Raw genomic sequence first — 106483 nt, forward strand, 5'->3', positions numbered from 1 at the left:
CTGGCCGCAGCACGCCAGCCACGGCGGCCATTGGAGGGTGAACCAACGGCAAAAAGGAAGACCTTTCTCTCTGTCTCTCTCTCTCACTGTCCACTCTGCCTGTCAAAAAAAAAAAAAAAAAAAAGAAAATCATTCTTGATGTTGTCTTTCTAGATTCAAAATGTTGAATCCCAAGAAGTCATCAGGTTTTGGAGATTTGGGTCCTCATCCAAAAAAAGCTGGTGCTCGATTCCTGTTCTTATTTCAGAAAGAAGTACTTGGAAGAACTGCTGTGAACCAACCCAGAGGAGTTGATCATGCTCCCCCACAGAGAGTCATAGGCATTTTCCTAATGGATGGTGCTGAACCCCACCTTCAGAATAACTCTTTCTCTTTAAAAAATAGCTATTATTAGTTTGATAAGATAAGAGGTACTCATCATTTTTGAAGATAAGCTTGGTGCTCTCTGGTGCATTTTCAGAGATATGAACAATTGAAGATAAAGTAAAAATAAAATCTGATTAATATTTGCTTACTTTGCCTTTGAGGTGCTCCAAAATTGCTCTGAATGTCATCATTTGCAGAAATAAAGGTGAGCATAATAAGTGTCTTATATATCTTTATGTTATGAACTTAGTATGCATCCATAAATATTGACTTCTTCCATGCACTAATAATTTATGGGTTGTCTATTTAGGTGGGATATTTCCTCAAATCATCTTTTTATTTAGACCCACATTACAAAATTGTAACCAAAGGTGTCACAATTTTCTGGGGTTGAGGAGACCAATGGTCAAGGCCCAAAATAATGTGTTTAGGACAAGAACAAGGTGGCCATAGTGGAATGGAGGAGCAGAGGTGAGTGTGAGATTATGGCCAAGGGATAGGATACCAAGACAACAAACACTGTCATGGCCTTCACCCTGGTTGGGCTCATCACCTAGTGGAGGAAATAGGCTTGCAAATAAAAATCATTTCAAAGGTGCCCTAAAGAGGTAAATGCCCATACCAGAGGAAGGAAAACTGATCCCAAAAAGAACTAAAGCAATCTCATCCTTGCTGTCAGTAATGCCTAGACAATATTGGAGAAGAAATTGGAGTTAGATACCTTATTTACCACATTTGCTCAATTCTGTTAACTCCTATTTACCTAATCTCCATGGTGACTATCAAGGAATAGGACTGTATTTCCCAATTACTTAGCAACTGTAGTGTTCTGATCTGGATAAACCATGTCTAACCTGATATGGTTATACTGATGTTTCCAAGTCATCTTTCAGTTCACATTAGGCAGCACCCTTCATTTCAGTTCATGTCCATGATTAGTAAGACCCACAATTTTCTTTTTTTTTTAATATTTATTTTAATTATTTGAAAGACAGAGTTACAGAGAGAGATTGAAAAGAGAGAGGTTTTCCATCTGCTGATTCACTCCCCAGATGGCTGCAATGGCCCGAGCTGCGCCAATCCGAAGCCAGGATCCAGGAGCTTTTTCCATGTCTCCCGCATGGGTGCATGGGCCCCAAGGACTTGGGCCATCTTCCACTGCTTTCCCAGGCCATAGCAGAGAGCTTGATCAGAAGAGGAACAGCTAGGACTAGAACCAGCATCTATATGAGACCCGTGATTTTCTACAAAACAAGACTAAATGTTCAAAGAACTACTTTCAAATGATTTGAAAGTTTCATTGTGTCAGTTTGGAATGGCTATGCAGGACTTAATTTTTGCAGTGTTGAAAAAAGACTCGTGGCCAACATGAAAAGGTTTCTTCAACTCAACATAAGCCTTTTATGTGGATTTTTAAAAATAGTTTTTGACGGAAATAGAACATTGTACATCACCATGTACAACTATTTGGGATATAAGCTTTTATTTCACATCTGTATCCTGTGGGTGTGTTTATTTCATATCTGTACACTACATTTTAACTAATTTTCCCAACTTGTCATCTAACTATTGTTGCAGTTCTCAGTCTGAACACAAAGCCTGCACATTTTTATTTTGTATAATAAAATAACACATAGTTAAGAATCAGTGATATCAAACTCAAACACATTGTAGGAACTACAACACTAGATAAGAGGAAAAAAATTTGACCTAGAGGAAAAGCAATCTCATCTTGGCCCTTGGTAAAAAGCGAGAAACATTAGAGGAGGAGTTGCCAAGTTAAAAACCACATTCAAACAATTCTGTTAGCTCATAGTTACCTAATCTTAATAATCTCACTTGTGTGGCTGCCAGTCAGGTGCTGCATGTAAGCTAAGTGAGCCTTGGGCTCTCGGAGCTCAATGTTTGTATTAGTCTGCTTGGCCTCCATACAACATAAACCGTCTAGGTGACATGAGCAATAGAAATTTTTCTCCAGTTCTACAGGCTAGAAGTCAAGATTATGGTAACAGGATTGTTGTTTCTGGTGAGGACTCTCCTCTTGGGCTGTAGATTGTCACCTTTTTCTTGTGATCTCTTTGTGCGAGGAAGGGGGATGGTGAGAAGAAAACTCTATTATTTCTTCTTATAAAAGCACTAATACAATTACATCATGATGCCCTACCTTCATCTTATGGCTTTATCTAAACCTAATTACCTCCAAAGGCCTCATCTCCAAATGTCGGGCCTTGTTGTGGGTTAGGACTTCAACACATGAATCTAGGGGGAACACAAACATTCAGCTCATAACAGTGCTCCTCCATGTGGCTCTGTTCATTTTCATAGCACACCAGGCTCATGGATGTTGGTCTTCACACATGGGGTCTGGGTTTTCTAGAGAGCAAAAGCCAAATCTGGGCAATCTGAAAGCATGTGCACAGAACTTGCCTAGTGTTGATTTTGTTACATTTTACTGACTGAATCAGGTCATAAGGCAAGTCCAGACTCAACAGGAAGGGACTATTGGGAGGCATGGCACATGGGGTCACCAAAGTAACAGTATGTCATTTCCCTTTATCTATTCCAACTATCTCTTTCATATGCCACAGCTGATCCCATACTTCTCTCTGTCCAATTCACTTAACAACCCCAAAACACATACCATCACCTACACTAGTCACAGTCCGTCAATCTCTTGTCCTCCCCTTTATACACTCAATTCTGTATTATATAAATCCAGAGGGACCATGCACTGACAGGTAAACATGGAACTAACAAAGTTAGACTCCTTTGCTTGTGGAGGAGGAAGGGAGTAGCCATTATATGCTGTCACATTAATAATTAATTTTTGCCACTTCACCCTTGATTGACGGAGGTCTTTTTTCAAGAGAAGCAATACTTAAAGTATACATGCATTCTCAGCACCAAAGCTGTCTAGTTGTCTGGGAGTGAATGGTTCTAAAGACTTTTTTTTTTTTTTAAAAAAAAGGGTTTATTTGTTTCAAAGGTAGAGTTACAGAGCAAGAGGGAAGGGGAGAGAGAGATCTTCCATCGGCTGGTCCACTCCCCAAATGGCTGCATCAGCCAGGGTTGGGCCAGGCTAAAGCCAGGAGCCTGAATTCCATCTGGGTCTCTCATTTGGGTGCAGTGGCCCAAGTACTTTGGCCATCTTCAGTTGCTTTCCCAGGTACATTAGCTGGGTCAGAAGTGGAGCAGCTGGGACTGGAACCAGAGCCCATTTGGAATGCTGGCTTCACAAAGAGCAGCTCTTAATTTGCTTCCCTACAACACAATCCCCTAAAGATTTCTATAAAGACTGCCGAAATGCACACAAGCATAGCTACTGGAATCTCTTATTTCTCCCAGGAAATAGATACGTACTGGTGTGTGTGTGTGTGTGTATAAGGGAGAAGAACAAGAAGTGGGTGGGGGGAGGATAGAAGAGATAGGAAAGAGAGGAAAGGAGGAGTGGGAAGGGGAGTGGGAAGAGAGAAGAATGAGAAACAGATTATATACAAGATAAATGATGGGCATAAAGCACGCAAATTTCCTTCACCATGCCAATCTCCACTAACTGTATTTAGCAGTCATATTGAAAAGGTTATTGAAAACATTTGTTTAAAAGAACTTGTTTGAATCAAAATTTGGAAGAATGTCCTGAGCAATATAAACACAGTCTGAAAACATCTGACTCTTGGCGTCGATGTTTCTATAACTTTGGCTTCCTCAAGCCCCTTTCCGCTTCATGGAATCTTCACATATTTTCAGCTTTAGTTCCTGCTTTCCCCAGGTTGGATTTTCTAGCAGGAGAGAATCTGAACAGACATTATCTTCCCAGTTTGGGTAGAGGTTTGCAGACATTTGCCAGGTTCCTGAACCCTGTGTCCAATCACCCGTCAGCTTATGGCTCATTTGGTATAGAAAACAGTTGTTTACGTACAAGGGTCACTGGAGCCTTCCTACTTAAAAGGGTGAGAAGCTGTGGGATGGCCAGTTTCTTTTAAGCGGAATCAATAGCCTGCCAACACTGTGATTGACAGCTGCCATTTTTAATACTACCGAGACTCAGCTTCTAAATTAAAACTATCCTCCACTCTTCCAAGCTGGAGCCACTTGGAACTACTGGGAGAACCAGAGCAGATGCCGTTTTATGCCTTCTGATGTTTGTACATCTGATTTAGTCTACACAGTAGAATGCCCGTTCTGTTTGCTTGGAAAAATACCCATACTCAAGGTAGTATGCCGTCACAGCTCTGACACAAAACGCTATGTTATTCTTAATGAGAGAATAGGGAAATGAATCTTCCGAAGAAGTGATTACAACACAGCTTACGCTAGTAACTTGAGCAGCTCAAAAACCACAAGTTCCTCACCAAGGCGGAATAGATGGATTCCGCGCATGCTCAGAACTCCGGATCACAATTTCCCCGCCCCTTCCAGGTTCAACAGGAAGCGGCTCTTCCCTGTACGGTCCGCCTGCCAATTCCCCGGAACCAAATTGCGATGCTGCAGTTTCCCGCCCGGAAGGAGTAACCAAGGCGCCTGCAGACTTGCAACATGGCGCGGTCCTGGAATAAGGTAGATAGGACTGTGAACTTGGCCCTTACCCAGGCCGGGGATCCGGAGAGGGCGGTTCGGAAGCGGGAATTGTGGGACCACCGCGGTGCCAAGGATTAGGGCAAGAGAGGTCATGGTGGTGGGCTAGATCAAGAGGGCCGGAACCGATGGACGAGCCTTGAGAAAAGCTGAGGATTAGGGAGTCCGAAAACCTGAGTTTGAACCTCGCTCACTGCATTTCACCCCTCCCATTTCCCTCTTCCTCTTCCACCAGCTCCTCGTATCCTCCCTCCCTCAATCCTCAATCCTACTGCACCTTTTGTTAGCTATGAGTCTGGTTTCTTCAAATCTATACGAGAATGGGAGTTAGCTGTGATAAGCATCTACCCCCGCAGGCTTGTAAAATTTAAGAGGGACTATCTGTGAGATAACTTGAAATACGAAGTGTCGTAATCACCTCTACAATAATTTAATGTCTTACCTTTTTGGACAGCTTATTCTGGGTGAGTCGAGATCCAGACCTTTTATTCCTGTCTCATTCAATCTTAACAACACGGAGCGGTGTTGTTAACCCCACTTTGCAGGTGGAAAACCAAGGCATAGAGAACTGAAATGATTAGTCCGTGGTCACCTAGCCTATAAGTGATGGAACCCGAATTTGAACCCAGGCTGTCTGATTTCAGAGCCCTAGAGCATCTCTATTTTGCTAGGAATCTGTGATCCTTGGTGTCCAGATTAGCAACAGAAATGACAGTGAATTTTAAAGCGATTTTGTCGATATGAGAGTTGCAGTTGTCTCTGAAGGGTCACTAGAGGGGGGTATGGTTTCAGGAATTCATTCATTCATTAATTCATGCATACAAATAAAAGAGGAGTTTGGCTAATTGATCCCTAGTCCCCTCCACTCCCTGTTGATTAAAATGAGTGAACTCAGAGTGATGCCATTCACCTCCTTTGTTCCTCTTCTGAAAGCTGCTGAAAACTTTGTAGCTGTAATGGAGAGGTGTTTGTGCCAATGAACTCGAAGTAAAATTTTAACAGCCTGTTTTGCTTCAGCATAGAAATGAGAGTTAAACTGCTCAGTTTCTTTTCCTGGTTTTCTTATTGTTGCCAGAAAGGAACTAGAGTATTATATAGACCATTCGTCTTCTTCCAGATAAAAAGTACCATTCTCCTTAACTATTTAATGCCATTTCATGGCAAAAGACTCTTGGTCTTTTTGGTTTTCTGGTTTAAAAGTAGGTTTTGTTAATATGTATTAAGTAAATGCAACAGCATTTTTGTAACCTCTAAGGTGTTTTAGATTCTTATGTCCCATAAAATGTATTGCTCTCAAAGGGATTTTGTAGTTTATTTTCACCTATTTCTAAAAGAATTGTCTGTACTCCAGAAATATATGCAATTATTCTCAATTCTTGTAAACTAGGGGAAAATAGTCTCTTTTTCATGTGCTGGCAAAGATATAATCACCTTTAGAAATCATCTATAACTTCCCTGATAAGAGCTCACCATCAAGAGTTTTCAAACACATCTAGGGTCAGGAGATCATTGCCTCAGAAAATAGTTTCCTTATTGCTTACTTTTTCATTTTTTAAAAGATTTATTTTATTTATTTGAAAGGCTGAGTTAAGGGAAGGGAGAGGAGAGATCTTCCATCCACTGGTTCACTCCCCAAATGGCTGCTACAGGCAGGGCTGTGATGGACAGAAACCAGGTGTTTCATCAGAATCTCTTATGTGGTGTAGGATCCCAAGCACTTGGGCCATCTTCCTCTGCTTCTCCAGGCCATTAGCAGGGAGCTGGATCACAAAGGGAGCAGCCAGTACTGGAACTGGCACCTATATGGGATGCCAGCATTGCAGGATATGGCTTAACCCGTTAAGCCACAATGGTGGCCCCTATTGATTACTTCTAGATGTTATTTCCCACTTTATTTGGAGCCAAGCCAATCTTCCTGTAACTTCCATCTATTGAGCCTATTATCTCTCTTGCAGACCAATCCTTTTATAACACAGATGTCAAATATTTCAGGGGAAGCTCTTATGTTTCCCTTGACATTCTTATCTGGCTCAATTACCCAGTTTTCTCCAGCTTTTGTTTATGTCACATATTCTGCAGATCCTTCAATAATCTCATTTCATGTTCACTTGTAGCTGATCTTCCTCAAAAAATGTGATCCTCAGAAACACTCACAGTTCGATCAGTACAAAGCCTGTCAGTCAGAACCAAGGAATGTTAACCCTGGAAATGACCTTAAACCTCATCAATTTCAATAGTTTCCTGTCTTTATGAGGAAGTGAAATTCTCATGGACTCAGAGCTAATTGGAAGTAGAAATGGGGCTAGATCCCAGCTCTCCAGATTACCAATCTAATCTTTTCACCAGAAGACTTTTTTTCCTTTCTTGATTCAATATACTGTTAATAGAACCTAAAATATTTGGGAGGGTAGAGTAAGACAAGTGTGGGAAATGAGCTATAATTATGTCATATTATTCACTCATTTTATAATCCACCCTGAAATTGTGGTTGCTACTAATTCAGATTCCCTACAAATCGTATTAGTTAAATTTTAGAACTATTTCTTTTAGTTTCTGTTTTCCTATTTCCCTGATCTACATGTGATTGTTATCCAGTGATTTAGTGCCTTGTATATGTGGTTGCCTCTGTAACTTCCTTGTTCACATTATTGCTATTCATTCTTTAACAGTCACCCAAGCATCATATATAGGAAGCCTTTTCTGCCTCTTTACCCTCTCTGTCCTCTCTACCAGTCTTGGGTACCTGCTCCTTCTGTCTCTCTCACTCATTGTCTGCTACACACCTTACACACTCATGTCGTGGAGTATGGTGCTGCATTTTTGGTTTTCTGTATCTTCAACTAGATCTATTTGATTTCTTATTCTTTTTTTTTATTGTTATTTGACAGGTAGAGTTATAGACAGTGAGAGAGAGACAGAGAGAAAGGTATTTCTTCCATTGGTTCACTCCCCAAATGGCTGCTGCGGCTGGAACTACGCTGATCCAAAGCCAGGAGCCAGGTGCTTCTTTCTGGTCTCCCATGCGGGTGCAGGACCCAAGCACCTGGGCCATCCTCCACTGCCTTCCCGGGCCACAGCAGAGAGCTGGACTGGAAGAGGAGCAATTGGGACTAGAACCCAGTGCCCATATGGGATGCTTGTGCCGCAGGTGGAGGATTAACCAAGTGAGCCACGGCACAGGCCCTGATGTCTTATTCTTTGATCCTCAGTTTACAAACTGATCAAATTGTTGGAGTGTACTATCTTAGCGTATATAGATTGCCACAAAAATGCTTCATAACAAACTATGTCCCAAGTCAGTGACTTAAAACAGAAGCTCTATTCTTAGACTTGTAGGTCTACAAGTCAACTGCAGTTTGTCTGATATATGTTTGTCTTAACTGGGATGGATTTAATTCTAACCTACAGTTTGGTTTCAGATCTGCTCAACATGGGTTTATTTTGGGGTTCAGACTAATGGAGCAACAGTTACCTAAAGCACTCTCTTCTCCTGGATGATACCTTCTAGCTTTTCAAAAATATAAAGACTGTTTAAGGCTTCTCCACAGTGAAAATTTATATGTGTTACATATAGTCTCCTTGTAAAACATGTCCCCTCCCTTTATCACACCTCTGAATTCCAGTCCAGGTTCTGCAAATACCATAAGCAAAGGATATATTTCAGAACCTTAAAACTGTTATTTTCTCAAACATTTTTTGGGCCTTTGTTTCCAGGCAGCTGTTGTGCTGTGTATGGATGTCGGCTTTGCCATGGGTAACTCCTTTCCTGGTGAAGAATCCCCGTTTGAACAAGCAAAGAAGGTGATGACCATGTTTGTCCAACGACAGGTAAGTTCTTGAACTTTTAACCCACGTTTTGCCTGCTTATTGCCTCCATCTACTAGTGCAAGATACCAGCCTCATAATGTGCAGCCCCAGTGTTTTGGGGAACCTGGGGAGTTTTCTAACATGTATTCACATGCAGTTCTATCTACCTCTATACCCTGATATTATTTTCCTTGCTCATTCTGGCCCCTCCACTGGACATTATAGTTTTTATCAGAAATAAAAGACAATATAAAATAATATTTAAAAGTATAATCTCTAGAACCAGATGGCCAAGGTTTAAATCCTTGTTCTGTCACATTTACTAACCTTGTGATCTTGACTGAACCCTTCAACTTCCTTGTGTCTAGTTCAGTATAGTAAACTACCCCAAAACTTCATTGTCTTAAATGACATTTGCGTGTCATGGTTCTGTGAGATGACTGGGTGGGCTTAGCTGGGTGAGTCTCCTTGTAGCCTCTTAGCAGTTGTAGTCAGGTGAAAGCAGGGACTGGGGTCATCTGAAGGCTCAGCTGGGCCCACTGTTAAGATGTTGCAGTCACAAGGCTGGAAGATGGTGCCCTCTAGTGGCTATGAGTACAGTTGAGGCTGCCCTTCAGAAACCTTACATGCGGCCTCTCCAGGTAGCTGAGGATTCTCATAGTGCAGCGGCCACCCGTAGGACAGAGTATCCCAAGAGTGAGAATTATAAGAAGGTTCTGCCTGTGTGGCTTCTTATGGCCTAGCTTTAGAAATTCCAGAAAGTCATTTCTGTGGTTTTCTATTAGTCAAGCAGGTTGCTAAGCCAATTCACATTCCAGAAAGAATTAGACCTCCCTCTTTATATGAGGAGTAGCCTGCAAATGCAGGGAGAGAAGGAATGGATGGTGGTCATCCTAGAGAATTATCTACCACAAGGTCAGTATTATGTGCAAAATTAGAATAAAACTTCTCAAAGAGCTCAGTTTTGAAGTAAAAGAAAAAGAATCAATGTAGGTAAAATGCTTAAAACAGAATATTGTAAGCACTGTACAAGTGTTAACCGTTATTATTTCTGCCCCTTCTGCTTGGTGTGGCTGGCACTTTTGCCAATGCCCATGAGGTCCTAATCATTCACTGGGCACTTCTGCCCCTCCTTGACACCTCTGCTGTTCTGGATGTTGCCACTCCACTGAGCAGACTTTTATAATTCATGTGACTTGGAGTCCCTGAAATGTCAACAAACCCTATTGTTGGTTGAAGTTGTGTTGGTGGTCATCAAGAAGTACTGTTGTTTACCAATATAGACTAGAGTTTCTATTAGGGAAATACTGCTTTTGGTGTTTGTTTTTCACTCTACCCCTTCTGTGAGAGTCTGAGTAGATCTGAAAGACTGGGAGACAAAACCTGGTCCAGTCCCATACTATATCAAAATGTCCTTCCTTTCTATGACAAGGTTCTTGGAGGATATACCTTGCCTTAAGATGAATTCTTGTTTAGGAGGCAGATCCCTGTCCCAACCAGTATCCTAGGCATATTTGGACCTTGTGGCAAGGACCTTTGCTCCAGGTTCAACTGGGAATTATAGTCCAAGTTGTTGTAGGGTACTGAATAGACCAAAACAAATGAAGATGACAATTCTATTCTCTCCCCACAGAGCACTCTTCTTCATCAATTAAAAGACTTATATTAATAACTAGGTGGGCTTAGGACTGTCTATTATGGCAAATCAATTTTTTGTTTTTATTATGAAGTAGTTCCTAAAAGGAGCGAAAACAAAGAATCATACAATGGACACCTATTTTCCCATTGTCTCATGCCATACTATCTTAATGTTTTATCATATTGGTTTGATTTTTTCTTTCTCTTAAAAAATGAAATATTACAGATAAAGTTGAAATCCCTTCCCAGTCCATTTTCTCCTTTTCTCCTTTCCTAAGAATATCGGTAGTTATTACCATGCATATTTCATACTGTTAGACATAAGTATAATTCATAAATACTATTTAGTATTGTATAAACCTGTCAGAAGTATTTGAAATGGTTTAATATGGTACACATAATTCTGTAACTTATTTTTTTCTTAACCTTGTGGTTTTGAGATTTATTCATGTCAGTGTCATAAAAATGTATTTCTTGCTGGCGCCGCTGCTCACTAGGCTAATCCTCCACCTGCGGTGCCGGCACACCAGGTTCTAGTCCCGGTCGGGGCACCGGATTCTGTCCCGGTTGCTCCTCTTCCAGTCCAGCTCTCTGCTGTGGCCTGGGAGTGCAGTGGAGGATGGCCCAGGTCCTTGGGCCCTGCACCCGCATGGGAGACCAGGAGAAGCACCTGGCTCCTGCCTTCGGATCAGCGTGGTACGCCGGTCACAGTGTGCTGGCCGCGGCAGCCATTGGGGTGTGAACCAATGGAAAAAAGGAAGACCTTTCTCTCTGTCTCTCTCACTGTCCACTCTGCCTGTCAAAAAAAAAAAAAATTATTTCTTTTTACTAGGGTATAATATTCCATTGTAAAAATATTTTGCCATGTATTTTTGCATTCTCCTATTGGTGGATAGTTTGCTTCCAGTATCTACCCTATGAAAAGTGCCAACATGTAAACTTTCTTATCTATTGATTCCTTGTATACATGTGTAAATATTTCTCCAGAGTATGTGCTGGGTCTGCACATTCATGGAAAAATGCATATTTTGAAAAAACTATGCATGGATTTAAAAAAAAATTTATGCCAAAATTAGCTTATCTTTTAATTCCATTTTCTGTGAACTTTGAAATATTCTTGTATATGCTTGTCAGTGAAATTGCTGGAATATAAGATATGAATTTGTGAGTTTTTATTTTATGATTTTTGATTGTTTTATATCTCTGGAAAATTTAAATGTTGAATAGACATTCAAAAAAGACAAAGTAGAATCTTTTCAAATTATCCATGATTAGTTTTCATTGAGAGTCTGATTTGGCTGGAAGTCATCAATAGCAGTTACACTTTCCCATTCCTTTACCCTAACTTGTCCTGAAACGAAGGGTGAGACTTAACAGTCAATGAAAAAGTCTGCATAAAACCTAGGAATTGTCATCGCCTTTAAGTCTCATGTTCATCCAGCCTAACGTTTTATGGTGCCAGGTGCTTCCTATGGTTGTCCTGCTCCCTGAAGGTTAAGTATTTTATTGCTTCCAGGATGTTCTAACATAGTTTTCAATCTTTCGATATTCTTCTGTAGGTTTTTGCCGAGAGCAAGGATGAGATTGCTTTGGTCCTGTTTGGTACTGATGACACTAAGAATGCCCTCGCTGATGGGGATCAGTATCAGAACATCACAGTGCACAGACATCTGATGCTACCAGATTTTGATTTGCTAGAGGATATTGACAGCAAAATCCAACCAGGTTCTCAGCAAGCTGACTGTATCCTTTTTCAGCTAGAGAAAACTCTTAAGAAGTTTCCTTTAACCTGGTGATCAGTTTGGTGAAGCTTCAGAGTCCCATCTCTGTGTATATGGAGATATTTTGCTTTGAGCAGAAGGAGGTGATGTGTGTTAGGATTTGATGTGACATTGATCAGATTGGGCATGTGGACTCCAGGCCCTCCAATCACTTGTCCCTTTTCTGTATTACTGATAAGAGATTGGGAGGCACAGGAAGGGGAATATTTTAAGAAATATATATATGTATTGACTGTGTGCAGAGGGTTTGGTGGGGGGAATATTCTAAGGAATGTGTATATGTATTGACTGTGTTAAGAGGGTTTGGTGGTGGTGTTGGTTAACAAAGTTTGGAGATTGAAAAAAATTTTTTAAATTTATTTATTATAATTTATTTGAGATTCAGACAGAGAGAGACAAACAGTGTGAGCTCCCATCAGATGGTTCACTCCACAGATGCCTTTGTTGGGTCTGGCAGAGCCAAAGTTGGGAGCTAGAAGCCAAAAGCCAGGAATGCAGTATAGGTCTCCCATGTGGATAGCAAGGATCCAACTATTTGAGACATTACTTGCTGCCTCCCAGGGTGCACACTAACAGGAAGCTGGAATCAGTAGTGGAGTCTGAACTCAAACCCAATCACTACAGTATGGAATGCAGATATCCCAACTGGCATCTTGACCATTATCCCAAATACCTGTCCTGCGTAAAGATATTTTTAGGAGAGTATAGCATTAGTAATCTCTACCCTTTTCTGAATGGAGGATGCTTTGGGGCCAAAAATCAGATTGATGTGCAAGCAGAGATTTTTCACTTTCTTCCACAGGTGCCCTGATTCAAGGAGTTAACTCTTGTACTTTTTCTAAACAATTAGTAGTGCCGTCATTGATCACTGGGAGGTGCTGCTGTGTTGGGAGTGACTTGCAAGTACTATACTGTGGCTCACTTCATATTTAACAGTGGACTGTGATCACCAAAAATGGGTTCTAAATACTGTTAAATGGCATCATAATATTTGGTTAAATGAGTGTAATATGTTAGATTGCCTTTTGTATATTTTCTTTTTCTTAGTTATATGAAAGAGCATAAATGAATGTTTATTAGTGAAATAAACTTTGGAAAAAGCACACTTGGGCAGGTAGTTTTAAGTCTGCAAATAGTTCATTGTCCATAATTTCAAGTACTGTGGACTTCACTGGAAGCAAAGTTGCACATTAATGGGATGAAGGGACAGTTTGCTGATATTCCTTCCCTTAACAAGCTGAGTCCTGGATGCACTGATTGTGTGCATGGATGTGATTCAACGTGAAACCGTGTAAGTGTCTGCAGATCGCTGGGAATAAGCTTTCTTGCAAAAATTGCATGGGTTGATATATTCAGTGTTCTGTCTGTTAGTCAAGCAGCATGTTTGTGTGGCTAAAGAAACATTTGATAGCATTCAGTGATTCAGTTCAAACACTCTGTTTTCTATAAGTTTATTTCATTTTTTTCCTATTTCACTTAAGCAAATTTTCAGAAGTTAAAAAAAAATTAAGTGGCATGAGCCATACGTAATTGAGTGCTTAGTAACTCTGGCCAGTTTCCTAATTTGTTATTTCATTACTATGCCTCGAAAATGTGTGTCTTTGAGCAAACACAAACACACACACACACTTCTCCCCTTGCTTGTTAAGAGAAACATTTGCACTGAAATTCCAGCTGCATCCTCCACATGGTTCTGCCGCTAGCCTGTGTATAGAATCAGAGCAGAACATTTGGAAAGTGAACCTCTGCATAACTGCAGTTGTAGTTGACTAGGAGAATATTCTGTCTGTATTCTGCTCATGTGGTGCCTGGAAAGGGATCTTGTTTAAATCATAGTGACTTTATCTTTAAACTAAACCAGAGTCAGGAGTTCAGGAACACAGTTTTCCATAGTGCTCAGAGCTTTTCCCTAGTATGTTCACAGTATGAGGTATATACCAGGGTTGATTTTGTATTTAATAGGAACTTACCTGAGAGCATCAACAGTGTGTGGACTTACAGAATATAGTCACATGTATCAGCAATACCTAGATTCATTCTTTAGCCCCTCTCTGCTTAGTGACCAGCTGTATTTGACTTTGTAAGAGATAATTTGGGAGAATGATTTCTTAATGTGATAACTTTCTCTTTTAGAGGAAAGAGGTTTGAGAAGAGGCATATTGAAGTGTTCACTGACCTCAGCAGCCCATTCAGCAAAGATCAGCTGGATATTATAATCCATAACTTGAAGAAGTCTGGCATCTCTCTGCAATTCTTGTAAGATTCCAAGAGTAACGTATGTAGATGAATCCTGTGAGGGCCTTAGGCAGTGATTGGGACCCCTTTTTAGAGTGCTTGGTTCCCAGGAGTCTTCTCTCCTTGCTCTGAAATGGAATCTGTCAGATGACAAATACTGATTACTCTCTGTGTTGCAGGAACTGTTCTGAGATTTGCAGATAAAAGAGATTAAAGTTACAGTGGTAGAAAAGAATTGAGCCCAGTAGCAGATGGTTTGTTCACTGTTCTTAGACTCAAAGAATTGAGGAATTAGAAGAATCATTGAGGATATTTAGTTTGTCTCCTGCTTACGTACCCAACCAATTACCAGATTAAAAATTCTCTTAAACAGCTATAGAAATTGTGTCCTACAAACACTAGATGTTTTAGGGTAGAAGAAATGTTGACTTGGGAAGCATTTTAAAGATTTATAATTTTAAAAGAAGATTTATTTATTTGAAAGACAGAGTTAGAGAGAAGAGAAAGGTCATCCCTCTTCTGGTTCACTCCCCAAATGGCTACAATGACCGGGGCTGGGCCAAACCAAAGCCAGGCGTCTGGAATACCATCCTGGTCTCATGTGTGAGGCCCAAGCACTCAGGCTATTTTCCATTGCTTTCCTAGACATATTAGCAGGGAGCTGTATTGGAAGTGGAGCAGCTGAGACTTGAACCAATGTTCATATGAGATGCTGGCATTGTAGACTGTGGCTTAACTTCAATGCTAGCCCCTAGACATATAATTTTTATATTTAACTCTTTTTCAGAACTAAAGAATGCACAAGCACATACAAAATGCAATTTTCTATGTATATTTAGAGTTGGGACATACACAGAAAGGGGGGAATGTATATTTTGCAGTTTGTTAGGGGAATAGTCCCTTCCCACACAATAACTTAGATTTCTCCTCCGGGATGTATTTTTTCTGTCTTATATCCCTAACAAAAAATTCTTTGCACTACACTAATCCTTCCTGCTGTACTTGAAACCGATTTGTTCTTGTACTATTTCTGGTGAAAGCAGAGTGTTGGGATAGGATGTTGAATTATTAATCTGAGGACACTCATTTTTCAAATTGAGAGCTATACCCAGAAGCCTCTGGCTGAGAGTGGTAAGCTCTTGACTTCTTAAAATGCCTACCACGGGGAATTAGGACCCTCTCCTGCATGTATGTGCTTTTTAAGACTGCTGAGGGACATCTCTGTAAGACTGTAGAAAAATAGTTCAGAATAAGCCATCAGAACGAAACTTGTTAAGACGATACTTGAAAGAAATTAAGTGCTTTTTAAGTGACACTTCTAACTGAGTTGAGGTTTTCTCAGTACTTCAGAAGCCCAGCTCAGCTTCTGTTCCCGTTCAGAATCTCAGGATGCCTCTGTGGTTCAAGCATACTGTACTTCTGCCAGTGTCATCTGGAAGGACTTTCATTTTTTGGCACGTACAATACAGTAACGTGCGCAGAAGAAGGAACAGGTTCTGCCACTAGCTTGTTATTTGACTTGTTGCAGTTTCTCTTCAGTAATATGCCTTCCCACCTGTACCACAAACCTCCAGCATTCAAATTCAATTTTGTGGCTTTATTGTTCGGTGGAGTCCATGTGTGATTGTTGTTATTGGGCTGAGCAGTTCCAGCAGCGCAGAGAAGCGCTGTGTTCTGAGCAGACTTGTTCCTCGGACTTAGTGTTTAGTTTCTTGTACTTAGTGACTACTGAGAAAGATTATTTCTGGTCTAGTGCAGGGTAGAAAGAACTGTTATCATAACTTCTTTTTCAGGATAAACTTCCTGACTCTTCTTTTTTATGTCATTTGTCCCTTCCTGGTAGATGCTATGGAAATAGCAATAACCTCTTGCAAACCCTGTATGCCACACCTTGCTCCCTGGACGCCTTTAATCTCAGAGAGAATGCAGGACATGCACATGTGTCATACAAAAGAGTACATAGAAAAATTTAAACAGAAAACCTCTTTTAAGTATAACAAATAAAAGGGTAAAGAAATCATCTTTAAAATATTCATCCACATAGGGGTGACCAACAGGTAATACTGAGTGAACTTTGCCTTTCAATTAGGTGATGGAGTTCTTCTCAGTTACATATTAACTGTGCAGTTTTGACCAAATTATTTCAACTCTGTAACTTCATTTTCTTTTTATGAAGTGGAGATGGCAATCTTTCCACCCAATATGTAAAGTATGAAATGAGATTGTTTATATGGATGCTTTTTTATAAAGTACCATACAGTATATTAGAAAATGTACATGGTTAGTGTATTGGAAAATGTACATGGTTAGTTTAGTTTTGAACTTGTATTGATTACTGAATTTTCCCATGACAGGTAATCCCAATCTAGCTTTATTCTCATTTCAGTCAAAAAAAAAAAAAAAAAAAAGTGAAATACAATAAAAATCAAGGGTTCTACCTTTTTTTAGCATTCTTAGTATTTTATGCACATTCTCTTATATAATCTGTATAATAACCTTGAGAGATCATTAAAGGGCTTTTTTCCATCTACCTAAAATATCACGTTGGCTTTTTCTAGGAAGTATTCCTTCCTGAACTCAAACCTCCTGGCTTGAATGAAGACTGACATATTCTGTGTGATTCCTGTGTGGGTTTTTGTGTGTGTTTTAAGACAAGGGTTCTGAGTCTCTTACAAGTAGTAGAATTGGGTAGTGTGACCTTGATTTTGTCTGATCCTGCTGCTATAACAAATACTCCAGACTGTGTAGTTTATCAACAATAGAAATGTATTTCTCACAGATCTGGAGGCTGGAAAATCCAAGATCATGGTGTCAGCAGAATCAGTGTCTGGTCTGCTTCCAAGATAGCACCCTGTTTTCTGTGGTCTTGCATGGTAGAAAGGGTGGAAACTGTGTCTTCACGTGGCAGAAGGGCACAAAAGAGCAAAAGAATGCTCTCTTCAGCCTCTTAGAAGGTTACTCAATCCCCTTCTGCCCTCATGACTTAATCACTTGCTAAAGGTCTCATCTCTGAATGCATGGCTGGTCGTCAATTTCAAATATAAATTTGAAAGTTAGATTTCCTAAGTTTCAACCAAGGAATTGTGGAAGACACATTCAGACCATAGCAGAGCTTGAATGTGTTCAAAGGCAAGGTGAAGGTAGCAGACTGAGGGAGTGAAGCCAGCATAAAAGGCCCATGAAGGTGAAATATGAAGTCATTGTGAGAGGGTCAGATAATCCTTGTGACGTTTGGGACCTTGGGTCTAGTCTTGAGGCTATGTACAACCCTCTCCCTTCCTTTTTGTAAAAAATATTTATTTATTTGAAAGGCAGAATCACATAGAGAAAGAAGGAGAGAGAAAATTCTTCTGTCCACTGGTTCACTCCTCAAATGGCCACAACGACCATGTCTGGGCTAGGCCAAAGCCAGGAGCCAGGAGCCAGGAGCTTCTTCCAGGTCTCCCACATGGATACAGGGGCCCAAGCGCTTGATCTATCTTCCGCTGCTTTCCCAGGCCATTAGCTGAGAGCTGGATCAGAAGTGGAACAGCCACGACTTAAACTAGTGCCCATATGGGATGCTGGTAGTGCAAGCTGTGGCTTAACCTGCTGTACCACAACGCTGGCCCCAACCCTCCCCTTTTTATTGTTGGGGTATATAAGCCAATAATTTCCCCCCTTTTACCAAAGCAAAGAGATAACCGTAAGTGTCATTTATAAGTGTCATTTGACAGATGAGAAATTTAAAGCCAGATGAGGTTGGCCAATGTGTCTATTTTCTCATAGCTAGTGAGTGACAGTTACAGGGTTAGACCCCCATTTATTGTTGGCTTCAGAGCTTGTCTTAACTACTGCTCATCTTTTCCTGATAGTTTGCCTTTCCCAATTGGTAAGGAAGATGGAACTGGAGACAGAGGAGATGGCAACTTACCCTTGTACCACCATGGATCCTCTTTTCCTCCAAAAGGAATTACTGAACAGCAAAAAGAAGGTATTCAGATGGTGAAAATGATGATGGTGTCTCTAGAAGGTGAAGATGGGCTGGATGAAATTTATTCTTTCAGGTAAAAGTGTAAACATTAGTGGCAACTTTGAATTGTACTTATATCAAACTCTTTTGATCAGAAAAATCTAAAAGCTTCTCTTTTTCTGGGCCACTCTTGAATTAGCAGTCACTCTATTAATATGTATTCTGGTTTATTTAAAAAATGGTATGCTCATCCTTAACCCCCTTTAAGTTTGGTTGGTATGATGACTTTTTTTCTTTAAAGATTTATTTATTGGAAAGGCAGAGTTACAGAGATGTGGAGGCAGAGCGACAGAGAGGTCCTCCATCCACTGGTTCACTCCCCAAATGGCCACACTGGCTGGAGCTGGGCCAATCCGAAGCCAAGAGCCAGGAGCTTCTTTCGGGTCTCCTACGTGGGTGTGGAGGCCCAGTGGGCCATCTGGCACTGCTTTCACATGCCGTAGCACACAGCTGGATCTGAAGTAGAGCAGCCGGTACTTGAACTGGCGTCCATATGGGATGCCAACACTGCAGGAGGCAGCTTTACCTGCTATGCCACAGCACCGGCTTTTTTTCTTGTTAAAAAATATTTATTTATATGTATTATTTATTTGTATGTTGGGGACAGGGGTGAGATGATACAGTGTTTCTGATTTATTTCCAGGATTTGTGTGGTGAAGATTGGAAATATATAGATAGCACAAGAGATGTCACAAGTGAATTTAAGATGAAATAGTGTCTTTCTTCTTTATGCCAACGCTGGGGCACATTTATTGGGCCTGTCCTTTTTGTAAACCTACGAAAGACAATATTAATTATAGAAAGTGGTATCAGATCTAAGATGTTCAGCATCCTTTTTTTTCCTTTAACTTTTATTTAATGAATGTAAATTTCCAAAGTACAGCTTATGGATTACAATGGCTTCCCCCTCCCATAACTTCCCTCCCACCCGCAACCCTCCCCTCTCCCACTCCCTCTCCCCTTCCATTCACATCAAGATTCATTTTCAATTATCTTTATATACAGAAGATCAATTTAGTATATATTAAGTAAAGATTTCAATAGTTTGCACCCACACAGAAACACAAAGTGTAAAATACTGTTTGAGTACTAGTTAACTAGTTATAGCATTAAATCTCAATGTACAGCACATTAAGGACAGAGATCCTACATGAGGAGTAAGTGCACAGTGACTCCTGTTGTTGACTTAACAAATTGACACTCTTGTTTATGGTGTCAGTAATCTCCCTAGGCTCTTGTCATGACTTGCCAAGGCTATGGAAGCCTTTTGAGTTCGCTGACTCTGATCTTATTTAGACAAGGTCGTAGTCAAAGTGGAAGTTCTCTCCTCCCTTCAGAGAAAGGTACCTCCTTCTTTGATGACCTGTTCTTTCCACTGGGATCTCACTCGTGGAGCTCTTTCATTTAGGTCATTTTTTTTTTTTTTTCCAGAGTGTTTTTGCTTTCCATGCCTGAAATACCCTCATGGGCTTTTCAGCCGGATCCGAATGCCTTGAGGGGGTCAGCATCCTCTTATCTTGTTCATCAGCATAGTGGTTTTAAAAAAGAATATTTTGGTCACAAAATAGTTTGATTAGGGGAAAAAAATCCAAGAAGCCAAAACCCCCAAATATAAAGAATTCATAGCTTATTTTTTATGTTGTTAATAATGGCAAAATGATCTAAGGAAAATGGAATCCCTGAAACATTGCTTAACAATAAAGCAAACTACTTTTTTCAGCCATTCAGTTAGAGACTATAGGAGAGACCATCTCCTTGGTCTTTCTTATTCTTGTTTGGAATCGGACTTAACATTAATTTTGAATAAAAAAACTGAGAGGGACAGGTGACATGTAGAATAGTTATATGTTTGAGAGCCCTGATTTAGTAAGTGAAGCAATGGAATACTTGGCCACGCAGAATGGCTTGTGTAGGTTCAGATGCTCAGCGATTATGCATAATATTCATGAATTAATTCTAGTTTACTAATTCATTCATTCCACAGATATTCTTTAAGTTTCATTCTGTGCCAGACGCTGTGAATACTCAATATACAAGATCATTTTACGCATAGTTCTCAGTTGAAGTAGAGATACAACAGGGACTGGCGCTGTGGCATAGCAGGTAATGCAACCACCTGCAGTGCTGGCATCCTATATGGGTGCTCGTTTGAGTCCTAGCTGTTGTACTTCTGATCCAGCTCTGTGGTATGGCCTGGGAAGACATGGAAGATGGCCCAAATCCTTGGGCCCTTGAACCCATGTGGACAACCCAGAAGAAGCTCCTGGATTTGGATCGGTGCAGCTCCGGCCATTGCAGCCGTCTGGGGAGAGAACCAGTAGATGAAAGACCTCTATCTCTCCCTCATCTGCTTCTGCCTCTCTGTAACTCTGCCTTTCAAATAAATAAATAAATAAACCTTTTTTTTTTTGACAGGTAAAGTCATAGACAGTGAGAGAGAGACAGAGAGAAAGGTCTTCCTTCCATTGGTTCACTCTCCAAATGGCCGCTATGGCCGGTGCTGCGCCTATCCGAAGCCAGGAGCCAGGTACTTCTTCCTGGTCTCCCCTGTGGGTACAGGGGCCCAAGTACTTGGGCCATCCTCCACTGCCCTTCCGGGCCACAGCAGAGAGCTGGACTGGAAGAAGAGCAACCAGGACTAGAACCCGGCACCCATATGGGATGCCAGCGCCACAGGCAGAGGATTAACCAAGTGAGCCATGGTACTGGCCTCCCAATAAATAAATCTTTAAAAAGAAAAATTCAACAACTAGAATTTTTTTAAGTAGCTACAGTATGTATTTGCTCTAATTTTTTTTAATGATTATTTATTTGAACATGAGAGTTATGGAGAGAGGGGAAACAGAGGGAAAGAGAGAGAGAGAGAGAGAGAGTTGTCTTCCATCAGCTGATTCACTCCCCAAATGGCTGCAACAGCCAGAGCTGCAGCAGGTCCAAAGCCAGACCAGTCCAAGCCAGGATCCAGGAGCTTCTTTCAGGTCTCCCATGTGGGTGCAGGGCCCCAAGCAGTTGGACCATCTTCCATTGCTTTCCCATGCACATTAGCAGGGTGCTGGATCAGAGGTGGAGCAGCTGAGACTTCAACCAGTGCCCAAACAACATGCTGATGCTACAGACAATGGCATAACCTGCTGCGCCACAGTGCTGGCCCCCTAATTGTTTTTCTGAATGATAATTTTTAAATATTTCTGGTGAGCTGACCTATAATTGACAAATGATGCATCCTGATTTTCTAAATAGACACCATTGAAAAATTACAGGTAAAGAGAAATTTTAGAAACGGAGTTGTAATTTCCCAGGTGATTTCTGAAGGAATCACTGAACAATCCTGTACAGTACAGTTTCCTGATGTAATTTGTATTCTTGTCACAATATGTGTAGAAATATGTTCCAAAGGTTTTTTTTTTTTTCTCTTTTAAATTAATGCCTTATATTAACATACTAACCATGATTATCATTAAGAAAAACCATGGGACAATACAAATTCCTAGTTGTGGTTTTTTTCTACCCTAGATTGTAATAAGTAGGTTTAGTACTGACTGTGCATTGTCCTACCAATTTGAGGCTACTTTGATTTTAGGCCTGTCAGGGAGGTATAGATCAGAACTTCAACATCCAATACAGTAGTCATTTGCCACATGGGCTCTTTCAATTAATTAAGATTAACTAAATTTAAAAATTCAGTCCCTGTGTCACGCTAGCCAGTTTCAAGTTCTTCTTCTTCTTCTTCTTTTTTAAATAGTTATTTATTTATTTATTTGAAAGTCTTAGTTACAGTGGAGAGCTGGAGGAAGAGAGAGAGATCTTCCATCCACTGGTTCACTCCCCAAATGGCCGCATGGCCATGGTGGGGCCAGGCCAAAGTCAGGAACCAGGAGATTCTTCCAGGTCTCCCCCATGGGTGCAGGGGCCCAGGTACTTTGGCCATCTTCTGTTTCTTGCCCGGGTGCATTAACAGGGCAGGATCAAACGTGGAGCAGCAGGTGGAGGCTTAGCTTTCTAAGCCACAGAGCCAGCCCCACATTTCAAGTTCTTGATAGCCTATTGGATAGGCACAGTTAGAATAGAACATTTCTACCCTTGTAGCAAATTGTACTGGACCTCATCGGATTCTGCTTCTCCCTTTACGGAAGATCTTAGGAAGATAAATTGACTTCTACTTGGGAAGATTCAACTCTGGACAATCCACTTGTTCTTAGACTTACATATTAGATGCTGATCTTCAGAATTTCTCCTGTGACCCAATCCAAAACACATGATTGTTTTAAACTTGACTCATACTTGGACTTGTGATATCCTATGTGACAGATTAGACTTGGTTCAGATTCATTCAGTCCCTAACAAACCTGAAGAGGAGATGTACCATAGCTTTAGATGAATCATAAGCTGTGGAAGCAAACCTCAGTACAAGATATTTCATTCAGGTAGAATGTCAGCTATTCTTTGTAAATTATTTCTGAAAATTGGAGTCTCTCTAGACTTCTTTGTCTGTAACTCTGTCAATAATGGAAGATAATTCTCTCTACCTCTTGGTAGATCTTTTTTTTTTTTTTTTTTTTTTTTGTCTCTGTAGTAGGGAATCATAATGGCTGCACTGTGTACTTTGAGTGCATTTTGCCATTAATTCCTTTGCTCCTTATTTTAGTGACTACCACAAATTCCACCTACCTTGTATAATCTATGTTGTGTTTGATTAGGGTCTAGATAAAAATAGAATTAATCCTCACTTTTTTCCAAATGGAGTAGCACTCTATTGTGTCTGCCATCCCCCCCAGCTGTTCCTACCAGTAAGAAATCTAGAGTTATCTTTATTACCTTAAGACTACATGTCGGGGTCGGCCTGTGGCGAAGTGGGTAAAGCTGCTGTCTGCATGGCTGGCATCCCATATGAGTGCCAGTTTGAGTCCCAGCAGCTCCAGTTCTGATCCTTTTCTCTGCTATGGCCTGGGAAAGCAGTGAAGGATGGCCCAGGTCCGTGGGCTCCTGCATCCATGTAGGAAGCCTCAGAGGAAGCTCCTGGCTTCAGATCGGCACAGCTCTGGCTGTTGCAGCCAATTGGTGAATGAACCAGCAGATGGAAGACCTCTCTCTCTCTCTCTGCCTCTCCTTCTCTCTCTGTGTAACTCTGACTTTCAAATAAATAAAATAAATCATTTTTTAAAAAAAGACTGCATGTGGTCAACTAAGTTCCTTTATTCCCTAGATAGTCTTTATTTTATCATCTCTATTGTGTGTATATAAAGTCTTTATTTAAGAGAATTGAAATTAATGAATGAATTGTAGACTTGTGAGCAGTGGTGTTACAAGGTGGGGCCCACACTTTGATACCCAGGTTTTCATGGAGTTGGTGAGCCTTTTTATGCAGGCTTCCTTGTGAATGTGCTTCTGTCACATTCTCGAAGATGTTCTTGTTCTTCAGAGTTGTGAGAAAAGATTAAGAACCATTGGCAAAGTTGAAAGAAAAGATTGAAAAGGGGAAGATATAGATGTTCATTTTCACCTGTAGTAAAAGTAACTCAACTTCTGCTTCCTCCTAAGCTAACTCACTTGTATCCTGGCTCTCTCCCAACTTACTGTTGTCATTTTCCTGTAGTACTCTGCTGCTCCTCTCTTTATAGTCAACAACAGCTCACTTCATATCCAGAAAACTAACTGCATCATCTAGCAAGGTTAACATTTGAAAATTGTTGCTTTTATTGTTCTTTATTAAGTGAGAGTCTGAGACAACTGTGTGTCTTTAAGAAAATTGAGAAGCGTTCCATGCCCTGGCCCTGTCAACTGACCATTGGCTCCAATTTGTCTATAAAGATTGTGGCCTATAAATCGGTAAGTGGTCGGCAGATATTTTTTAGAGAAATGTTACCTGGAAGATATACATGCTCATGTAAGGAACTGACAGTTCATGTGTGAGTTATTCAGAACTGTAACTCCTACTTTTCTAGCTGCTTTCCCTGTTCGTTTAATCTCTGTTTAGATTTTTATGTCAAAGATATGCTAGGAGAGGAAGTTTTCAGAATTGTCTAGAGTTGATCCTTTTCTCTTTCTCTTTCTCTCCATTGTTAATTGTTTACTAATCATGCATTCAGACTATATTCCTATTTTTAAAGATTGATTGATTTATTTGAAAGGCAGAGGTATGAGAGAGAAGGCAAGAGAGAGATAAATCTTCCTTCCACTGATTCACTCCCCAAATGGCCACAATGGCCGGGGCTGGGCGAGGCTGAAGCCAGGAGCCAGGAGCCCCTCCAGATCTCCCACGTGGGTGCAGGGACCCAAGCACTTGAGCCATCCTCCATTGCCTCTCCAGGCACATCAGCAGGGAACTGGATCAGAGGTGGAACAGCCAGGACTCGAACCGGTGCCCATATGGGATACTGGCACAGCAGACAGAGTCTTAACCTTCTATGCCATAGCGCCATCGCCCAGACTTTTTTTTTCTTAAAGAAAGGAAATGCATTGTTGTCAATGTAGTATGAAAGCAGAAATATAAATGCACCAGAATTCAGTTTTGTTTTGGAGCCTTAGTCACACTTAATTCAGTCACACTTAATTAATTTATTGACTGAATTAACAGCATCTATGTAATATTGAAAAATGGTGAGTTATTACTGTGAAATTGCCTTTTGTGTATGTACATTTATACATAATAACACATTTTCAAAAGTGAGTTGCCTTTCATGATGATTTGATGGATTCCAGTTTGAGTAGTCATCTCTGATCCATGTTTTCACATTAACATTCTTGCTTTCTTTGAAATGTACAAAATAAATAAGAAATTTTAATATGCAAAATAAATATACAAAAACATACATTTATATTCTCAAGTGGTCTTTAAGTGTTGAAAGATAATTCCAAAACATGATACAACCAATGAGAAACTTGGAGGTAGTTCTTTATTTGTTTAGGTTCCATCAAGGCCTATGACAGTGTCCCTAGGCTCTTGTCTTTCTTAATGTTTCCTTTTCATAGTTCTTTGCTGATCTGATAACTGATGTATTGCTCACTCTTTTTTGTTGGAAAACTGATAAAATGCATGGTCCCCTTTTATTGGACAGTCTAAAGGTTTTGTATACTATGTGTTTATCTATATACAAATTAGTATTTATATTTTGATTATTGTGGGTAAATAATGAACATAAAATTATCCAGTGTATGCTGTTATAAAATGAACTGAGATTTTGATGATAGCAAACTAAACACTGTAGCTAGCATATTGTTCTGGATTTTTTTTTTTTTTTTTGTGAACCAGAGAGTTTGTTAGTAGATTTTAATCTTCCAACAATCTGAATCCTAGCTTTCCTTGTATTTCCTTTATTTATGTTTTGGAAATAAGATTGTACAGGAGAAAGTCAAAAAGACTTGGACAGTTGTGGATGCAAGAACACTAAAAAAAGAAGATATACAAAAAGAAACAGTTTATTGCCTGAATGACGATGATGAGACTGAAGTTCCAAAAGAGGACACTCTTCAAGGTAGGGCAGTAAGAGCTTCCCCTGTGGCTTTCTCCAAGGTGATGGGGCAGGCTTAGAGTTGTATTTTTATTTATGTTGAGGTAGTTCTCTGAGTTAAGAATGTGTAAGTGTTTGGGGAGATAATAAGACTTTGGTTCTTTAACTCACCTGTTGGTCCCTAGGCAGAATGGTTCCCAGGAGTACACTTGGGTGTTCCACCTCTGAATTTTATATGTCTTCAGTGACAGGACTCAGTGTTTAGCTTTATTTTAAAGTTTGGAGCTCACTGGCTAGGAGAATACTTACGTAAATGTGACTGAAGCAGTATTTTTTATTTCACTTTTGACTTTCATGTTATTCTTCTAAGTGTCAGTGTCAGGTTTTATGTCCTATCAGATATGCTCCCCTAAGTTGAATTAAGGGATAAGGCACATTATTTGGTGTATTGTGGGGGAGGGCAGTTTGGAGGTAGTAATAGTTGTTATTCCTTTCTTTCTCCTGATGGATTTTGTGTCAAATGTGATTAATACCCTGCACACTCGAGTAATTGTTTAATTCAGTTCAGTCACATGGAACATGAATTTTGAAGTCAGACCTGAGTTAGAGTCATGAGTCCATCATCAGCTAGTCATTTGTTCCTGGTATAGTAGTAAGAAGAGTAACATAATTAAAACTATGAAAGGCCAGGAAAGTGGAGGGCCTTCTCAGAAATATTAAGTAGCCCAATTGGATTGATGTACTGGGGATATACAGTTTAGTACTCAAGGGTAGTATTTAATAGGAAGCCTACATTTTCTCTCTTAATTGTCAACACTGAATGAAGCAACACTGAATGAAGCAGTCTGGTTATTTTGATGGTAAAGGTAAGAGAACTGAGACTAAAATACATTGAAGTCATGTCACTAACAATTAACAGAATTTGAATCTAGGATTGTGCTACTTCACAGTCTGTATTCCTACATACTGTTCTGAATTAGGACTAACTGACTAATGAAGGGTTTTAAATAATGGGCTAAGAGTTTATTAAACATGGAACCATTCATAGTTCCGAGTTGCATCATTTGGGCTGTGTTTTAGGAAGTTTTTATGACAGCTGAAGTAGGTTGGATTAGAAGGAGAAGGGACTAGCATGAGGGGCTAATTCTTCTGGTCATTAGTAAAGAAAGTAGCTCAAGTAATCTTAGTCGAAAAGGAAATTTATTAACGGGCAATGAAGAGGGAAGACCTAAAAGTATTTGGATTCATAGTATGATCTTAATCCCATACCTTATCTTTCCTTTGCCTGCACTTTGCTCTCCACTCCCTAGTTTGTAGAATTCTTAGTATCCATATAAGGGCAACAGAATATGGTTATATGTTATAGTCTGTTTTTACTTTTTGTCATGTGCAAAAGTTAGAGTTATTTTCCGTTTACATAGATAAATCAGAAAATACAACACAGTTTTAATTAGAATTTTCATTACTGTATGATAAGTAAGAAGATGACTGATGACAGAGAAAAGTTAGAAAAAACATCTGGTTTAGATACCCATTCTTTACCATGTGTCATATGTTTCCATATCAGTTTTTTATTGAAAATTTTGTTTTCATTGCCAGCTCTTTAAAAAGACATAAATGAAAATAGAAATGTGTCTCTTTTGAATTAAATACAAGTGCACAGCATCAGCAAGCCAACAGGAGCAAACAAACACTGGCTCACAGGCTCTGTTCCCAGTCACACAGGTTTTTTTGTTTGTTTGTTTTGGAATAAAGATGCATGTGCTTTTCCACTGCATTTGCCCAAGGCCTGAATGCTTGGATTTGGTTGCTGCTTCTCCCAGCAAATAAAAGATACAGTGCTTTGACAGGGCATGTTCTTCCACAGTGCAGAAGCCATGAAACTGGGTTAAACCTTCTTTTCCTCAGTAGCCAAGAGCCTTTATGTATACAAATATCCCCAGTAATTAAAAAAATATACACACAATCAGATGCCAGAAGTCAAGTAAATTTAAATGTAGAAAAATATGCAGCTTATCAGTTGAATGTTTTCTGAACAAAAATTTTGGTTTTTTCTGGTAGGCATTGATACATCTCTAGCATGTGTTTTTGAGAACATTTTGTCCTGAAAATTTCCTACCAGTGTTTTTCTCTGAGGATTTCAAGCTTCTGAATAAATGTGTTATATTTACAAATCATGCTTGTACTTTAGTCAACCATGGTTTATCTTCAGAGGATCACTGGAACATTGCATTTGATATATTCTTTCTTCTAGGCTGAATAATCATTAAGGTAACAAGATTGTAGAAGCTGCTACTTAAAAAATGTAATTAGATTTTAATCATCTCTGTATTGTACACATGGCTTGTGTGTCTGCTGCTTCTCTTCCCTCACTGATCACAAGGGGCAGTAATTTGATTCCAGGGAATAGAAGATGGAGGCTTGCTCCAGAGTGTGCATGTATTGTTAATGTCCACATAGAGCTCATTTCTGTTCCTGGAGAATGAGGCCCCATATGCTTAACAGATGCTCTTCTTTTGTTCTCTAGGGTTCCGCTATGGAAGTGATATAGTTCCTTTCTCTAAAGTGGATGAGGAACAAATGAAATATAAATCGGAGGGGAAGTGCTTCTCTGTTCTGGGATTTTGTAGATCTTCTCAGGTATGGCAGTTATTCTACAACTGTGAACCAAATAAATAAGCTTTTTCTTGCCTATTACTTGAGATGATCTGGTTTGATTGGTCATTTTAATTATAATATATTTCAGTTTTTTTTTTCTGAAATATGATCTGGGGGTTTATTATGCCATTTTTAATTCTTGAAGAGAAAAACCAAAATGTAGAGACGACTTGGCATGAAACTGAAGAATATATTCAATAAAGTCATTAGTTTTTTTGGCCATCATAACTCATAATAGCTCTAAGGATTCAGTATCCAGTTCTTTGCTGTTGTATTGCAGTCTCTGAACTGTTATGTATAATGGAGTGTTTTACAAGATTGAAAGTCTGGCTGTTTTGAGTGATCCTTAACTCTTATAACATCATTGATTTATGCTGGTCAACTTCTCCTCCCTGTAAAATGTGCAGTTCTAGGGTGTGAAACTTGTCTATAAGTTGTATCTAAAATAGACACAATGGAAATGTGATAATTTACTGTGGAATACTATATACTTTCCTCAAAAGGGCTATTAAAAGATCCCCAGAATCTTAAATGTTCTTGAGGTAGATGGCTAGAGAGATAAATCATAAGTGTAAAGTGTATCTTTTGATGTACATTTTACCCAAACTCTAAAGGGAAGAATAGGAGATTAATGATTCTAGAAGAACTCAAGTGAGAATTAAGATGAATAGATGTTACCCAGCACCTGGATTTGGACTTCTTGTTTCTCTAGCACGTCGTCCCTGTCTATGTCAGTGTCTTAGTTGTTCAATGAGATTGGGGAGAATTTTTTTATGATATACTCAAACTGTTCTACATTTTCAACACTCATAAGCTCAAAGCTGGGAGTGTTTACTTAAAAATATAAAATTTTAATGGTGAAAATAAATACTTTTGGGAAGCTGAGAGTACCTAACAATTTTCAAACAAATAAACACTAAATTAACTTTTCTTAAGAGTGACATCATTCACTTAGGGAGGTGTATATATATATACATATATATATATATATATGTATATATTTAAAACTGATGATTATTAATGGCTGTGTTTATGAGTCTTTTCAGTGAAACTGAAATCTCATTCCAACCAGTTTGTAGAAAGTAGCCTCTTGAGAAATGGGTCTGCCTGATTACAAATATACAGAGAAGATCTTTCTAAAACGACTTCAAGTACAGTTCAGTATTCAGAAACTTGAAATCACTTGTGCTAGAGTGGGAGTGAGGGTCTATTTACATGAAAAAACAAAAAAATGGTCTTAACAAAAGCACACAAAATGTTAAGAGCGAGGTGTTGTCCACAGTGACTAGAAAAGTAAGTATAAATGTATCTTGAATAGACTAATGATTATCTTCAAATTTATGTTATCACACGTGAGTGTTGTTCCAAGTTCTCGTAACCTGGAATATTAACAAACTGGTGTTTGTCATTCCAAATTCCCTTAACCTGGAATATTAACAAGCTAGTGTTTCTAGTTTGACTTGATTTTTAGCTTTATGTGTTTTGTTTGGGGCTTTTTTTGTTGTTGTTGTTGTTGTTAAATTGTGAGTTATTCTTAAAATTTCTTGAGGTCTGTCAGTTTATCTTTCTTGAAGTTGCCAAGTATTTCATTGTCTGGTATCTGATTATAAGATGAAAGAGAATTTAGCCATAACATCCCCAAACATCTGACTATTCTTTGAAAGGTCATTTAGGTGCCTTGGGAAAATATATCATTAACTCTTCTTTAACTAATAAGTAATAATTACAGCTTCTTATGTAGCAAAAAATTCAAAATATGGGATTATTCTCACATTTCTTAGAATATTAGAATAGTTGAATAGTTTTTTTTTTGTTTTTTTTTAAGATTTATTTCAGTGGCAGTTATACAGAGGAAAGGAGAGCCAGTGAGAAAAAGAGATCTTCCATATGCTGATTTAATCCCTAAATGGCTGCAATAGCTAGGACTGGGCCAGGCTAAAGCCAGGAGCCAAGAACCCTATCTGGGTCTCCCATATGGGTCATCTTCTGCTGCTTTCCCAGGCACATTAGAAGGAAGCTTAATGGGAAGTGGAGCATCTAAGATGTGAACCAGTGGCCATGTGGGGTGGCTTAACTGACTGCACTACAACACTGTACCCAAGTAATGGCTTTCAAATGGAGAATGAAAGTGGAGATGAGGGATATTTGAATTTTATAGTCCTTACCCCCACACCTTTGAGATTGAATCCTCTTGAGCTGCTGTTACCATGAAAAGTGCCTGGAATTTCTTTGCTTTATTGGTAAGAGGGCGAAGAGAATGTATGAGAAATACTACCTAATACAACACATGGCATGTTCTTATAAATAATCTCCAGGCACCAACTTACATAGATTAGAGAGAATTTGGTCTTGGCAGATAGATGTGGATGGTTATGATTTTAGGAACACTTCAATGTTCATTTTTTAATCAGTTTTTAGTAGCGCTGCTTTGGCCTTTCTGATCTTCTGCTACCTAAATTAGTAGAACTTAAGGAGGGAGAGAAAGGCATGCAGTGCTTATTTTTTGTTTAACTAGATTCCCTTCCTGCAATCCTGTCCTTCTTTCATTAGTTTTTTACTTTCTTCTCTTTGTACTTCATCACTGCCTCCTCACTGCTCTTAGGATAAGATCTAAACCATTTAACTTGGTTCCTAAAAGACTTCATAACCTGATCTTTGTTCATCTCCAGTCTAATTTTTCACCTTTCCTCTCATGCTATGATATTGAGACTATTCCAAAAGCAGTTCCCCGGATATACTATGCTTTTATGTCATGCTGGACTCTTTGTGCATTATGCTCTCTGTCTGAGACCTTGTGCCCAGTCTCCTCTGTTGGTTAGCTCTTGCTCATCCATTAAGCCTTGACTTAGGTGTCCCTGTTGGCAAAAACCTTCCCTAATCCCCCATGACTGGGCTTGGTGCCCTCATGTACTCTTGTAGCACTGTGTAATCCTGGAATTTAATACTGCACTGCAGGTGATTTCATGTTTATCTGTCTAAGTCCCTCAAGGACAAGATTACATCCTGTTCACTCTTGTGTTTATAGTACCCAGAACAATTTTGTACACATACTGGGTACTCAGATATTTGTTGTGTTGAATTAAGTTGAACCTCAAGTAATAAGTTGTTTCTAGTGCCTGTGAAAGTTTTTCAGTGAAGAACATTTTGAATCGAATGTTTTAGGGATGTGTGACATTCTCTTTATGTATGTTTTTTATTTTGGATCAAAACCAGTTCTTTTCCTCTGTTATTCTTGTAGGTGCAGAGAAAATTCTTCATGGGATACCAAGTTCTAAAGGTCTTTGCAGCAAAAGATGATGAGGTTAGTTGGCAGTGGCTCCTAGGGGTAGTGCTACAGAATTGAATTGTCATCTTATGAAAGTGAGTCCTTTGCAGGTTTTTATTGTTTAAAATGACATGAATTCTTGCAACAGCAGTGGGAAAATTTATTGACCTCTAACTCTGAAAACGGAGAAAGGGTAAATGAATTTGTCTTAGCATGAGCACGAGACCTGAAGACGTAGTCCTGCACCTGGAGACCAACCAGGTAACATCAAAAACAAAAACAACTGCATTTAGGCATGGGAATTTCATGATCAATTGTTAAGGAGGGTTGGGGGTCATACTAGCATTTTGATTTTTCATAAACCTTGATTATTTGTGGTGTAAACATCCCGCAGATTCATTTTGTGGCTCACCCGACTACTTCCATCACTGAAGAAATTTGTCTTTCTCCCCTTCTCTCTTTGTACTCTTTTCCCTTCTCCCTAGGATATGCATGTTTTCAGGCTTATTTTTGCCTGACTAACAACTCATGACTATTGCATCCTACATTCACACCTACCATCTCTGTAAATATTTTCTATTTTTCAGAACTTATTTGTGAAGGCAAAGAAGTAGCCAGTGTAGAGAAAGGGGAACAGTCAGATGCTACTGCAAGGTCAAACAGCCTAAAAACAACCAAGGATTTGACAATTAGGAGGTCATGGGTGACTTTAGAGGATAATATCAGTAGGGAAGCAAAGACAATAGTTGGACTAAATTGAAGAATATTTGTATTCTAAGCAGTGGAAACACCCAACTATTATTTCATGACATATGGAGCTCAGGGAAAGAAATATATGCACAGAAATTTGCTAAGAGAAAGGAACAGAGATACATTTTGTTTAGGAGACCTGAGAAATGAGTTTATTTATGCGGTGAGGATGTAAATTCAGAGAAGGAAAGATGAAGGTTGAAGTGAAAGACTGAGGATTTAGTTAATGAAATAAAGCCCCAAAGAAGTATAGTAAATGTAACCAAAAGCAAATGTGTGCAGTTTAGCCTTGAAATGGGTAAAGGAGCACTTTTTTTTTTTTTAATAAAGCATGACTTTTTTTATTTTTTTATTTATTTATTTTCTTTTTGACAGGCAGAGTGGATAATGAGAGAGAGAGACAGTGAGAAAGGTCTTCCTTTTTGCCGTTGGTTCACCCTCCAATGGCCGCTGCGGCCGGCGCATCTCGCTGATCCGAAGCCAGGAGCCAGGTGCTTATTCTGGTCTCCCATGCGGGTGCAGGGCCCAAGAACCTGGGCCATCCTCCACTGCCTTCCCGGGCCATAGCAGAGAGCTGGCCTGGAAGAGGGGCAACCGGGATAGAATCCGGTGCCCCGACCGGGACTAGAACCCGGTGTGCCGGCGCTGCAAGGCGGAGGATTAGCATGTTAAGCCATGGCGCCGGCCTCAAAGGAGCACTTTTTAAAAATCTAAAATAGGGGCCCAACGTTGTGGCACAGTAGGTTACGTAATGATCTGAAACACTGGAATCCCATATGGATGCTAGTTGAAGTCCTAGATGCTCCATTTCCAATATACCTTCCTGCTAATGTGCCTGGGAAAGCAGCAGAAAATGATTCAAGTATTTGGGCCCCAGCCACCTACATGGGACACCCAGTTGGAGTTCCAGACTTCTGGCTTCCACCTGCTCCAGCCCTTGCTGTTGTGGCCATCTGGGGAGTAAGCCAGAGGATGGAAGATCCCTCTCTGTCTCTCCTTCTCTATCTCTGTAACTCTGCCTTTCAAAGAAATAAATCTTTAAAAATCTGAAACAGAAAGTAGATGATACTCTTGTAAGTAAGTGCTATTAGGAATATTCTCAGATAATGGATACGTGTTAATAGCGTACGCCTTTTTAAATAGGCGGCAGCAGTTGCACTCTCATCCCTGGTTCATGCTCTGGATGAATTGGACATGGTGGCCATTGTTCGATATGCTTATGACAGAAGATCTAATCCTCAGGTTGGCGTGGCTTTCCCTTATATCAAGGATGCCTATGAGGTAAAACCCACAGGTCTTTTTTATCTGTGTCTCTTTTTCCCTTCAGTTCCTTGATGCTAAGCATTGCTTCTCAACTGTTTCTGTGGGGAGTGGAATTATTTGGAGATCTTTACAAAATGCAGATTCCAATTCATTAGGTCTGGGGTAGGACTCAGATTCCGCAGTTATTGCAAATTCCAGAGTAATGTCAATCCTGTTGATCTGTGAACCATCCTTTCAGTTGTGACAAAAGGACATAAATTATAAAATACATAAGAAGCTTTTTCTTAAATGTGTAAAGGTTAACCTTGACCATCTCTCAGGTCTCATCCTTCTTGACTACTGTGAGCCAACTGGGGAGAGAAATTCCCTCTACTTTTATAAATGATGACTGTGAATAAAGATTGAGGCTGTGATTTTGTTGTGGTCTTTGTGTAATTTAGTTTACTTAGGGCTCTCCTATTTAAAATATAGGTCTAAATTCCTCACTGTTTCCAAATCTCAGAGAACTTAACTGTGGCAAAATTCAGAAGAGAAGGCAAATATCTTGACTTCCAGGTTAGCCTTCCTTCCAGCCATTTACTCTTCTCATGCTGCATTGGTCATGCATTTTACAGTTATCTTTTGATGGTCTTTCTTTTAAGCATTTCTTTCATTTTAAATATTTTTATGCTATCTGTATTTGTTGAACAGTTAAAAGAAGAAGCCAAAATACTTAACTTTCCTTGTACTAAATTTAAGCTACCTGATTTTTGAAATATTTGTGTTGGTCTGCTTTCACAGCACTTGCTACCAATTTTGTATTTTTCCATTGATTTGGTTGTTTCTGCTTTTACCCACTATCTTTGTCATTAGTGTTTAGTGTATGTGCAGCTGCCTTTCATGGAAGATTTGCGGCAATATATGTTTTCATCTTTGAAAAATAATAAGAAGTTCACTCCCACAGGTAAGTTTATTTCCACTGAGCTCTCCAATTGACTCTACATACAAACTGTTCTTGGGAGATCACCTATATGCAGTTATGGTTGGAGCCAGGGTTTCACAGGTTAAAATTAGTTGAATTCCAGAGTTATATATGATATAATGATGAACGTGGTTCATCAATTGCTTTCCAGTAGTGGGGGTAGGTTTGTGCAAAACTCCAAGTGCTGTTTAGTTCCTCCTTCTGACTTTGAGCATGTATCTTGGAGCAGTTTTTTGGTAATGTATGTCCATTCTCTACTTAGGAGAAGGAGATTTGCCCCTGCTGAAATGAAATAAGATTTGCAGTGTCAAACCTGTGACTTTAGTGTCATGTCCAGCATGAAACTTGATGTAACTTTGAACTAGAATGACAATGCTGGGGATTAACTTTTCTCTTTCTTTGTGTTTTCTAACAGTAACAGAGCCTACTTTTTTGTCACTGATTTCTGGCTTTTAGGAGTTACTTCAAGCATGATGAGAAAGGCCTTTAATAATCTCACAGCCACAGGTCCTACCTTCCAGAGTGCTCATCATTTAAGACTGTTGTAAGAAAATATAATAGGGAGCAGAATGTAGAGAACATACCAAAAAATGATGAATAATGAGTAAATATTTTAGTTTACACATTTAAATATATTATCTGTGTCAGTGTAGGATTAGGAAGCTGTGAGGTGAGTCCGTGAACTGCATTCTCCCATGTGTTATTTTGATTAGTCCCTCGAGAGGAGAAGTAGGCTATCAAATGGCTCAAGAATCAAATGAGTCCTGAGGGTCGGTGTCCTTGCCTTCCGTTGGAGATGAGTCCCTCTGTATCTTGGTGGAGCCAGCCTTGAATGGAACATATGGAAGGTGCCACTGAATGACAGTATTCTGTCCCTACATCTTGATCATTCTTTGAGTATATAGAATGTTTGAAAAAGAAAACTTTATTGGGAAATTATCTTACAGATACAAATCACTTGGGACCTAAAACAAATACTTTTTGATCTGTCAACATTTTCTGTGAGTTATTGTGCATATTTATATTTCTATATATGTTTTCTTCATTGGAAAAAACTGGATCCTTAAGGATGTTTGGTATATTTCCCAAGTAGACGTTTATGTAGGGGTAGGCAGTGCCACATTGGAAGTCTCTGAACACCCACATGGATAAGCACTACCACATTGCTTTGAACTGTGTCATTTTTGTTGACTTGATATATTTTTATTGAGGAACACTTTTCTCTTAGATATTAGGAGAGGCATAAGCAAAAGAATGATGTGTTTCTGCTCCTAAGTTTGGAGGAGTAGGGTAGGACATGTATGTAGGTGTGTGTTTGTGTGTGCACTGTGATTAGTGTCACTGGACTTTGTGAGAGGAAATAGCTGATTCTGACTAGCAAGATTGTGAAGGAACCAGCTCACCCTGGTCCCATGGTATCTCCCTGTCAAGTGCTGCTACATTCTGTTAAAAGCTATGTTAAATCCTTAGAAAGCTTATGCTTTCTTGCTTGAGGGACTTTCTTTTTCTTTTTAATGGTTTTCTCTTTTAGTAATTATAATTAGTAATACTTTTTTTATGTTTCTCTTTTTTTTTTTATTTCATAAATGTGAATTTACAAAGTGCAACTTTTGTATTGTTGTGGCTCCCCCCCCCCCCCCAACCTCCTTCCCTCCCATGGCCTTCCCCTCTCCCTCTCCCATCCCGCCCTTTATCGAGTTTCATTTTTAATTACCTTCATATACTGAAGATCAACTTAGTATATACTAAGCAAGGATTTCAACAGGCTGCATTCACACAACCGCAAAAGGTATAGGGTATTGTTCGACTAGTAGTGTTTTTAAGTTTCATAGTAAAACATATTAAGGACAGAGATCCTACGTGGAGAGCATGTACCCAGTGACTCCCGTTGTTGATTTAACAATTGGCACTCTTATTTATGACGTCAGCAATCACCCGAGACTCTTGCTATGAGCTGTCTAGGCTATGGAAGTCCCTTGAGTTCACCGACTCTGAACTTGCTTAGTCAAGGCCGTGTCACAGTAGAGGTTCCTTCCTCCCTTCAGAGAAAGATACCTCTCTCCTTGATGGCCTGTTCCTTCTGCTGGGGTCTTGTTCACCAGGGTCTTTCATTTAGATTGTTTTTTGCCACCGTGTCATGGCTTTCCATGCCTGTGAGACTCTCATGGACCTTTTAGCCATATCCAAATGTCCCAAGGGTTGATTCTGAGGCCGGAGTGCTGTTTTGGTCATTTGCCATTCTATGCGTCTGCTGTGTGTCCTGCTTCCCCCGCAGGATCATTCTCTCCCTTTTAATTCTATCCTTCATTATTTGCTTACACTGGTCTTATTTGTGAAATCTCTTTGACACATACCCTATCTTTTTGATCAGCTGTGTATTTATACTTATCACTTTACCAAGTGTGCTGGCATTGGTACCTGCCTCCTTGGTAAGATTGATTTGAAATCCCCTGGCACATTTCTAGTTCCACCATTGGAGGTAAGTCCGAGTGAGCATGTGCCAACCTATATATCTCCTCCCTCTCTTATTCCCACTCCTATGTTTAACATAGATCACTTTTCTGTTAATTTTAAATGCCTAAGAATGATTGTGCATTGATTACAGAGTTCAACCAGTGGTCTTATGTAGAACAAACAGAGCAACAACAACAACAACCACAACAGCAAAAATACTAAAAGGAATAAAATAGTGAGTTGTTCCTCAACAGTCTAGACAAGGGCTGATCCTGTCATTGTCTCTCATAGTGTCCATTTCACTTAGCAATAACAACAACAAAACTTTTAATATTAACTCATTGAATACTAAATATTTTGTCTGAATCTCTGTAGAAAAGTTGAGTTTTGTATGACTGTATTGCATTATTTTGGAATAAACCATTTTTTTTGAGATGATACTCTAACATCAAAGAATCACCAAATTGTAGAGCTGGAAAGGACCTAAGACATCAATTACACTAAATAGTTAAGTATTTTATAACTAGAGAAATTTTTTGGCAGAGCTAAGGCTACAAAACCTGCCAATATTGCTGTCAGTATCTGTAAGTGGAAAGCATTTGTTTTAGTGGAGAATAATGGAGACAATATTTTTTTCTTTCTGCTTCTCTGTTTATCTTTAAGAGGCACAGTTGAATGCCGTTGATGCTTTGATTGACTCCATGAGCTTAGTAAAGAAAGATGAAGAGGAAGGTACCATTGAAGACTTGTTTCAGACCACCAAAATCCCAAATCCTGAATTTCAGAGATTATTTCAGGTAAGAGAGGAAAGATGAATTAATCACATTTCTTTTTAAAAGAAAGAGAACTAAGTGAGAAGTAATAGTAACTGCCAATCCCAAAGAAACATCTTTATTTCCTGAGACCCTCATTAGTTCTATTTATTTAATGGAAGAATAACTTTTCCCTCTTCTTACTTCAAAAGATAAAAATATTCTCAGCTTTTAGAAAGAAAAGATGCTTTCTTTTTTTTTTTTTTCTGGAAGAAGGTTAATTAGAAAAACTATAGAAAGATTTAATAGAAAACAGGTCTTCTATACAATTTTGGACTTTTCACTTACAATTTATGTGAATGAGATTTTTCTTTTCTTTTTAAAGATTTATTTATTTATTTATTTATTTATTTTGAGATTGAGACAGAGATAGAGAGAGTGAGAGAGAGATTTGTCTGCTGGTTCACTCCCCAAATGGCTGCAATGGCCAGGGCTGGGCTAAACTAAAGCCAAGAGCCTAGAACTCTATCTGGGTCTTCCATGTGGATGGCAGAGGCCCAAATACTTGGACCATCATCTGCTGCTTTCCCAGGCACATTAGCAGGCAGTTGGATCAGAAGGGGAGCAATTGAAACTCAAGACTCAAACTGGTGTGCATATGGGATATTGGCTTTGCAGGCTGTGGCTTAACACTCTACACCACAATGCCAGTCCCTTTTCTTTGTTTTTTATATCAAAATAGTATGAAAGCTTATATGAACTATATATTGATATCACCACTATTAGGAAGAAGTGTTCCAGTGGCATATTTGTCAAAATTGTCATAATTAAAGGTAGCACAGAGGTCACTTAAAGAGATTATGCTATAAAGTTATTAAATAATAAGCAAAATATGGAAAAATATAAAACATGTTTTGCTGAATCTTAGTAGGCCAAAGGACTTGAGAGTGGATTAAGGTAAATTGAGGAAGTTAACAAGAGAGTGGAAAGCTGGTTTATGCCAAGGATAGGGAGGAATGGACAAAAGAAGAAGGGTTGGAATATTCTAGTCCTGGATTAAGTTGATGACAGCACACATAGCCTGTTCAACCTCCACAAAATTGAAAAAATCAGCAGCAGCTTTTTCAGGTTAACTCTTCCCCTCAGAGGAACCCCACTCCTGGGTGGCCTGGGAGCACAAGGGCTTGTGATGGAGAAACTGTGGGTTGTGCACTTTGACTCATTTCACCAAACCTCTTTATTTATTTATTATTATTTTTTAAAATATTTACTTATTTGAAAGGTAGAGTTACAGAGAGAGGAGGTGAGAGAGATAGAGAGATCGTCCATCCGCTGTTCACTCCCCAAATGACCTTGAATGGCCTCAATGGCCTGGGCTGTGCCGGGCCAAAGCGAGGAGCCCGGAGCTTCTTTCTGGTGGCTTAAGCTATGCCACAGTGCTGGCCCCCACCAAACCTCTTTAACTATCACAACCATTTCTTGGAGCCAGTTGTGATTCAAGGAATCCCTACTCCAAGGAAATTGCCTGTTCTCAATGCTTACAGTTCCTTTTAGTGAAAAAAAAAAAGTCTCTCGTTCTAAAATTAGAAATATGAAGGTTAGCATGCAAAGGCCATCTTCAGGGAATACTTCAGAATTCTAAATGTAATCAAGTATAAATTACTGATCACAAATCTTTTGATGTTTTTGACAAGTGAGTTTGAAGAAGTGAAGACCAGTTCTGTTAGTAGGAAGGGAGGGCAGAGCAGGTGGAGAGCTTGCCAAAACAAGGGAAACTTCTACTGCTTGGCTGATTCATCTCGAGTGGGTTCTATTTATCTTCAGTAAGTGCCTGTTGGAAAAATGAACATATACAAGACATAAATGGGGTCATTTTTAACTTTCCAAGCTGCACCTTTGATTTGTACAAAATAACGTGTGTATGTGGTGGGGAGTTTTAAATGTGGCTTATCTGTATAAAGAATATAGACATTATAAAGACCATAGACATGTATCTTCACCAGGACACATGCACATTGAACTCTCCCTTTTATAGACAAATATTTCTTGAGTTCTAACAATGAATACTGTAAAGTACATACACTCCCCACTTTCCAGGATCCTCTAGAGAGTGAGAGGAGTTGAGAGATATAAAACCAATTGTGACAGCAGCAAAGAAAAAACCGCCATGGGGATAAACAGAAAAAAGACTCTTACAAACAGGTGACTTAAGGATGGCTTCATGGAGGAATAAACATTTGGACAAAATTCTCAAAGGAGATGGAATGTGTGATGTGAAGAGAACGTGCCATGCAAAATCATGGTGTATAATATATTTAGGGATCCACAAGTAGTTCCATTTGGCTGGAGAAGAGGCTTTCTATGCAAGAGTGATAGCAAAGGTGCACTTTGTATGCCACACTCTGTGGATCTTATAGCAATGAGTGATCATTAAAGAGTTTTACCAGCAGATGGATGACATAGAATTTTAAAAATAGCTCTGGTGGTAGCATCGGAGATGGGCTAGGGACCAGCTGGGACACAGGAGTGGACTACCCAGGGACTTCAGTTAAAGCAGTGACAGAGAGTGGTTGATAAAAGATAAAAGAGGATTTGAACAGGATCCTAGCTTGAGTGAAAGGAAGATGTCACATTCATTGTGGTAAGGAATATAGAGTGAGTAGTTGGGAAGGGTAATACATTTATTTTCACAAGGGTAAATCTGAGAGAATACATTGAGTGAGAAGGAAAGGGAACAAAGCACTGAGCCCCCACGTGTGAGTAAATAGATAGGGATACTCATAAAAAGAAGAGCTGTTAGAAAACAAACGCTCCTACATCCATCCCCAGCAAAGGATAAAGAAGTAGAAAGAGCTAGGAGAAACTTGTTCCTTGGAAGGCAGGGAAAAGAAGGCTGTTAAGAAGGAAAGATCTCCAAGTCAGATGTTGCACGGTGATGAGCGAAGAACAATGGCAGAGAGCTTTTGGGAGGTGAAGTCTTTGGTGACTTTGGGGGTCCAGTGTTAGCTAGATAATGAAGGAGAAAGCCATCCTCAATGTAGGGAAAGAAAGATGCTACAGTAAAGTACAGGAAGATGGGGTACCCTGGAAGACTCTTTTTGAGTGGTGAGAGAGACAAGTAGAAAGAGGAGAATCAGGCTAGAAGGAGCAGATCAGCACCTGACGCAGTGCAGTGGTAGAGGGAAGGATTAGAAACATTTTGGTTGACTGAAAAACCAATGGACATGGAATTGCTGGAAAGAGGAGCAGGCTGTTTTGGGGAAGAGGATGAGTTAGTTTGGGAAGGACTGAATTGCAGGTATATTTGAGAAGTGCTGGAGCAGGTGAGAAAGTGTTCAGAGCCCAGCGAACACGTCTGAGAGCCTTCCAGGTACTGGAGGTAGTTCAAGCAGAAGTCCACCTGATGAGGGCTGGAGTCTCCAGTTTTTATTTTGAGAGATCTGAATAGAGGTATGGCTCCCTCCTCTTTGGCTCACTCCCAAGGCCTTTGAAAGATAGTTAGATATTCTTGAGCATCCATAGGAAGGATCCAGGAAGGAGGATCTCCTTGGATAATGCTGAGAAATTAGACAGGTGCTCTCTGAACAGCCCTCAGTTCAGCCTAAGGGCATCTATGGTGTTTGCCTGCTATGGGCAGGGGTCTTGGAATAGCTTGTCTGTGTGTGTCTGCATGCAGACATGTACTGCATGTGTTCTAGAATAACAATTAGAAAGAAACAAGTGAGGGGCTGGTGCCATGGCACAGTAGGTTAATCCTCTGCCTGTGGCGTCGGCATTCCATATGGGCGCCGGTTCTAGTCCCGGCTGTTCCTCTTCCAATCCAGCTCTCTGCTGTGGCCTAGGAAAGCAGTAGAAGATGGCCAAAGGCCTTGGGCCCCTGCACCCACATAGGAGACCGGGAAGAAGCACCTGGCTCCTGGCTCCTGGCTCCTGGCTTTGGATTGGCACAGCTCCAGACATTGCAGCCATTTGGGGAGTGAACCAACAGAAGGAAGACCTTTCTCTCTGTCTCTCCCTCTCACTGTCTGTAACTCTGCCTCTCAAATAAATAAATAAAATCTTAAAAAAAAAAAAAAAGAAACTAGTGAGCTATTTTCCTTTTCCCATAGTTCTTGTACTCCTCTAGCCCTAAACAGTGAAGGCTAAAGTGAGGCACCCTACCCAAGGAAGTAAATGGAGAGTGGGATCAATGCAGATCATCCAGGAGGGCTGAAGGAGCATGCAGTGAAAAGCTGCTACTGACAGCAGTAGGAATCAAGGAAGAGAATGTGAGAAACAAAAAGCTCCATTGCTCACCCCAGGAGCAGCTTTGCTAGGCTGTATGGGAGAAATTCAGTCAGGTTTGTGGGTAAATCTCATTGCAAGGGGGTAAGCAAGGTCTGATTCTCAGGTTGTAACTGAGGAATTTTATTGAACCCCAGTATTCATCATCTTTTTGTTATCTAATGAAAGGCCAAAGGCAGACTACTTTTAAAGAAAAGAGATTTATTTTGGCTCATGATTCTGGAGGTGCAAGGTCCAAACAGCATGATACAGGCTTTGGCAAGCCCCTTCCCTACCACTTCCCCAAGCTGCATCACGTCATGGTGGGAGCACCATGTCTAAGGAAGACTTCTTTTTTCTTAACACCTGTAGTTGAGGGTGAATGAGCTGGGAAAAATGGGGAGATAATAATCACTATGTTGGCAAGAAGTTGATTCTAATTTTAGAGAAATGCTGAAATATGTATCTTTTGTCAAGTATATAATAAGCTGGCTGTTGAATAATTGATATAATGATGCTAAAATCTATATTAGTTTTTTTTTTGGTGGTTTTTTTTGTTTTTTTGTTTTTTGACAGGCAGAGTGGACAGTGAGAGAGAGAGACAGAGAGAAAGGTCTTCCTTTTGCCGTTGGTTCACCCTCCAATGGCCGCTGTGGCCGGCGCACCGCACTGATCTGAAGCCAGGAGCCAGGTGTTTCTCCTGGTCTCCCATGCGGGTGCAGGGTCCAAGCACTTGGGCCATCCTCCACTGCCTTCCTGGGCCACAGCAGACAGCTGGCCTGGAAGAGGGGCAACCAGGACAGAATCCGGTGCCCCGACCGGGACTAGAACCCGGTGTGCCAGCGCCGCAAGGCAGAGGATTAGCCTATTGAGCTATGGTAGCGCCAGCTGCTAAAACCTATATTAGTTACTTCTGAGCTGGCCATGTAGCCTTCTATTTTTCCCTCTAATCTTTTTCAAATTGTAAAAATCATATCAAGAGTAACTGTTGGGGCTGGCGCTATGGATTAGTGGGTAAAGCCGCCTCCTGCAGTGCCGGCATCCCATATGGGTGCTGGTTTGAGTCCCAGCTGCTCTACTTCTGATCCAGCTCTCTGCCATGGCCTGGGAAAGCAGTGGAAGATGGCCCAATTCTTGGACCCCTGCACCCATGTGGGAGATCCAAAGGAAGCTGCTGGCTCCTGGCATCGGATAGGCGCAGTTCTGGCCATTTCAACCATCTGGGGAGTGAACCAGCAGATGGAAAACCTCTCTCTCTCTCTCTCTCTCTCTCTCTCTCTCTGCCTCTCTGTAACTCTACCTTTCAAATAAAATAAATAAATCTTAGAAAAAAAAATAACAGTTGCTTAAAAGAAAGGTAAATAGATCAAGAATTTTGATTTCAGGTTTCCAGGTACGAAAAAATGTCATTTTCTCATAACCTCATTTTTAAAAATGAGTTGAGGCTTTCTGCTTCAATGAATTTTATAAGTAATATCATTTAGCTTTTTTTTTTATCTAAAATGTGACTTTTGAGAAAATATGAGAGGTAGATATTTATTGATTTACAGATGATGAAACTAAAAGGATTGCCTGGAGTTTGTACTGAAAAGCTGACAGGTTTTTCAGTAGGAAGACTGGGTAGGATATTTATCTCTTGATTGTCCTTGTTGTTTCCTAAAAATATCAGTTGGATGTCACAGATACAAGAGTATGTGAGAGATAATCTGCATTGTTGGATATTTGATTACAGCTTTCGTCTCAACTTTTTAAGCTATTGAGATATTTTTAATGACTGAAACAGAGCTTTGTGAATTAAGGGGTATGTACAGGAATATTGGGGATGGATTCATAGGGCAGGGTTCATTTTTGTTTCCCAGTTTGTTTTATGTTAAGCAGGGTTGATGTTGATGCTCAAGGGAAGGACAAGTAGTTAGGAAAGAGGAAACAGAAGTTATGGTCTGAAAGGAGTGAGCATACAATGGAAAAAGAATGATTGGGTTAGTGTGATGAAACAGGGTGGTGCAGGGGTAGCACATGGAATTTCTAGAGGAAACTAGTACTTAATTCCTACTTCAGAGTTTTCTGAATTTGTAAGATATTGACTGTTGAATGAAATTCGCTATTAAGCCTAAGTATCCTTTATTTTTTAGAATGGAAACTAATTTTTCTTGGTATAGGAACATAATATATGGAATAATATAAAGCATCTACTTTGTGATATGAGTCAGTATTTAACACTGTAAATCTATTTTACTTCCAGTTTTTTTTTTCTTCATGAGTACTAATGTGTAAGTTGTTTGAAAATGGGAATAATTGGAACCTTATTCTCCAACCTGATTTTGGAATTAATCTCTATCAAGGGATAGAGATCATCAGTGAACTGACAATTTATTTTCTTTTTCCTTAATGGCATCTCATCCTAGTACTTATTCATTTTATTTATTTTGTAAGTAAATTAATCTTTTTAAAATATTTACTTATTTTTTATACTTTTATAAAAGATTTATGTATTTATTTAAAAAAGTTACAGAGAAAGATAGGAGAGACACAGAAAGAGGTCTTCCATCCGCTGGTTCACTTCCCAAATGGCCTCAACAGCTAGGGCTGGGCCATTCCAAAGCCAGGAGCAAGGAATTTCTTTTAGGTCTCCCACGTGAGTGCAGAGGCCCAAGCACTTGGGCCATCTTCTGCTGCTTTCCTAGGCCATTAACAGTGAGCTGGATCAGAAGTGGAACACCTAAGACTCAAACCGGCACCCATATAGGATGCTGGCACTGCAGGTGGTGGCTTAACCTGCTACACTACTGTACTGTCCCCATAAAATATTTATTTATTTACTTGAAAGGCTGAGTGACAGAAAGGGAGAGACAGATCTTTCATCTGGTGGTTCACTCCCCAAATGTCCACAACAATCGGACCTGGGCCTGGGCCTGAGCCAGGCCAAAGCCAGGAGCCAACAACTCTATACAGGTCTCCCACATGGTTGGCAGGGACCCAAATGCTTGGACCGTCTACCACTTTGCCAAGCTCATTAGCAGGAAGCTGGGTGAAAAGCACAGAGTAGCTGTACCTCAAGCCAGGCATTTTGATATGGGATGCAGGTGTTCCAAGGAGCAGCTTAATCTGCTGCACCACAGTGCCCACTCCTTTTAGAGTATTTATTTTTCTGGGCAGATGCTATGCTTCCTAGTAGACTGGAGGCAAGTACAAGTGATTGACTGGGCATACTCAGCTTGTTTGGTTCTACTGATGGAGCAGCCAAGGACCTGCTGTAGCCTGGATCCCGGCCCCACTCTTGTTGCTTCTTGCTGATGCCTGTGACAACAGCTTGAACCCTGGAAGCGAGCATGCTATTCCTTCATCCAGAATCTGCTACACGCTTGTTACAAGCCAAAATGTATTTTTGGAGCTTGAAACTCAAAAGTAAACAAGATAAGACTTCTACTTTCATGGAGGAGAACTGGGAAATAAGCACGTAAACTAAAATTTTGATAATGTAATAGTTTTAGATAATAATAAATGCTGCAAAATATAAAATGAAGGAAATGATAGAAAATGATTGAGTGTTTAGAGGAGGGTGGAGGGGCTACTTCATATACATATATTCTTTGTATCAGGGGAAGCCTCTCTCAGGAGACAGTATTTGAGCAGAACCAGAATGATAAAAAAGAGCCAACTCTCGAGGACCTGAGCCAGGAGAAGGCAGAAAAGACAGGGAGCATTAAGCCCAGGCCCCAAAGGCAGGAATGAACTTGGAGTAAGAGTGGAACTGGAAGAACCAAGCCTCACAGAGCTGTGAATGAGGAAGAGAGGAGTGGGTGATGTAATCAGACAGACAAGCAGGGGCTGTGTCATGTAGAGCTTCCTAGGATATGATAAGGAAGTTTTCAGATGACTCCAGCCACAATTAAACTAATAGAAGGTGATTGGCAGGACCTGAGCAGGAGGGATAGGGAGAAGTCAGGGTGGAGGTGGTGTTGCCTGGGCAAGAGTGGTAGCAGCAGGAACAAAATGGACAGACTTGAGAAATGTTCACACTCCACACTTGGGAGACTTGGGACACCTTGATGTTCTCATCCCTGTCACAGACTTCTTCCTCCTGGGACTCCCTAAGCACAGGCAGCTTCCCTTGAGCCACCTCTTTCATTCATCACGTTTCATCTTCTAAGATGAACGTGAAGGAGGAGGCACTGTGTGACTAAGGGAGCTAAAAAGATTCCAGTGAAAAACTTGTAATCTCGGATTATTGGAAGCTCTTAGAATTGTGTGTTTTAGAGAGCCGTGTGTACTCCCCTCAAAATTAAAGCAGCAGCTTCTGTTTATAAGATGAGGCTTCTTTCCAGAAGGTCTGCAGAAGATATTGCTTCCAAGCTTGGGTCTGCTTTTACAGTTGGTTATAGACATCACCAGTGTTCTATTTACAAAGGTGGTTGTGGGCCAACCCTTTTTATTGTGTGTTACAAGTGCTTGAATCAAATAGACCTTCCAAACTAAAGATTGAGGATCCTGGGTCAGAACATGCAAAGGAGCCTTATATTAATATCTTCGTTTTTGTTTTAAATCCTCCCACCTTTTCCAACAGTGTCTGCTGCACAGAGCCTTACATCCCCAGGAGCCTCTGCCCCCAATTCAGCAGCATATTTTGAATATGCTGGATCCTCCTGCTGAGGTGACAGCAAAATCTCAGACTCCTCTCTCTAAAATAAAGTCCCTTTTTCCTCTGACTGAAGCCATCAAGAGAAAAGATCAAGTCACTGCTCAGGACATTTTCAAAGACAAGTAAGTGCTTCGGGTAGTTGCATTTAGCATTGCATTACGTTATCTTTGTGGTAATCTTTGAGGGGCTCTTGCCTGGGGGTCTGTGGAATTAGAAAAGCAGGAGGAATAAGCCATTTGATATTTGACCTTTGCATTGAAATACTGATTTCTGACATCTGTCCATTATACATTTTCTCCTTGCTGTTCACCTGGAATTTAGAACTACTTTCTCAATCATTTACTTTTTGACCAATATGAAAATCTTGGGGAATTATATTTAGAAAGGTCAAGCAAAGTTTTTGGACATGTAAGGCTAAATTTTATTTTTAAACTAAGGTGCTAGGAATTAGAGGAGAGGGCTAAAGGGCATGGTAGTTGGCTTTTTGTTTTATTTTTTGTTTTATTTTTTGTTGTTTTTGGTGGGGAAGAGATTTTTAGAAGAAAAGTAGCAAGGAGAGTGAGAAATCTAACCCTCCCTTGTGGGCTAGGCAGGCAGCAACATAGATCTGCAGAGCTGGAGGTACCTGCAAGCCTCTCAAGGCTCTGCTCCATTTTGTAATTCTGTTCTGCTTGTCAATCAGACCCCCTTTCCCAGGATGCCTCTGTTTCATCTTGGACCTGAGGTGGGGAAGATGCCATGATATTGAGCTGCACGTGGAATTGCTTGGAGGTATCATAAAACTCCCAGGAGGCTTTATGCCTGTAGAGGCACCGATCCCCTCCATACTCAAAAAAGGAGCCAACAACTAGGGGGAGCTCTCTCTTCCAACTGAGGCCACACTAGAAAAAGTGATGGGGTGCTCTTCTCTCTGTCTCCCTTCCTCCACCCCTTTTTCATCTGGCCCACTGCCTATTCATGACAGGTATTTCTCTTTATGGGGCAGCCTGTGCTCACATGTGTATGTGTGAGTGTGTTCACTTTTTCACCTCAATAAAACTTGCTTTGTGTCAACACTAAGAATTCCTCTCTTTGTGTATGACAAGAGCCTAGAATAAAAATATATACAGCCTACTCTTCTACAGCGCTGTTTGTATCTTAGTAGTGTGCTTAGTTATGGCATTAGGCAGGTGTTTATAGTTTAAGGATTGCACGATGATTTTCATAGGATTCTTAAATCAAGCTAGCAGGTTACTGTAAAGTGTCTTCCCTCATTGGATTCTGTTCAGAATCTTCATGAATTTCCATTCCAAACAAAACCAAAATAAACCAGAAGAAACTGTTCTTGGTTAATCACTTGGGTATGTAAGATTGATTTTACCAAGTTTAGATCAGTTGGTAATTGATGACTGTTCTCAAATTAGAATGACACCCCCCCCCCCCACCCTTTTAAGCTACATTTTGAGATCTGGCTTTAGACCAAGATTTTTTTTTCTTTGATTTTCTCCCCATAGTTGTATTTTTATTGACAAAATAAATATTATTTACAGATACCCCAGGGGAGGAGTATTGACTGATTTCCTTTACTGATTTCTATAAATTGTCGGCTTATAGTGAATTGTTGTTCAAGTTGAATGGAGAGCTTTGCATTTTCTGTGGCTTTTCAGAGGTTAATATCCTAAGCTTTGTTCAAATTGAGAAAAGGAAAAAATGTGCACTGGATAGATTGTCCTGTGCAGAGATGTTTACAGTTCCCTTTAGTCTGCCATGCCTTCTACACAGGTAGACCGGCCCTAAAAATCCACTTCCCTCTGCTCTCCTCATCTGCCTATCTACCTCTGGATCCTATTTCTGAACAGTTCAATAAAAGGCTGTAGTCATTTCTGCCGTGACACCTTGCTGAAGTCTCCCTGCAGTCATGAGGCTGTTCTCTGTATAACAGTGTCTGTGCAGGCTCTTGATTACCTGGTGGTGTTGTGGGAAGGAAATGGGCCATTTTCTTCTCCCTTTGATTAAAATGTAAATTGGCTGGTTAAAAAAACACCCCACAGAGACCCAGAAGGCTGCTGTTCTGTGATTTGATTCCTGCTGTGATGACACCAAGGACCCCAGTCCTATCACTGACTCTTCTGGAGCTTTGCTGTGCTGGGCTTCCTGTGCTTTGCTCCCATAATGTTTGAGACACACCAGTGGTATCTGCCTGGGGCATGAGAATTTTCTCACCCATACATTCCTACTCATACACTGTTCTCTACCCTTTCTTTCCAGAAATCTTAGAAAGTATGCATTTAGTAAATGCTTATTGAGTACCTCCTGTAATTAAGGAGAATGACAGTCCCTTCTCAAGATTTTTAAAACTCACATTTTTAATAAGGCCCTAATCAGCTTTAGAGATAGTTTCTTTAAGAAAATGAAAACTGGCCGGCGCCGTGGCTCAACAGGCTAATCCTCCGCCTTGCGGCGCCGGCACACCGGGTTCTAGTCCCGGTCAGGGCACCGATCCTGTCCCGGTTGCCCCTCTTCCAGGCCAGCTCTCTGCTGTGGCCAGGGAGTGCAGTGGAGGATGGCCCAAGTCCTTGGGCCCTGCACCCCATGGGAGACCAGGAGAAGCACCTGGCTCCTGCCATCGGAACAGCGCGGTGCGCCGGCCGCAGTGCGCTACCACGGCGGCCATTGGAGGGTGAACCAACGGCAAAAGGAAGACCTTTCTCTCTGTCTCTCTCTCACTGTCCACTCTGCCTGTCAAAAATAAAAAAAAAATTTTAAAAATTAAAAAAAAAAAAAAGAAAATGAAAACTGCTTATGCTTAGCTGTTTTTGTATATATTTACCATTTCTGTATCCAGAGTATATATTTCCAGAGAGGGTTGAGGGGCTAAGATTCAGGAAGCTTTGTATTCTAAGATATGAGTCCTAAGCTGGGAATCCAGTTTGCATTGCAGCTTTGTCACTCCCAAGCTGATTTTGGTTACGTAATTTAGCAGCTTCATGTTAATGATATTTTAGCAATGAAATTACATGATTTGAGCTATTTGGAAGAAAGACAGTAGTCAACCCAAAGATATAATAATATCATTATTGATAAAAAAAAATTGAATGTTTGAGACGGTCTGCTGTGCATCATGGACCTGGTGAATACCTAGTGTTAGAAGTGATGTCTTCATTTTAAGAGGATAAGAGCATTATTTGACACTGTAGTCCCAAAATGTACTAAATATTACCTGTACCACATAAAAACATTGCTTCCCTTAATGTTGCACACCCCTTGAAATGAAAGAGTCATGTCTTAGGTAACTTGCATGAGAATTAGAACAGCTGAGGTCTAATCTTACTTGTGAAACTAATATGTATATTATCTAGATTTATTTTTGCTTCTATGCAAGGAATTTAAAGTTTTCTGCTCTTTTCAAATCCCCTAGGATTCCTCCTAAGCTACTGTGAGCAGATAATGTCACCTGGTCAATAGTTAAGACTCCAGTCAGCAGTGTGCCTGAGGTGCAGGTTGCTAAGGCTCACTCTGCCTCAATTTCCTCTTGAGTAAAAGAGAAAGGATAGGAATACCTGTCTCATAGAGTTATCAGGGGAGTTAATTGAGTAACAATATGCTGTTCACTGTTGTATCTCTAGAACCCAGGACAATGCCTAGCAAATAGTAAGAATGTAGGGTTTGTGTGTAATTGGTTTAAAAATTCACAGTCTTGCCCCTAGCACATCACCAATAGCAATGACGATGATGATGTTGGTGATGATTTCGCAGAGGAAACTGAGGCCAAGTAGGACGATAAGTGCTTGACATGTAATTTGTTTGGGTCTACTTGACCATTCTACGAAGTAAGTCATTTTATTGACCTCATTTTAAATTTGAGGAGACTGAGGATCAGAGAAGTTAGAAACTTGCCGAAGATCACATTTGATAAGTGTTGCAGTAAGGCTGTATATAAATACAGGCAATCTAACTCTAGAGCTTGCCTCCTTGTTTTGCTTTTTGATAGAAACAAACCCTTCCACAGAATTTATTTAAAATCATTAGTAAATTTACAAATACAGAAAATATATATGAGGGTACTTCAAAAAGTTCATGGAAAATGGAATTAAATGATGTTACTTTGATGTAAAAAATTTTGAAATCCCAGCTTAGAAAAAGCTCATGGAAAATGCATATTCTCTAAAAACTATACATTTATTTAAAATCTTTCTGAAACAAAGTAAACTTATTTTTTAAAATTCTTATTAATATGAAGAGAATAGCTAGCATGTATTTCATAGCTACAATTCTAAGATAACCATATTTCCCTCCCTCCCTCTCTCAACCTCCAGGGGCTCCTTTTGTCCTTTTTTTCCCTTTAATTATAACAGAGACATGATTTTTTTAAAAAAAATTTATTATTATAAAGAGAACAGATTTTATGCATTCCATAGTACAATTTCAAGAAGACAGCCACACTTCCCTCACTCCCCTTTTCCCCCACTCCCCCATCTCTCTCCCTCCCTCCTCTCTCTTCATCAATTTTTGCAGTGAAATAATTTTAATCCACTCTATATTCACAAGCTTAATTCACCACTAATCATAATACTGAACAAGTAAAAGTGGAAAGACCACAGTTTCACAGGAGTATAAACATGAACTAAAAAAGACAATCATATCCCAAAATGACCATTTTATTCCTATACATTTTTTGTATTCTTTGTTAACTGTGACATATCAGAGAAGACTTATGATATTTGTAATTTTTTAGACTGAATTATTTCACTAAGCACAATGGTTTCCAGATGCATCCATTTTGGTTTGTTCTCATTTTTCCAGGTCCTTGTTATATTCAAGTGTTGTTAAATCATTTATTTGATATCTTTCCAATTTCTTGATTAGGTACTGATTGCTATAAACTTCTCTCTTAACACTGCTTTTGCTGTATCTCATAGGTTTTGATATGCTGTATTGTGATCTTCGTTCATTTCCAGGAACTTTATGATTTCCCTTTTGATTTCTTCTATAACCTACTGTTCATTCAGGAGGGTGTTGTTCAGTCTCCATGTGTTTGAATATTTTCTAAAGTTTCTTAAGTTGTTAATTTCCAGCTTTATTCCACTGTGGTCAGAAAAGATACACAGTATTATATCAGTTTTTTGAATTTGCTAAGACTTGCTTTATGGCCTAGCATATGGTCTATCCTAGAGAAAGTTCCATTCACTAATGAAAAATTTGTGTATTTTGCAGTTGTGGGATAAAATATTCTGTAGATATCAATTAGGTCCATTTGGCCCATAGTATAGATTAGTTGTGTTGTTTCTTTGTTGATTTTCTGTTTAGTTGATCAGTCCATTGATGAAATGGGGTGTTTAAATCCCCCATTATTACTGTATTGGAGTCTATGTCTCCCTTTAGATAAAGACATAATTTCAGTCCACTCTATAATCACAGGCTTAATGCAATACTAACTATAATATTCAACAAATAAAAAAGTAGAAAGACCACAGTTCAACCAGAGTATTAACAAGAGCAGAAAACTAATCAAATAACAAGATGTCTGTTTCATTCCTGTTTTTTTTTTTTTTTTTTTCCATTCTGTATTAACTCCCTCATGTTAGAGAAAACGTGATATTTGTCTTTTGGGGACTGGCTTATTTCACTAAGCATAATGATTTCCAGTTGCATCCATTTTGTTGCAAAAGACAGGATTTCATTCCTTTTTAGGACTGAGTAGTATTCCATACTGTGTGTATACCACATTTTCTTTATCTAGTAATAAGTTGATGGACATTTGGGTTGATTCTGTATCCTAGCTGTTGTGAATTGAGCTGAAGTAAACATGGGAATACAAATAATTTTCATATTCTGGTTTCATTTTGTTTGGGTAAATTCTCAGGAGTGGGATGGCTGAGTCATATGGTAGATCTATTTTCAGATTTCGGAGGAATCTCCATACTATTTTCCATAATGGTTGTATGAGTTTACATTCCCACCAACAGTGTACGAGGGTACTTTTTCCCCACACATTTCACCAGCATTTATCACTTTTTGATTTTTGGATGATAGCTATTCTAACTGGGGTGAAGTGAGATCTCATTGTGGTTTTTATTTGCATTTCCCTAATGGCAAGTGATCCTGAGCATTTTTTTCATGTGCCTATTGGCCATTTGTATTTCATCCTTTGAAAAATAATAGTTCATATCCTTTGCCCATTTCTTAACTGGGTTGTTTATTTTATTGTTGTTGAGTTTCTTGAGCTCTTTATATATTCTGGATATTAATCCTTTATCAGCTGCATAGTTTGCAAATATTCTCTCCCATTCTATAAGTTGCCTCTTTGAGTGTTTCCTTTGCAGTGCAGGAGCTTCTTAGTTTGATGTAATCTAATTGGTCTATCTTTGACTTTATTTCCTGTGCTTCTGGGGTCTTTTCTAAGAAGTCTTTGCCTATGCCAGTGTCTTGCAGAGTTTCACCAATGTTTTCTTCTAGTAATGTTATGGTATCATAGTAGATTTAAATCCTTGATTCATTGTTAGTTGATTTTTGTATAAGGTGTAAGGTAGGGGTCTTGTTTCATACTTTTGCATGCATAGATCCAGTTTTCCCAGCTCCATTTGTTAAAGGGACTGTCCTTTCTCCAGGGAGTGATTTTGGCTTGTTTGTCAAAGATTAGTTCATTGTAGCTGTGTGGACTAATTTCTGGGATTTCTATTCTGTTCCATTGATCTACATGTCCATTTTTGTACCAATACCAGACTGTTTTGATTATAACTGCTCTGTAGTATGTCTTAAAATCTGGTATTGTGATGCCTCCAGGTTTGCTTTTGTTGTTTAAGATTGCCTTAGCTATTCAGGACTCTTGTGTTTCCATATAAATTTTAGCATTGTTTTTTCTAGCTCTGAGAAGAATATGCTTGGTATTTGATTGCGATCACAATGAATCTGTAAATTGCTTTGGGTACTATGACCATTTTGATGATATTAATTCTTTCAATCCACAAACATGGAAGGTCTTTCTGGGGTTTGTGTGTGTGTGCGTGTGTGTGTGTGTGTCTTCTTCTATTTCGTTAATGTCTTGTAGTTTTTACTATAGAGATATTTCGCATTCTTGGTTAAATTTATTCCTAAAGATTTAAATTTTTGTAACTGTTATGAATAGTACTGATTTTACAAGTTATTTCTCAGCTATGGCATTGTCTGTTTATATAAGGACTATTGATTTTTCTATATTGATGTTTATATACTGCAACTTTACCAAATTCTCCTCTTTTAGTTGAGTCTTTGGAGTCCCCTGTATATAAGATCTTGTCATCTGCAAACAGGGATTGATTTGACTTCCTCCTTTCCAATTTGTATCCCTTTGATTTCTTTTTCTTGCCTAATAGCTCTGCCTTAAACTTCTAGAACTATATAAAATAGCAATGGTGAAAGTGGGCATCCTCAGTACTGTGGCATAGCAGGTAAGGCCTCCACCTGTGGTGCCAGTGAACCATATGGGGCACCAGTTGGAGACTGGCTACTCCACTTCCAATCCAGCTCTCTGTTATGGTCTGGGAAAACAGTGGAAGATGGCCCAAGTCCTTTTGCCCCTGCACCTGTGTGGGAGACCCAGAGGAAGCTCCTGGCTCCTGGCTCCTGGTTTTGGATTGGCGCAGCTTTGGCCATTGAGGCCATTTGTGGAGTGAACCAGCAGATGGAAGACATCACTCTCTTTGCCTCTCTCTGTAACTCTGCCTTTCAAATAAATAAGTAAATCTTAAAAAAAAAAAAAAAGAATAAAAATGGGCTTGCTTGTCTGGTTCCATATCTCAGTGGAAATGCCTCCAACTTTTCCCTGTTCACTCTGATGCTAGCTGTGGATTTGTCAAACATATTGTCTTGATTGTGTTGAGAAATGTTTCTATTCCCAATTTGCTTAAGGCTTTTATCATGAAAGGGTGTTGTATTTTATCAAATGCTTTCTCTACATCTATTAAAATAACCATATGGTTTTCATCCTTTAAGTTGTTAATATGATATATTACATTTATTGACTTGCATATGTTGAACCATCCCTGCATACCATAGATAAATCCCAGTTTGTCAAGGTGAATGGTCTTTGTGATGTGTTGTTGGATTTGATTAGCAGTATTTTGTTGAGGATTTTTGCACTCATGTTCTTCAGGGATATTGGCCTGTTATTCTCTTTCTTTGTTATGTCTGTTTTCTAAAAGGTTTTGGAATTAAGGTGATGCTGGCCTCATAGATGGAGTTTTGGAAGATTCCTTCCTTTTCAAATGGTTTGAATAGTTTGAGAAGAATTGGAATTAGTTTTTTTAAATTTTGATAGAGGGGCAGGCGCTGTGGTGCCGATTCGAGTACCAGCTGTTCCACTTCCAATCCAGCTCCTTGCTAATGCACCCAGAAAGCAGGGAAGATGGCCGAAATCTCTGGGCCCCTATACCCATGTGGGCATCCCAGAAGAGGCTCCTGGCTTCAGTCCTAGCTGTTGTGGCCATTTGGGGTATGAACCAGCGGATAAAAGATTTTTCTCTCTCTGTTTTTCCTTTCTCTATAACTCTGACTTTCAAATAAATAAATAAATCTTTAAAAAAATTTTTTTTTGCCAGAATTCAGCAGTGAAATCATCTGGTCCTGGACTTTTCTTTTTTGGGAGAGTCTTTATTACAGATTCGGTCTCCACCTTGGTTATTAGTCTATTTAGGTTATCTGTGTTTTCATGACTCAATTTTGGTAGATTGTATGTGTCCAGAAATCTATTCATTTCTTCTAGATTTTTCAATTTGTTGGCATATAGCTGTAGTAATTCTGATTATTCTTTTTATTTCTATGATATCTGTTGTTGTATCTCACGTTGTATCTCTGATTTTATTAATTTAGGTCTTCTCCCTTTTCTTTTTTCTTTTTGCTACTTGGGCCAGTGGTGCATTAATTTTGTTTATTTTTTTAAAAACCAGCTCTTGATTTTCACTGACCTTTTATATCTTTTTTTGTCTATTTCTAATTTTAATATTTCTTTCCTCCTACTAATTTTAGGTTTCTTTTCTTGTTTTTCTAGGTCCTTGAGATGTATTCATAGATCATTTATTTGATGCCTTTCCAATTTCTTGATGTAGACACTAATTGCTATAATCTTTCCTCTTAACACTGCTTTTGCTGTATCCTGTAAGTTTTGATACATTATATTGTCATGTTCATTCATTTCTAGGAATTTTTTATTTCCCTTTTGATTTCTTCTTTGACCCACTATTCATTCAGAAAAATATTTTTCAATCTTTGCATGTTTGCATATTTTCTGGAGTTTCCTAAGGTGTTAATTTCCAGCTTTAGTCCATTGTAGTCAGAAAAGATAGATAATATGATTTCAGTTTTTTCAAATTTGTTGAGACTTGCTTTATGGTCTAACATATGGTCTATTCCAGAGAAAGTTCTATACACTGATGAATGTGTATTCTGTGAGATAAGATGTTCTGTAGTTACCAGTTAGGTCCATTTGGTCCATAGTGTAGATTAGCTCTGTTGTTTCTTTGTCGACTTTTTGTCTAGTTGATCTGTCCATGGATGAAAGTAGAGTGTTTAAGTCCCCCATTATTATTACATTGGAGCATATTTTCCTTTAGATCCATTAACATTTGTTTTAAATAGCCAGGCATTCTGGCACTGGATGCATATATATTTGCTATAGTTATTCTTAATCATACTGCCGTTTTGCTATTGTATTACATGTCCCAAGACCTTTAATTGTTTCACATGCTGAGCTTCAGAAACTGCTTACTACCTGTCTGCAGCCCAGATTTCTATCCAATTCACTGGAAAACTAATTCTCAATAGGTACCTCAAGTTCAATAGGTCCAGAAATGACTTTATCATCTTTCTTCCCTGGTTTTTTTAAACCGTTCTTCATGCTATTCTCTATTTCAATAAATGACACCTAATTTCCTGGGAGTCATCTCTTTCTTTTACTTTCCGTATCTAATTGGTTTACCAAGTTGTACTAAATTTACCTGAAATCCATCCCTTTTGTTTCAGCTTAGTACAGAGACTAATAGCATTGATTTTGGAGTCAGAAAGATTTGAATCTAAACCTAAGTGCTTCCCCTTTTCAAAAAGCAGTTGAAATTGACAAGTTGCTCTAAGTCAAGTGGTAGTGACAAATACCTGCCTCTCAGGATTCTCATTTGTTCATTTATAAAAGGACAATGGTAATAGCTAATTCATAAAGTCATTGCTAAGTTTAACTGAGCTAATTTAAATGTGCTTAGCATAGTGACTAGCACATGATGTTAGCTCTTATTAGCATCGCTCACCGCCATTACCTTTATGTAGGCTGTCTCATTTTAGCCTGCTTTACTGAGATAACCTCTTAACTGATTTCCCTCATTTCAGTCTTTGCCCTTTTCAATCCATTCTGCTACCTGAGTGATTTTTTTGAAAAACAAATCTGATCAAGTAATTCCCTTTTAAAAATTCTTTAATGCTGTGATTCATAATCTTTCTTTTTCTTTTGTGATGGACCCGTTTGATATAAAAACTATGAACCCTCTTCCCCAAAAAATGCCCTAACCTACCAAGTTGTGAATATAATTTCAGGTAGTTCACAGATCCCTTGACTCCATCTTTGGGTGCCTGATTAAAAACCCTTGCTTTAATGGCCTCCCATTATTTTCATCATAATATCCAACTCTGTGACAGAAATTAGAAAGCCTGGGTAAGCAAAAAGGAAAGAAGTGTGTGTCCATAACCTGACTTCCTTGAGATCTCCTTTTCTTCCCCCACATTTTTATGCCTATGATTCATATATATTCCAGCCACATCTTTCACTTCTTTCCAGCTTGTACCTCGTTCTCCTGCCCAATATAACTGTTCGCTATTCTCTGAAAGGAATATGCTACTATCACATGACTGTTAATTGCTTAGCTTTTTTATCTGAAATTTTGAAAACATTGATTGTGAATTAATTTTTGTATATCTAGGGTTTAGAGTCTAGCTTAATGATTGGCACATAGTAAATATTCAATAAATATTTGGCTAAATAAATGAGTTGTAGGATTTATACATATTATGAAACAGAATAAGAGGAGAAAGAACCATTACCCATGGTGCCATAATCCAAATGCAGCAGCTGTTAACATCTCTATGCCTCCTGTGATCTTACATGGGTAATTTCTACCTTCCAGGGTTTAATTCCTTTATAGATAATTTGGGATGAGGGTCACTGTTCTTTTCCACTTCTGTTAGACATTTTGAACTTAATATATGCAAAATTCTTAATAATGCTGTTATTCAACCTTGAGATTATTAACCATATTAAATGCTGCTTTCTACTTATTTATATGGCTGCTTTTACCTGCCTGGGACTGGAGAACTGGTGGATATCTCTGTTTACCCTTTCTTCTCTATAATCTTATTTTGGAGGAGTTAAGAAAATTTTCATGTGATTCAACATTGTATTCCTATAGAACTTAGCATAGCACTTTGTATGTATAATGCTTCTTAATACTACAAGTTAATTTGGATTTTCAGAAGAGAATAGTTGATATAATAACAATATTTTTCCCATAGTGTTTTCTCTGATTCTCAGAGAGGATAGTAGATGTCTAAAGTCTAAACTGTAGTTATACCAAAAAATAATACACAGAGAACACCTTCAAGAAGATGTAAGATTCCAGGGCTAGTCAGTGACAAACCTGAGACTAGAACTCAAATGTACTGAGTTTATATTCTATTTGTAAGCAAAGGGCTCTGGATGACTTATCCCCTTTTTTTTTTTTTTTAGAAAGCTTTTATATAATAAATAAATATAAATTTCATAGGTACAGCTTTTGGAATATAGCGATTCTTGCCCCTGTACCCATCCTCATACCCCCCCCCCCACCATGCCACCTCCTACTCCCTCTCCCATCTCATTCTTCCTTAAGACTCATTTTTAATTATATACAGAAGTCCAACTCTATAAGTAAAGATTTCAACAGTTTGCAACCCACAAAGACACACAAAGTATAAAGTACTGTTTGAAGACTAGTTTTACCGTTAGTTCTCATAGTACAACTCATTAAGGACAAAGGTCCTACATGGGAAGCAAGTGCACAGTGACTCCTGTTGCTGGTTTAACAGTTGACACTAATTTATGACATCAGTGATCACCTGAGGCTCTTGTCATGAGCTGCCCAGGCAATGGAAGCCTTTTTGAGTCCACAGACTCCGTCATTATTTAGACAGGGCCAAAAGCAAAGTGGAAGTTCTCTCTTCCCTTCAGAGAAAGGTACCTCCTTCTTTGATGGTCCCTTCTTTCCACTGGGATCTCACAGAGATCTTTCATTTAGGTCATTTTTTTGCCACAGTGTCTTGGCTTTCCATGCCTGAAATGCTCTCATGGGCTTTTTAGCCAGATCTGAATGCCTTAAGGGCTGATTCAGAGGCCAGAGTGCTGTTTAGGGCATTTGTCTTTCTATGAGTCTGCTTTGTGGCCTGGCTTTCCATGTTGGATCACTCTCTCCTTGTTAATTCTATTGTTATTAGCAGACACTTGGTCTTATTTATCTGATCCCTGTGACACTTATTCCTATCTTTGTGATCAGTTATGCTCTTAAAATGATCATTTTAAGTAGTATTATGGCATTTGTACCTGCCAACTTAATGGGATTTGGAGTCCCATGGCAAGGTTTTAGCTTTACCCTTAGAGGCAAGTCCATTAGAATATGTGCCAAACTGTACATCTCCTTCTCTTCCTCCCACTTTTATTTTTTACAAGGATCCATTTTCAATTGGATTTAAACACCTTAGAATAATTCTGTGTTAAGTAAAGAGTTCAACCAATGGTATCAAGTAGAAAAAAAATAGTAGAAAGAATAAAATAATAAGCTGTTCCTCAACAGTCAGGACAAGGGTTGATCAAGTCATTGCTTCTCATAGCGTCAATTTCACTTCCACAGGTTTCCTTTTAAGGGCTCAGTTAGTTGTCACAGATCATGGAGAACTTATGATAATTGTCCCTTTGGGACTGGCTTATTTAGCTCAATATGATGTTTTACAGATTCCTCCATTCTGTTGCAAATGACCAGATTTCATTTATTTTACTGCTGTGTAGTATTCCATAGAGTACATATCCTATAATTTCTTTATTCAGTTTTCCGTTGACAGGCATTTAGGTTGATTCCATGTCTTAGCTGTTGTGAAATTGAGCTGCAATAAACATGGAGGTGCAGATAGCTCTTTTATTTGCTGATTCAACTTTCCTTGGACTTATCCTTTTTAATGTTTTCTGTTTACCTAATCTCTGCTTCTCACAGGGAAAAAAGATAGTGGTGAATGGAAAATATATCAATTGATAAAACTCATAATTCATGTATATATGGCTGTGATGATTACATTGTTCACATACCTACCTATAAGAAAAAATTCACTATTGAAATACTGTTGAAGAAGGCAGCTTATGCCTTCATTTTCTTAGTTTCATTTTTAAGAAAAACTCTCAGGGCTAGCGCTGTGGTGTAGCAGGTGAAGCCACTGCCGGCGGTGCCAGCATCCCATGTGGGAGTTGGTATGGGTCCCATCTACTCCACTTCTGATCCAGTTTCCTGCTAATGTGCCTGGGAAGGCAAAAGAAGATGGTCCAAGTCCTTGAGCCCCTGCACCTGTGTGGGAGATCTGGAGGAGGCTCCTAGCTCCTGGCTTCAGATCAGCTCAGCTCCAGCTGTTGCAGCCATTTGGGGAGTGAACCAGCTGATAGAAGACCTCTCTCTGTCTCTTCCTCTCTCTGTCTATGACTCTGCCTCTCAAATAAGCAAATAAATCCTAAGAAAAAAGAAAAACTCTCCTTCAACCTTCATTGTTTGAAGCTTTGCACAATGAAACACATTTAGAGGGGCTGGTGCTATGGCATAGCACATAAGGCCGCTGCCTACAGTGCAGGCATCCAGTATGGGCACAATTTCGAGTCCCGGCTGCTCCACTTCCAATCCAGCTTTCTGCTGTGGCCTGGGAAAGCAGTGGAAGATGACTCAAGTCCTTAGGCCCCTGCACCCACATGGGAGACCTGGAAGAAGTTCCTGGCTCCTGGCTTCGGATCAGCACAGCTTCGACCGTGTGGCCAATTGGGGAGTGAACCAGCAGATGGAAGACCCCTCTGTCTCTGTCTCTCTCTCTCTCTCTCTCTCTCTCTCTCTCTGCTGCACCTTCTGTCTCTGTAACTCTCACTTTCAAATAAATAAATAAATCTTAAAAAAAAAAAAACTCACATTTAGAGTACTAGTCTCGAAAATGCTAAGAGAAGTGATTTTAACTGTACTTACTACAAAAAATGGTGTGTGAATTAATACATATGTTCATGAGTTTAATTTAGTCTTTCCACAGTGTATATGTATTTCAAAATTTGTCATGTTGCACTTGATAAAAATATATAATTTTCATTTGTCGACTAATTATTTTTAAAAAGAATTGCTAGACATAGTTACTAATTTCATTCAGCCATTTCTGATAGTTGTTTTTACTCTAGACATTATTTGTTTAGGGGAAAATCATCATCATATTTTTTATGTTCCACAACTTAAGGGCAATTATAGGCAGAATCTTTGGATTTGCTATCTTTCTCCTTTGCAATTAACTTGGCCTCCTGTTTGACTTCAGGACAGCCTTAGCGTTTTACGTAAGGTGGAATATTTGCCATGCTTTCTTGAGTCATCTTTCCTTTAGCACGAAGATGCTATTGAACATGCATAAAACAGAATTAGATTTCTAAAGAGTAGCTTAAAAGTTTTTTAAAGTGTTTTTTGTAGTTTAAACCTTCTCTAAGAGGATTCTCTTTATATTTAATTAAGGATTGTCTACTAAGTTTTGACAGTTGTAAGTAGATACTAGAAAGCTTTCACATACAGGATGGAGAAGATATGCTGTTAGACGCAGAGGTCTTCTGTGTACACAGAAAGCTAACAGCTATCAGTTCTGCGACAGGGACTAGCAAATAGTACCTGCAGAGTAGAGAGATTTCTTACTTACATGCTAAAGTTTCCATTATCTGTGTTTGCAGTTTCATCTTTTGCAAAGACTTTATGGTGCAGCTGCTAATTATGATTTTTCTACTGCTGTGAAACAAAGCCAGGGCTGCTTCCAAGGGCTGCCAGGAGCTCTGAGGCTCGGAAAGGGAGGCGAGCTCTTTGTAAAGGAACTAAGTGTGGCTCTTTATTTTGGGAACTTGGAAGATTTATACTTGTTACATTAACAATTCTGGTTTTGATTTTTTTTTAAGGTTGGAAAAAAAATAATCTTTTTGTTTTCTAGTCACGAAGAAGGACCCACTGCTAAAAAATGCAAGACTGAAGAAGAGGAAGCCCACTTTAGTATCTCCAGCCTGGCTGAAGGCCGTGTCACCAGTGTAAGCAGAGCTTTTTCAGTACACTTCCCTATTTCATAGAGATTACATCAATTTTTGTTAGTCTATTGACATCATTTTCTTTGATTCTCTCTGTCTCTCTCTATATATATGCACATATATATATATATAATTTAGAAAGGTTTATCCTGTACTTCTCCCTTTCTTCCTTTAAGTAATTATTATCAGTAACTTACCTATGGAATTATCTTTATAATATGTAGTAGATTTATCTCTGAGTACGATGGAAGAGATTTTTGTCTTTGAAGCCCTCTCAGTCAGCACTGCACTGAATCTTTATACATGATCTGCTTTTACTTTGTGAGAACATTTTCAGCTTGGGCATATTTCTGTATTCTTCCAAAACTCTAGTGCCAGAGGGTCAAGAGCAATGCCCCAAAAGGGGCAGTTCAGTGAGTCAAACATTAAGCTGTTCTTTCTTTCTTTCTTTTTTAATTTATTTGACAGATAGAGTTGTAGACAGTGAGAGAGACAGAGAGAAAGGTCTTCCTTCCATTAGTTCACTCCCCAAATGGCCACTGCGGCCAGCGCTGCACCGATCCAAAGCCAGGAGCCAGGTGCCTCTTCCTGGTCTCCCATGCGGGTGCAGGGGCCCAAGCACTTGAGCCATCCTCCACTGCTCTCCCAGGCCACAGCAGAGAACTGGGACTAGAACCAGGTGCCCATGTGGGATGCCAGCACCGCAGGCGGGGGATCAACCAAGTGAGCCACGGCGCCGGCCCAAGCTGTTATTTCTTATGTCACCTTAGTGAGGCAACTTTGTCCTGAACTGAGCCCACACTGCAGAGTCCTCCCCTTCCTAATTGATTGGGTGTACAGCCAGTCTGTACCACTCAAAGCCCCCAAGCTGGGCTGGCTGGTGGCTTGGATTATAATACTTCTGACTCCTCAAGAAAGAAGTCAGCTTTCATAAAGAGAGGTGACTGAAAGTATTGGGCAGCCATTTGACCACTGATGTCTTCTGTCCTTTAACAGAGCCCTAGAAATGAAAATGGACAGAAAAGACCTCCTTCTTTTTGTCTTTGGTTTTATTTTTTAAAAGCAGACTTACTACATTAGTCAGTTTATGTTGCCTGGGGTGCTGTAGAGAAGAGAAGTGACCTACAGGTTTATTGTCTGTGGTCTGGTCTAGGTTGGAAGTGTGAATCCTGCTGAGAACTTCCGTGTTATAGTGAGACAGAAGCATGCCAGCTTTGAGGAAGGTGAGTGATAAATCCCAATGGCTTTGCATTTAAGAGAAACTATTTAAATAGCCTGATTTCAAGCCTCATTAGTAACTGTAGCCTCTTATTGTACTGCTTTATATGGCCTTTTTCTTTACTGGAAGATCTTTGTGATTGTCCCTTGCTGTTAATCCTGCAGGTTTGTGTATACAGCAACATTGCATTCATTTTTGCTGCCCAGGGTCAGGGCTATGTGAACTGCTTTCTGTATATCTGAGTGTTTACGTTCCTATGTGCACAGAATGTCCAACATCTTGGAATTTTAGCAGGGGACGTGACTCTCAAATGCTTAGAAACACTATTGCCTGGCAGAAGCCTAAGGCACCTTACCAGTTAAGATCTAGGAATCCTGGCAAGGTGCCTAAACCTGCAGGGTAGTTGCCCAAAGGTACTCATAGCCAGCTGAGCCTCAGAGAGAGCTTACAGTCTACCAGCCACATCCTATTGGCAGCAACACCAAAGGCCAAACCCGGAGAAATTTCTTAAGGAAGGGCAGCTTTATCCTTATGTGAATCTTCAGTCTTTTAATTGAGGTCTATGTTTTGTATTTTGAAAAACAGGAAGAGTTTTTTTTTTTTTATTTTACTGCTATGAGTGCCATATAGGAAAGAAGCTTTTGAGTTCTAACACAAAACAAAATTTCATCTGAATAGAAGGGAATCTAAAATTCTAGGTAACTGTTCTGGATGGATTGGTAGAAACAGTCCTTCAGAATCTCCCTTTTTTTGTGTTGAGGAGATCAACAGAGATTTTCACAGCATTGAACCTGTGCTGTTATTGTCTGGCTGGCATATTGTGACTGGAAAGAAGCAGTCACACTACCACAACAAATCAACAAACTCTTTCATCTATCATGATTATTGTGTTCTGGAAAAAGATTAAGGCCTTGTCCAAAGTCCAAACTCTTCCTTTTGGAAGTGACTAGTCTCCTGAGTTGTGCAAATATGATCTTTTCCGAGACAAAATCTAGTTGTCCATCACTGTTAGGTGGCATCCACTAGCTGTTTCATGTCTACTATGTGCAAAGCATTGTGCTAACACTTTATTTTATTCTCTCCTTCAATCACCCCACATAGCAGTCTTGTCAAGTCACCCAAGGACATGGAGAAAATGCTAGAATTTTAACTGCTGATGCCAGAGTTTTCTGAAAGAGAGATTAGTTTTTATTGGAAAAAATACTTTGGTACATGCTCATGGTAGAGAATGAGCCTCTGTCCCCAGGTTTGATGGTCAGTCAATGTTGAAACTGCAAAGGAGGGGGAGGCTGCTTTGCATCCTGGGAAAACTGATACAAATTCAGGAAAGGAGGAGATGAGGAAGAAGAAGAGGAAGGTACAGGAAGTGAGTGAATTTTCACACAGGCACAGCCATTGACAATGTGTTTCCAACTCATAACTACAGATACTCAGTCAATTCAGTCAGTAAAACTCTGGGAATGCTAGGTCTGAGTGCTGTATTGGGGGAAACTGGTGAAGAAGTAGCATTTGGCATCTGGAATTACTTCAGACACAGAAGGAAAGCTCCTGAAAACACAAGAAGCCGGTGTCTAAAGAGACCATAAGAAAGTAGGTGCCTGAGAATTTGCTCACATCACAGGAAAACATGGCTTCTCCAAGCTGTGGGATTGGAGATTTGAAGCAGTCTTGTGAAAATAACAAAGGGAGGTGACATATAGGTTAGAGTAGGCATGATTACCCCCATTTTCTAGATAGAAAAACTATTAAAACTATAAGAAATTAAAAAAAAAAAAAAAAACCTTTCCCAAAAGTCACACAGGGATTCAAACACATATCTTTTCACATACTGGATTTTTTTTTTGTTAAACTTAGTCATGCTGTTTCTCCTTATTCCTAATACTCTTCTTTGCTGCACTTTTTTTGTAAGCATTATGATGCCATGGACTTACAATAAGGCTTTTTATGAGTAGATTGTCCTCGTACATTGAAGGTGACTTTGGAGTCCTAGCGTGTTGTTAATAGGAAGGTTGATGTCACAAAACCAGACTTTGCAGAGCTGTGGGAAAACGGGGCTGCCTTAGCACATAGTTCTGTTTGCAAGGAAGCTTGGCTTCCCTACGATTCCTCCCTTTCTCACCTCCAACTCTAAAAGTTTTTTTTTCATCGCTTGCCATGCCCTTTTTCTTTGGCTTGGACATCTCTTTCGTAAGGCCTTTGGTGAGCCAGGACTCAGACTTTTCCTGCAAGCCCAAAGAGTGCTCCCTACAGATTTTCAGCTGCCTCCCTGGTGATGACCATTTTTATCCATGTGCAGGATCTCTGGCTAGAGTGGTGGAGGGAGGGAGGAGTCTTTTTTCAAGTACATTTTTTATTCTGTTTCCAAAAGTGTGATCAACAATAGATAGTTGGTAATATTGTTTTCCCCTTGGGTTGAGCTTGGCCATTTCACCTATAGTTATAAAATAAATATGGGTATGGTTACTTTGTGTCAGGTCTAGCAGAAGCACAGTAAAACCAAGGGTATTGTTTTCCTGTCCCCAGACATCAGCAGTCTAAGATAGGCAGCTACATATTTGCTTACCTTCTAGTTTTCTTCTAAACTTATTAACAGAGAGGAGGTAACTACACTCTGAACCCCAGGAATCATGTTCTTTCTGCCTGTCTGTATTTTTGCAAGCTGTCTTTGATTCTCCGTTGCTCAGGTGTCCTTCCTTTTCCCGTCCCTTTCCTCCTCCCTGCCTACCCACCCCACAGAGATTTACAACAGGAAAAACTTTGACCACCACAGTGTATATAATAATCATCTATTAACAGTGAAAGTTGAGCAGTTTCCTTTCCTAAGTGCATCATCATCATTGTCTGTGATCTGGCATCTGAAAGTGTGGTTGCACAGTTCCCAGTGGCTGTGCGCTGTTCACAGTGTGCAAACGTCCTCCTTACCAAACTGATGAGCAGAGCTGCTAAGGAGGATCACCATGAACTTCCAAGTCCTTACCTTCGCCCTGCTTTTCCTTAGGAATAGTGCTGAAATCATCAAAAGGTAAACAGCCAATTAGAGGAGACGGAAAAGTCACATAGCTCCAATCCTCCTAACAATTCCTGTGTGATTGGGATAGCTCTGAAGGTATGAATTCCCACTGAGTATGAGACATCATGTAAAGTACGAATGTTCCTGGTATGTCAAAAGCAGGCTCTCTGAAGATGTTAAGAGCCAAGAAAGAGTATGGAGTGTAATTTGTTTTATAATAAGGTGATTCTCTCTAGTCAGATTATAGGCTCTATCTTCTGCATAGTGCCAGGGTGGCATAGCTCGATTCTGCCAAATGGAATTCACATGTGCACAGCTGGTTTAAAGAAACAAACCTTCAGAGGCAGGTGTTGTGGTGTGGCAGAGCACAGCAGGTTAAGCTGCTGCTTGGGATGTCCACATCCCATATGAGAGCACCAGTTCAAGTCTCAGCTACTTCTCTTCCCAACCAGCTCCCTGCTAATGCACCTGGGAAGAAGCAAATGATGGCTCAGGCCCTTGAATATATGCAACTAATATGGAAGACCCAGATAGAGTTTCAAGCTCTTGGCTTTTGCCTGATCCAGCCCTAGCTATTGCAACTATTTGGGGAGTGAACAAGCTGATGGAGAAGATCTGTCTGTCTGTCTCTCTGTCTCTGTCAGTCTGCCTTTCAAAAAACTAATAGGGGCTGGCGTTGTGGTGTGGTGTGTTAAACCACTGCCTGTGATGCCAGTATTACCATATGGGCACCAGTTCATGTCCCAGCTGCCCCACTTCCAATCCAGCTCCTTGCTAATGTGCCGGGGAAATCGGTGAAAGATTGCCCAACTCCTTGGGCCCCTGCTACCCACATGGGAGACCTGGAGGAAACTCTTGACTCCTGGATTCAGCTGGGCTTAGCCCTGGTCATTGTGGCCATCTGTGGACTGAACCAGCAGATAGAAGCTGTCTCTCGAGCTCTCTCTGTCTCTGTCTCTGTCTCTCTCTCCTTCTCTCTGTAACTCTGCCTTTCCAATAAATAGATGTCTTTAAAAATAAATAAATAAATAAATAAATCTTTAAAAAATCTGATAAGACAATCTGAGTAGAAATGGTGCAGGCCCCCAAATAGCTGATGGCTGGCATTTTTTAAAAATTTTTATTTTTATTTTTTTTCAATTTTATTTAATAAATATAAATTTCCAAAGTACAACTTTTGAATTATAGAAGCTTTTCCCCCCATAACCTCCCTCCCACTCGCAACCATCCCATCTCCCACTCCCTCTCCCATCCCATTCTTCATCACGATTCACTTTCAGTTATCTGTATATACAGAAGATCAACTTAGTATATACTAAGTAAAGATTTCAACAGACTGTACCCACGAAGACACTCAAAGTATAGAGTACTGTTTGAGCAGTAGTTTTACCATTAATTCTTATAGTACAACACATTAAGGGCAGAGGTCCTACATGGGGAGCAGGTGCACAGTGACTCCCGTTGTTGATTTAACAATTGACACTCTTTATTTATGATGTCAGTAATCACCCAAGGCTCTTGTCATGAGTTGCCAAGGCTATGGAAGCCTCTTGAGTTCACCAACTCTGATCTTATTTAGATAAGGCAATATTCAAAGTGGAAGTTCTTTCCCCCTTTCAGAGAAAGGTACCTCCTTCTTTGATGGCCCGTTCTTTCTGCTGGGATCTCACTCACAGAGATCTTTCATTTAGGTTTGTTTTTTTTTTTTTTTTTTTTTTTTTTTGACAGGCAGAGTGGACAGTGAGAGAGAGACAGAGAGAAAGGTCTTCCTTTTGCTGTTGGTTCACCCTCCAGTGGCGCACTGTGGCCGGTGCACTGCGCTGATCCAAAGGCAGGAGCCAGGTGCTTCTCCTGGTCGCCCATGGGGTGCAGGGCCCATACAATTGGGCCATCCTCCACTGCACTCCCGGGCCACAGCAGAGAGCTGGCCTGGAAGAGGGGCAACAGGGACAGAATCCGGCGCCCTGACCAGGACTAGAACCCGGTGTGCCAGTGCCACAGGTGGAGGATTAGCCTATTGAGCCACGGTGCCGGCCAGAAACTCTCATGGGCTTTTTAGCCAGATTCTCCGAATGCCTTAAGGGCTGATTCTGAGGCTAGAGTGCTGTTTAGGACTTTTGCCATTCTATGAGTCTGCTGTGTATCCTGCTTCCCATGTAGGATTATTCTCTCCTTTTTAATTCTATCAATTATTGCTAGCATAAGATTTATATACAGTGAGTAGTAATGTACACTTGTCTGTTGGATTCCAAGATGACCAATTTGTTATGTAGCTGCTGAAATATTTAATTTTTCTTCCCACTTTGGATCAGATCTCATCCCCAAGTTGGTTCTCTACCCTACCTTATTCTTCATCAGAAACATTCTTTAAATTGTAAAAGATATTTTGTATAACTCACTTTCTATGTCATCCTAGCACTAGAAAGAATATGGTACAGTTAATAATAACATTATATTAGCATCAAAGCCAAGTCCAAAGTTTTGGTTTTTTTTTTCAGTTCTTTGTTTTCTGAAATGTTTTATTTATTGAAGAATTTGAAAGAGACACACACACACAGAGAGAGAGAGAGAGAGAGTTCCCATGTGCTCATTCACTTCCCAAATGCCTGCGATGACTGGGGCTGGGCTAGAGCTGGGAACTCAATCCAGGTATCCCAAGTAGAAGGCAGGAATCCAGTTACTTGAACTGTCATTGCTGCCTCCCAGTGTTTGCACTGGCGGTAAGCTGGAGTCAGGAGCTGGAGCCAGGAAATGAATCCAGGCACTCCAATATGGGATGCAGGTGTCTTAACCACTAGGCTAAACATAGCTAGCTTCCTGAATGCTGTTTTTATGTGGTACAACACCATCCTATTTGCATAGCAGTTTACTTGAATAGATTGTGAGATTTTTCTGCTACAAATCAATTCCTGAACTATGCATCCTTGAGAACTGTGATCAAGAATTTTCCTATGTGTGTTTTCTTTTTTAAATTCACCCTGGTTTATGTAATCATAGATATGAATTATGTAATCTATCATAGCTCTGTCCAGGTAAAGGTAAGAAGATGAGAATGTGCCTTTTATTTACAAACAGCTGGTAAATTTAAGAAAAATAAGTTCTGGGACATCTTAAAGTAAATATACTAAATGCAAATAGTAACTAAAGCTTTAAACATTTTTAGCTCTATAAATTTTTTTTAAAAAGTGATTTGACATACTTTCTTACCCTTCCCAAAATACTACTGCTGCATCTAATTGTGAGGGAGAAAATACATGATTATGGATTCCAGGGATTTAATTTGTTCTTTATGTTTTTTATTAAGTATTTTACTTGTTCTTAACTGGCTTCCTTTTTACTTAATTTTAAAATTTTAAATTGTTAAACCCCAGAACTTGATGAACCACGCTTATTTTATGCATCATTTATCAAGTCAAATAGTCTCATTCTAACACAAAAATCAGGTTATCTGGAATTGTAGAGGATACCTGCTAAAAGAATGTATTATGATTTGACATGGTAATTACACATCAGTGTCCCTTAGTGTCGTGTTCATCTTCCAGGTGGATAGCCCGAGGCCCAGAGTGTTAAGATGACTTTTCACGAATTACTGCAAATTGTGCAGAAGACACTGAATCAAATTTCAGAGAGCCAGTTCTTGGGCCTCTTAAGGCTTAAACTTCTTCATTAGTTGCCTACATTTCAATTAGATGGCACAGCACTACCGTGAAGTTTACATTCTAATACAATAAAACTCATCAGGCAAATAATTAAAATGAAATTACTGAAATAAAGATGAAGAGGAAAAATAAAAGACATGACATAGAAATAAGACCATCATACACACATAAGCATATTCAAGTGTTTTCCTTTTTTTTTTCCCTAAAAGACTTAATCTGTTCTTGCTTTGGTTGGTAATAGCCTTTCAAGTTCCTGTCAATTGTGTGTCATGATATCCCTAATTACAGGGTATGGCTCTTGTAAAATGTAGCTTGGCCATCGATTAAGAAAGAGAGACAATTGGTAGCATAAGAATAAAATGATGTTTACTTGAGTTATGTTCTCAGTGAGCGGAGAGATTTCTCCCTGAGAGAAGTAAGGGAAGTCTATATGTAGCATACATCAGCATTCCTATTTTCTCCTAGTGTTTTGTTTTGTGTTCTCATGCTGCATAGTAATTTTTCCGTTTTTGTCTTAAAAATGGAAAGGATATTTTTCCCTTTGGCTGAAAATATGGAACTCATGATTGCTTTCTCAGTGTCAGAACAAATCGAAGAGCCCAGGGTCCATTCAAGACTGCATTTAATGTAGTGAACGATCAGTTTATATTGATAATCTATGTCATGAGTGCAACAAAGCAGAGTGTTCACGATCAGCTCCAGTGGAATGGAGAATCCTAGTGCTTAAGGGGTAGCGTATGCCATCCAACTTGCTGTTAGAGTTCACTCTTGCATTAAGTGCTCATGGGTGTGATTTGTGAAGCAGAGCCCTGTAGAAGTACTTCCTCAGAGCAATTTGGTTCTTTCTCTCTACCTGTATATTCTGTGGTTCTTTCTTTATGATAGATCACTGTCATGCAAGATATTATACTTGGTTCTCCTTGGGCTCTCTTCTTAAGCCCAGCTGGTTGTAAAAAGAAACTGATTTCAGATTGTGCTGATGTGCAAACCGCTTTAATCAATGGCTTAAAGTGACTGCTAGTGGCAAACAACAAAAGCTCTTAACCAATTAAGATGTTCAGGAAAGGATGTTAGGCTTTTGTTAAACTGGTCACTAATCAGCTGAAATGGTTTAAGAGGAAACTAGAAACAGCTTGGAGTCCCACTTAAATGTAATAAAAGTGTTTTTGGTCTTCTTTCAAATTGCTAGCCCAAGGCAAAAATATGCTGACATAGAAGGAGTGGCAATTGTAAAAAGGTACAGTTCATCCTACTTGTTATATCCATGCAGATATACATAAAACTTTAAAATTGGCATTGTTGGTTCTTTGGCCAGAAAAATGAAGAGTTTGATCAGCAGGCCTTTAGAATATGAGCATTATCCATGTAGATGTCTTTGGAAGTAGAAAATTTTAACTTTTTTTAAGATTCCTTATGGATAGTTGGAGAAAAATCATCAGAAGTTAGGATTAAAGGCTCAATTTTGTTTCTTTTGTGGTATTAAATTGATGAAATCCATAGTTTATCTCTTTTTGTCTTTCAATTCAGCCGTAGCACTCAGCATAGTCAGACTATTTCATTGGTAGACCATTGGAGTCATGAGCCATCCCTCACATAAGAACTATCTTTGTAATTCCCTTCCCTTGGAACTGATGGTGTTTCCTTGAGCATTAAGGTTTGTGTCTGGGGGTTCGCCTTGTGGTACAGCCAGTTAAGACACCACTTGGGATGCTTGCATCCCATATCAGAGTACTGGCTTGAGACCTAGCTGTTGAGCTTCCAATCTAGCTTCCTTCTAGTGTATACTGGGAGGCAGCAAATGATGGCTCAAGTGCTTGGGTTCTTGCCACCCTTATGTGAGACCCAGATGGAGCTCATGGTTCTGGACTTTGGCCTGGTCTAGCCCTGGCTATTGCAGGCATCTGGGGAGTGATCTAACAGATGGAAAATTCTCTCTCTCTCTCTCTCTCTGCCCTTCAAGTAGATGGAAAAAAATAAACATTAAAGAAACTTACGTCTTTAAAAAAGAGAGATTTGCATCTGAACTCTATTAGTTACTCTATTTTAAAAGCATGTATTTTCCTACTGTCAGTGGTAGAGCTCCATAAATTGCTTAGATAAATTGCACTATATTTATGGCCAGCTTTTTTTTTTTAAGATTTATTTATTTATTTGAAAGTCAGAGTTACACAGAGAGAGAAGGAGAGGCAGAGAGAGAGAGAGAAAGAGAGGTCTTCCATCAGCTGGTTTACTCCCCCAATTGGCCACAACAGCCAGAACTGTGCCGATCTGAAGCCAGAAGCCAGGAGCTTCCTCCAGGTCTCCTACACGGGTGCAGGGGCCCAAGGAATTAGGCCATCTTCTGCTTTCCCAGGCCATAGCAGAGAGCTGGATCAGAAGTGGAGCAGCCCCATGGCCAGTTTTTAAATAGCTTTATTGAAATAAGGTTTTGGGGCCAGCGCTGTGGTGTAGTGGGTAAACCCACCGCCTGCAGTGCCAACATCCCATATAGGCGCTGGTTTGAGTCCTGGCTGCTCCACTTCCGATCCAGCTTTCTGCTATGGCCTGGGAAAGCAGTAGAAGATGGCCCAAGTCCTTGGGCCCCTGCACCTGTGTGGGAGACCCAGAAGAGGCTCCTGGCTCCTGGCTTTGGATCAGTGCAGCTCCAACCATTGCGGCCAATTGGGGAATGAACCAGTGGATGGAAGACCTCTCTCTCTCTCTCTGCCTCTCCTTCTCTCTCTGTGTGTGTAACTCTGAGTTTCAAATAAATAAATAAATTTAAAAAAAAAAAAAGAAATTAAGTTTACACTATAAAGGTATTCAGAAGTACAATTTAATTGTTGTACAATTATTACCACAATCCAGTTAAAGAACATTTCCCTCACCCAGGAAGTTCCCTGTTACTGCTGGTAATCAGTTCTTGGTCCTTCCTCCATCCTAATTTACCACCTATTGTCTCTATAGATTTGTTTTTTTGGAAATTTCACAAAAATGGAATTACTCAGTACGCAATTTTTTTGCTCTCGCTTCTTGATGTTTTGAGATTTGTCCATGTTGTAGCATGTATAGAAGTTCATTTCTTTTTATTACTGAACAATATGCTATCATAAGGACATGCACATTTTGTTTCTCTGTTTACCAGTTGATGTACATTTGGATTGTTTCCATTTGGAGTTGCTATGTGGTACTACTATGAACACTTGTATATAAATGTATGTGTGTTTTCCTTGAATAGAAATGTAATTGCTAGGCCTTGTGAGAAGTTTATAAATTTTTTTTTAAAAAATAGCCAAACTCTTAAAAAGCGGCTTCTGATTTTTCATCTCCACCAGCAACATATGAGGCTTCCAATTTCTTCTTGTTTGATAACACTTGTGTTGTCAGGCTTTTCAATTATAGCTATTTTAATGGCACTATATTAGTATTTCATTGTGGCTTTAATTTCTAGTTCTTTAGAAACTAATGATGATTATTTTTTAACGTGCTTGTTAGCCATTACACATCTTCTTTGGTGAAATGCCTATATGAATCTTTTGCCCATTTTTAAATTGGATTGTCTTAACATTAAGATGTTGAAAATTATGTGTGTCTTCTGGGTACAAGTATTTTGTCAGATATGTTACTTGCAAATAGTTTCTATCCATGACTTGTTTTTGTTTTTTTTTTTTGTTAAAGTGTCTTTTGAAATATAAAGCTCTTAATTTTGAATAAGCCCAGTTTATCATTTTTGTCTTTTATGGGATGAATTTTTGGTTTTATGTATGAATATTTACTTCACCCAATTCATAAAGATTTTCCTAATTATTTTCTGTTGAGAGTTTTAGTCGGCCTGCACCATGGCTTAATGGGCTAATCCTCCGCCTTGCGACGCCGGCACACTGGGTTCTAGTCCTGGTCGGGGCGCCGGATTCTGTCCCGGTTGCCCCTCTTCCAGGCCAGCTCTCTACTGTGGCCCAGGAGTGCAGTGGAGGATGGCCCAAGTGCTTGGCCCTGCACCCCATGGGCGACCAGGATAAGCACCTGGCTTCTGGCTTCAGATCAGCGCGGTGTGCCGGCTGCAGCACGCCGGCCGTGGCAGCCATTGGAGGGTGAACCAACGGCAAAGGAAGACCTTTCTCTCTGTCTCTCTCTCACTGTCCATTCTGCCTGTCAAAAAAAAAAAAAAAAAGAGAGAGAGAGAGAGAGTTTTAGTCTTTGGTTCTATAGTCTGTTTGCTTTAAATTGATTTATATAAATTGGTATAGGCAAGGGTCTAGATGGGATAACCAGTTGTCCAGTACCAATTTTTGGAAAGACTGTCATTTTCTCATTGAATTGCTTTGACATATCTGTTGAAAATCAATTGACCGGGGCCAGTGCTGTGGCGCACTAGGTTAATCCTCCGCCTGAGGCACGGGCATCCCATATGGGCGCCAGGTTCTTGTCCCGGTTGCTCCTCTTCCAGTCCAGCTCTCTGCTGTGGCCCAGGAGGGCAATGGAGGATGGCCCAAGTGCTTGGGCCCCTGCACCCGCATGGGAGACCAGGAGGAAGCACCTGGTTCCTGGCTTCGGATTGGCGTAGCTCCAGCCGTAGTGGCCATTTGGGGAGTGAACCAATGGAAGAAAGACCTTTCTCTTTGTCTCTCTCTCTCACTGTCTGTAACTCTACCTGTCAAATAAATAAATAAAAATCTAAAAATAAAAAAAGAAAATCAGTTGACCATAAATTCAAGGATTTCTAAATTCTTCAATTCTGCTATGTTGACTACATTTCTGTCTTTCACTAATGCACTGTTTAGGTTACTATAACTTTATGGTAAGTTTCAAAATCACATTAGCATAAGCCTTCCAATTTGTTCTTTTCCAAAATTATAGGTCCTTTGTATTTCCATCTAAATTTTAAGATCATCTTTTATACTTACATAAAAAAGCTCACTAGGATTTTGGTAGGTATTGCTTTGAGTATTTGAGCATGTAGACTAATTAAAGGAGCATTGCAGTATTAATAATATTGACATTGCTAGTTCCTGAACATACAGTTTCTTCATTTATTTAGATCTTATTTGCTTTTATAATGCTTTGTAGTTTTTAGTATACAAGTAAACTTATTTTGTTAAATTTATTGAAAAGTATTTTATTTTTGTTGCTATTGTGAATGGAATTTTTAAAGCTTATTTTTGGGGTTAGTTTAGTAGCTTTTATATGTTCCTTAAGATTTTCTACATATGAATCATGTTATCTGCAAGAAAAAGCAGTGTTATTTCTTCCATTCTAAATTGTATGCTTTAATTTCTTTTATTACTATAATGGCTGGAAATTCCAGCACAGCCCTGCCAGTTCCTGGTCTTAGGGGCTAAATTTTCAGTCTTTCACCAGTAATGTGATAGTTGTAGGTTTTCCCCAGATTTCTTTTATCATCTTGAGGAAGTATCCTTCTATTCCTATTTGATTGAGAGTTTTTGTTGTGAATGGTGTTGAATTTTGTCAGATGCATTTTCTGAATCTATTTAGATGGTTGCGTGGTTTTTATTCTTCTGTTAATACAGTATATTACATTACTTGATTTTCAGTTGTTAAACAAACCTTGCATTCTAGGCATAAATTCTGGGCAGTCATGGTAATAAAATCATTTTTATATGTCCTGGATTCATTTTGCTAATATTTTATTAAGATTTTTTGTATATGTTTATGTGGAATATTTGTGTCTAGTTTTATTTCCTTGTAATGTCTTTCTATGGCTTTTGCATCAAGAAATTGGATGCACAGAATGAGTTAGGATGTTTCCTTACCAATTCCTCTTTGGAATTAATATTATTTCTTCCTTACATACTTGATAGACTTTACCAGGGAAGCCATCTGGGCCAGCATTCTTTGTGGAAGCTTTTTTTTTTTTTTTTTTTTTAAGATTTTTATTTATTTTATTTGAGAGGTAGAGTTACAGACAGTGAGAGGGAGAGACAGAGAGAAAGGTCTTCCGTCTGTTGGTTCACTCCCCAAATGGCTGCAATGGCCAGAGCTGTGCTGATCTGAAGCCAGGAGCCAGGAGCTTCCTCCAGGTCTCCCACATGGGTGAAGGGGCCCAAGGACTTGGGTCATCTTTGTGGAAGCTTTTTAATATGAATTTGATTTCTTTACTTAGTGATGTAATCAGGTTTTCTATTTCTTCTTGAGTCAGCTTTAGTGAATTTTATCTTTATAAGAATTTGAATATTTCAACTAAATTGTCTAATTTGTTGGCATGACATTGTTCATATTATTATTCCTTCATAGCATTTTTTAGTTCTATACTCTCTTTTATTTCTGGTTTTGGTATTTTTTGTCTTCCCTTTTTCTTAGTCTGGGTAAAGGTTTGTGAATTTTTATCTTTTCAAGATCACAGCTTCTAGTTTTATTGATTTTCTCCACTGTAATTTTTTTCATGTCATTAATTTCTGCCCGGCAGTTTATTATTCTCTCCCTTTTCCTTGCTTTGGATTTCCTTTGCTCTTATTTTCCTTAAAGTGGAAGCTTAGATTATTGATTCAATACCTCATTTCTGTTTCCACACCATAAATTGTGATGTGCTATGTTTTCATTTTCATTCAGTTCAAACATTTTTCTAATGTCTTGTTTGATCCTTGAGTTATTTAAAGTATATTGCTTACTTTCAAAATATTAGGGTTTCCCCAAATTTCTTTCTGTTGTTGAATTTCCATTTGCTTTTCTTTTGAGTGACAGCATATTTTCAATGATTTCAAACCTTTTAAGTTTATTGAGACTTGTTTTATAACAACATAGACTATTTTAAGAACTGTTATATATGGCCTTGAAAAGGGCATGTATTCTATGTGGTTGTCAAGAATTATATCAAGTCAATTTGGTTGTTTGTTTGAATCAAGTTTTGTTTTTTTCTAAGTGTTTTTCATGATCTTTTGAGTATTGAAGGTTGTTCACCTGTAGATGTTTGTGGGCTAGTACACCTTGATAATTTTTGCCTTCCCTGACCTACCTATCTTGGATTAGGAGACCCAAGTTAATCTTTACAGGGTACTAATAAAGAAAACTTTGTCAGTTTAGGTAACAGAGATAATAAGATTTAAGAAAAATAAAACTAAACAACTATTACAAGATTACATTTATTGTTTGGAATCCTGTAATTCATAGGAGGAATTTACACTTGATCTTAGCCAAAAAACCGAGAAGCGATAGGAGGAATTTATCTACATTAGTAAAGAACAAGTTTGGCCGGCGCCACGACTCACTAGGCTATTCCTCCATCTGCGGCGCCGGCACTCTGGGTTCTAGTCCCAGTTGGGGCACCGGATTCTGTTCCAGTTGCTCCTCTTCCAGTCCAGCTCTCTGCTGTGGCCCAGGAAAGCAGTGGAGGATGGCCCAGGTCCTTGGGCCCTGCACCCGCATGGGAGACCAGGAGGAAGCTCCTGGCTCCTGGCTTCGGATCGGTGCAGAGCGCCTACCATGGCGGCCATTTTGGGGGTGAACCAACGGAAGGAAGACCTTTCTTTCTGTCTCTCTCTCTCACTGTCTAACTCTGCCTGTCAAAAAAAAAAAAAAAAAAGAACAAGTTTATCCAGGTCAGGAAAACTTGAGTAGATTTCAGGAGCTTGCTAGACTACAAGGGTAATGAGTTGTGAGCAATTAAAGTCAATGTTAGTGATAAGTACTCCTATTGTAGTATATCAAATCTTTGGTCAATGTTGACTGAAGATTTGGAAAATTTATTGGTTTCTTATTCTTGCTTTCTGTTTCTTTTGTTCCATTTTTCTCAAACATATATTTGACTTTATCTTACATGCCTTAGAAGAAAATATATTTGGAATAAATGAGGTTGACTCATCTTGTAATTTGCTCCACTTCCAGTTACTCTTGGATGACTCTAATGAAGCCAACAAGACATTTTTTTTTTTTTTTAGGCAGACAGAGTGGACAGTGAGAGAGAGAGACAGAGAGAAAGGTCTTCCTTTTGCCGTTGGTTCACCCTCCAATGGCCGCCGCGGCTGGCGCGCTGCGGCCAGCGCACCGCGCTGATCCGATGGCAGGAGCCAGGTGCTTCTCCTGGTCTCCCATGGGGTGCAGGGCCCAAGGACTTGGGCCATCCTCCTCTGCACTCCCTGGCCACAGCAGAGAGCTGGCCTGGAAGAGGGGCAACAGGGATAGAATCCGGAGCCCCGACCGGGACTAGAACCCGGTGTGCCGGCGCCAGAAGGCGGAGGATTAGCCTGTTGAGCCACGGCGCCGGCCCGCCAACAAGACTTACATTGAAATTTTAATTGTATGAAATGATAGGGAAGAATCTACAAACCAGAGGTAAAATTTGCCTGCAGCAAGTCTGGTTCTAATAACTTTCCTGAGGACTATAAAAGAACTGAAATAATTTCTAAGGTCCTTTGTACCATTGCTTTCTTAAGTATATGAGTAATAAATATAAAAAATTTAACATGAAAAAATATAACAAAAAATAAATAAAAGGATCAATGAAACAGAAGTATTAAGCAAATGCCAGCCAATGAACAAGATAGAACTCATTGAAAATAGAACCAATTGTTCATTTATATGACCATCTCAATATATTTCAAGATGATTCTATGGCTTTTAGGCTTCTCTTCATTTAAAAAAAGTACATGGTAAGTGGAAGAAATGCAAATAGTAATATAGTAGTAATATGTAAAATTAAAAAGTAGAAATCACCACCTTCATTTTCTCCCTACTTTGTAAATTCTTCCCATACCCCCATTCTCCATCTTGTTTCTCTTTCTTCATGAGAATAATCCTGTTAATCTCTTTAATGCTCCACTTTGGTCAAAATGGTTAATTTAGTAAATGGTGGCTGTAACTATAGGTGGTCCATTTGGGGAGAACCCCACATCCCAGTAGAATCAAGCATCTTGATGTAAGAGGAGAAAAAGAGCTTCCAATAAGGAAGGATGAAGCCAAATCTTACTTAGTAAAGCATCAGCAGAAAGCTAAGATGTGTGCATGCATATAATCATGATGTTAGCCATAATGTCTCATCCCTACACGTCTGCCTACAACTCTGACATAACTGGTTCCTCTTTCTCTGCATAGTTTCCCCTTGCATAGAGCTTCTTGCAACCATTTCTGTCTTTGTAAAAATAAGGGGGGAAGTGATAAAAGAGAGTTCCAGACTGTCCTTTCCCCTAAATGATAGCATCAAAGACACAGTGTGTGGGTTTAAATCAAAGGAACAACAAAAAGGTATCTTCATTCCATCGACTTTTAGAGGAATAAACCAGTGAGGCCTATACCATTTATTCACCCATTTGGCAAATGTTTGTTGTATGCCTACTATGTACTAGTCACTCAGGCAAGACATAGGTAGTAAACAAACAAGAAAATATACATCAAATGGTGATAAGCACCTTATATTAGTTTCCCAGGACTACTATAATCACAAACAGTGGCATAAAACTTCAGAAATTTATCATCTCACAGTTCTGGTGACTGGAAGTCCAAAATTAAGGTTCTACAGGGTTCCTTTTGAGGACTCTGGAAAAGAATCTGTGATGGCTCTCATAGCTTTGGCTGACAGCCAGCAGTCCTTTCCATTCTGTGGTGTTTAGAAGCATTATTCTAGTCTCTGCTTCTCTTAATACATAATTCTCCCTGCATGTCTGTGTTTCCAAACTTGCCTGTTAGAAGGGCATCAGTCATATTGGATTAGTGATCAAGCTAATAACCTCATCTTAATTTGATTGTACCTGCAAGAACCTTACATATTTCTTATTAAGGTCACATTCTAAGGTTCTGGAAAGGACATGAATTCTGGAGAAATGCTATTCAGCTCATGACAACGCTATAGAGGAAAATTAAAGCAAGGTGGTGGGTGAGGGAATACTAGGATAGGATGGGCTTCCAGTTTTATGTAGAGGATCAGGGAAGGCCTAACTATTGAGGTATTTGTGGAGAGAGCTTGCCTATAGAGGAAGCAGCATGTTCCTATAAAGCAGAAGTGTCTAAATACATCAGGGAGGCCAGTGTGACTAAAGGAAATAAGTAGGAGACAGGATCAGATAGGTGACTAAGGCACAAATCACAGAGCATCCAAGACCTTCTGCTTATCCTCAGTGAAATTTGAGTTCTAAGTAGAGGATGATTTGATTGACTTATGTTTTATGCCAAGTTGACAAAGGACAGGTTTGCACTAGGCAGATGAATTAGAAGACTACTGTGTTTATCCCAGTAAGGGAGGTAGTGATGGAGGTAGTGAGAAGAGGTCAGATCCTTTATGCTTTGCTAGTAGAGCTAGCAAATTTTGCTGATCATTTGAACATAGGTTATGAGAGAAATAAACAGATCAAAGATGATACCCACGTTTTTTTGGTCTGAGCAATTAGAAAGAATTTGCCATCTGCTGAGAAGGGAAAGACGTATTAAGTTGGCCTTCAAGATAAAGGTCTGGCTGTAGTTACAAATCCAGGAGAAGTCCAATGGAGGTGGTCTATAAAGATAGGAGATTGGATGCAGCCGTTGATAGGGCAAAGATGTGTGATCTGGAGCATAGGAGGCAGAGATAAGATGCACAAACAGTTCACTGAAGACAACAAGAGTGAGGGCAGCATATATGGGTACAGATGGAGGTAGGAGAGCAGTTTGAAGAATTCATCGAAGAAGTTTGCATAACCTGGACCATAAAAGACTGGATGGAAAAGGACCCAAAGAAAGGTATTCCAAGTGAGGCAAGAACCTAAAGGATGGCATGTCCTGTTAATGAGATTTTTCTCAGAAATAAGTAGTTTTGTTTCTGTTGTTTGTCCCTTAGTTTCCCACTAATGAGCATTTTTAACCACCTTGTATCCATTTCTAACTTATTCTAATTTCTAATTCAGTTCTCCTAGATTTGTCTCTTCCTTTCCATCCTAACTACCACTGTATTAATTTAGGTTTTCATTACTTCACCACTGCATGGTTCCCACAGCCTATATTAATTACCCTCAGTATTCTCCTTCAATCTAGCACTTGTATGGATTTATTTTCTAGGGGTGGGTGTTTGGGATAGCAGTTAAGACATTGCTTGGGGCTCTTGCATCCTGTATCAGAAGAGAGTCCAGGTTCAAGACCTGTTTCCTCTCCTGGTTCCAGTTTCCTGCTAATGTGCATCCTGGGAGGCAGCATGTTTGCCTCTGCCACCATGTGGGAGACATCGGTTGAGTCCTGAGCTCCTGGCTATTGCAACCATTTGAGGAATGAACCAGTGGCTGACATCAGTATCCCTCTTCCTTTCTTCATCTTTCTTTCTCTTTTTCTCTCTCTCTCTCTCTCTTTCACTTTCTCTTTTTCCCCTCCCCTCCCCCCCCTCCCCTCCCCTTCCTTTCCTTTCCTTTCCTTTCCTTTCCTTTCCTTTCCTTTCCTTTCCTTTCCTTTCCTTTCCTTTCCTTTCCCTCCCTTCCTTCCTTCCTTCCTTCCTTCCTTCCTTCCTTCCTTCCTTCCTTCCTTTCTCTCTCTGTTTCTCCCTCCCTCCCTCTCTCCCCTCCTCCCTCCCTCCCTTTTAGATAAATAACTATAAATAAAATAATGCATTTGAAATTTCTACCTTATAAGAAGCACAGATTTGATTGTGGTTCAGCCCTTCTTAAGCACTCTTTGAAATCAGTCCACCATTCAAGGCTTACCTCTATATGATCCCACCATGCCACTCCTGACCCATTCTTGTACAAGTCCCCTCTGTGAACCCTTTGTTTAAACCAAACTGTGTTTCTGCTAATACTGCTGTGGCATTAGCTTTCTTCCCTTTGTGTGTTAGGTCAGGATATTCTTCCTACCAAAAAAAAAAAAAGTTCTTTTTTTTCTATCACCCCAAAACCTCACTGTAAAGAGATGCCTATACTTGGAGAATTACCCAATAGATCTTTGGGTACTAATGCCTGGAGCTTTATTGTGGTATGATTCATTATCCTTGGTGCTACTGGCGGTCTACCATCAGTGGGACAGAATGACCTCTGTGTGTTTCTGGGTTCTCTGATTACTGCTGGCCAGTAGTAATTTTTGTTTGTTTATACTGTTGGCTTTAAGGAGAGTAGTAAGAATTTAAGTTTTTGAATTACAACAGAATTCTCTGGTGGTTCCTTGGCTCAGTTTCTACGTCTTTGACCCATCAAAGAAGTAAAGACATATAACATTCGTGTTTTTTGAGCTCTATAATATTATAAAACGTCCTTTACAAATGAGAAAGGGATAGAGGAGAAAAAAATGAAAGGAATCTGAAGTCCCCAAGCATACCATATAAAAACATGGCATATTTACTTAGGAATTTTTAGGTCTTAGCACATAGAATATATTTGTTGTAAAATTTCTGGTACCTGATACTTCCTTTCAAGAATGACTTAAATTCTAGCATGGTGAAGCACTGTGCTGCCTCACCTTTCTCTGTTGTCCACAAAGGGACCTTCAACCAATGGCAGCCTGCTTCTGCCCTTGCTGAGGAGTCTGACTTGTCACTCACTGTATCGCTTCAACTGATACATGAATTGCAAATCCATTCAATTACCAACTTTTAATTGGATCCCATTGCCGGATTGGTCTCTTGTTCCAGTATGTTTCCTCTTGGCTGCACTGTTATGGCTACTTGTTCCTTCTGCTTATTTCCTGCTTTAGTGCGATGACATCTACTCAGGTATGAAGCTAAACAGATAATATAAAATGGCTTCAGTCCCAAACACTGCCTGCCTGGAATGAGATCAAGGCAAGGTGACAAGATTCTTGATTCTTCCATATCATTTTTATTTCAGTTTGGCCAAATTTAAGAATTCTGGGGACTTGAGAAATTGTGAAGATCCTCTTTCTCTGGCTCCTCTTCCTCTCTCCTCCAACCCCAATACATTCTTTTAGGTGTATGGCTTGTATGTTACATAAAGGAGCCAAAGAAATTACTTATATATTTAATGAGAAAGCCTTCTTTCTTTCCTAATGTCTTGATTTTTGTACTTCAAGTATACTTCTTTCTGTAAACTTCTGTAATTGGGGGAAATTAGCTCACTAGAGAATGGATGTTATTTGGTCTTTAGTTAATTGCTGTATACCCAGTGCATATTAAGTGATGACCTTTAGGCTCTGTTGAACATATTCAAAGGGTCTTTGATAGTTACACTGAATGTTTTTTATAAAAAATTATGGGACCATGGTAGGCGCCGCGGCTCACTAGGCTAATCCTCCGCCTGCGGCGCTGGCACCCCGGGTTCTAGTCCCGGTCAGGGCGCTGGATTCTGTCCAGGTTGCTCCTCTTCCAGTCCAGCTCTCTGCTGTGGCCCGGGAGTGCAGTGGAGGATGGCCCAGGTCCTTAGGCCCTGCACCCACGTGGGAGACCAGGAGGAAGCACCTGGCTCCTGGCTTCGGATCAGTGCGGTGCGCCGGCCGCAGCGGCCATTGAGGGGTGAACCAACGGAAAAAAAGGAAGACCTTTCTCTCTGTCTCTCTCTCTCACTGTCCACTCTGCCTGTCCAAAAAAAAAAAAAAAATGGGACCATAGGATGCCATGGAACCTATTCATTGACCAAGAAACTTAACATTTGCCAGCTGACCTGAGAAAAAGATCTGATCTTTTAAGATGAGAAATATTATTCATCTGTAATTAAAAAAAAAAAAGATGTCATAATCATCCCTTACATAAAGTGAACTTACAGCCACTGGACTCATTGGGTGTTGTTTTCTGTTTTCTCATTAGTTTAACATTTTTGTTCTACAGTGACTAAGGCCAAGAGACCTTCAGTGTAATTCTTCCTGTGGTTACAAAGTAGGACTCAGTTAGCTCAAATAAAAACAAAAATAAAACAAGAGAGATCTTATAGTCTGCAGGAATGGGTTCTGACAATAAAGACCTTGCATTTACTCTGCTTCTTGTGCCTGGGGTTTTAATTTAACACATCAATGAAAAGGCAGCATTTAAAAAGGGGGCAAAACACCCAGCAGGACTTACTTTTATTAGAGCAATTTGTAAGAAATTACTGCATTTAATGAGAAAATCGTTAAGCATGAAAAAATGGGCTCTGACGGAACTTGTGGAGCTTAAATGGTGAGATTTTAATTGAGTTTTTTAGTTATTGGTAAGAAAAATAATAATAAAAAAAACTCAGGGCTGCATCTGTACTGTTGAGGTGGTCAGCACTTTATATACTTAAATTCAAATCCCTACACTCAGCTGTGTTAGAGCCAGGCTGTTCCCCTCTATGTCATATGTACTGACCTTTTTCTGTCCCTAATAGGATGGCAGGCCACTGCTTTTCAGCTAGCTGTGAAACCTGGGGCAAAGAGTCTAGCAAGGATGGGTGTTTGGTGCAGCAGATTAAGCCACTGCATGAAATGCCCACATCCTGTACTGGAGTGCCTAGGTTTGAGTCTCAGCTCAGCTTCCAGTTCCAACTTCCTGGTAATGCACACCTTAGGAGGCAGCAGGTGATTGTTCAATACTTGGGTCCAAGCCACCTATTTGGGAAACCTGGATGGAGTTCTGGACTCCTGGCTTCAGTTTGATCCTGCTCTGGCTGTTGCAGGCATTTGGGGAGTGAACCAGTGGATGGAAGGTCTCACTCTCTCTCTGGCTCTGGATCTCTCTCTCTGGCTCACTGTTTCTCTGTCTCTGCCTCTTCCTCTCTCATTCTGCCTTTCAAATAAAATGAAAATAAATTTTTAAAACTGAAAAAAAAGAAATCAGCACAGCTTTTGTCATTTAGAGGAGTTGGATATTTAGTATGCCTTCTTTTTGTTTTTTCAGAAGTCCATTTGACTTCTGAGAGGACTTCAGCGCTCTGGCAAGTGCTCCATCCCTTCTGACACTTCTTATTGATTGACCGGGTTGACACCCTTCTGGGCAACTGTTTACTGTGTTGTATCATGTTACTCCTGAAGGAAGGGGGAATATATGTAGCTGTAAAGAATGTTCAAGGACAATAACTTTCAAAAAATTTAAATGGCTAGAAAAATAACCTTTTTTTTTTTTTTTGACATGCAGCATTAGAGAGAGAGAGAGAGAAAGGTCTTCCTTCTGTTGGTTCATCCCCCAAATGGCTGTTATGGCCGGCACGCTGCGCTGATCCGAAGCCAGGAGCCAGGTGCTTCCTCCTGGTCTCCCATGCAGGTGCAGGGCCCAAGCACTTGGGCCATCCTCCACTGCCTTCCCGGGCCACAGCAGAGAGCTGGACTGGAAGAGGAGCAACCGGGACAGAATCCGGCGCCCCAACCAGGACTAGAACCCAGGGTGCCAGCACCGCAGGTGGAGGATTAGCCAAGTGAGCTGCGGCGCTGGCCAGAAAAATAACTTTTAATTGAATTTCATTTCATTCCTTACTATAAAGGATAAAACAAGCCATGTGAACTTTCTCTTTCCTTATTATTGAAATTAAATAATGGCTTATCAATTTCTATCTCCTAGAAATAGACAACTCCTAAAATGAGTGTTCCCTGTGAGTTCGTGCCTGGATACTGGCCAGTGGGCCTTAGATCTTCTCCTCACCTTTCTCCTGTGTGTCTCAAATCTGGGGAGGGGGAGAGAGTGGCTACTGTCAGTTGTGTTTCCCTGCTCCCATGTCTAAAGGCTTCCTCCCAATGGGAGGTTGGTAGGAAGTAGAGAGGGGAACCAGAATATCTCTTTCTCTTGTGTTGGGCAGCATCTCTGGTCCTCCATGGCTTTGCCTACCATGGGACAGGTTCCTAAACTCTAGTTACACCACTATTTCCTTTCTTTCCTTATTCCCCCACACCAAAGGGCTTCTTGCTGTTGCTGATTCCCATTCTTAGTTACTGCTCTTCATCACTGTGTTAACAGTTACCTACCTTAAGTCTCCTGTATTAAATATTCAGAGTGATTTTTCTTCTGGTTGGATCTTGACTGACAGTGACATAGTCTTAATCCACAATGACCAATTTATATCATAAAGAGACATAAAGGAAGAGACATAAAGGAAGTCTGTTTGTGATCTGTTTCTGTTTTAGTTGTCTGTATTAAAATAGACTCTTTTTTTTTTTTCATGCATTGGCTTGTTTTTTATTTGACTTTTAATGTTCTTTTTTTTTTTTAACTTTTATTAATGAATATAAATTTCCAAAGTATAGCCCATGGGTTACAATGGCTTCCCCCCTCCCATAACTTCCCTCCCGCCCGCAATCCTCCCCCTTCCCGCTCCCTTTCCCCTTCCATTCATGTAAAGATTCATTTTCAATTCTCTTTGTATACAGAAGATCAGTTTAGTATATATTAGGTAAAGATTTCAACATTTTGCCCATATAGCAACACAAAGTGAAAAAACTACCATTGGATTACTAATTATAGCATTAAATAGCAATGTACAGCACATTAAAGACAGAGATCCTACATAATTTTTTTTTTCAAATTAATTAATTTTCTACGCCATTTCCATTTTAACACCAGGTTGTTTTTTTTTTTCATTTCCAATTCTCTTTATATACAGAAGATCAATTCAGTATATAATTAGTAAAGACCTCATCAGTTTGTGCCCACACAGAAACGCAAAGTATAAAAATACTGTTTCAGTACTAGTTATAGCATCACTTCGCTTTAGACGACACATTAGGGACAGATCCCACATGGGGTGTAAGTACACAGTGACTCCTGTTGCTGATTTAACAATTTGACACTCCTGTTCATGGCGTCAGTAATCTCCCTAGGCTCTAGTCATGAGTTGCCAGGGCTATGGAAGCCTTTAGAGTTCGCTGACTTTGGTCTTATTCCGATAGGGTCATAGTCAAAGTGGAAGTTCTCTCCTCCCTTCGGAGAAGGGTACCTCCTTCTTTGATGGCCCCGTTCTTTCCACTGGGATCTCACTCACAGAGATCATTTGTTTTCCCTGATCATTTGTTTTCCCTGATCGGTGACAACTGAGCGCCAAAGGGGAAACCTGTTAAGTGAAATGGACACTATAAGCAACAATGAACTGATCAGCTCCTGTCCTGACTTTAGATGTACAATGTAATACTTTATCCTTTTTAGTATTTGTTGTTGTTGTTGTTGTTCTAGTACTATTGGTTGAACTCAGTAATTAACACACAATTATTCTTAGGTGTTTAAATTTTAACTGAAAAGTGATCCCTGTTAAATCTAAGAGTGGAAAAAGAGAGGGAGGAGATGAACAGTTTGGAACATGCTCAATCGGACTGGCCGCAAATGGTGGAGTTAGAAATGTGCCAGGGGATTCCAACACAATCCCATCAAGATGGCATGTACCAATGCCATCGCACTAGTCCAAGTGATCAATTTCAGCTCACAATTGATAGTTCTGATAGGTCTAAGAGTCAAAGAGATCACACAAACAAGACAAGTATCTGCTAATACTAACTGATAGAATCAAAAAGGGAGAGAAAGATCCAACATGGGAAGTGGGATACACAGCAGACTCATAGGATGGCAGATGTCCTAAACAACACTCTGGCCTCAGAATCAGCCCTCAAGGCATTCAGATCTGGCTGAAGAGCCCATGAGAGTATAGCAGGCATGGAAAGCCAAGATATCATGGAAAAAAAAAAAAAAAAAAAAAGACCTAAAATAGACTCTTTTTATTATCAGCAAATGTCTCTTGTAAGTTTCTGGCTTAAAACAGCATAATTTGTGTGTGGATTCATAGCAGACTTGACCATAGCATAACTCATAGCAGACTTGACCATTTGCCTATAATTTTATTTGCTGATGGATTTTTTTTTTATTCCGTTAATAATAAGGAGTGCCCTGGCATTATACTTACTTAAGTGTTTTTTATTGGTATTTTTAATTTTGTTTTATGAATATATTGTTGGCTATATAAATCTATTCTTAATATTTAAAAATTATTTCATTGCTGATATCTGCAAAATATGCAGATTTTCAATTAATAAAATGTTTATGAGACTTTGAGGTAGTAAGAAGAGTTGAGTTGAGAAACATCCTTAATGGTGTCTGAGTTTAGCAAAATCACTTGCTATGCCTTTATAGTCCCTTATCTATAATATGATAATAATGTATGACAGATGAATGAGCCTACTACCTTTTTGACTCTGTCAGATGGGAGAATTATCTTCACAGACAACAGTGGTAGTGAGTAAATGCAGACAGAGGCAGACAACACCTGATCCTGGCTGTTTTGGCTCTTGTGACTGTGCAACGTGAAGAGAGGTAGTCTGTTTTGTGAAACTTTGAAGGATGTTGAATATTTTCTGTTGAGAGGAAAAACGTGTTTTTCAGACTGAATGAGAAAACTGCCATTTTCTTCTTATGTAAGCCTTCTAAATCTGGATAAAATTTTGAATATGATGCTAAAATATTATTGTATTGAAATTAATTTTTATCCACATCTGTGATCGTGTAAGATGCTCAGTTAGTACAAAACGCTCATATTTAAATCTCAAAATCCAGAGCAGACACTGTTGAAGTACTCCTTGAGATAAATGACGGCTCTCTGCCGTCCTAAGATGAATGACCCTTCCAATGGCCATCTTTAATATTAGCTACTAATGAGTATTACTGAGTCATGGACTAATTCCGAAGAACATTTTGGTGAATTATAATTGGGGCTGTGATTCACTGAGTATGAAGACTGACAGGCCATTCCTTACCCGGTAATGGATATGTGAGCAGAGGGAAGTACCCTGATGACCAGCATTTGCTTAATGCAAAGCAGAGGTTGCTGAGGGAGTCAAAAACATAATCTAGCCTAAATAGAGTAGTATTTTTGTCAGCCATTGCTGCATTTTACTTTTATTAAAAAGGGCATGGAAATATGAAGTGCCACCAAACTTTGAAAGGAAAATGTCTTGTCTACAACCCGTTCTCATCTTCAGTATATTAAAGTATCATCCATCACAGCTATTCCCTGGTGTTAAATGGTTCATTATAGTCAGTGAACCACAAAATAGTCCAGGAAGACGGACAGAATTCAGAATCATGTGCCAAATGCACAGACCATATAACTGACTATTCCTGGAAGGGCAAAATCTGTCTCATTGTATTCATTCGTTTTATTGGAAGTTTGGATGTGTTTATCTGCCTGTGTTCCTGAATCCTCTGGAGGGAGGGAGAGAGGAATCTAACATGTAAATAAGAAGAAACTGAATCTGAATAGGCCCACAGATGCATGAGGATTCATTCTTAAGTAGAAACCTCCTATTTTATTTTCTTTTTGTGACTTCTTTTCCATATCATTATTGCAAATGTATTGTTCAAATTTGAATTCACTTTCTTTTAGCCTCTTTTGAATAATTTTTAAGATAGCTATTGTGTGTATCCTATTTTAGGATAAAATGTGTCAGAAAGCTCCTTTTTTTTTTCTTTTTTCTTTCTTTTTTTTTTTTTTTTGTAAAGCAGTTTGGACTCCTTAGTGTATAAAACACCTAGTTTTCAACCCTTAGTCCATTATTCTGTTTATAAACTTTCCTTGTAGTCTTTGTGTCAAATTTGGATGCAGCAGATAACTTTTTTCTTGAAGTAATCTTTTCCCTTGGTACCTGTGACTGGTATCTTCTGATTTTCTACTGTATTCTCAACCTCCTTCTTCAGCTCTCTTTTCTCTGTTCAACTTCTGATTGTTGTAGTTCCTAAAAGGCTTGATTTTGAATCTGTTTTCTCCTACACTTTTTTTTAAACAAATATTTATGTATTTATTTGAAAGTCAGAGTTACAGAGAGAGGGAGACAGAGAGATCTTCGATCCACTGGTTCACTCCCTAGATGGCTGCAAAGTTCAGGACTGAGACAGGCTGGAGCCAGGAGCCAGAGCTTCATCTTTGTCTCCCACATAGGTAGCAGGGACACAAGCACTTGGGCCATCTTCCACTGCTTTTTCCAGGCCATTAGCACGGATCTGGATCAGAAGTGGAGCAGCCGCCAGGACATGAACTGGCACCTACATGGGATGCCAGCATTGCAGGTAGTGGCTTTACCTGCTATGCCACAATGCTGGCCCCATTTATTCCTTTTAAACACAAATTTCCAAAGACTCTCCATGATTTAAAATATTCCCAAACTCTAGCTCATGTGTATTGTTCTTTTTCTTGAGACTGTTTTCCCTCTAACACTTTTCTAATTTTTACTCCTTGTTGTTCTTCCTCAACTCCTGCCCAAGTTCTAGACCATTCTTTTCTCCAAATACACCTTCTGCCCTCCTAGCTTTCTTCGTACTTGGGCTTGTTCTGTTCTGTGATCCATTGTGGCCAAATTCAGCTAGAAAGCCATGGTAATTAATTCATAAAGTTTCAAAAATCACCAAAGATTGTTAAAAATTCAGGTCAATTAATATATTTATATAATACCTGTAGCTCTCTTCACATTTATCTACTATTATTATTTTAAAATAGGTATTATATCTGCTGTTAGCCTTTAATCTGTCCAGAGGCAAATTCTCATCTTTAGCTTAATTGTGTCTCTCAGAGAACATAGCCATAGTGTCTTAAGACATAGTGGTTGTACAATATATATGTACTGGGATAGATTCATGAAAATAATCACTAATTTGAGCAAAGAGAAACATTTATGTTACAACTTCCTAAGAATTTCAAAAGAAATTCAAAACGTGAAATCTCTGGGGTTACTGGCCTGTTAAAGGTTTAAATTTATATCTAGCTATATAACTCCGAGTGAGCTTTATATCACACCATCTGAGAAAGCAGGCTACCGTAGTGATATGGGAAATAGCAAACATTTCTGTTACATTGCCTTTCTAATTGAAAAAGAGAGATAGCTTCTATTTGCTTTGAGTTTCTCATTGATCGTTTTCTGTTCTGCCTACCAATCAGAGCATATTATTTACCTTTTCTAAAAAGACGCATCGGAACATCCTTCCTCTCCTTTGAATTACAGTTGGATATTAATTCAGTTACAGGATACACTGGTAAAGATTTCTGAAATTTCAGGAAATGTTTCTTTGATTGCTGAAGTTCGAATGCTTATTATAATAGAGATTGTAATCTCCTAGTTGGTAGAAGAGATTAAATGGTTGCTGGGGATGTTTTTCCCTTGCTGAAAACTGCAGTATTAGAAAATACTTTATCTAGTTTTTTAATCCTTTCCATATGCTGTAAATTTTATGGAAGTGAGAATGTGACACTGACTTCCTGTCTTTCATGAGGCATTGAGCAATGTTCACATCACTGTGATTCACTGCTAGTGGCCTTGAATCTTTAGAGGGGAATCTTTTTATTTTAAAGATTTATTTATTTATTTATTTGAAAGTCGGAGTTACACAGAGAGGAGAAGCAGGGAGAGAGAGGTCTTCCATCTGCTGGTTCACTCCCCAGATGGCCGCAACGGCTGGAGCTGTGCCCATTTGAAGCCAGGAGGCAGCAGCTTCCTTCAGGTCTCCCATGTGGGTACAGGTGCCCAAGGACTTGGGCCATCTTCTACTGCATTCCCAGGCCAGAGCAGAGAGCTGGATCCGAAGTGGAGTAGCCGGGTCTCCAGCTGGCTCCCATATGGGATGCTGGCGCTTCAGGCCAGGGCGTTAACCCTCTGTGCCACAGCACTGGCCCCTAGAGGTGAATCTTTTTTTTTTTTTTTCTTTTTTGACAGGCAGAGTTAGACAGAGAGAGAGACAGAGAGAAAGGTCTTCCTTCCGTTGGTTCATCCCCCAAATGGTTGTTACGGCCGGCACGCTGTGATGATCCGAAGCCAGGAGCCAGGTGCTTCCTCCTGGTCTCCCATGCGGGTGCAGGGCCCAAGCACTTGGGCCATCCTCCACTGCCTTCCCGGGCCACAGCAGAGAGCTGGACTGGAAGAGGAGCAACCGGGACAGAATCCAGCGCCCCAACCGGGACTAGAACCCAGGGTACCGGCGCCGCAGGTGGAAGATTAGCCTAGTGAGCCGTGGTGCCAGCCTAGATATGAATCTTGAAAATAGGTTGTTTTAGCATTATACAGACACACATTCTTAATTATCAGAATGCTCAAGTGAGCCTGTGATTTTGGCAAATATGCAGTCTTAGAATATCTTGAGCTTTCAGCATAAATTGCCAACCAACCAACCCAGGAGTGGTTTTAGGGTCCAAGGAAGAGTGAGCCTTTAGGCCGTGAATGTTCACCTCCCTTGCTTTATTCTTCTGCACATATCTTAAGTATCAGTTTTGATCTGCTCAGTTCCCTAGTGACTTTTCTGTTTCTGTTTCCAATCCTTTTTCTCATAATGAAGAATGTCTCTTTGTTTATAAGGCAACCTCAAGTAGCATCCCACCTTGGAAATGATAACATTCCTGATATATTTCCTGTCTCTGTGGCATTCATGACACTGCTTTCTGACAGTTCTTGTTTAAGTATTCAGGGCTTGTGGAATGCTGAGTAACACGGAGAACTTTCAGGTCCAGATAAGGACGTGAGATGTGTAGTAATGATCTCACTCTAACGGGATGTTATGTTGACACTGGGGCTGGTCTCTTCTCATTTAACCTAGGATTGGTAAAAGATGGAGTGTCCCAGGCTCATTATTTTAACTGACTAGCACTGTTTGACCATTATCTTGAGTGGAGTGAGGGAGATATATTTCCTGTGAATATGTTAGGAAAAGCGTTTTTGATTCATCCAAATGGCTTACAATTTTTGTGGGAAAAATAAACAACCACATCTAATATTTGAAATACTCAAAATGAATATTTAGCTGTGATTATAAGCATTTTAGAAATTAAATTTTATTTCTTAACAAATAAGTATTACATAAACTTCATGTAAACTGTTGAAATCAGAATTGTGCATCTTGTCTCCCTCTCTGGCTGTTATGCATCCTAACCATCCCGAGCTATACTACATACTTACAGGCACATGCCTAGAAGCATGCCTTCTTTGTAATAAGCACCACTCACATCCAGGAAAATAAACTTATTATCTTATATTCTAGCAAGTCACCAGCTTATAAGTCACATCGAACAGTTTTTGGATACCAATGAAACACCCTATTTTATGAAGAGTATAGACTGCATCAAAGCCTTCCGGGAAGAAGCCATTCAGGTAACAGTGTCCTTGCTCATCTTCTTTTCTAAGCAGGTGGCCACTGTCACAGGGGAGAGTTAGCATCCCACAAAGAAGCATGGGCTTTGGAAATTACCATTCTCACTGTGAAGAGCAATGCATTCCAAGAGAAGTAGAAATGACTATACTTATGTTACTATCATTGTCATTTCTGAGGGAAAATCAAGGTGTATGGTGGGACTTTTTTCCCCTGGGAGTTGTGTTTTTATAACATGAAAGCTCTGGATTTATGTTCCCATTTAGGGAACCAAGGAAATTTTCACTAAAACCTGCAGTGGCCATCATTACTGTAAAGAATGGACTGATTGTTTTAGGGAAATTAATGGATAGTATATATCGGTGTAATTATTGAGAAGAATATTTATCAACACAGGGGTAGGGATCTGTGACTCAGAAATTTGTTTCATCTGATTTGCTGCTGCCTGTGCCCTTTTTGCTACCACAGTTTTCAGAAGAGCAACACTTCAACAGTTTCCTGAAAGGCCTCCGTGAGAAAGTGGAAATTAAGCAATTAAATCATTTCTGGGAAATTGTCATTCAAGGTAAGGTTTCACTCTCCTTATATTTATGCTTTTTTTTCTAAATATACATATAAACTCTAAATATAAATTATATCATATGATATGTATGTGGGGCCCACTGACTTTTCTGTTTGGCTTTGGGAAATGATTAGGATTCAGTGAACTCAGACTCTTAATTAAGAAACATACATACAGCCAGCGCCGTGGCTCAATAGGCTAATCCTCTGCCTGTGGCGCCAGCACACCAGGTTCTAGTCCCGGTCAGGGCGCCGGATTCTGTCCCGGTTGCTCTTCTTCCAGTCCAGCTCTCTGCTATGGCCCGGGAGTGCAGTGGAGGATGGCCCAAGTGCTTGGGCCCTGCACCCTATGGGAGACCAGGAGAAACACCTGGCTCCTGGCTATGGATCAGCACAGTGCACTGGCCGCAGCGCGCCGGCCAGCAGCAGCCACTGGGGGGTGAACCAACGGAAAAAGGAAGACCTTTCTCTCTGTCTCTCTCTGTCACTGTCCACTCTGCCTGTCAAAAAGAAAAGAAAAGAAACATACATACAAAGTGAAAACCAGTAAGGCCCGTCTTTCACTCTTGGTGTAGCATGGCCCATTTCTCTTTGTTGGATGAATCAATGAGGGGGACAGACATTGCCCTTTTTCTCAGATACTCAGGCCATTTCAGTGCTGTCAGTCCACAGCACTGCATTCTGCCTTTGTGCACCTTCCATTGCTGTGTTCTTGGCTGTCCGTGTAACTAAGCCAATGTCTGTGTGCACCCAGGCACTCGGTTCCCCACATATCCACGGTGATCAATGCAGATTAAACACAGAAAGAAGGCAAAATCAGATTCTTTCAGTGTTATACTTGATGTTTATTCTTTTTTTAAGATTTATTTATTTATTTGAAAGAGTCACACAGAGAAGGAAAGGCAGAGAGAGAGGTCTTCCATCTGCTGGTTCACTCCCCAATTAGCCACAATGGCCGGAGCTGCGCCAATCCGAAGCCAGGAGCCAAAAACTTCTTCCAGGTCTCCCATGTGGATGCAGGGGTCCAAGGACTTGGGCCATCTTCTGTTGTTGATCCAGGCCATAGCAGAGAGCTGGATAGGAAATGGAGCAGCTGGGACATGAACCTGTGCCTGTATGGGGATGCCAGCACTGCAGGTGGCGGCTTTACTCTTACACCACAGTGCCAGCCCCTACACTTGATGTTTTGTTTCCTTCATGATCTTTGAGCATATTTTTAGCCTGATCTAATTTCTCTCAGCACCTAAGTATTATATATTCCTTATTAAAATATGTATTATAAAAAATTATGATCAAACTGATATGAAATGGTTCACTTATAGTAGAGATGCAAAATTAGTTTCAACCTATCTTTCTGTGCAAAGTCTGTATAAAAGGAATTGTATACCTATCCAACCTCTAGCAGGCAGCTTTTCATCACAGAGACAACTGTTTCTCTGACAGTTAATTTTTCAGCCCTTTAACTTCTACACTGGGGAAACAAAAGCAATTAGAATAGGTGGTGAATGGGACTTACTCAAATCATTTTTGTGTCTCTGCTACTGACCCAGTAGATGAAAGAGATTGATTTTGATATTTATTGAATGCCTACAGCACAATACTTGCTGAAAGGAACTTGCAGAACATACATAAGATACATATTTTCTGATAACTTGTATGCTATTGAGAGAATACATATGACCTGTGCCATTTCTAGACACAAATGGATGCTAAATGCATGTGCTTTTCTGAAAGTATATTGTACAGCAACCATTTGAGGGAGGAAAATATCTTAGAAATAAGAGAAAACTAGAAAGTAAATTTCCTGTCCTTGATTTGCTCTCACAGAGCTAAAATTAAGGCACTGTGCTAAATGATTGACATGCCCATTGTTAAGAGCATTTTTCCTCCCCACCTAGTCCTCTGGCCATTCTATCAGCCAGTAACAATGCCGCAAATCAGAATGTACTTGTGTGCAGAGTTCCCTGTTATGTACCCAATGGGTTTGGACAAAAGAATATACCCATTCAATTGTTTATTTAGTGAACTTCTGCTCTGTACTATATTGCTGTGTACTGTTACTTACAAGAGTAAGACCTAGCCCCAGTCCTTGAAAGTGTTGTCCATTGGAGAGATAACATGTGTGCCAATAGTTATCCAAGGTATGCTGAGAGCCATTTCAAAGGGATAAACAGTGCAATCTGAGAATTTTAAAGAAAGGGAGACTGTTTCTAACTGGTAACAGTGGATCGAGGAAGGCTTCATGGAGCAGGTGGCATTTGGGATGTCGCCTTTATTGCCAATTACACAAACCAAAATAGGAGAAGAGAGAATACTTGCATAAGATAAAGTGAACAGTGTGCATTTGTAGCTTTATATGTCTTCTAGAAGAGAGCACCTTTATTGTTTTTAAACGTCTCCAGCAAAGAGGTGGGAGGGCGTGTGGAGGCAAAGAAAATGGAATCGGTTTGGTTCTTTGTGTTTGGATTGTTCTCTGTGAATTACATTTCAGATGGAATTACTCTGATCTCCAAAGATGAGGCCTCTGGAAGTTCTGTCACAGCTGAGGAAGCCAAACAGGTATTGAGGGATAATTCCCTATCTTTCGATAACTATTGCAGTGGACATTATCTTGTCCTTCCCTCGAAGTTTAATTTGTAGGTAACTGGAGTGGTGCACCCGTTCTTTATTTAACCTTGCAAGCAAATTGCTTCAACTGCAGCATTCTCATGGGAGAAAGAGTAGTCTTAACTCAGTTTCCCTTTGGCCATGGTTATGTTTCTAGAACTCACCTGTAATTCTATGTGCTGTAGCTCTAGAGCAGCTGAACTCTTTAGTGCACACAAGTTTAGTGTTGTTCCTGGTAAAGACTATAAAATCCATTTAGCCCAATAATTCCCATGCTGGCCACACATTGGTTACCTAGAGCTGTTTTGTTTTTGTTTTTTTAACTGATTAAAATTCAGAATCACCCTGGAGATTCTGATGGTCTATAGGTCCTGGGCAGCTTAAATAAAATTAAAAAAAAAAAAATAGTATAAAGTTTCTGACATTCACTCAGTTAGTCACTGAGTGATCCTGTCCTGCCAGCATGGTCCCTGGCCCCAGTCAGTAACCAAGCTTCCAAGCTTTCTGAGACCCAGAAAATAACTTCACCGGCTAAGGGAGAGCTACGTCTGCTGTTGGTAGACGGAAATCTGTTAGGGGAATGGCATGAACACGCTGGAAATATTTGTCATGGGCTAAATTCAGGCCCAGTGGAAAGTGCTGTGAATTTTCAACTTAATATAGGAATTTGACAGAAACCACAGGAAGAGAAGTTAGAATATACAGTAATTTTTGTAAGCACTTTTCCTAGCAAAGGTTTTGTTAAAGAACAGATATATTTCCTGCTTTTGGGCAGTAAGATCTACAATTTTAGAAGTATCCTTTAAGGTGATGATTATGGTCTCGGAAGAGGTTCCACAGTGTCACCCTCTTCTGCCATAATGGGCTTGAGTATGTCACGGAAATTTTGGGCTTTATTTTTGTCCCAGTAGAACATACATATATGTGTGTGTGTGTATATATATATATATATATACACACAATATATATATACCAATAGTGTGTTTGTATATACACATATTGTGTGTGTATATACATATATTAATAGTGTGCATGTGTTGTATACATACAGAGAGAGAGGGAGAGAGTGTGTGTTTATATATATATATATGTATGTATGTGTGTGTGTGTATATATATAGAGAGAGAGACAGAGAGACAGAGAGACAAAGTGAGAAAGATTGACTGAAGAGTGCTTATTTACATCAATTAGTACTCTAAATGGGCACCATCATCTAGTCAAGTTGAGACACAATATTAACCATCATGTAGGGTGCTACTTACAGTTTTTGGTAAACAAGTACAACAAGTCAAGATAAATAATTTAATTCTAGTCAATACTGCATTAAAAAACCTTTCATGCAGGTGAGAGCTGGGTATATATTATAGTTGTTGGAGGAAGCAGGGAACACATCCCAGCCAAAGATGTCATAGTTAACTGAATCCAGAATATTAGAGAAGAAAGAAATCTAAAAAGGGATAATACTCTTGCAAATTGTCTGAGGCCTGTCTGTATTGTAAATGCAGCATCATCTTTGGAGTTGAAAGGCACGAAGCCTAAGCATCACAGATATGAATGTCTGATAATTAAGGTATAGAAATTGCAGGTAATGACTAGGTGTGAAGTAGTATTCTTAGATGATGCTGCTGTCACCAGAACTTATTTCAGGTATAGTTGAAGACAACTTTGGAAACTTGATCATCTTTGAATAGGGAGGACAAGTGGAGAGAATCCCTTCTATTCCTGTTATTGGCTGCCTACCTGACTGATGTCTTCTTTTGGAGCACAGTGTTTTCATAGTCAAGACACACTACTGCCAGCGAAACTTAACTTCACATTCTTGGTAGATAAGAAATCAAGAAATTCGCCTAAAATGTTCTGAGTTCTAGCTCTGTGCTAGACACATTTATATACATTATCTCATAGCCTTTCAAAAAAAGTATTCTGTACATTCACCTTGCCTACTCTTTCACATCTAGAAATGATATTTTTCTGTTTTCACATTTACCAGTGCTCTGCCCAGTTTAATATTTGTACAAATATTTATATGACAATATAAATAAACAAAATTCACATTGTATTAATACTCCTCTGGAACACTATTACATCATGACTAGATAATGGTAGAAAATAATGATCATTGAAATTTTGTATGTATCTAACTGCAGAACTTAGGAGGCCAGTATTACCTCCATGATCCTCACAGGGGTCTGCTAAGAATGAGAAGGAGCAGGAACAACCACTTCTATGACCCTGGGGAGCCAGGCCCCAGAAAAGTCAAGGCGATACACCGTGAGCCCTCAGAGGCAGCAAGGATACAAATGCTGGTTTTTCGGCATTGCACTGACATTCATTCCTCAGTAGATTAAATATTATAAATGGACTCTTGGACCAACAATCTCTAAAACATCCTAGACCCTGTCTGCCTCATATCCACAACTGACCCTCTGGCCCATTGCCAGCTGGTGGTTAGAAGGACCAGAAAGCCATGGAGTAGAATCTGAATTCCATTTTGCCTTCAGCACATACTCTGACCTCTCTGACATTCAAGGTTATGCCTTTATATCTGTTTTAATAACACAGTACCCTGGGTCGGCGCCATGGCTCACTAGGCTAATCCTCCGCCTGCGGCGCCGGCACCCTGGTTTCTAATCCCTGTTGAGGCACCAGATTCTGTCCCGGTTTCTCCTCTTCCAGTCCAGCTCTTTGCTGTGGCCCGGGAAGGCAGTGGAGGATGGCCCAGGTCCTTGGGCCCTGCACCCACATGGGAGACCAGAAGGAAGCACCTGGCTCCTGGCTTCCGATCGGCACAGCGCACCAGCTGTAGCGGCCATTTTGGGGGGTGAACCAATGGAAAAGGAAGACCTTTTTCTCTGTCTCTCTCTCACTGTCTAACTCTGCCTGTCAAAAAAAAAAAAAACACAGTACCCTTTGTTTTGTTTTTTCAGAATGAAAATTTGATCCTTTGTTTTTAAGATGCTTTTAAGTGGCATCTGTTGCTTTCTTTATACAGAGAAGTGTAGAAGGGAGAGTACACAGTTGTACAGGTGATACTGGGGAGAATTGCAGGGTAAGAGTCCTGCCCAAGAGTCAAGTTTGATCGTTTCCCAAATAATAATTTCAAGGAACTTGGTATAATCACAAAGATGGAAGAACAGTCCTCACAGTCCATTTAAATTCTTTTAAGATATTTACTGTAAGTTATTTAAAGCTAGCAAGCTGTCAGATTCTTGCTATTAAATGTTAACATTTGAAAGGAAATAATTATCCAGGGATGTTCATCTTAAATGAAAATTAAATTATAACTTTACACTTGAACAACATTTTAAGAAGAGCTATTGCCCTCTGATGTGTTCTGGAAATATGCGGTTTCTGTGGGCCTTTGAGAAACAGGGAGAAGTCAGCTCTGCTGTAGAAATGGAAAGTTCTTCCATGACGTGAGTTTAAATTAGAGTCGCTTTCTTTTAAAGTTTCTTGATATCTCATTTCATTTTGAAACCTAGGCATAAATGTGGCCCCTCTTTTACACCCATTTTAATTATCGTTATAAACCTGTCAGTTCTTTCACTTAACTTTTTCTGTTTCCAGTTGGTGTTGTTAGGCTGTTAGCACTTGAAGTCTAGTAAAGTCTTTGTAAAGTCCTTGTGTGCCTTTTATCCATCAGCTCATCGGTTCTACACAGCTGTTTGTGGGTAGGAGAGGTAAAATATTTCTGAGGTCTCATAGCACTGAGCGAGAATTTAGTTCTAAAACTGACCTGCTCCACCCTGCCAATCTTCCATTCTTTATTCCATGTCAAGAACACAGTGGGGTATTTGTCCATTTTCTGTTGCTATAACAAAATACGTGAGGTTGTGTACTTTATGAAGAAAAAAGGCTTATTTAGCTCAGTTTTGGGGTCTGGCAGTCCAAGATTGAGCAGCTCCATCAACTCATGGTCTGTGAGGCTCTGATTGCACCCCAACAGCAGGAATACATGCACTAGACAAAGACATAGTGAGACAGGAAGCCAGAGCTTGAGAAGGGGCCAGTCTCACCCTTTTATAACAACCTATTCCCACAAGAACTAACTAAGGTCCCATGAGAAGTACTTGAATCTTTACCAAGAGCCACACCTCCAGTGACCTTACCTTGTTCCAAGCCCCTAATAGGTTCTACCACAAAGCTTTCAACACATAAACCTTGGGGGAACACAGTCAAACCATATCTAAGCCACAACAGTGGGGAAAGAGGATTTTTTTTTTTTTTTGCCATGGCTTTGGAATATTCTTTTTCACAGGCTTCAGAGAAGCTGAGCTATGTGTAAATAAACATTTGATACAAGCTCTATGGGGTGGGGGGTAAGGGTTGTCTTTTTAGCACTTGTTTTTTTTGTAATGGCCTAATCTGTCCTTCATTGTTGTGGCTGACATTTATTGATCTTCCACCTTAGTATCACAGACACTCAGAGCTTAGTGATCTGGTCGTCTCAGTAGCACCATCCAGCGTGGTGAAGCTGACTAGCTCAGTGTCTTACAGCAAACAAACCCTGGACTCCTACTCCAGTCACCTTTCCCCTACACCTTGATGCCGCCTCTTCATACCTCCACCCTACGATACGACCAGCCACATCTACCTAGAGAAAGGATACTCTCATGTCTCTTCTCTCAAGAATATGCTTAAGAGTTTTATATGTGTAAGTGACAAGATATTGCCAGAGCCTTGAGAGGGACTGTAAGGCAAAGTTTAAGAATCTTTTCTTGTGAACAGTTTTCTCAAACTGCTGACACCTGTTAGACCTCATGACATATTCCTTTGTTCTTTCTTGCTTTCTTTTGCTGCCTTCAATTTCTATGTAGTTTTCCCATATGCTAGTCTAAGAAGGCAATAATAAAAATATTACAATTTTATCTAATAGTTGTTAAGAGTTTGATACTTTTAAGATACAAATTTTTAAATATGTGTTGAGGTGGAACATACATAGTTAATGCACAAAATTGTAAGTGTGCAACTTGAATTTTCACATTCATATTCCTAGATACCTGCCCCCCAGATAAAAAAAAAAAATAGAACATTTCCATCACCCCAGAAAGCTTCTTGGCACCTCCCCAGTCAAAACTCTCCAGGGCAACCAGTGTTGTGACTTCTGTCACCTAAAACTAGTTTTGCCTGTTCTTGACCTTCATATAACTGGAATCATGCCGTTTTTGATTCATCCATTGTAAGAGTTATTCATCCTCTAGTATAGCCATGTAGTACCCTTTTTTACCACACTTTATTTTTTCATTTTCCTGTGATGGACACTGGGTTGTTTTCAGAATTTGACAGTTACAAATATAGATGCTATGAACATTCTTGCACATACCATTTGGTGACCTATATTGAGTATATTTGTAGGAATTAGAACAAAGAACTTAGACTACCGCAAAGCATTTTGTACAAAGACTCAGCATGATACCATGCACCAGCTGGGGTAATTAGTAGTATTTCCACTTCAGTTTTGAGGTAAATCAGTTACAGGAAGCTCAGGGGCTTGCCCAGGTTTCTGAGAAACTGGCAGAGCTTTGGTTATGATGTGTTCTCCACACCGTGATGGCACATTTCTCTGCCATACTCTGTTGCCTTTATAGTGTGAAATAAGCTACAGGTGGCATTAATGAAACCCAAATGTTTGTCACTTTAGGCAAAATTTGGGCAAACCGATGTGTGGTGTGTTCTTCATGACACTTTTTTATATATGTGAACTGTGGATGCTTCTTTGAAGTCACTTGATGGTGTTGAAATCAGCCTGATGGAAGCCAGATGTTTCTGATGTGGCAATAAGTGAGGGTCTGAGCTGGTTGTTAGCTTTTAATGTCATTGAGGAACAGGACTGGCAGTTTCTATACAGTGGCTGTTGATTCCATTTCTCTGCTTGTGGCCGGCATTGTATTTCAGTGTGCTTGAAAAGTAGTAGTCTGTCTATTTCATCAAAATCTCCAGGTAAGGAGGCTCTGCTATGCTAACCCCAAGCAAATGATGGTGGTTTTGAGGGAAGACAAGTGTGTCACCCAAGTGTCCTATTTATGCTCTACTTTTTTGGCATATTGCAAAGGGAAGGAACATGAAAAAAGATGAGAGTTGACTCCCACCCCTTTCTGCTGCATTCAGAGAATCTGTTCTTTTCATTGAGAATGCAGGCCAATCAGTGAATTCTCTGCTCTGTCTCAAGCTTCCCTGTCACTGCACAGCCTGGAAATGACTTGCCGTTAAAAGTCTGATGAGGAGAAGTGATATGTGTAAGAGATCAGCCTTGCTGGGAGCTTCGGGGAGGATAATGGATGGCAGCCCAGCTTTTAGCCATAATTTGCTTACACAGAAATGTGAAGCAGATCTGTCAGGAAAATCAGTTGCAGATGTTTAGCACTTGATGGAAATCAAGGTTTTTTTTTTTTTTTCCTGCTGCTCCCATCTTCATAGGAATATGATGTAATCTCAAAGATGTGCCATTTGTGTTTAATTATATATATATTGGTCATATGTGCAGACAGCCCTATCTTAATTTAGCCTTTAATTGCAGTGTGAAAAGGACTTTGAAAGTAGGGAGTGCATGGGAATTGGAACTTTTAGAGGCTAAGTGCAAGAAAACATTAGGGATTTTCTAGATTGATCACAAGTACCTACCATGGATCAGGTCACTAAGGCAAAAGTTAGAGTGAACTATACAGCCTCTGAGCCTGTGGAGTCTGTCTTGTTTTTGGAAGGTGCTGGTCATCCGCGGCCCCCTACAGGTTTGTGGTAGGATGCAGCTCTGCTTTTTGGTATCTTTACCCCAGTTGGATATATCTTATCCTTTAGCCAATTATTTCTGATGTAGGGAAAATCATGTAGTGGTTAATGACAATGAATGAACAGGGGATGGAAGGTGCAAACCAAAGATCATTTTGTAGTCATGCTTAACTTGGGAATCTAGGGTAGCACACAATGGTTTAGATATAAAACATTCACAAGTGTATTGATTTCATATTCATTTATCCGTATTTGGCCTTTAGATATCTTTATTAATAACCTTCCAGCATAAGTAAATAGATTAGTGATACAGAAATTACATCACAATTCTGGCCCAAACAGACCATCTGCCCCCCATTACTAGAATTCTCTATCTCATACCATTGATAAGGCATTGATTGAAAAGACCTAGCCCTAGATAGTCCTGGTCTACTCCACAGTCAGGAGTATGGAAAGATACATATGTGTCCTTAAAAGAAGATAGGTTCCTGAATCTTTCAGTGCAAATGGAAGTTAATGAATAGTGAGGTGGTTTGAGATGGAAAGAAGTCCACGAAAGAAGTTGAGTCAACAAACCAACTATCATGGTCATGTCCAAGGTGCTGAAAAAGGCAGTGCCTGGTTGTGCAGAAGCAGCCCCCACTGTTGCCACTTCATTACTTGTCGTCGTACCTGGAAAATCAAAGGGCAGGTGGAGCTTGCTTCCTGACATTTGCTGCATACAGCCTACTGCAGCTATTAACAGGTGCCTTTGATTTATGAATTTTTAAGATACACAGTTTATTTAGAGAGCTTAGGTTTTAGAGGCCCTCGTTGTGTCCACTCTACTGTAAAAATAACAGGAATACATACATAGAGAAAGCAGTTGTTGCCATTTTTTTCATGTTGGTTGAGAAAACAAGAAAAGTATAGCTGCACTTTTCCCTCTTGGGTGGAGGCAACTGCAGAAGAGCTGAGTGAGAAGACTCCATCGCATGCTGCCCCTGAGGAGCAGTAACAGAGAGAGGCAGAGCCTGCCTGCCACCACCCCCTTTATCATCCTCCTACATCTTCCCCGTGCTGCCACCTGGAGCACTAATCTGCCAGAAACTCAGCTTCTCATGTTGTGATACAGAGGCATCACAGAACCCAGCTCTTAGATACAGTAGCCGCATGCCTTCAGGAAGATTCCTGCCGCTGTCTCTTGAAGGGACTGTGGGTATTTCAAAGGGCACTGACTACCTTCTAAAACCTGACTGTCATTCCTGGATCCTTGCAGACATCACCTCAGGGCATTTGCTCTTCTAGGTCTCTGCCTTTTATGTGTCCCAGGTCTAGAACACTCATGCTGAACACACGTTTTCTCATCCATTTCTCATCTACCTGTTTCAAACGGTTTCTCACACAAGTGGAAGGATTTCCATAAAAGTAATTAAGCAACTTCCCAAGCTCACCTATTTTTGTGTTGTATCTCTTACAAGAAATTGTCCTTTTACTTCTTTGTCCATAATGGCATTCAAGAATAGATTATTATAATCTCAACTTGATTCCTTTGCTTCTTTGAAAAGAGACCAAGACATAAATGCCTGGGGTTCTTGGTTATTTTCGTAGCCGTAACACACCATCTTATCCCCTGTGGAAGCAGAAACAAAAGTAGAAGTAGCAGGTGTCCACAGTGCTAATACCAGACCCTCCACACAGTCCCTATCTTGGCCATTCCCGTCATTTCCTCCCTCTTCAGAGATGTTCTCTGGTGACTAATTAGTGTGAACTAATGAACGTCAAAGCTGCTTCTCTCATCCAGAGCCAAATGAAGGCAAGTATGCCAAGACAATGTTTCTTTGGAGCCATTTGCAGTGAGACTTTGCTAAGCACACCTTTTTAAGTTTGCCTGTGGCAATGCTAGTAGATTGGTCCCTCCATCAAAGGAGGCAAAAGTGTCATTTCAGTCCCATGACTGCCTTCTTATTCACAGTTTCTGGCCCCCAAAGAAAAACCTAATGAAGACACAGCAGCCATATTTGAAGAAGGTGGTGATGTGGACGATTTAGTAAGTACTTTCACTATGCACCTGGTGTTCTAATGATTGAAATTGTCGGAGAGGTAACTACAGCCACCAAGACTGTTTATCATAGACTTGTGTCTTATTTGTGTTTTAATTACTAACACACCAGATGCTCTCTACACATATTATTTATTGCCATTATAAATGTAATCAGGTAAGTGGTTTCATGGCAAGTCCTGCGTTCTGTGGCTTCAGCTATTGTTCATTCAGATAATCCTCTCCTATGAAGGACTTAAAAAAGAGCTAGGGAGGTATGCTCTTAGTAGCAAAGTATTATCATTTACTGAAATTGCTCTTAACCAAAAACAAGCAATAGAACATGCAATTTGTGTGGGCTGACAAACAAAAACAACCTTTAAAAAGTCTGTTTCTTAACTATTCTCAATTAACTTACTATAAACAAAATAGACAGATAGGCTCTGGAGAAATTCTGGACATCATGACACTGTGTCATGGAATGCTGGGGAGTAAATATTGGCTTTTGTATCCATCTTCCACATTTGGCAACCTCCTGCCTTGAAAAAGGTCTCATGTGACAACTGTCTAGCAAAAACTTTTATACTACAAGAAGCAAAAGCATACTACAGAAACTACATACTAAAAAGATGTCAGCATTTTGGGGGAGAAGTTCTTGGTACTGAAATGAGATACTTAGTATGTAATGCCTGAGAGAGCAGTGAATAAGTGTATGCAAGTCCATTCATACCTCCCAGTGTAGAGATCTCTGTCATAAAAACTTCTCTTACCAGAGAAGCCATAGTGTGAGGTTAGCTTGCTTGCTTCCTAAATACGTGCTTCTTGTTTACAGCTGGACATGATGTAGGTCGTGGACCTGTGAAGAATCTAACGTGCATCACCGTGCTGGGAGTTCCAGCAGAACAAACTGGAGGAGGCCAGCCCAGGGGAACCAGGAGCCCTGGAGATGGTCCCAGTGGGTTACTCAGGAGTGATTCGGCTGATTCTCTGTGTGATGATACATACCACTCTATTGTAATGCATAATTTAGACCTCATGCAAGTTTATAAAAAGTCATTGTTATTTTCTGATTGGTGTTTTATTTCTTTTGTGGTCTTACCAATCTCAATACATTATGCACATGCTTTGAAGTTTCTAGAGAGTGGAGTTCATCCTTCATCCTGACCAGGTGTATTGATTGAAGGACCCTTATGGGGGAGAGGGACAAGAAACATGGGGGAGAGGGACAAGAAACTAGGCCTGGGCAGATATCAGGGGCTTCTTAAGAGGTTAGATGTTCCCCAGAGTGCAGCAGGCACGTTCTCTGGGAAGGAAAAGTCTATCCCCTTTAGAGAACCTCTAGGCATGCCCAGAGCAGAGCTGCCACTCCCCTTCGGAGAGTCTCAGCACTCTCCTCAGCATTCTCCTCAGCTGGTTCCCTCAGCACTCTCCTCAGCATTCTCTTCAGCTGGTTCCCTCAGCACTCTCCTTAGCATTCTCCTCAGCTGGTTCCCTCAGCACTCTCCTCAGCATTCTCCGGTATGCTAATTGTCCCTCCGAACCGGCCAATCCCATATGCTAATTTGTTGACTATATAACCTGTGTGAAACTGCCGCTCAGGGCTCCTCACCGCCTTAGGTGGG

General features: G+C 39.8%; 1 protein-coding gene across 1 annotated transcript; it reads left to right on the top strand.

Annotated features, from left to right (window-relative positions):
• Positions 1-4838: 4838 nt before the first annotated feature.
• XRCC5 (X-ray repair cross complementing 5) lies at positions 4839-105931 on the top strand. Its single transcript, XM_062191376.1, has 21 exons — positions 4839-4923; positions 8656-8769; positions 11946-12129; positions 13410-13458; positions 14301-14423; positions 18257-18448; positions 24126-24240; positions 25748-25886; positions 28390-28502; positions 31759-31821; positions 33679-33816; positions 34651-34741; positions 37877-38010; positions 46793-46989; positions 62090-62183; positions 63334-63403; positions 92840-92949; positions 93416-93512; positions 96000-96067; positions 104796-104870; positions 105694-105931. The coding sequence occupies exons 1-21, from the start codon at positions 4903-4905 to the stop codon at positions 105706-105708; spliced, it is 2202 nt and encodes a 733-aa protein (XP_062047360.1). The 5' UTR covers positions 4839-4902; the 3' UTR covers positions 105709-105931.
• Positions 105932-106483: the final 552 nt, after the last annotated feature.

Source organism: Lepus europaeus, chromosome 1 (assembly GCF_033115175.1).
Source record: "Lepus europaeus isolate LE1 chromosome 1, mLepTim1.pri, whole genome shotgun sequence".
In the NCBI taxonomy this organism is placed as follows: Eukaryota; Metazoa; Chordata; class Mammalia; order Lagomorpha; family Leporidae; genus Lepus; species Lepus europaeus.

What these genes read in the sequence shown, in the direction of transcription:
- XRCC5 (XM_062191376.1), top strand. Translation starts at nt 4,903, where the DNA reads ATGGCGCGGTCCTGGAATAAG. An exon ending in AGGTTCTCAGCAAGCTGACT is followed by an intron (nt 12,130 to 13,409) that starts GTATCCTTTTTC and finishes TAACAAGCTGAG; the next exon opens with TCCTGGATGCACTGATTGTG. An exon ending in TAAGAAGTTCACTCCCACAG is followed by an intron (nt 34,742 to 37,876) that starts GTAAGTTTATTT and finishes TTTATCTTTAAG; the next exon opens with AGGCACAGTTGAATGCCGTT.